This window comes from Oryx dammah, unplaced genomic scaffold (genome assembly GCF_014754425.2).
Source record: "Oryx dammah isolate SB20612 unplaced genomic scaffold, SCBI_Odam_1.1 HiC_scaffold_9, whole genome shotgun sequence".
NCBI classification, from domain to species: Eukaryota; Metazoa; Chordata; class Mammalia; order Artiodactyla; family Bovidae; genus Oryx; species Oryx dammah.
Genome location: NW_024070193.1, coordinates 58,428,988 through 58,573,166, shown reverse-complemented (window position 1 = coordinate 58,573,166; position 144,179 = coordinate 58,428,988). Strand labels below are relative to the sequence as shown.

At 39.9% G+C, this 144,179-nt stretch overlaps 2 protein-coding genes across 6 annotated transcripts in view; both read right to left on the bottom strand.

Moving 5' to 3' along the window:
- Nucleotides 1-17,707, bottom strand: part of NEK10 (NIMA related kinase 10) — a 270,851-nt gene extending 253,144 nt beyond the window's left edge. The window contains 2 exon segments of the mRNA XM_040246355.1: nt 17,270-17,330; nt 17,589-17,707. Coding sequence (XP_040102289.1) covers nt 17,270-17,330; nt 17,589-17,662 — 135 coding nt within the window. The 5' untranslated portion in view covers nt 17,663-17,707.
- A 29,047-nt stretch (nt 17,708-46,754) lies between these two features.
- On the bottom strand, nt 46,755-135,970 carry SLC4A7 (solute carrier family 4 member 7). 5 transcript variants are annotated; one of them, XM_040246350.1, is made up of 25 exons: nt 135,858-135,970; nt 126,686-126,767; nt 117,771-117,917; nt 111,001-111,139; nt 110,289-110,449; nt 106,895-107,083; nt 99,261-99,376; nt 97,246-97,403; nt 94,910-94,997; nt 93,176-93,322; nt 89,315-89,421; nt 86,963-87,137; nt 83,300-83,433; nt 81,914-82,159; nt 80,002-80,107; nt 77,152-77,313; nt 76,368-76,481; nt 73,770-73,931; nt 73,379-73,630; nt 69,005-69,073; nt 67,518-67,691; nt 61,971-62,102; nt 58,323-58,420; nt 52,775-52,882; nt 46,755-50,965 (listed from the first exon to the last, which is right to left on the bottom strand). In XM_040246350.1, exons 1-25 carry the CDS (start codon nt 135,885-135,887, stop codon nt 50,884-50,886), a joined length of 3,378 nt encoding a protein of 1,125 aa, XP_040102284.1. In that variant the 5' UTR covers nt 135,888-135,970; the 3' UTR covers nt 46,755-50,883. The 5 variants fall into 5 exon arrangements, with proteins under 5 accessions (XP_040102284.1, XP_040102287.1, XP_040102286.1 ...); XM_040246353.1 differs by lacking the exon at nt 52,775-52,882 and adding an exon at nt 103,572-103,937 and having other exon boundaries at nt 135,858-135,939; XM_040246352.1 differs by lacking the exon at nt 135,858-135,970 and adding an exon at nt 103,572-103,937 and having other exon boundaries at nt 126,686-131,723.
- Nucleotides 135,971-144,179: the final 8,209 nt, after the last annotated feature.

The window sequence follows — 144,179 nt, the reverse complement described above, 5'->3', positions numbered from 1 at the left end:
CACACTGGTCATGGCAAACACCCTATTCCAACAACACAAGAGATGACTCTACACATGGCCATTACCAGCTGGTCAATACCAAAATCAGACTGATTATATTCTTTGCAACCAAGGATGGAGATGCTCTATACGGTGAGCAAAAAACAAAACCTAGCACTGACTGGGGCTCTGATCAGGAGCTCCTTATTTCAAAATTCAGGCTTATATTGAAGAAAGTAGGGGAAAACATTAGACCATTCAAGTATTATCTAAATCAAATTCCTTATGATTATACAGTGGAGGTGGTGAACACATTGAAGGGATTAGATCTGATAGAGAGAGTACCTGAGGAACTATGGGTGGAAGTTTGTAACACTGTACATGAGGCATTGATAAAACCACCCCCAAGAAAAAGAAATGTAAGACGGCAAAATGGTTGTCCGAGGAGGCCTTACAAATAGCTAAGAAAAGAAGTGAAAGGCAGAGGAGAAAGGGGAAAAAAAACAAATAAACCAAACCAACCAAATAAACGTCTATTTCTGCTTCACTGACTACACTAGAGCCTTTGACTGTGGATCACAACAAACTGTGGAAAATGCCTAAAGAGATGGGAATACTAGACCATCTTTCCTGTCTCCTGAGTAACCCATATGCAGGTCAAGAAGCAACAGTTAGAACCAGACATTGAACAACCGACTGGTTCCAAACTGGAAAAGGAATAAGTCAAGACTGTCATTCTGATTATTTAAATTACATGCTAAGTAAATCATGTGAAATGCCAGGCTGGATGAATCACAAGCTGGAATCAAGATTGCAGGGAGAAATATCAACAACCTCAAGTATGCAGATGATATTAATTTAATGGCAGAAAGTGAAGAGGAACTGAAGAGCCTTTTGATGGTGGTGAAAGAGGAGAGTGAAAAAAGCTGGCTTAAAACTCAACATTCAAAAAACTAATATCATGGCATCCAGTCCCATCACTTCATGGCAAATTGACGAGGCAAAAGTGAAAACAGTGGAAGATTTTTGGGGTCTCCAAACTCACTGCGGACCGTGACTGCAGCCATGAACTTAAAAGATGATTGCTCCTAGAAAGAAACGCTATGAAAAATCTAGACAGCATATTAAAAAGAAGAGACAACACTTTGCTGATGAAGGTCCATATAGTTAAAGCTATGGTTTTTCCAGTAGTTATATACAGATGTGAGAACTCGACCATAAAGATGGTTGAGCACTGAAGAATTGATGCTTTCAAATTGTGGTGCTAGAGAAGACTCTTGAGAGTCATGTGGACTGCCAGAAGATCAAACCTGTCCATCCTAAAGGAAATCAATCCTGACTATTCATTGGAAGGACTGATGCTGAAGATGAAGCTCCAGTACTTTGGCCACCTGATGCGAATAGCTGACTCACTGGAAAAGACACTGATGCTGGGAAAGATTAACGGCAGGAGGAGAAGGGGAGACAGAGGATGAGGCGGTTGGACGGCATCACCAACTCAATGGACATGAGTTGGAGCAAATTCCAGGAGATAGTGAAGGTCAGGAAAGCCTGGCGTGCTGCACTCCATGAGGCTGCAAAGAGTTGGACATGGCTTAGTGACTGAACAAGTGTTCAATGCATTATTAATGAGAATGCTAACTGAATTTGGGGAAAGACTAGATGAGCACAGTGAGTATCTTAACAAAGAACCAGAAAATAGAAAACAGAGCCAGTCAGAGCTAAAGAATACAACACCTGAAGTGAAAAATACAATACAAGTATAAATGACAGACTAAGCAACACAAGAACATATAAATGCTCTGGAAGATAGAATAATGGAAATCACCCTGTCAGAACAGGAAACAAAAACAAATTTTAAACTGATAATTGGATAAAGGACCTCTAGGACAACATCAAGCATAATAACATCCACATTATAGAACTCCTAGATGCAGAAGAGTGAGAGAAAAAGTAAAAATGTATTTTATAAAATTATGGCTGAAAACTTCCCAGACGTTTAGAAGGGACAGATGTTCAGGTTTGGGAAGCACAAAGGGTCTCAAACAAGATGAATCCAAAGAGACTTCCACCAAGACTTACCATAATTAAAAATGGCTAAAAAATTAAGAGAATGAGAAATTCAAAAGGCAGCAAGAGAACATGGGTACCCCCATAAGGCTATCAGCTAATTTTTCTGTAGAAATTTTACAGGCCAGGAGGGGGTGGTAGGTATATTTAAACAGCTGAAAAAGTAAGCATTTAAAACCTAGGATACTCTACCCGCAAGGTTATCATTCACAACTGAAGAAAAGATAAAGAGCTTCTCAGACAAGTAAAAACTATCAGAGTTCATCAGTACTAAGAAGACCATACAAGAAATATTGAAGGGTCTTCTTTAAGTGGAAAGAGGAATTTAGAGGAAAGGGGAAAAAATGCCACTAGTAAAAGCGATATATAATACAGGCTGTGGATCAACCACTTAATTAAGCAAGTATGAAGATTTGGAAAAAAAAAGTACAATTAATTATAACTACTGTTATAACTCTTAAGGGATAAAAGTAAAGATAATATTAAAAAAGACATAACATAGGGGAGGGGAGAAAAAAAGCCATGGATTTTTTTTTCCTTCAGAATATGTTTGAACTTAAATAACTATACTTTGAAACAAGCAGGCACAGTATTCAGTTCAGTCACTAAGTTGTGTCTGACTCTTTGACACCCCATGGACTGCAGCACACCAGGTTTCCCGGTTCATCACCAACTTCTGGAGCTTACTCAAACTCATGTACATAGAGTCAGTGATGCCATCCAACCATCTCATCCTCTGTTGTCCCCTTCTCCTCCTGCCTTCAACCTTTCCCAGCATCAGGGTCTTTTCCAATGAGTCAGTTCTTCAATTCAGGTGGCCAAAGTATTGGAGTTTCAGCTTCAGCATCAGTCCTTCCAATGAATATTCAGGACTGATTTCCTTTAGGATGGACTGGTTGGATCTCCTTGCAGTCCAAGGGACTCTCAAGAGTCTTCTCCAATACCACAGTTCAAAAGCATCAATTAGATCAAAAGCATCAAATATATCAAAAAGTATAATTATAAGTCAGCATATATAAAAACCCCATGGTAACCAAAGATAAAAAACCTACAATAAGTGCACAAAAACAGGAAAGTTACACAAATATAATACTAAAGAAAATTGTAAAACCACAAGGAAAGAGACAAAAAGAAAACACAGAACCACCAAACTACCAAAAGTAGACACCTATCAATAATCACTTTAAGAGTCAGTCAAAAGTGTCCCAACCAAAAGACACGGTGGGTGACAGGATAAAAATAAACAAGACCCATTTATATGCTGCTTACAAGAGATGCATTTCAGAGCTACAGAAACCAATAGACTGAAAGTGAAGGAATGGAAAAATATTTCATGCAGATGAAAATGACAAGAAACCTAGGGTAGCAACATTCATATTATACAGAGTAGAGTTCAAAACAAACTATAACAAAAGACAAAAAAAGAGCATTATACAATGATAAATATAAGAAATGGATAAAAACTCATTAACATATATTCACCTATTATAGATGCATACAAATATATAAAATATACTAACAGACATAAAAGGAGAAGTTAAAAATAATACAATAACAGTAGGGAACTTTATCACCCTACTTACAACCATGGACAGTTCAACCAGACAGAAAATCAGTAAGGAAACAGTGGTCTTAATGACATTTTAGATCAGCTGGCCTTAATAGACATATATAGGACACTTCTCCTTGCCATTCTTTGGAACTCTGCGTTGAAATGGGTATATCTTTCCTTTTCTCCTTGGCCTTTTGCTTCTCTTCTTTTCTCAGCTGTCTGTAAGGCCTCCTCAGACAGCCGTTTTGCCTTTTTGCATTTCTTTTTCTTGGGGATGGTCTTGATCATGATTTCCTGCACAATGTCACAAACCTCCATCCATAGCTTTTCAGGCACTCTATCAGATCTAATCCCTTGAATCTATTTCTCACTTCTACTGTATAATTGTAAGGGATTTGATTTAGGTCATACCTGAATGGTCTAGTGGTTTTCCCTGCTTTCCTCAATTTAAAGTCTGAATTTGGAAATAAGGAGTTCATGATCTGAGTAGTCAGCTCCCAGTCTTATTTTTCTGACTGTATAGAGCTTCTCCGTCTTTGGCTACAAAGAATATAATCAATCTGGCTTCAGTATTGACCATCTGGGTATGTCCATGTGTAGAGTCTTCCCTTGTGTTGTTGGAAGAGGGTGCTTGCTATGACCAGTTCGTTCTCTTGGCAAAACTCTGTTAGCCTTTGTCCTGCTTCATTTTGTACTCCAAGGCCAAATTTGCCTGTTACACCAAACATCTCTTGACTTCCTACATTTGCATTCCAGTCCCCTATGATGAAAAGGACATCTTTTTTGGGTGTTAGTTCTAGATGGTCTTGTAGGTCTTCATAGAACTGTTCAACTTCAGTTTCATCAGCATTAGTGATTGTGGCATAGACTTGGATTATTATGATTTTGAATGGTTTGCCTTGGAAATGAACAGAGATCATTCTGTCTTTTTTGACATTACACCCAAGTACTGCATTTCAAACTCTTTTGTTGACTATGAAGGTTATTTCATTTCTTCTAAGGGATTCTTGCCCACAGTAGTAGATATCATGGTCATCTGAATTACATTCACCCATTCCAGTCCATTTTAGTTCACCGATTCCTAAAATGTCGATGTTCACTCTGGGCATCTACTGTTTGACAACACTTCCAATTTACCTTGATTCATGGACCTAACATCCCAGGTTCCTATGCATTATTGCTCTTTACAGCATTGGACTTTACTTCCATCACCAGTCACATCCACAACTGGGTGTTGTTTTTGCTTTGGCTCTGTCTCTTCATTCTTTCTGGAGTTATTTCTCCACTGATCTCCAGTAGAATATTGGACACCTACCAACCTGGGGAGTTCACCTTTCAGTGTCATATCTTCTTGCCTTTTCACACTGTTCATGGGGTTCTCAAGGCAAGGATACTGAAGTGGTTGGCCATTCCCTTCTCCAGTAGACCAGATTTTGTCAGAACTCTCTACCATGACCTGTCCGGATTGAGTGGCCCTACACAGCTCAACGCAGAGTTCCAAAGAATAGCAAGGAGAGATAAGAAAGCCCTCCTCAGTGATCAGTGCAAAGAAATAGAGGAAAACAACAGACTGTGGGACACGACTGAGCGACTTCACTTTCATTTTTCATTTTCATGCATTGGAGAAGGAAATGGCAACCCACTCCAGTGCTCTTGCCTGGAGAATCCCAGGGATGGAGGGGCCTGGTAGGCTGCCATCTATGGGATCACACAGAGTCAGACACGACTGAAGCAACTTAGCAGCAGAGATCTCTTCAAGAAAATGAGAGAAACCAAGGGACTATTTCGTGCAAAGATAGGCACAATAAAAGACAGAAGTGGTATGGACCTAACAGAAGCAGAAGATATTAAGAAGAGGTGGCAAAAATACCAGAAGAACTATACAAAAAAAAGATCTTCATGACCCAGATAACCACGATGATGTGATCACTCACCTAGAGCCAGACATGACTTTCTGGAATGCGAAGTCAAGTGGGCCTTAGGAAGCATCACTACGAACAAAGCCAGTGGAGGTGATGGAATTTCAGTTGAGCCATTTCAAATCCTAAAAAATGATGGTATTAAAGAACTGCACTCAATATGCCAGCAAATTTGAGGAAATTCAACAAAACTGGAAAAGGCCAGCTTTCATTCCAATCCCAAAGAAAGGAAATGCCAAAGAATGTTCAAACTACCAAACAGTTGCACTCATCTCACATGCTAGCAAAGTAATGCTCAAAATTCTCCAAGCCAAGCTTCAATAGTACATGAACCGTGAACTTCCAGACGTTCAAGCTGGATTCAGAAAAGGCAGAGGAACCAGAGATCAAATTGCCAGCATCCATTTGATCATTGAAAAAGCAAGAGAGTTTCAGAAAACATCTACTTCTGCTTTATTGATTATGCCAAAGCTTTTGACTGTGTCAATCACAACAAACTGTGGACAACTCTTCAAGAGATGGGAATACCAGACCACCCACCTGCCTCCTGAGAAATCTGTATACAGGTCAAGAAGCAACAATTAGAACTGGACAATGAACAACCAACTGGTTCCAAATTGAGAAAGGAGTATGTCAAGACTGTATATTGTCACCCTGATTATTTAACTTATATGCAGAGTACATTATACGAAATGCTGGGCTGGATGAAGCACAAGCTGGAATCCAAATTGGTGGGAGAAATATAAATAACCTCAGATACACAGATGATACCACCCTTATGGCAGAAAGTGAAGAGCAACTAAAGAGCCTCTTGATGAAAGTGAAAGAGAAGTTAAAGAGCTGGCTTAAAACTCAACATTCATAAAACTAAGATCATGGCATCCAGTCCCATCACTTCATTGCAAGCAGATGGGGAAACAATGGAAACAGTGACAGACTTTATTTTCTTGGGCTCCAAAATCACTGCAGATGGTGACTGCAGCCATAAAGTGAAAAGACGCTTGCTCCTTGAAAGAAAAGCTATGACCAACTTAGACAGCATATTGAAAAGCAGACATTACCTTGCTGACAAAGGTCCATCTAGTCAGAGGTATGGTTTTTCCAGTAGTCATGTATCGATGTGAGTGTTGGACTATAAAGAAAGCTGAACTGTGGTGTTGGAAAAGACTCTTGAGAGTCCCTTGGACTGCAAGGAGATCAAACCAGGTAATTCTAAAGGAAATCAGTCCTGAATATTCATTGGAAGGACTGATACTCAAGCTGAAACTCCAATGGTTTGGCCACCTGAATTGAAAAACTGAGTCATTGGAAAAGACCCTGATGCTGGGAAAGATTGAAGGCGGGAAGAGGATGGGAAAACAGAGGATGAGATGGCTGGATGGCATCACCAACTCTATCGCAACATGAGTTTGAGCAAGGTCCAGGAGTTGGTGATCCACAGGGAAGACTGGTGTGCTCATGGGGTTGCCAAGAGTCTGACACAACTGAGTGAACTGAGAACACTTCATCCGAAAACTGGAATATATATGATTTCCAACTACACATGGAACATTCTCTAGGATAAATCATATCCTAGGCCACAAAACAAATCTGAATAAATTTAAGGGGACAGAAATTACATCAAGCATTTCTTTTCTAACAATAATGGCATGAAACTAGAAATACACCTGCAGAAAGAAAAATGGAAAAACAAGCATTGGAGACCAAAAAATATGCTAATAAAAAACTAATGGGTCACTGCAAAAAAAAAAAAAAACAGAGGAAATCATAAAATACTTTGAGACAAATGAAAAAAAAAAAAAACCCCCACAAATTTCCAAAATCTATATAAGATGTAGCAAAAGCAGATCAAAGAGGAAAGTTTATAGTGATATAGGTTTACCTCAAGAAACAAGAAAAATTCACATAAACAACCTAATTAGTCATCCATAGGAATTAGAAAAGGAAGAAGGAAGAAGGCCCAAGGAAATAAGAAAGATCAGAGAGGAGATAAATAAAATAGCAACCAAAAAAGAAAGAAAGAAAACATCAATGAATCTAAGGGCTGTTGTTTGGAAAGATAAAATTGATAAGCCTGTAGCTAGATTCACCAAGAGAAAAGAGAGAGGATTCTAATAAACAAAATAATAAATAAAACAGGAGATATAACAACCTATATTAAAGAGACAGAAAAATCCCAAGAGAATATTTCAGACAGTTATGTGCCAAAAATTGGAAAACCTAGAAGAAATGGATATATTTCTACAAATATGCAATCTTCTAAGACCAAATCAGGAAACAGACAATCTCAATATACAGATCACTGGTAGTGAAATTTAATTAGTAGTTTAAAAAACTCCCAGCCAACAAAAGTCCAGGACCAAGCAGGTTCACAGGAGAATTCTATTAACACCAAACTTACAAAGAAGATCTAATGCCTATCCTTTTCAATCTATTCACAAAGATTGAAGAGGAGGGGACACTCCCAAATTCATTCTATAAGGCCACCGTTATTCTGATACCAAAAATAGACACTACAAAAAAAAAAAAAGAAAAGAAAAGAAACTACTGGCCAATATCTCTGATGAATACAGATGCAAAAATTTTCAACAAAATATTAGCAAACTAAGTTCAATAATACATAAAAGGGTCATATACCATGATCAACTTGGATTCATTCCAAGGTCACAAGGAAATACACAAATCAACTTATGTGGCACATCTCATTAACAAAAGGAAGTATAAAATCATATGATCACCTCAGTAGACTCAGTAGACTCAGAAAAAAGCATTTGAAAAATAACATATATTCATGATAAAAACTCTCATCAAAGTTGGTATAGGGTACATATCTCAACATAATAAAGAACATATACAACAAACTCACACCTAACATCATACTCAATGATGAAAAGCTGAATGTTTTTTCCTCTAAAATCATGAAAAAGACAAGGGTGCCCACTCCCTTCACCTGCATTTAACCACAGTAATCAGACAAGAAAAAGAAATAAAAGGCATCCCAATTGGAAGGGAAGAATAAAACTTTCAGTATTTGTAGATAACATTATATAAACATACATACATACATATATATATATATATATACACACATACATATATATATAAGACCTTATGGTTTCCAACCAAACACTATTAGAACTAATACATGAATTCAGTAAAGTTTTAAGATATAAAATTAATATACAAAACTGTTACTTTCCTATACACTAATAATGAACTGAGAAAGCAAAAAAAAAATCCCATTTATAACTGCATAAAAAGGAATAAAATATCTAGAAATAAATTTAACTAAGGAGGTAAAAAACTTTTACTCTGAAAACTACAAGATACTGATGAAGGAAATTAAAGGCAAAGAAATGAAAAGATACGCTATGTTTGTGGATTATAAGAATTAATACTATTAAAATGCACTTATCACCCAAGCAATCTATGATTTAGTGGAAAATGAAAGGGAAAGTATCTCAACAGTATCCTACTCTTTGCGATTCCATGGGCCATACATTCCATGGAATTCTCCAGGCCAGAATACTGGAGTGACTAGCTGTTGTTCCCTTCTCCATGGGATCTTCCCAACCCAGGAACTGAGCCCAGGTCTCCCACATTGCAGGCAGATTCTTTACCAGCTGAGCCATCAGGGAAGCCCCTTATGGGAATTCCATGAACTCTATGGTCCATGGGAGTCACAAAGAGTTGGACATGATTCAGTGGAATCCCTGTCAAAGTACCTATGATATTTTTCACAGATCTAGAAAAAATTATCCTAAAATTTATATGGAACTATAAAAGACCCTGGATAGCCAAAGCAATGTCGAGAACAAAAGAAAAAGAACAAAGCTGAAGGGATCATAGCCCCTGACTTAAGATGATACTACAAAGATACAAGTAAAGTAGTATGGATGGGGGTTGAAGATGGTGGAAGAGTAAGACGTGGATCATCTTCCTCCTCACAAAGACATCAAAAATACATTTGCATGTGGAACAACTCTTACAGAACACCTGCTGAACACTAGCAGAAGACCTCAGACTTCCAAAAAGGCAAGCTAAACTTCACATAAAGTGGTAGGAAAGGGGCATGAAAATAAAGATACAAAGAAAAAGGGATGGGTCCTGTACCATGGGGAGTTAGCTGTGAAGGAGGAAAAGTTTTCACACACTTGGAAACCCCCTCACAGATGGGGACAAGGGGAGCTTTGGAACCTCAGAAGGGAGTGCAGCAACAAGTACACAGAAGACAAAACACCAAGAATTTGGCACAGAGATCAATGCCAACTGGCATCTCCCAGCAGGGAAGTTGTTTGGACACCCACCCCAGAGTGTCAGGGCTGGGTGCTGAGGCTCAGACTTTGGGAGTCCGACCCCAGGGAGAGGACTAGGGTTGACTCCTATGAAGGACTGGGGTTGACTCTGCCTCCCTCTGAGGGTACTAGTACAATGCAAGTGAGGGAGTCCAGGGGAAAGCCTGGATCTGCCAAAAAGGCAAGAGATCATTGTCAAAGGGACCCTCAAACTCCTGGGGACCCTCTAACTCCACATGCTCCCAGCCTGCAGGACCCAGCCTTCACAAGTGGGATGAGCTGGCTGTGGTCTATGACCCCAGAGATGGGCACACTTGCAAATGTGGGGTTTTCTCTTGGGGTTTTGTCTGTCTGTTCTTTTTTTTGTTGTTAGTAGTTTGGTTTGATTTTCCCATATTCCTTTCTTTTTCCCTTCTGTGCTGTATGACTTGTAGAGTCTTGGTGCTCCAGCAAGGGGTCAGGTCTGAACTTCCAAGGTGGGAGACCCAAGTCCAGGATGTTGGATCACCAGAGGACTCCCAACCCTATGGAATACTAATCAGCAAGAACTCTCCCAAAGGCCTCCATCTCAACACTAAGACCTGGCCCCACCCAAAGGTCAGCAAGCTCCAGTGCTGCACACCCCACATCAAACAACTAGCAAAACAGGAACACAACTGTACCCATTAGTAGACAGGCTGTCCAACATCATACCAAGGTCACAGACTCCCCATAACATACCACTGGACCCAACACTGCATTTAGAGAGACAAGGTCCACCTTCACCCACCAGAACACAGGAACTAGTCCCCCTCCTCCAACCAAGTCCAACCCCACACTCTGAGGGTGGACTCCACGAGAATAACTACAACCTTACAGTCTGTGTAAAGGAGACCCCAAATGCAGTATATTAAAGAAAGTGAAAAGACAGAGGAACATGCAGCAGGTGAAGGAGCATGGTAAAAGCCACCAGACAAAACAGATGAAGAGGAAATGGGGATCCCCCTGAAAAATCAATCAGAGCAATGGCAGTGAAGGTGACTCAAAACCCTGTAAATAAAACGGAGGCACAAATATACAGAATGGAGGCACGGATTCAGAAGATACAAGAAACATTTAAGAACCTAGAAGACTGTTCTATACATCTGTGTCTCTTTCGCTGTCTCACATACAGGGTTATCGTTACCATCTTTCTAAATTCCATATACATGTGTTAGTATACTGTATTGGTGTTTTTCTTTCTGGCTTACTTCACTCTGTATAGAACAGTCTTTTGGACTCTGTGGGAGAGGGAGAGGGTGGGATGATTTGGGAGAATGGCATTGAAACATGTATAATATCATATAAGAAATGAATCACCAGTCTAGGTTCAATGCAGGATACAGGATGCCTGAGGCTGGTGCACTGGGATGACCCAGAGGGATGGTATGGGAGGGAGGTGGGAGGGGGGTTCAGGATTGGGAACACGTGTACACCCGTGGCAGACTCATGTTGAAGTATGGCAAAACCAATACAATATTGTAAATTAAATAAATAAATAAAAGAGCCTAGAAGAAATAAAGAACAGAAAATCAACAATGAACATCATACTAACTGAAATAAAATTTTAAAAATACACTACAGGGATCAGTAGCAGAACAGGTAAGTAAGCTGGAAGATCGAAAGTTGAAAATAACTGAAGCATAGTAGAATATTGAAAAAAAAGAATGAAAATAAATGAGAATAGTCTCATAGACCTCTGAGACAACATTAAGCACACCAACATTTGAATTAGAGGGGTCTCAGGAGAAGGAAGGAGAAGGTGATGGCATCCCACTCCAGTACTCTTGCCTGGAAAATCCCATGGATGGAAAAGCCTGGTAGGCTACAGTCCATGGGGTCGCGAAGAGTCAGATATGACTGAGCGACCTCACTTTCACTTTTCATTTTCATGCATTGGAGAAGGAAATGGCAACCCACTCCAGTGTTCTTGCCTGGAGAATCCCAGGGACGGGGGAGCCTGGTGGGCTGTCATCTACAGGGTCGCACAGAGTCGGACATGACTGAAGTGACTTAGCAGCAGTAGCAGCAGGAGAAGGAAAAAAAAAAGATATGAGAAAATATTTGAGGAAATTATAGTTGAAAACTTCCCTAGCAGGGGAGAATAAATAGCCACCCAATTCCAGGAAGCCCAGAGAGTTCCATACAGGATAAACCCAAAAAGAAACAAACCAAGACACATATTAATCAAACTAACAAAAATTAAACACAAAGAATAAGCAAGGGAAGAGCAACAAGGGAATACAAGGAAATCCCCATCAGGGTAACAACTGATCTTTCAACAGAAACTCTACAGGCCAGAAGGGAGTAGCAAGCTATACTTAAACTGATGAAAGGAAAAAAACCTACAACCAAGATTACTCTACCCAGCAAGGTTCTCACTCAGATTTGGCATAGAAATCAAAAGCTTTACAGACAAGCAAAAGTTAAGAGAATTCACCACCAAACCAGCTCTATAACAAATGCCAAAGGAACTTCTCTAGATAGGAAACACAAGAGAAAGAAAAGACCTACAAAAACAAACCCAAATCAATAAAGTAAATGGTAGTATATATCATATATAAAAATATTTTTCATATATATAAATCATATATAAAATAATTATCATATATATAATATATAAGTCATATATATTATATATATCATATATATAAATGATTGTTATATATAAATGTATGCTACTGCTAAGTCATTTCAGTCGTGTCCAACTCTGTGCAACCCCAAAGACGGCAGCTCACCAGGCTCCCGTCCCTGGGATTCTCCAGGCAAGAGTACTAGAGTGGGTTGCCATTGCCTTCTCCAATGCATGAAAGTGAAAAGTAAAAGTGAAGTCGCTCAGTCGTGTCTGACTCTAATATATATATATATATATATATATATATACACATATATATAATTATGTATTTATATATATCATATATAAAAATAATTATCTTAAATGTAAATGGATTCAATTCTCTAACCAAAAGAAACAGACTGGCTGATTGGATACAAAAACAAGACCCATATATATGCTGTCTGGAAACGGCCCATGTCAGACCTAGGGACACACAGAGACTAAGAGTGAGAGACTGAAGAAAGGAGAACCTATCAAAGGTACAGAGAAGAGCTAGCACCTCTCTTGCTCAAACTGTTCCAAAATTGCAGAGGGAGGAAAACTCCTAAACTCATTCTATGAGGCTACCATCATCCTGATACTAAAATCAGACAAAGATATCACAAAAAAAGAAAATTACAGTTCAATATCATGGATGAACATAGATGCAAAAATCCTCAACAAAGTTCTAGAAAACAGAATCCAACAATACATTAAAAGGATTATACACCATGATTAAGTGGGGTTTATCCCAGGGATGCAAGGATTCTTCAATATACACAAATCAATGTGATACACCATATTAACAAATTGAAAGATAAAAACCATATGATAATCTCAATAGATGCAGAGAAAGCTTTTGACAAAACTCAACACCCATTCACAATAATAACTCTCAAGAGTGTAGGCACAGGAAAAATATATACCTCAACACAATAAAGGCCATAAATGACAAAACCACAGCAAATATTATTCTCAATGGTAAAAACTGAAAGCATGTCCTCTAAGATCAAGAACAAGACAAGGGTGCCCACTCTCACCACTGTTATTCAACATAGCTTTGGAAGTCCTAGTCATGGCAATCAGAAAATAAAAAGAAACAGAAGGAATTCAGATTGGAAAAGAAGAAGTAAAACATTCACTGTTTACACATGACATGATACTATACATAGAAAGCCCTAAAAATGCCACAAAAAAACTACTAGAGCTAATCAATGAATTTAGTAAAGTGGCAGGATATAAAATTAATACACATAAATCCCTTGCATTTCTATATACTAACTATGAAAAATCAGAAAGATAAATTAATTAAACAATCTCAGTCACCATTGCAACAAAAAGAATAAAATACCTAAGAATAAACCTACCTAAAGAGACGAAAGACCTGTATGCAGAAAACTATAAGACACTGATGAATGAAATCAAAGATGATACAAATAGATCGATAGATATATACCATGTTCTTGAACTGAAAGAATCAATATTGTCAAAATGACTATACTACCCAAAGCAATCTACAGATTGAATGCAATCCCTATCAAATTACCAAGGTCATTTTTCACAGAATTAAAACAAAAAATTTCACAATTTGTACGGAAACATAAATGACCCTGCATAGCCAAATCAATCTTGAGAAAGAAAAACAGAGTTGGAGAAATCAACCTCCCTGACTACAAATTATACTACAAAGCTACAATCATCGAGACAGTATGATATTGGCACAAAACAGAAATATAAACCAATGGAACAAGATAGATAACCCAGAGATAAGCCCACGTACTTGTGAGTACCTTATCTTTAACAAAGGAAGCAAAAAAATACAACGGAGAAAAGATAGCTTCTTCAATAAGTGGTGGTGAGAAAGGACAAATTGAGAAAGTAGCATTGACATATACACACTATATGCGTAAAACAGATAGCTGGTGACAAGTCGCTAAATAATACAGGGAGCCCAGCTTGGTGCTCTGTGATACCTAGAGGGGTGGGATGGGAGGAGAGGAGGAAGGCTCTGGAGGAAAGGGATATACATACAATTATGACTTATTTACCTTGTTGTAAGGCAGAAACAAACACAAAATTGTAAAGCAATTTTCTACCAATTAATAAATAAATAAAATTAATAAAAAATAGTATGTTGTTGGCACCAAAAGAGACACATAGATCAAGAACCCAGAAAAAAAATCCACACACTTAAATGATCAATTAATTTATGACAAAGGAAACAAGAATATACAGTGGGGAAAAGACAGTCTTTCAGTAACTGGTGCTGGGAAAACTGAACAGGTACATGTAGAAGAATGAAATTAGAATATAGTCTCTAATGAACTCAAAATGATCAAAGATCTAAATGTAAGACTGGAAACCATAAAACTCCTAAAAACACTCTGACATAAATTGTAGCAATATTTTTTGGCTCTGTCTCCTAAAGGAAATGAAAAAATAAGCAAGTGGGACATAATTAAACTTAAAAGCTTTTGCATAGCAAAGAAAACCATCAACATAATTAAAAGACAACCTACTGAATGAGAGAAAATATTTGCAAATGATGATGACCAGTAAAGGGTTAATATCCAATATATATAAACAGTTCATACAACTTCAATATTAAAAAAACTGATTTAAAAAAGGGGCAGAAGACCTAAATAGACATACTTCAAAAGAAGGCATACAGATAGCCAACAGGCACATGAAAAGATGCTCAACCTTGCTAATGATCAGGGAAATGCAAATCAAAACCACAATGAGATATCATCTCACATCCATCCGAATGGCTCTCCTGACAAAGACAACAAATAACAAATGTTGGCAAGGATGTGGGGAAAAGGGAATAATGTTGGCAGGAATGTAAATTGGTACAGCCACCATGGAAAACAGTATGGAGATTCTTCAAAAAGCGAAAGACAGAACTACCATATGATATAGAAATTCCACTCCTGGGTACATATCCAAGGAACATGAAAACATTAATTTGAAAAGCTACATACACCCTAATGTTTATTGTAGTATTATTTACAATAGCCATAGTATGGAAGCACCCTAAGTGTCCACCAACAGATTAATGTATACACACACACACACACACACACACACACACACACAGTGCAATTCACTCAGTTGTAAAGGAAAATAAATATTGTCATTTGCAACAACATGGATGGTCCTAGAAATTATTATCCTTAGTGAAATAAATCAGAGAAAGACAAATTCTATATGTTACCACTTTAATGTGGACTCTAAAAAATTAAACAAATGAATATAGTAAGTCCTCTATATACAAACCTTCAAGCTGCAAACTTTCAAAAATGTGAATGTATGTTTGCATGTCCAATCGCGTAAAGCTATTTCACATGTCTGGCATACATTATCACAGGTATGCATCCTCTACAAGTGTTTGTGCTTCTGTATAGTACTGTATAGAGGACAGTAATACAGTACCTTTATTTCAAGCCCAGGAAATCTAGAAGCAAGTGTAAAAGCAGCAGTGATGTAGCTGGTACAACTGCCTTTTTCAAGGTACTATACTGTGTGATTTAAAATGTTTTCTTTTTGTGTGTGTGTGTTTTTTTTTTATGTATTAATTGTGTGAAAAGTATTATAAACCTCTTGCAGCACTGTACTCTATAGCCAATTGTGTTAGTTGGGTACCTAGGCTAATTTCATTGGACTTACGAACAAATTGGACTTATGAATGCATTCTGGGAACATAACTCATTCATTGAAGGGGACTTACTGTATAACAAAACAGAAACAGACTCATAGATACAGAGAATAAACTAGTGGTTACCAGAGGGGAGAGGGGAATGGAGAGGGGTAATAATGGCATAGAGGATTAAAAGGCACAAACTGCTATGTATAAAACAAATAAGCTAATAGGATATATTATACCGCACAGGAAATATAGCCAATATCTGAATATAAATCTTAAAAGCTTTATGGGGTATAATCTTAAAAGAGTGAATCATTATGCTATACTACTGAATTTAATATAATATTGTTAATCAATTATACTTCAATAAAAAAAAATTTTTTAATGCTATAGTTCTCTTGCAAGTTTAGTAGATACAACAAAAGACAGTAGGGCTGTATTACCACGTAAGCTCATAAACAAATTTGCTTAAACAAGTTTACCACAGTAGACTTTGGAATCTTGCTCCCAGGGTTCACATCCCAGCTCTGTCATTTGCTAATTGACCATGCTAAATAAATATCTGCTGTTTTTATTGCTATTAGCATTTCTGTGTTATTCCCCAAGTCTTCACGGATAGCCTCTAATCTCACACTTCTCCAAAGTCTTACAGAAGCTAAACCAAAAAAAGTCTAGAGATAAATTCAAATGGCAGTACCATTCTTTCCATTAAAAAAAAATTAAAAATGCTATTGTAAAAATAGTCAAAACTCACTCCTTCATTTCCCCTGTTTTTGGTGAGATATACTTTGCAGCCGGCATCAAGAGGGGTGCTGTAGCAGCTGGGCAGCCCGAAAAGCAGGGAAGGGGAGAGGGTAAACGGAATGTACCGTGTTTTTGGAGAAATCACCCCCCCCCCCCCACCCAGAGCTCTGCAGGGTCAGACACTGAGCATTCAAGAGAAGAACCTAGCCTTTCTATACTGATGCGTTTTGCAGGTTAGCACCAGGCATAAGAGCAGAGGAATGAAAACGCTGTGGTTGCATAGTCCTGCTTCCTGACCCTGAACCAGGTGAGAGAGAAACAACTGGAAGAAAGATGGAACATGTGAAAGAACAAGGGAAAATAGATGTATCGTTCATAAGATGTTCAATGGATCCTTTGGAAACGTGATTTCTCTGTCATTAATGGATGCGCATTCTTTGAAAACACTACCTGTTGCTTGCTTGATTGAACGTTCAAAAGGCACAGAAGTCTTTTAAGATCTGAATAGTCCCTAGGAGAAAGAATAACACAATGTCAACCGACAGAAGACTCTGGGTGAACTAGGTGTGTTACCCACTAGTAACATGGACCCTTGCCACTTGGAGGCCTGCTTTTATAGACTGAAACATACACAAACTAAACATCTCCTTAGAACTCTGGAAAAGGGCAAACATTTCAGTGAAGACTCTACCCCAGAGTAGCAGTTGTCAAGGATCTACACTGTGGTTGCTGGTCACGAATAATAAGCAAAAACTCAGTATGGTGTTACCTGGTGGTGACTCCTTGCTGTTTTTTATCCGTTGATTTTTCAGTGGCCTTCACTTTTTTGTCTTGATCAGGCATTGTAAACCATCAATGCCCCAGAATTAACATCGCATTCCTTTCAAAGTAAACTGGAAGGAAAAACTTTAGTTGGCTTGTGTGCTCCCAAATATTCTCAATTAATGCAAATCCACTTAAAACATTTATTTAAACATGCACAAACTAACATTTACTTCTAATACAATAATAAAAATGTTAATATGAGTAACATTTACTATTTATCATTCAAAGGCCTCTGGATACATTTAGGGCATAGTTTATAATTATAGTAGTAAAAAGTGAGAGTGAGTTGCTCAGTCGTGTCTGACTCTTTATGACTCCATGGATTGTAGCCTACCAGGCTCCTCTGTCCATGGGATTTTCCAGACAAGAATACTGGAGTGGGTTGCCATTTCCTTCTCCAGAGGATCTTCCCGACCAAGGGATCAAACCCAGGTCTCCCACATTGTAGGCAGATGCTTTACTGTCTGAGCCACCAGGGAAGTCAATTATAGTAGTACCTAAGCCTATATTTTCTGAGTCATTCTTGATTTCAAATATTCTGACTCGTTACCCCAACAAGTACTTTTCTGCTTGCCAGGAAAAGTGTCCCACTGACACTTTTATGCCATCTTACTTGTCTTTCTAGGTAAGTTTCCTTAACAGCATGCTGATAGTTTCGGGAGCTCCTCTCTCATTGTGGGTAAAGTCCCTAAAAATTCCAGAGGAAGCTCCACGAATTGCATTGCACTTGCAAATGCATCACAGTGTCAAGGGCAACACGCAAAACATCCCTGGGTTTCCAGAATGCCTAAACCTTTCAGGCTGAATCCCCACATGCGACAACTCTGGCCATAACCTCTTCTGCCAGAACTAGGCCAGACTTGCACAGTCCCTGAACTCACTTAAGCATTCTGTTTAAAACAAGACAATGGGCTCACAAACAAAATGGAGTCATTCATGCTAACTCTGGGGTCAACTAAAATAAATTAGAATTTCAGCTCTCCCCAAGATGGAAACTTAAACTAGCCAATCAGGAATCTCCTGATTAGCACTAGTTAGGTAAGCAGCCTGAGAAAACCCCCCATCCTCTTTGGGAAAAGTAACGTGGCAATAACTAATTGGCTTTTCGACTAGTATAACTTCATTCCTATCTTCTTCTGCCTACAAAAGTCTTTCATTTTGTACGGTTCCTTAGAGCTCCTTTCTATCTGCTAGATAGAATGCTGCCCAGTTCATTAATTGCTGAATAAAGCCACTAAGATCTTTAAAATGTACTCAGTTAAGTTTTGTTTTTAACAATTCAGACAGTGAGGCATCCAGCCTGGGAATACAAGACAGTAGGCACCTCACTCTTCTGAATTAAGCTTTGTCATCATTGTGGTCACCCTTTCGTAGGGTCTTATCAGGTGGTGCCTGCCTGCAATGGAGGTGACCCGGATTCAATCTCTGGGTCAGGAAGATCTCCTGGAGAAGGAAATGGCAACCCACTCCAGTATTCTTGCCCGAAAATCCCATGGACAGAGGAGCTTGGTAGGCTACAGTCCAAGGGGTCGCAAAGAGTCGCACACGACTGAGTGACTTCACTTTCCTAGGATAAGCTTTAATAATACTTTCCACCACTACTCAAAAGGTTAGTATGAGTTCAACAATGGAGAATAATTTATTTGTTAATAAAACCCTTCTTTAATCAATTTCTGATTAAGTTGTTTTCATTTCCAGAATAGAAACCAAAAAAAAGTTGTAGATACCCATACTTTCAATCACATGGAACATACAAAATTAAACATACTATTGGTTTAGTTCTTGATTGAATGTAAAATTTTCCAGTTGTGCTTCAATTCTAGTGCTTGACTTCAGAGTATTTTTCAGGCATAAAAAAGTATGCATTGTTGTCCTATAATTGCATGCCTTAATGTATTATAGAATTGATGGTCAAAATCCAAGTGATTCAAAAGTACTTAGAGGCAAAAGGAATGTGCCAATGGGTGTTTTACTGCAGCAGAAACGAACAAAATTCTGTAAAATTCATTTAATTCTGTAAAATGAACAAAGACAGTATATCTAAGGATTTAAAATTATTTTCCCAGTATAGTTGCATATTTGTGACAAATAGTTCAGCTGGAATTGAGCTGAAGACCAAGGTGCTCCTCACAGATGCACACCAAGCAAAGTACAATAACAGTATTTTAGGATTGTGCCCAGGACCTAAAACCATGGATTTATTCTTTCAACAAATATTTATTGAATGTGTACTATGTTCAATCTCAGATTGAAAACTACTAAAGATAAAAGAGGCTATCTCAGATATAGGCTTCTACTACAAACAAAGAAAAACCCATTTAGGAACTTCAAACTATGTTTTGTGAGATATTCAGATAAAGATTTGTTTTAGCATCTGTTTAAAAGAGAGAAAGGAGAAAGGGAGTAATAAAGGGCAAGGGAGGGAGGGAAAAAGGAAGAATGAATGAGTTGTACATAATTTTTCAACAGCAAAAGATCCAAGTGCTTTTCATATATAAATATTAAGATGCCCCAAAAGTTCTAAAATAAATGGAAATCCAGTCAAAATAAATATAATCTAACTTCACCTTTCCTTCAAGAACAGAGGGAACGTTCCATACAGATACACTGGCCTGTTGGCTTCAAACTCTGCTCAAACCGTAGCTCCAGCCTGTTTTAGAAACAGGATGTAAAAGTCACAGTGATTAGCGTGTGAAAATGTGTGGAAAAGCTCTTGGGCTTCTGAAGGTAGAGGACCACATCTGCCACAATCTTACTGCTAAATGTCTTGTCTTATTCTGTGGTTTAATCTCTGTGATTTTATTGACTGGGTGGGTGGGTGAACAGGAAATAATCCTCTAACAGTTTTATCAGTTTAAGATTAGTTTCTACTCTGTGAACTGGAAGAGTGAAAATAGATAACTCTCTAGAAATGTTTCTCTTAATTAAACAGTAAACAAATTCACCAGAATTAGAAGAAACAGGCAATTGCCTTTAGGACAAAAAAGAAAATCCTTTCCACTTGGTGGCTGTTAAAATGGAAACTATTCTGAAAAAGAAAAAAAAATTCAACAAATTGGAAATACTGTAAGATATTTAATTTAATCCCTTATTTAATTAACAGAAATGATTACATTATACCAAACACTATTTAGATAGCATCACAGACTCAGAGGACACGGATTTAAGCAAACTGTGGGAAACAGTGAAGAACAGGGCAGCCTGGTGTGGCATAAAGTTGGACCCAACTTGGTGACTAAACAACGAGAGGGCTATAATTCAAAACTGATGGGTGGGGAAAAGGGCGGTTCACATCTTAAGTCATTTGCTGGAAGCAAACATCTTTCTGAGTTAGTGTTTCTCAGAGATGAGGTGAGGGCAAGAGTCCTCCGGCAGAGTTTGCCTCAGAGCCAGCATCTAAACCTGACGGTGGTGTTGGGTCCTGAGGGAGATCCTAGCCTTCAGGGTAAGGGAACAGGGCCCTACGGGGCATTCCTGGGACAGACCCCTCCCACACACCCTCCGCTGTAGCTCGTCTCTGGAGTACCTAGATAATAGCATTTGATGCCCATTTCCTGAGTTGCTTTACAGATACTAAAACTACATAATAAAGAAGAAATTAACTAGCTGATGATCATAAGCACCTACTGGCACCTGAAGACTGGTGATGTTAATGCTCTGTAACCTCACCATCAACCAACCATGACTATGTAGGAGCTGATCTCACACCCTGAGACCCACGGACTCCCCAACCTGGCCTTTCTACACACTGCTGTATTTAAAATGGATAACCAACAGGGACCTACTGTATAGACATGGAACTCTGCAGGGTGTTATATGGCAGCCTGGATGGATACATGTATATGTATAATGGAGTCTTTTGCTGTTCACCTGAAACTATCACAATATTGTTTGTTAATTGGCTACATCCTGATACAAAATTAAAAGTTTAAAAATAAATAAAATAAAAATGCTTTGCTAAAAGGCATCAGGAAGTTCAGGTTTTTTGGACTCCTTGCTGGGCCCTGCAGGAAAGGCTGCACTGTCCTTCACCATAGTTTGTTGTTTTTAGTTGCTCAGTCGTGTCCTACTCTGCGACCCCAGAGACTGCAGCATGCCAAGCTTCCCTGTCCTTCACTGTCTCTCAGAGTTTGCTCAAACTCAGGTCCATTGGGTCGGTAATGTCATCCAACTATCTCATCCTCTGTCGTCCCCTTCTCCTCCTGCCTTCAGTTTTTCCCAGCATCAGGGGCTCCTTCAATGAGTGGGCTTTTCACATCAGGTGGCCAAAGTATTGGAGCTTCAGCATCAGTCCTTCCAATGAGTATTCAGGATTGATTTCCTTTAGGATTGACTGGCTTGATCTCCTTACTGTCCAAGGGACCCTCAAGAGTCTTCTCGAACACCACAGTTTGAAAGCATCAATTCTTCAGCACTCGGCCTTCTTTATGATCACATCCATACATGACTACTGGAAAAACCATAGCTTTGACTACATGGACATTTGTCATCAAAGTGATGTCTCTGCTTTCTAATACACTGTCTGTGTTTGTCATAGCTTTTCTTTCAAGGAGTAAGCATCTTTTAATTTCATGGCTGAAGTCATCATCTCCAGTAATTTTGGAGCCCAAGAAAATAAAGTCTGTCACTGTTTCCATTGTTTCCCCATCTATTTGTCGTGAAGTGATGGGACAGGATGCCGTGATCTTCGTTTATTGGATGTTGAGTTTTAAGCCAGTGTTTTCACTCACCACAGCTAGATGTCAGTAGACTGGCTTTACCGGGCATGGGCTAGTGGGCCTGAGTTTGGTTCTGGGACACAGGCACTGCTGACTGGGGCAAAGAGACTCCAGGAGCTTAAACAAAATTCTCCCAAGAAAGAGCCCCAAAGCTGGCTTCTAGAAGCAAAACTCTGAAGCCAATACCTGGGCACCAACCATCCTTGGAGATGGGGCCTCTGTGGACGTCCACATCTCCCACGGACCAGCGTGGTTGATGGGGATTCAAGGGCCAGGTTGCAGGTGCACACGGAGCAGAGGCGGGGGCCGTGGCTGCCAACTGCCAAGTTAACCTCTCTCCTGCTCAGACTGACTTCTCTGAGTCCTTCCAAGTCTCCCTTCTCCTCTGCCCACAGGCTTCTTTGGGTCGTTCAGCCTCAACTCATATGTCCCCTCCTTGCCTCAGCATAAAACTCTTTCATAAAACTCCCTTTTAAACCAAATGGATTGATAAGTATTTGTAATGTTATGATACTATTGAACATACTCAGGAATGACCTAACCCAGCAACCCATTCACCCCACACTCTCACCACTCCACCGTTTCAGCCCCTCATGGGGCTCATCGACATCGGAACTCCTAGCCAGTCAGTGGTTTCTGTGCCCCATGTGGGCAGGGACCACGTCAGCTTTATCCCCACACACCAGACAAACGGCACAGGGTAAGCACAGTGTGTGAAATCAAAAAGTATTTGTGCCACAATCTGTAACAAGTGGCTCAGGCATTTCTATCAAAGTTCACAAATTATTTGCTTTTTGTGTGCGGTATGCTAATTTGCTCAGTCATGTCCGACTTTTTGCAACCCCATGGACTGTAGCTTGCCAGGCTATTCTGTCCATGGGGGGTTTTCCAGACAAGAATACTGGAGTGGGTTGCCATTTCCTCCTCCAGGGGATCTTCCCAACCCAAGGACTGAACCCGAATCTCCTGCATTGCCAGAGGGTTCTTTACCACAATGCCACCTAGGAAGCATTTACTTTTTAACAATTATTAATTTTGGAACTAGAGCCCCCCATGATTCCCAAGCCCTGAGTCTGGTGATCCTCCTCAGAGCGCACTGCAACTACTCCCCACATCACAGACCTGGGCCAAAAGCATGATGATGGCCCAACAACGCCATGGCGCAGTATTGGGCCTCCTGTGTTCACCAGACACATGGTAGGCAACAGTAAATGTTTATTAAACAAAAAAATTAACGAATGGATGAATAAATAAAAGTTATTTTAGAAAACCAATGTAATTATCCCTTTAGTTCGAAACTCTTTCATAAAACTCCCTTGTAAACCAAATGGATTAATAAGTATTTGTAATGTTATGATACTATTGAACATACTCAGGAATGACCTAACCCAGTAGTCCCCAACCTTTTTGGCACCAGGGACCAATTTTGTGGAAGACAATTTTTCCATGGACTGGGGTGGGAGGATGGTTTCAGGATGATTCAAGCATATTACATTTATTATGAACTTTATTTCCATTATTATTCAGTTCAGTTCAGTTGCTCAGTCGTGTCCAACTCTTTGCGACCCCATGAATCGCAGCACGCCAGGCCTCCCTGTCTGTCACCATCTCCCGGAGTTCACTCAGACTCGCTTCCATCGAGGCAGTGGTACGATCCAGCCATCTCATCCTCTGTCATCCCCTTCTCTTCCTGTCCCCAATCCCTCCCAGCATCAGAGTCTTTTCCAATGAGTCAACTCTTCGCATGAGGTGGCCAAAGTATTGGAGTTTCAGCTTTAGCATCATTCCTTCCAAAGAAATCCCAGGGTTGATCTCCTTCCGAATGGACTGGTTGGATCTCCTTGCAGTCCAAGGGACTCTCAAGAGTCTTCTCCAACACCACAGTTCAAAAGCATCAATTCTTCAGTGCTCAGCCTTCTTCACAGTCCAACTCTCACATCCATACATGACCACAGGAAAAACCATAGCCTTGACTAGATGGACCTTTGCTGGCAAAGTAATGTCTCTGCTTTTGAATATGCTATCTAGGTTGGTCATAACTTTTCTTCCAAAGAGTACACGTCTTTTAATTTCATGGCTGCAGTCACCATCTGCAGTGATTTTGGAGCCCCCCAAAATAAAGTCTGACACTGTTTCCACTTTTCCCCATCTATTTCCCATGAAGTGATGGGACTAGATGCCACGATCTTCATTTTCTGAATGTTGAGTTTTAAGCCATTATTATTAGATTGTGATATATAATGAAATAATTAAACAGTATAATATAGAATCAGATTATCTGGCATTAGATTCTCATAAGGAGCACACAACCCAGATCCCTCACATGCACAGTTCCCAGTAGGGTTCAGGCTCCCATGAGAATCTAATGCAATTGCTGATCTGACAGGACACAGAGCTCAGCAATGTGAGCAATGGGGAGTGGTTGTAAATACAGATGAAGCTTCCACTTGCTTGTCTGCAGCTCACCTCCTGCTGTGCAGCCCAGTTTCTAATAGGCCATAGACTGGTACCCCTGATCTAACTTATTCAACCTTTAGGAAGAAAATTAAGAGTCCTCAAATTGTGGTGTTGGAGACTCTTAAGAGTCCCTTGGACACCAAGGAGATCAAACCAGTCAATCTCAAAGGAAACCAACCCTGAATAGTCATTGGAAGAACTGATGTTGAAGCTGAAGCTCTAATACTTTGGCTACCTAATGCAAGAGCTGACTGATTGGGAAAGACTCTCATACTGGGAAAGATTGAAGGCAAAAGGAGAAGAGGGCTGCAGATGATGAGATGGTTAGATATCATCACCGACTCAGTGGACATGAGTTTGAGCAAACTCCGGGAAATAGTGAAAGACAAGGAAGCCTGGCATGCTGCAGTCCACGGGGTTGCAAAGAGTTGGACACAACTTAGGGACTGAACAACAACAAATAAGATAATATTCATGAGCAGTGTTTCTCAAATTATCTATAAAGTTGTCTTTTTTAAATTTCCAATTTATTATGGACCAACACTTGTGACTGAGCGACGTATCTTATTCAGCAAAATAAGTCCATCACTGATCATGTGCTCAGACAGCATGGCGATGTCAAATTGCCATAAATATTTCTCAATGCTTGTTCTCAATTTTGTACTTCTCTCTCGTGGACATACTAGTCTGAAAGACCACCTGACTAGCACTGTTCTAGGTAACTGAGGTCTCTCCTTTCAAATAACAATATTGTTTTCACAGTGATGCTAGGTGACTCTCTGAAAACCACTGCCTTCTGTGCGGTGCCTGAAAGGACTAACTCAGTCATTGTCAATTCTAGGACAACCAGGGGAGGGTGAGAGTGGCTGGGTGTGGGCTCTTTACTGAGACCCCCAAATCCTATTTCTCTGGGTTCTCTGTACAGTTTCTTTTTTTTTAAGTTTCTTGTGTTAAAAATAGAAAACCACTCATTTTCTGACACTTACTTTATACATGAGGACAGAGAATATAATACTTGCTACACAAATACATGTATTCATATGGGGACTTTCCTTTAATTCTAAATGGGAAAGATGAAATTTAGTATTTTTTTCTTAAAAGGGGGAATGGGTTATAGAAACGAAAGATTATATGTAAAATACAAGTGCATATTGGGCTTCCCAGGAGGCACTGGTGGTAAAGAATCCACCTGCAGGAGACATAAGAGATGTGGGTTCTATCCCAGGGTCAGCAAGATCCCCTGGAGAAGGAAATGGCAACCCACTCCAGTATTCTTGCCTGGAGAATCCCATGGACAGAGGAGCCTGACAGGCTACAGTCCATTGGGTTGCAAAGAGTCGGACATAACCCGAGCAACATAGTACAAGTGCATATTACTTTAAGACAGAAACGTTCATATCTTTCCTCTGTACCTATCAGCCATGGAACCCAAATATTAACTCAGATCAGAGAGACAAAGCATTCCATACTTTATAGGATAGTCAAATGGTCTGGGGTTCTCAGCCCTAGTCAATTATGGGCATAATCACAGTTCTGACTCATTTTTGAATTTTAAACCCAGTTTTAAAAAGAAACTCTCAAAAGTAATTCCTATCTCCTGTTGTCATCTGAAATTTGGGTTAATACTAAAAGAAAGATGTCAGAGACACATACCTCACTTAGTACTTGGAGGGCAAACACATAAGACAGAGAGATACCCATGCCACAGTAAAATTGATTGTAATTAATGTAAATTGTGCAAATGTAAGCCCACTAATTGAACAACATGGTGAGTATCTGTGACACGATTTTCAGGTTCTCTGCCCGGAAATTCTTTGTTATTCCCCAGTTGCTTTAACTGCTTGAGAGATCCTTACATGGCCTCATTTGATTCATTTCGGGAAATATCTTCAAATCCCACAAATAGAAGTTTTTCCTTCTAATCACTTAGGTTGCATCTTTATAAACTATTCCATTTTACTTACTGCCTTTTATGCTTGTGTTTAGTCACTTGGTCATGTCCGCCTCTTTTGTGACCCCATGAACTGTAGCTCGCCAGGCTCCTCTATCCATAGGGATTCTCCAGGCAAGAATACTGGAGTGGATTGCCATGCCCTCTTCCAGAGGATCGTCCCAACCCATGGATTGAACCCAGGTCTCCCGCTTGAAGGCAGATTCTTTACCATCTGAGCCACCAGGGAAACCCAAGAATACCGGAGTGGGTAGCCTATCCCTTCTCCAGGGGAACTTCCCAACCCAAGAATTGAACCAGGGTCTCCTGCATTGTAGGCAGCCTCCTTACCAGCTGAGTTACCTGGGAAGCCCTTACTGCCTTTTGAAAGAAAGTGAAAGTCGTTCAGTCGTGTCTGACTCTTTGCAACCCTATGGACTATACATATACAGTTCCATGGAATTCTCTAGGCCAGAATACTGGAATGGGTAGCCTATCCCTTCTCCAGCAGATCTCCCTGACCCAGGAATCGAACTGGGGTCTTCTGCACTGGAGGCAGATCTTTACCAACTGAGCTATCAGGAAAGAGTTTTTAAAAAAACAAACAAACAAAAAAACGGTACTTAGAACATAACAGCAGTAAGAGATTGGCATAACTAATAATAATCTAAGAGTTTATTATTTTTGAGAAGTATAGTGAACCCCTATAACAAAAGGAAGTTAGAACTACTTGTGCCAACAGGAAGTCTTTCCTTCTTTCCTTGACAGAATGATGGCTAACCTCCATGTCAGATGTCAAGATGCAGTCTGTCTGTGCTCAGGGAGGTATTAAAAACAGAGAACTTTCAGTCCCACAAACAGCTGGAAATGCAAAGTGAAAAGTCATTGCTCCAGGTCCTTTACTTATACACATATTTTCTTAAAGTCCCTTTAAAATTTTGAGAAAAAAAAAAGTGGTTAAAATGTGTATGTGTGTTAGTTGCTCACTCATGTCCAGCTCTCTGCGAACGCATGCTCTGTAGCCCACCAGGCTCCTCTGTCCATGGGATTTTCCAGGCAGGAATACTGGAGTGGGCTGCCATTTCCTTCTCCAGGGTGGAGAAGGGAATGGTAACCCACTCCAGTATTCCTGCCTGGAGAATCCCATGGACAGAGGAGCCTGGTAGGCTATTGTCCATGGGGTTGCAAAGAGTCGGATACAACTGAGCAACTTCACTTCTCCATAAAATAAGATAGGATTGAAAAACGATATATTTCACATAGACCAACCAGAAACGAGGAAAATGTGTTCAAATGTACTGGTTAAATGATATTTTCTCAATCTTGACAACTGTATCATGGTGCCACAGGCTGCTAACGTTAGGGGAAGCTGAGTGGAGGGTACATGGGAACTCACTGTACGATTTTTGCAGCTTTTATGCAATTCTCAAGTTATTTCAAAATAAACATTAAAAGTGCATTGGGAGACTTCCCTGGTGGTCCAGTGGTTAGTCTCTGTGCTTCCACTGTGTCGCTGGTCGGGGAACTAAGACCCCAACCACAAGCCACATGGTACAGTCAAGAAAAACCAGTGTATTGGCCACTTGAGCAGTTTATTTTAGTAAAGTGCTCTGAGAATAGACAATGCATTTCTTTTTACAAAGAATAATTATACTTAACCTCACAGATATAGGAGCTTGGTCTTTAGAAAATTATAAATACTGCAAAGAAAGCATCAGGTTATGTTGGACAAACCACCGGAAAATAAAACACACCCAGAAATTTTAATAGTGATCAAAAAGCAAAAGAACTGTTAAGAAATAGGACTTGTTCATACCTACTGTAGCTCACAAAGGGAGTCTCTAAACTGTGGGCTTGAGTCTTGTATCATATTGTTATGGTTCCTCAGTGGGAAATATGGGTGGAGTTGACAGAATAGACAGTTATCACAAGAAAGGCCCTCCTGGAACATGTAGTATCAGGGGTATGTCACCTTCCCCTTCCAAGCTCAGGAACACCTTTAAACGAATGATACCCGCAGAGTAGATGACCAAGCAGCAGAGCTTCAGCGAGGCCTGAGAAGGTACATCCTCCTTAAAGGGTTTCAAAAGCACATTAAAAATGAATCAGAACAGGGGCTTGTCCAGTGGCTAAGACTGCATGTTTCCAGTGCAGGGGGCCCAGATTCGACCCGTGGTCAGGGGACTAGATTCCACATACCATAACTAAGGATTCGTATGCTGCAACCAAGACCCAGCAGCCAAGTAAATAAAATAAATTTATTGTTTAAAGGAAGCAAAACAAGACACCGTTCTAGGACAAGCAAAACAGACCTATAGGTCTCCTGGTGCCAATCAGGATTCAGTGCCTTTCATTGAACACAGGAAAAAAAAAGGGGGCTCAGAGAGGGAAAGTGTGTCTGAGGCCATAGGGCACTTTTAGGAAGAAAAGCAGAACCAAGTCCAGCTCACCTTCAGGGTCTAAATATTAAAGGCAACTCAGAGGGAGACGGAAAAGGGGAATTTGTTGACACTGGCCCTTAGATGAGAGCAAAGGTTGACATACAACAAGCGATGCTTGCATAACTTCACCTCCTGGACTTTGGTGTGCTTACAAACATGCACCTATTCATCCAGGCTCACTCAAGAGAACTAGGTAGGTGGTGAGTTTTAACCATCACACGGTGCCAAAGGTGCAGTTATAACAGAACTGCCATTGGCAGAAGTGGCGTCTGTGAAAGGCAAGTATTGGCAGGGCCTTGCTCCCGGGTCAGCAGACTTGACACCTTCCCTAGCACAGTTTGTTCTTTAAACAACCTTTTGCTTTCTGTTTAAACAAGCGCCTGGGGGATAAAGAACCAAAAATAAGAAGAACATCCTGACTACCTCCCGCTTATTCCTCCGAATGTTTACTGAGCAACTGCTAGAGGTTAGACGGCTCAGTAGTAAAGAATTTGCCAGTTCAGGAGACACAGGGTCCATCCCTGGGTCGGGAAGATCCCCTGGAGGAGGGCAACCCACTCCAGTGTTCGTGCCTGGAGAACCCCATGGACAGCAGGGCCTGGCGGGCTACCCTCCATGGGGTAGCAAAAGAATTGGACACGACCAAGCGACTAAACAACATCATAGGTTAGACACGACTGTAAGTGTCTGCTTTCATCCTCTTCTGGTGAATCTAACCCAAGGTGGACTGAGAGTGCTGTTTCATATATACACCGCCATGAGTAAATTAGCTGGCTAGTGAGAAGCTGCTGTACAGCACAGGGAGCTCAGCTCGCTGCTCCGTGATGGCCTAGAGGGGTGGGATGGGGCGAACGGGAGGTCCAAGAGGGAAGGCATATATGTATATATACAGCTGATTCACGTTATTGTACAGTAGGAACTAACACAACAGTGTAAAGCAATTATATCCAATTTTTAAAAAGTTAACAGGAATATATGACAGCAGACATCACTGTCGTTTTCCTATTTTCAAGTTTCGTTTCCCATTTTATTCGTAAGCCTTTTGTGACAAAGGACAATACGACAGATAGGACTGAGCTCCTATGGGCCCCTCCACTGCCCCTGCGTGGCGCTCGGGCCTGCGCTCGGGCCTGTGTGGCTGCTCACACAGGTCTGCTTGGGACACAGTGGAGAAGATGCCTCTGTTAGAGAAAGTGAGCCTGAGACCCAGGTACCAAGTCGTGACACTGCAAAGGGAAAAAGGTCCAGGTGGTTTGAAGAAAGAATTTATATTAACCAGTCGATAAAAACTAAAGCAGCATGTCAAATTTCTCTTTATTCACTGACCTCCAAACATAGTAAGATTACATTCAATTCTGATACTGTGTGACAGAGAAAGGTGACAATGATATCCATTCATTCCTTCAGGAAACAATTTTTGATCTCTTCTTAGATGGCAGACACTGAGGCTACTGTATTGAATAAGACATGGTAAAAAAAAAAAATGCCTTCCCCCACAAAGTCAGCCTTCTTGGAAATAAATCACAATAATAAGTGAGTATGCATTCAGCCCAACCAACCAGACCCTCAAAGAATAAAGAGAATACCAGATGAACACGTCGATGTTCAAAACAGACGGCAGCAATGAATTACTTTCTGAGCCACAAAATAAAAGTGCTCCATCTAATCATATTTCTTTATTAAGTGCATATTTAATTTTTTGTGCTCTGTGCACAAGACGCTACCGGAGGCTTCAAAAGCATCCGTCCATAACTCAGCACGCGCAGGCAGTCAGAAATGTTAAGCGACATGAAAGTCAAAGTGAAGTCGCTCAGTCGTGTCCCACTCTTTGCGACCCGTGGACTGCAGCCCACCAAGCTCCTCCGTCCATGGGATTCTCCAGGCAAGAGTACTGGAGTGGGGTGCAACTGCTGATATTTGGGCCTTAAAAAAAAGAACAATTTCTTATAGTTCAACCTAATGCATGGAAGTAAATAGGAACGCTAGAAATGTCAAAAAGCAGAGAAAATTAGTTTCTCAAGGAGGTTATAAACTGAATGAGTTTAAGGGAAAGAAAGCCCAGTGGGGGCTGATGAAAGAGCTCTGGAAAGGTGTGTGTGATGGATCTGGAGCATGGGGTGGTGGGTGGCGGGGCGGGGTTGGGGGTAACGGGGAGCAGATGAGCTGGGCTGGACAGCTGATGCTGACCTCCTGGGCTATAGCCAACACTTGAAACAAGAGTGTCAAATAGCCTCAAATCAAGAGCAGCGCTTGGGCATGAACCTGGGGAAAATGACGCTCCTCTTCCTCAGGCCCTCACTCATTAGTCTCTATCTTTCTACTCAGTGTGGCTCCTGTCTGCCTGCGTCTCTGCATCCTCACCACTTATACCCTCATCCGCATCACCGCCCCCTGCAGGAACCCCCTGGTTCCTGAACTGCAGGAACTACTTCCTAAACGGACTCCCAACCTCCAGTTTCTCTCTCTTCCCAACAACAAGGCTGTTCTTTGCATAGCATCAAAAGCATTTTTTTTTTTTGGTACAAAACTGACCAATTGAGCCTTCATGGGCTTCCCATTTCTCTCAGCATAAAAACAAAACATAAGGAGGTCCATGAGTGTCCTATGAGATGAAGCCTCAGCTCCCAATAGCTCCACTCAGACCTGGGCCCAGACCCGTTTTTCCTGGACTGAAGGGTCAGATTAGTGCTAAAAGACCTGGAAGGCTCATCCATCTCAAGGGAATTTTCTCTTATCTCCATGCCTTAAAGCTCTTAACAAAGAGGCAGATTCCAGCAATAATTCAATAAAGATGGCTCCTTTAGTTTACTATATACTAGTCAGGGATGTGAGTGACAGAGAGTTTGCTCATCCACAGCACCCAGCACAGCACTGCTGGTTTATAACAAAATGGAAGTGCTCAATAAATGATTGCTGAATGAATGAATGCACAAACAAATCCCAAGTGAAAGTGACTGGGAAGCTCCAGGTGTAACTGGAGGATCACTGTTTATAGATGGAGAATAAAGATCATGAAAATCTCTCGCAAAGGACATGCCTGCCCTAGCTGACCAGCATCTAGTTATAGAATGTTGGTTTTACCAAAGTCTCTTTAAAAACACATGGAAGCCACAAAATAGGTAAGATATCCATGTTAAATATGAGCTGCCTCAAACATACACGAATGGGACGATAACACTTCCTACAGGAAAGATGAGTATTGGCATTGATGTCAAGTGTAGCCCATGCGCACGCATACGCACGTCGTATGAATGCCGTGGTCTCCACTGATGAGTGCTCACAGGCTTGGGGAGGTGAAGTCTTCCTGTTACAAGACTGGGATGCAGCAGTGGTGGAGGAGACCTGGTGTCTACTTGCCCGCTGAGTGACCTCAGAAAGTCCCTGGGCCTCCCTGATGATTAGTTTCCTCATTTACAAGAAAACAGAAACAATAATATCCCCATTATAAGATGGTAGTCAGGATTAAATAAAAATAAACTCTTTTAAAATTGTCTAGGGGACTTCCCTGGTCCAAAGATTAGTACTTCCACTGCTGTTGGTCTAAGTTCGATATCTGGTTTGGGAACAAAGATTACCGTGTCTAAATACTATTATTGGTAATATTACTACTACATCAGCTTGAAGAGCTTGTCATGCTTATTTGAAGTCATTTACCTGTATTCACTGACTTTGGTTCACAAATGACAAACACTGACATAAAATGAAAAAAAAAAAAACCCCACTGTTTTTAATGCCACAAATAGTCTTCATTTTAATTTGTTACCTCTGATGTTAGTTTGGATTTACTATTACAGGCACTTTGTTGTATTCATTTAATCCTTACACAACCCTGGGATGAGGCTGGGTTGTATCTCCAGCTCACAGATGATGGAACTGACTGAGTTTCAGTAACTTGGCCAAGATCTCATATCTGGTAACAGTAACAACAATAAAAGCAAATGTTTATGGGGGCTTGCCCTGTGCCAGGACCATTCTGCTTCCATACATTAACCAAATTAATATAATTCTAACAAAGCTATAAGGTAACTACCTGTACTGTCCCCATTTCACAGATGAAAGAATTGAGGCCCACAGAGGTTAAGTAATTTCTTGGAGTCACAGAGCTGTAAGTCCCTGGTGGATGAGCAGGAATTTAAGGCCAGGCAGGGCCCTCCTTATTAACTATACTAACTCTTCCTTTTGGCTGCCTTTATCCTGCTATTTGCCTAAGTGAATTTTCTAGGTAAATGATTATCACCTTAATAATAAAATATTACTTCAGACACATTTTTCTCAAATCAATTAACAATTCCCTGTCATTTATGCAAAATACACTAAATATTGTGTGACTTTTCCCTGATGGCCCAGGATCAATGTCAAGGCTGCTATGCATTATCCAGTCTGCCTCTTGCTTTTATTTCAATTTTTGTAGAAGGGTTTTTAAGTCTCTTGTCTAGATATGCCATTTGATGGCCATTTTGTTGTTTTGATTCTCTTGGGGGTTATAAAGCTAGATTTCTTGTCAACTGTAACTACTCCTAATACAAGACTGAATGAGCTCTGAATTGAGCTGACCTCATGGGTGTGAGAGCATGACCTTTATGATGACTGTTGCAGATTTCAGCTGAGATGAAGGGAACTCTGACCTCTAGATATGGATGAGCATCATTTTACCAAATGAGAAACCATCTATTTTATTCAGTGCTCATTTTCATGATTTTTCTTAATCACACATGTCAGGCGGATATATGAGTATTTGTAGAGTTCACTTTCCTGTGGAAGACCAGGTCTCAAAAATGTAAGAGTCATTTCCAAATTCAAGCCATATAACCTGTTCCCATGGTGACACTTTCTATCCCCCACATCCTGCTTTATTTTCATCTCTTATTTCTCTCTCCCAAGCAAAGCATAATAGAAACAGCTAGCACAGGGCCCCCAACCCCCAGGCCATGGGCCAGTACCTGTTGGTGCCCGTCAGGAACCCGGCTGCACAGCAGGAGGTGAGCAACAGGAGAGCTAGCCAAGCTTCACCTGTATTGCAGCCACTACATATCACTGCCTTACTACCTGAGCTCTGCCTCTGCTCAGATCAGCAGTGACATCATAAATCCTGAAACCGTCTCCCGATCCTCCCCCATTGCTGCCCAGGCTGCGGAAAAATTGTCTTTCATGAAACTTGTCCCTGGTGCCAAAAAGGTTGGGGACTGCTGAGCCAACATGTACATGGAACTTCCTACATACCCACCATCAGTTCAGTTCAGTTCAGTTCAGTCACTCAGTCGTGTCTGACTCTTTGCGACCCCATGAACCACAGCACACCAGGCCTCCCTGTCCATCACCAACTCCCAGAGTTTACTCAAACTCATGTCCATTGAGTCAGTGATGCCATCCAGCCATCTCACCCTCTGTCGTCCCCTTCTCCTCCTGCCCCCAATCCCTCCCAGCATCACAGGTCTTTTCCAATGAGTCAGCTCTTCGCATCAGGTGGCCAAAGTATCAGAAGTTTCAGCTTCAACATCAGTCCTTCCAGTGAACACCCAAGACTGATTTCCTTTAGGATGGACTGGTTGGCTCTCCTTGCAGTCCAAGGGACTCTCAAGAATCTTCTCCAACACCACAGTTCAAAAGCATCAATTCTTCGGTGCTCAGCTTTCTTCACAGTCCAACTCTCACATCCATACATGACCACTGGAAAAAACCATAGCCTTGACTAGATGGATCTTTGTTGGCAAAGTAATCTCTCTGCTTTTTACTATGCTGTCTAGGTTGGTCATAACTTTCCTTCCAAGGAGGAAGCATCTTTTCATTGCTGCAAAAACCATCTGCAGTGATTTTGGAGCCCAGAAAAATAAAGTCAGCTACTGTTTCCCCATCTGTTTGCCATGAAGTGATGGGACTGGATGCCATGATACCCACCATAGTTCTAAGAAATTCGTCTCTACTGATTCATGTAAGGCTCACAACAACTCCATTTTACATGCAGGGCAATTGAGGTGCTAAGATTAAATAACACAGCAGAGGCCCTGTGTACAGCAGTGGCAGAGCTGGAATTTGAACCCAGGCATCTGGAGTGAGACTCTGAGTTCTACAGATTCTGGCTACCACCCTTGGGAAACTGGGCTCTGAAAGCACAGGGTCTTGGTTTCGTTCCCTGCTGGACACCCAGAAAACTTTTATCTCCTTTCCACCTCTTCAAGGGCTCCATGCAGTCTACTCTGACTGTCCTCAAAGTCTGTTTGGCTCAGACAGGCAGGGTGACATTCCAGGCCTTTCTTTCACCTACTTGAGACTTTGCTGGTTATACTTTCTTTTGCCCCATCCTTATCTGGCAGAGCACCCTGGATTCATCAAATGCACACAAAGCTCTCACTTGAGCCCTTTACCTGTATCAGAGCTGTTGCTGTACACAGAATTTTGTGATCAAGTAGTACAGTATAGTGGGTGAGCTTCCCAGGTGGCATAGTGGTAAAGAATCTGCCTGCCAATGCAGCAGACATGAGAGATGTACATTGATTCCTGGGTCAGGAAGACCCCCAGGAGGAGGGCATGGCTACCCACTCCACTATACTTGCTTGGAGAATCCCATGGACACAGGAGCCTGGCAGGTACAGTTCATGGGGTAAGTGTCAGACACTACTGAAATGACTTAGCATGCATGTACACATCCAAGCAGTATGGTGTGACTGGGTTATAGGATGATGCCCTAGAAATTGCACTCGACTGAACTAGTTGATTTTTACCTGCTGTGAACTGACCATGGAAATTTCACAATTCCAAACTTCCGTGTTTCTTGTTCTACTTTTGAAAGACTTTATTCTTTAGCGATTTTAGGTTTACCACAAATGTGAGAGGGAGGTATAGAGATTTCCCATGTACCCGCCTACACACTAGCATAGCCTCCCTCATGATCAATACTACTTGCAGATGGCACAGTTATTCCCAAGGATGAACCTACATTAACACATCATTATCATTCAGAGTCCATAGGTTACTTTAGAGTTCACTCTAGGTGCTGTACATTTTATGTGTTTGGACATAATGCATGTATCCACCATTATGATGTCATACAGAGTATGTGAAAATCTACCCTAAAAATCTTCTGTGCTCTACCTGTTTATTCCTCCCCCACTCCCTGCTAACCCCTGCTAACCAATGCTCTTTTCACTGTCCCCATAGTTTTGCCTTTTCCAGAATGTCATATAGTCGGAATCATACAGTATATAGCCTTTTCAGATTGGCTTCTTACGCTTCTTAGTAATATGCATTTAAGGTGCCTCCGTGCCTTTCATGGCTTAATGTAATTTCTTTTTATTTTGCCTGTACTGGGTCTTTGTTGCTATGTGAGAGCGTTCTCTAGTTGTGGCGAGTAGGGGCTACTCTCTAGTTGTGTGTGCAGGCTTCTAGTTGTAGTAACTTCTCTTGTTCCTGAGCATGGGCTCTAGGCTCCCGGCTTCAGTAGTTATGGTGTGCGGGCTTAGTCGCTCCAAGGCATGTGGGATCGGCTCCCGCCAAGGACTGAACCCATGTCCCCTGCACTGGCAAGCACACTCTTAACCACCAGATCATGGAAGTCCCTGAATTTCTTTTTAGCTATGAATAGTATTTCATTGTCTGGATGCACCACAGTAAATTTATCCATTCCCTCTCTGAAGGACATCTTGGTTGTTTGCAGATATCTGGTAATTTGTGACTAAATCAGCTACAAACATCCTTGTGAATGTTTCTAATTTTTAAAAAATTTTAATTGGAGGATAATTGCTTTACAGTTGTGTTGATTTCTGCCATAAAACAACGTGAGTCAGCCATAAGTATACATGTGTCCCCTCCTTCTTGAACCTCCCTCACTCCCACTCCCCATTCCATCCCACCCCTCTAGGTTGTCACAGAGTAGCAGGTTGAGCTACCTCTGTTATATAGCAGTGAGTGCTTCCATTTTTTACCCATGTAAAAAAGTATTAAGATAAGGCACTATGCACTTGATATAGGTTATATCAAGTCATTTAGTCTTTAAAATAACCCTATGAGGTGAGTCTTATTATTATCCCATTGCACAGATAAAGAAGCCATAGACAAGGGGTCCCAAAGCCAAACAGTTGGAGCCAGGATTCAAAGCCATATACCTGGGTTTGAATATATCTGATTCAAAGTCCATCTCTTTTCCTGTGTTTGTTAACCATCTGTATGTCTTCTTTGGAGAAGTGTCTATTTAGTTCTTTGGCCCATTTTTTGATTGGGTTGTTTATTTTTCTGGAATTGAGCTGCAGGAGTTGCTTGTATATTTTTGAGATTAGTTGTTTGTCAGTTGCTTCATTTGCTATTATTTTCTCCCATTCTGAAGGCTGTCTTTTCACCTTGTTTATAGTTTCCTTTGTTGTGCAGAAACTTAATTTTAATTAGGTCCCATTTGTTTATTTTTGCTTTTATTTCCAATATTCTGGGAGGGGGGTCATAGAGGATCCTGCTGTTATTTATTTCGGAGAGTGTTTTGCCTATGTTCTCCTCTAGGAGTTTTATATAGTTTCTGGTCTTATGGTCTTATGTTTAGATCTTTAATCCATTTTGAGTTTATTTTTGTGTATCATATATGAAACGAATCGCCAGTCCAGGTTCAATGCAGGATACAGGATGCTTGGGGCTGGTGCACTGGGATGACCCAGAGGGATGGTACAGGGAGGGAGTTGGGAGTGGGGTTCAGGATGGGGAACACATGTACACCCGTGGCAGATGCATGTTGATGTATGGCAAAACCAATACAATATTGTAAAGTAATTAGCCTCCAATTAAAATAAATAAATTTATATTTTAAAAAAAGCCCATCTCTTGCAAACTACGCTGTACTCTCTGTTTTCCATGTTAAATTTATGTCATATAACAGCAGCTACCATTAATATGATTATAGCATGAAATATGGATTGAGAATTGAAGTAGTTTTCATCACCAAGGATCTTGAAATCAAAGTAAAACCTGTAAATTCAGCATTCATCTTTCATAGGTAAAAGCTTTACTGGATGCCATGAAAAACAGTAACTTCTCCTTTTAGAGAATCATTCATTTAACCACTATTTATCGAGCCCCTGCTGCACGCAGGGTACTCTGACAGATATGACAAATGGTGAGTAGGACAGACCTTGCCTCTGCCCTCCGAGAGTGTGTCTAGAGGAGGAAGCAGACGCATGACACACAGAGAGTGACTGGGGAGTGAGAGCAGGGTTGGGGAAGGCACAGAAGTGGAGTCCACGGCAGGCAGTGAGAGCAGCAGGTGAATCAGCACACACCCGAAAGCAAGCAGCTGTTCTAGGAACAAAGGCAGAACTGCTGAGGGAAGGCCTAACCAGGAAGTCTGGATGGCATGACAGGCACTCTCGGCAGGAAGCGAAATGCCCTTATATGTTTTTAAAGAAACATCAATCTAACAATAGATGGAAAACTGGATGAGATAGGGACAGTTGGGAAGGGTGAACCCTTATTGAATTTAACCAAAATACCGGTGGAAATGATAATGCAAGAAGGGCGACAGTGAGGTGGAAACTGATTTGCCAGCTATGAAGAAGGCACCGCCTTGATAACTGGTGGAAATGAAGCAGAGGCAGTAAATGTCAATTGTCCAAATGTGGTTTTGGTGTCTTTGTGCCCCAGATAAGGAATCCAAAGGCGAGACACTCCGTGGGAACGGGGAAGATGATGTTTAAGCCTGCACACGTGTGGGGCTAACTCACAGCTGGGTTTTGGGGTCTGGCGCAAGTGTAGCAGCCTAGGCTGAAGGTGGAGGTTTGCAAGGAATCAGTAGACATGTTTCCCGGAGGCATGGAACTGGACAGGCTCACCCATGTGGAGCAGAGAAGCAGAGGGAATGTCAGAACAGCACCATAGAAGGGGAAGGCAGAGAAGCGACGCCCATAAAGGGTTTTATGAAGGAGTCTCCAGAGGTTTAGGAGCAAACTGGGAGAGACACACTCAGGCTTCCTGTAAACAGAGTACGTACTTTAGGGACCTGAAAGGACCATCACGCATCGTCGATGACACTTACCGGGCATCCTTCCGCCCAACATCACCCGTCTGCTAAGAGATAGGCTCACAGTGACTCCCGCAGGCCCGAGAGCCCGCACCCTCTGCCCTGCCTCCTGCCGAGGAGCGCTCACTGCGAGGCCGCAGGCTGCTCCGCAAGCAGCCGCGGGCATCTCTCTGGAGACCCTGCTGAAACTGCGAGCCGGCGGAGGGAGGCTTGTCGACGACTCACTCACCGCCCGAGGGAGGGCCCCTCCTTCAGGCCGATGCGCATCTCATCGTTTCTGCGGCGGTCACGCTGCTCTGGCCCGGGGGCCTGTCCGCCTGGCCCCCACCTCGCGCCCCGTCCCCTCAGTCTCAGGGGCACCGCTGCCAGCAGCACCGTTGTGCTCCTGTCAAATCCTCCTTCAGGCCGCCAACTGTCGCGGCCTCAGCCAATGCCGACGCCTCTTGTTCCGCCCGCCGGGCGTCTCAGCCAGTCACTGGCGGCCGTGCTGCGGCCGTGGAGACGGGGACGCCGGCCCCAGGTTGCCGGGGCAGCGGAGAACGCGCGGGGCCACGAGGCGCCGCGCGGGCGGGGCGGCGGGGCTTGAGGGACCTCTCGGTGCCCGCCGGGCTCCTGTGGACTCGGGAACCAACCTTCGGCGTTTGAGATAAAACTGGTGGGAAAGAGCAGCTTCACTCTGGGATGCTTAATTACAAGAACTGGTATGCACTAAAAATCAACTACCTTTCAAAGCAGATTTACTGTGAAAAGGATCAGTGCAACCTGCTGAGGAGCGTCCGTGTGACGTGGAGACACGTTGAACGATTCCGGCCCGCAGCAGGAGATGGGGACATGGTGTGAGCCGCGAAGACACCTGTCACCAGCTCGTTTTGTGGGTTTGAGCATCTTTCCTGAGAGCCTGAATCTTTTTATTGAAAAATGTTTGAATTTTATGACAGCTTAAACAAACAAACAAAAACACCTCAATATCACATGGACTCAATGGACATGAGTTTGAGTTAACTCCGGGAGCTGGTGACAGGGAAGCCTGGCCTGCTGTAGTCTATGGGGTCGCAAAGAGTCGGACACGACTGAGCGACTGAACTGAACTGAAATTCCTTCCGAAGGATGCATATCCATGCATCAATAGGTAATGAACATGAATAATGAAAAAATAGTAATGAAGGAGCTGTGTTCAAACTACTGAACTAAAACCAGGGTGGAATATAGCCCCATTTCAGAAAAACTTTGAATGGACTTGCCCATGAAAAGGGTCAGGAAAATTAGGCAAATGCATTAGAATTCACTTTTGTGAGGCTGTGGTGTTGGAGAAGACTCTTGAGAGTCCCTTGGACTGCAAGGAGATCTAATCAGTCCATTCTAAAGGAGATCAGTCCTGGGTGTTCTTTGGAAGGAATGATGCTAAAGCTGAAACTCCAATACTCTGGCCGCCTCATGCGAAGAGTTGACTCATTGGAAAAGACTCTGATGCTGGGAGGGATTAGGGGCAGGAGGAGAAGGGGACGACAGAGGATGAGATGGGTGGATGGCATCACTGACTTGATGGACATGAGTTTGGGTGAACTCTGGGAGTTGGTGATGGACAGGGAGGCCTGGCGTGCTGCAATTCATGGGGTCGCAAAGTCGGACACGACTGAGTGACTGACCTGAACTAAACTGAGGAACAAAAACCGCAAGAAAAAAAAAAAACAGTAAATAAAATTTTATTAGTGGAACCAAGCTTCAGAAAACAAATGAAAGATACACAGAAGATAAATAGATATCCCCGTAAAAGGGTGTTGAGAGGCAGAAACAGTGAAAAAAGGCATTTAAGAGTATGGTGTCCCACACAATGTAGTATTATAGGCAAGACGTAGGTATGGAAAAAGAGATTCAGAGATCTTTCAGTTCAGTTCAGTCGCTCAGTCGTGTCCAACTCTTTGCAACCCCATGAATCGCAGCACGCCAGGCCTCCCTGTCCATCACCAACTCCCAGAGTTCACTCAGACTCATGTCCTCAAGTCAGTGATGCCATCCAGCCATCTCATCCTCTGTCATCCTCTTCTCCTCCTGCCCCCAATCCCTCTCAGCATCAGAGTCTTTTCCAATGAGTCAACTCTTCGCATAAGGTGGCCAAAATATTAGAGTTTCAGCTTTAGCATCATTCCTTCCAAAGAAATCCCAGGGCTGATCTCCTTCAGAATGGACTGGTTGGATCTCCTTGCAGTGCAAGGGACTCTTAAGAGTCTTCTCCAACACCACAGTTCAAAAGCATCAACTCTTTGGTGCTCAACTTTCTTCGTCCAACTCTCACATCCATACATGACCACAGGAAAAACCATAGCCTTGACTAAACGGACCTTAGTTGGCAAAGTAATGTCTCTGCTTTTGAATATGCTATCTAGGTTGGTCATAACTTTTCTTCCAAGGAGTAAGTGTCTTTTAATTTCATGGTGCAATCACCATCTGCAGTGATTTTGGAGCCCCCAAAAATAAAGTCTGACACTGTTTCCCCATCTATTTCTCATGAAGTGATTAGTTTACATTAAAACTATTCTTGTATACTACCAATGGTGTCTTTCTAACTATATAAAGATGCAAAATCAAGGACAAATTTTAAAAAAGGGAAAAAAAGCGAAGAAAAAATAGTGGTCTGATTTCCTCAACCTAACCAGGAAAGAATTTGAGAAGTGGGCTATCGTGCTGAGGAAGAAGCTGGACAACAAATTTTCAGAACATCAGTATGAACACAAGCTGTGATTCAAAAGTCTGTCACTCGGTCAAACAAACATAGGTGTTGGAAATTCCCCTGGAAAAAAAATGCACCCTCTATTACTGCTAGCCTTGGCATTGTATGAGGAACCTTCCTGAGTAGCTGGAGGGCTTTAAGTTCACGTGACCTCCTAGAGGATCCTAATCTCTCACCTCTTTTCACACCTTAAATTAAGAGAGGCAACTGCAGTTGTTGGGGTAGTGTTTTCACTACCTTTCCCCTTACTCATACTGTTGAGTATATTTACCATTATATTTATTTCTGAAAGACTGGGCAAATGTTACATATATATATATGACTATTTTTTTCTGGATTCCACATACATAATAAACTATTTAATACTTACACATCACTTAGAGGTTTCTTCCTATTGGACTTCCTTATGTAACATGATTTACATAATTTATATATTTCCAAATACAGCTTTCCTAGGAACATGGGAAGCCTTTCTTGATATTTTGCACAGCCATATATATATATATAATCACATTGGGTATGCTGGCTTCCTGAAACATAGGTTTTCCCATGGGACATCAGGTAAGTCTACTCTTATCCACAGGTTTGCCTAGGCAAACTTCTCTCCTCCACTCAGCTAGTTCCTTCATAACTGTTTGAAACCTTTAATCCTGTGTTCTCTTTTCCTTTGCACTTTTCTTAACTATTTATTCGTTTTATCTTATGATCATAGAGGTTTCAGGTAAAAATAAACCCAAAATTATTTGTACGCAATGCTTATAGAAAAGTGACTCCAGCATTGTATCTGGACTCTTTAAAGGGTACTTGCAAATCATGTCGGAGAAGGCAATGGCACCCCACTCCAGTACTCTTGCCTGGAAAATCCCATGGATGGAGGAGCCTGGTAGGCTGCAGTCCATGGGGTCGCTAAGAGTTGGACACGACTGAGCGACTTCACTTTCACTTTTCACTTTCATGCATTGGAGAAGGAAATGGCAACCCACTCCAGTGTTCTTGCCTAGAGAATCGCAGGGATGGGGGAGCCTGGTGGGGCTGTCTATGGGGTCGCACAGAGTCGGACACGACTGAAGCGACTTAGCAGCAGTAGCAGCAGTATAAATCACATTACTGATTTCAATGTTGTTTCATGGCCATTCTCATGAAATAAGGTAATTTATGAAGTTGGTTTCTGAATTACCTATCCATGAAAAGAATTTCCATCACTATCTTCTTATATAGCAAACTCACATCAGAAAAACTCATAGGATAAATCATTATGGAACAAGAACATGTACAATTTATTATAAATGATAGGATATACAATCCTTCCTAAGGTTGCACATCCATGCATAAATGGATAAGGAACATGCATAATGAAGTTAGTAATAAGGTAGCTGTGTTCAGCCTACTGAAACAAAACCAGAGTGAGATCAAGTCTCATTTTATAAAGGAGAAACTTAAATGGACTTGCCCACGAAAAAGTTTAGAAAAAGACAAACATATTTGGATTCATTTTTGTGAGAAATATAGTCAGTCAGTCAGTCAGTTCAGTCGCTCAGCCCTGTTCGACTCTCTGTGACCCCATGGGCTGCAGCAGGCCAGGTCTCCCTGTTCATCACCAACTACTGGAGTTCACTCAAACTCATGGCCATTGAGTCAATGATGCCATCCACCCATCTCATCCTCTGTAGTCCCCTTTTCCTCCTGCCTTCAATGTTGCCCAGCATCAGGGTCTTTTCCAGTGAGTCAGTTCTTTGCATCAGGTGGCCAAAGTATTGGAGTTTAGCTTCAACATCAGTCCTTCCAATGAATATTCAGGACTGATTTCATTTAGGATGGACTGGTTGGATCTCCTTGCAGTCCAAGGGACTCTAAAGAGCCTTCTCCAACACCACCTCAGCTTTGTTTATAGTCCAACTCTCACATCCATACATGACTACTGGAAAAACCATAGCCTTGACGGGACGGACCTTTGTAGGCAAAGTAATGTCTCTGGTTTTTACTATGCTATCTAGGTTGGTCATTAACTTTTCTTCCAAGGAGTAAGCATCTTTTAATTGAATGGCTGCAAAAACCATCTGCAGTGATTTTGGAGCGCTAGAAAATAGCTTCCCCATCTATTTGCCACGGGACCGGATGCCATGATCTTCGTTTTCTGAGTGTTGAGCTTTAAGCCAAACTTTTCACTCTCCTCTTTCACTGTGATCAAGAAGCTCTTTAGCTCTTCTTCACTTTCTGCCATAAGGGTGGTGTCATCTGCATTATCTGAGGTTATATTTCTCCTGGCAATTTGGATTCCGGCTTGTGCTTCATCCAGCCCAGTGTTTCTCATGATGTACTCTGCATAAAAGTTAAATAAGCAGGGTGACAATATATAGCCTTGACCTCCTTTCCCTATTTGGAACCAGTCTGCTGTTCCATGTCCAGTTCTAACTGTTGCTTCCTGACCTGCATACTGGTTTCTCAAGAGGCAGGTCAGGTGGTCTAGTATTCCCATCTCTTTCAGAATTTTCCAGTTTATTGTGATCCACACAGTCAAAGGCTTTGGCATAGTCAATAAAGCAGAAATAGATGTTTTTCTGGAACTCTCTTGCTTTTTTGACAATCCAGCGGATGTTGGCAATTTGATCTCTGGTTCCTCTACCTTTTGTAAATTCAGCCTGAACTACCAGAAGTTCACAGTCACATACTGTTGAAGCCTGGCTTGGAGAATTTTGAGCATTACTTTACTAGCGTATGAGATGAATGTGCACACATTATGAAGTTTACGAGCATTTATTTTGTGCCAGGGACTGTTCCAAACTCTTATCTCTTTGTTTGACTTACTCTTCACACTGTCTGGTTATTTCTCATCCTAGTTTAGAGCCAGGAGGCCCATAGCCCAGAGCTGGTAATTGATGGAGGCAGGGGAGATCTTAAGAGTTCCAATCTAGAGCCCAGCCTTAACCACCATGCTGCTCCCTGAACAATTCAATCTCATCTTAATATAGTTCCAAGCCCCATGGGGATGTCAATTAGTGTGGTGATTAAATCTCCCAAAACTTGATTTAAAATGAATACAGTGAATGCTTAGCCTGATATTTTTTTCTGCTCTAAGTAATAATGAAAGGTAGACCCAGTAGAGTAATGATATTTTGATCTGAGTACTTGAAGATATTTTTTACTAACTAAAATAGTAAGGTACCATTTTGGAAAATACAGAGAGGTGAGATGAAAAGCAAACTCAGGGGAATGTAGCAGAACTAATTAAACTGAAGAGAACATACCATCAGCAGAAATAAAGTTACCAATCAAAACAAAAAGGTGACAAAGAAGGCAGACGGATGCTGAGCAGATGTATTCTCTAGAGACATTTTAAATATTAAGCAGGAGACAAAAGTATTCCTCTGAACTTTTATCAGAATACTCAATGAGCTTCCCATCTTTCTCCTCTTTCTTAAAATAAAATCTTAATGTTTCAGCCTCCCCTGAATATAACTGACAGTCACACAGAAGATTAAGAGGCCTGGGACCTAAGGGGCTGTGGAGGAGAGGAGCAGCACAGCCACCCGCGGGGGCCCGCCCATCCTGTGCTGCTGAGGTGAGAAGGACACAAGCCCCGCAAAGCGCTCACGCCTGCATCAAGCTCGTGGCTGATGTGGTTGAGTCCAAGTCTGTAAGACTTCAAATCCCCTACTGGTGTTTTTGAACACCCCTTTTACTATCCTAATGTGAATCCACAGGTCATGTACATCACATGTTCAAAAGTAAAGTAGTATAATGTCATAGCTAACATACGGAACAAATACATGTAACCTTAAATAGATACTGAAATAAATATTCAGAATCAATAAGAACACACACAAAAAACAATTCCCCAAATTTCTAAAATACCCCTAGATCACTGGTCTAGGAAAAGAACAAAAACAATAAGAGGGTATTTTAAACACAGACACACACGCTGGAGTGGAGGCAGGAAAATGCTCTTACAGCAGACAGCACACGGGAGAGCACAACTGGAAGAAAAGGCGCCACTTACACTGAGCTTTGAAAGAACAGCAGAGAAACAGGAAGGAAGGTTTTCCGAACAATAGGAGTGTTTTCATGAAAAGCACAGAGTTAGTGATGTGAAGGTCACAGAACTGATGCTGGAGGGACCAGCCCTGCCTTAAGGAGCAAGAGCAAACAACGCTGAGTGGGAAACTCACAGTTTCCTTTGTTCTCCCCACCCTCAATGCCCACAAAATCTCAAACCTCTGTAGCTGGGGATAATAAATTGACAAAAAATATTTCTTCCCTCAAGTAAATGTAAACAGAACTTTCAAATGAAGCTTCCAAAACCTTAAGCGCTTTTTTCCATCTCACTCCCAAAGGTTATCAGATTCACTGTTGGAAATCAGAAACCAGAAACCAGAAGTCTAGAAAACACAGGAAGAAGCGCTCCATATGTGCCTAATGGAAGACAGACCAAACTTCGTCATTGGCTATTACTAAAAAAAAATTCATAATAAAATTAATCACTAAAAACAAAAAAGAAAAGCACGCCTGAGTATGTGTGTTAATATCAACATGCTCATTACACATCATGTGATGTGATGTGTGTTTCTCACACTCTCATTCTAAACAGATGTGTCTTAAAATAGGGAATATACTGGACCAGCCTATCTTAAAGGGCTTTAATTTCATTACTTCTTAACTATCACAAAATCATTGTGAAACACACACTATTTTGTTTCATTTCCTTCTCTCACTGTTTCCTCTTTTCTGTCTCCTGCTTACTAAAGCACAGGAAAATTAGGAGGCAGGAAATAGAAATTACTTGCTTTTTCTCCATTCCCTCTCATGTGCCAGGTGGGGGGCTCTTCTAATACCAAAGTAAAGACAATATTCAACGACTGATTCAGTAGACTTTTATTGCTCTTTCAACTTCAATAACATCTCCAAAAAATAGTTTTCTTCTAATATTATGAGACAGATTTGAAAAGCAGGATTATTCACATTCTAGACTGGTAGATACTTGTACTTCATATAGATTAAAAATATCAGTTCTACATTTTAAATGTTTAATTTACTTTGGATTTTATTATAATAGAAAATATCATTGTATTGATAATTATAAAAGTCATAAAAATTAGAACTGTACTGTTCTTATTATACCAAGCTATCAAATACTGTATAAATGAACAATAAAATTCAATTTCTATTTATTTAAATGGAGTAAACACTGGAAGATAAACCCCCCAAAACAGAACAAAAAAATACCTTTTAATATGAAAGTAACAAAAGGAAAACCACAACACAAAAATCAATGCACAAAAATCTGATTTAAAAAACAACTGTTAACAATTACTCTAAGTAAACTGCAGAAGTCAATCTATGCTAATTAAATTAAATTAAAAAAATGATCTTTAGATGATTTCATTTCCAACTACTGACACTTACATTACTTTTTGAAGTTAGAAAAGTACCAACTTTATATTAAAAATGCCAAGTTCTGAATTATGAACACTATTTAAAATTTTGAATGTCCTTAAAGTCTTTAACCTTCTAAAAAAATAAATAGCTGTTGGACTAAACCAAAAACCAGTTCACACAGTTCTACTGCATATGATAACAATGTGATCTACATAAATAAACTTAAACCATTAAATTATTTAATTTAAACATTTCTGAATTGCAATGTTATATCAATGGCTTATACATCCGAAATCTGAGCACTTTAAAACAGGATTCACACGTTACACTGTTGAGCACATTTACATAGCTGTTGTACATGATACAATCCTTTAAAAACAGCAAGCTCCGGTGTCATACCTGTTTCAGAAACCATTTTTCTTTTTACAGAATTTGAACCTACCTTTTTGTGAAAGGAAAAGGTTATAAAGCTATTACATATATACATAAACTTTGGATATGTGAAAGAAACAGAAATGGTTTTTTAGATGGATAAAGCAAAAGTCAGTAATTTTGAGTGGTAAAGAAATCTGCTTTATAAATACATGCATTAGCACATAAAAAATTGTTCTACATACTTTACAGACTTGGCAAATATGAACAATGATATGCCACAGCTTTTTAAAACGACTTGAGAGATCTATGATTGACCACATCACTCACACAGGCGCACTCACACACACAACAGCTGTTAGACAGACCATGCACCTCACCGCGTGTATCTAATATTAGACAATACAGAGCATCATCCTTTTATCACAAGGAAGTAACTAGAGTTCACTGTCTTCCCCAAAGCTGCAATTTTAGAGTGAAATAGCATTCAAAAGAAAATAAATTTCAGATGGTCAACATGAGGATGGTATTAGCCTCTGTAAACAGATGTCTATAATAAATAAAACCGGTGGAAGAAAGAGTGTCCTGAGCGGCCCCACAGCCCGGGTACTCAGCAGCTCTGAGCTCTGTCCTGGAGACCAAGGCATTCTGAGGAAGTGCAGGGCTGTTTCTATAACTTTATTTTATAAATGGAATATGCACAGGTTTATTAATACTTTTGCACCTTGAGGTAAATCAGTACACAGCAATCACTACTGCTCATCTATATGCGTTTAAGGCAACATTTAAAAATCAATATAAGTATTAAATTATAGTTTTCACTATCTTCCAAAGAATGCTATCCATGATGGTTATTTTCCAAAAACAGTGGGAAAATATCATAGCGACATAAAACAAGCTATTACTTAAACATGAATTAGCTTTGCTTTTCAATGGAGTAGTCATATCAGATCATTTTGTAAGTCAAGTAGTCAAAAGAAAGCAGGAACTATTTTACAATTAAAACAGTAAAAAACATGGAGTGCAAAGCATTCTGCAAGTCATGGTTTTTCTGGCACTGGATAGCCAGTTTTCATAATTACATAAAATCACATAAACACTATGATCCCAAGGAGTTTTCAGTTTAAATTTTAAAATTACTTCCTGTAAAATAAGCACATTTTGTTAACCCTATGACGTCCAGACCCAAGGAAATGATGTAAGGAAATCGTCTTGTTCAGGTTAATCAGGGCAGTTTACAAAATTATAGCAGCAAATACTGGGGTCTTTGGAAAGGATTATGCTGCTATGAACAAAAAGGACTCACTTCACTGGAAGCTCATAACACTAACAAGCACCATGGGTAACATTCTCTCACCAAGTGCCACAGCATCTCTCTTCTTCAGGCAGCACCAAAAGATGCCAGCTACACTTTCTAAAGAAAATTACTTACATTTCCAGCCTCCCATGAGGCAGAAAGCGAATCCGTTATTTTAACTAGAATTGGGTAACATGGTCTTAGATGCGGAAATTTCATGTTGAGTAGTTTGGAATGGATTGCTAGAATTGCTAAAACATCAGCTTTGGGCATCGTTCATGATCTTCTAGAAGATCAATTCTTCATATTTTTGTACTTTGATTAGAACTGATTAAAGAGAACATTGGAATTTCATTGAAATTTTCATCCTAACATTCATGTTATCATTTTCAGTGTTTCAGTGGCTTCTCAATACTCATTTGGTTTTTAGAAATCATCCTTTTGCCAAATCAGTTTCACAACCCCATTCATCCAGTCCTACAGGCTTAACAAGAACAATATTTATTTATTTCATATGGAGCTAAAAAGTATATAAAAAATGACTAAAAAGATTTGCTAGAAGTTAAAAAGACAGCTCAGAAAATCAAAATCAAAACACAAACACAAGCTAGGAAGAATGTCATCAATCTGAGCTATACACATAGTAAGTCTAAAATTTCTTTTAAAATACAAATATGGCAGTGCTTTATATCAAAGATGTAAAATCTATCAACTGCTTTCAGATAATAAACCATAAATGCAAGTGAGCACCAACTATCTACATTAAACTTACTCTATAGGTGTCATCTTTTCAAATGTTTATATAACATTTAAGCATCATATCTATTAAAATAAATTAAATATCTTAAAATGAAATCACAGATAGCAATCTATTAGACATTACCTAAACAACAGAAAGAACGTAAAGAGAAAATGAAAGGTAATTCTTAATAAAGTAATACTGATCATTAACCCACTTCAGAGAATTCTGACTCCTGATTAATCATACTTACAGAAAAATAATCAAGAACTTGAACCTGATACAAACTAACCACATTTTACATAAAAGACAGCAAAGGTACAGAACAGAGTGGGCATATGGAGCTCTAAAAGGGTATTAGGATTCAGAAAAAAAATTCTATAAAGGCAACAAAGTTTAACTACTTTAAACTGGTATTTTATAGCTTTTAAAATTCATTAACTAATGACTGGTATGAGAGTTAAATTATAAAATCACTTGCAATTTTACTTGTTTATCAGAATGGAAACCTAGATGTGGAGGTTTTAAGGTTTAAAATACATTTCAAAAATATAAAGGTCAAAACTGTAGGTCTTATCTACCAAGTTTCCCCTGTTGTACCTCTGCAGCCAGAAGGTTCCCATCAGCTGTGAAACGTGGCGGATGCATACGGGATGAGGGACGCAGCAGCATCTGAGCCCCCACACAGGCAAGGTGCCCTGCTCTCCCCTTAGCGCACTGGCAAAAGGGAGGTCATATGGGAACATTGCTAGCAACTCAAGGAAAAAATTTAAAAATATAGACAAAACACCTATCACTTAAGGTTGGTATGAACTGCCACTGATTTAAATAGATTTAAAGATTATTTTTTAAAAGAACAGATTTAAAGAAAAGTAGACAACACATATTCCCACATTTTCTACTGCAGAACAGAAAAAAAGCTTCCAACAGAAAAATAAGTATTTGATTAGTAAGAACCATGTACCTCACTTCCAAGAGACCATTTCATTATAAATACAGTCTCCATGGTGCTCCTAACAAACTTCAGACACTACTTCAAAAACAAACAAAAAAACCCAGTAGTCATGCATAAGGGGCATGACATACAATATTGTTACATATAGCAACACGAAACACACACATTATATATACATACACACATATATGTATATGTATCTAATCTATCTGTATATATAATTCCTCTTGGTTCAAATCTATAATGAAGTTTCAGCATCCAGGTATTTCTTTCTTGGTTCATCTTCAAAATTTATTTTCACACTTACAGGTTTTTCAGGGCTATTTAAAACAAAGAATGAGAATAAGTAATTTTGAAATGGTCAAATATTACATTCACACATGGCCAACAGTAAACATCCATAATACCTTTGAGATGGCTATTAATACTATAAACATACTAGCTGCCAATACTATCTTACTGCTTTCTTTTCATATTAGTAAACTTTGACGCCCAAAGGCAAATTTTAAAGGTCTTAGCTTTTTAATAGATATTTTTGCCACTGAAATTCACATTTTTTTACAAGCTAAAATTGGTTAGGGTATGATGACTATGCTTAATAGTTTTATTTTATATATGAACAGTTATAACATTTGACTTTTACTGACAAATTATTTAATCAAATTTAAATAATTTAAACAATTATTTCCTGCAAAATGCAACAAATTTCCAAATCTTATCTCCCCAAATTTCACAAATACAAGATTCCACATTTTCAAGTTAATATCAAAAACAATGATTCTGTGTATATGGATTTAACTGATAACAAGAATATCTGGGCTTTGAAAATTTTTCAAAATATAGAAACATGCTATGATTTGCTGCCTTCTCCAGACAAAATTGAAGACACATCAAACATTCTTCTGTTGAACAACATAACAAAACATTCTCTTTCCTCCTAAGCTATTTTGAATTGAGGGGCAACCTGAATGAAAGGCAGAAGTACTTACAAAAGACAAAATGATATTAGTCTAAGGACTTTATACTAACACTGTGGGCCAGGGGTGCTGACAGGAGTTGAAAATTACTAAGAGCTAAAAGAGTATCTAGTGAAATTTTGGTTGCATGAAATAATCCAAAATGACAAAAAGTTTAACTTTAAAACTTTTGAGATCATATATATAAGTGAAGGAAACAGTCTAGCTTAGAGAATTAAAACTCAAGAAATGATGGGAGAAAAGCAAAAAAAAAAAAAAAAAAAAAATCTGGTAACAAAGATTAAGCAGAAGCAAAATTCTAAAGGAGGCAGAGAAAGATGGAGAAAACTTTGTGACTGCTTGCCTGGAAGTCTTAATCTGACCCCCAAGCTGCATATACAGTCTAATACAGCATATACGTCTAACACAGTGTCTGGAACACAGTATACACAATGTAAGTTTCTGTTGACTCTGAATGACTGAGTATTCTACAGCATAATACCTAATTTCTCCAGAGACATGACGGGTTAAAGTACTAGTGATTATCAAGTCAGAATTCCTGAAGTTTAGGTCTTAAAGTGAGGAAGAAAGAAAGAAAACAGAGTTATTACATAACAAGAAACATAAGGGGTTATGAAACAGTTGTGTAATACATGGTTCATTATAAAACTAAATGCCCTTCACAATCATGGATTAAATTTCTTACAAGTATCTCCTAGGAAAAGGTTTACCTCATCAGAAGATATAGTAGGCTGAAACAAAGCAAACCAAGGTATATTTCTGGGGGGACCATCAGAGCATAACTGAGGCAGCATTCTATTTTAGTATTCAACCCCTAGTAATTTTTTTTCTTTATATGGTTTCTGATCTTTTATATATTTATTCCATATGTATATATTTATTTTTGTTACAATATAAACGCCAATTCCTTTTTTTTTTGAAGCAGGTAACTATAAATTTAAAAAATAACAACAAAAAAATCAGTACCCATATCTGCTCCAGTACACAGTAAAATGATGGACAGAGGAAGAAGGAGAAGAGGAAGAAAAAAATGTTGTTAAGTAAGAATATAAATTACATAAACTGAGTTAAATTGAATGGTTTCCTAAATAGCTATCCATAAGTAAACTAGAAGTCGCTACAGTTAGAAAATGCATAAATGGTTACAGCTACCTCGGGTTAGGTCTGGTTACTTTGGCATTCTCAGTGTTCATGGACAGTGCCTTCCACTGTGCAGTTTTGGCCATTTCATCTGATATGTTAACAACTGAGGGATCAACACTGAAGAACAAACACACTTTCTGGTTAGTATTCAGTACTTGCAAAAGCATTAATACTGTCATTCTTATTATCTACATAATATTTGCTTTCATCAACTTAAAACTGAGAAAAGTCTTTGCCATGAACTTAAACCAAGGTCCAGCAAGATATCACTACTTTGGAGTTCTATTATAAAGGTCTCATGGGGAATTGCATCTCTCCTTATAATCAAAACTAGGAATAACACTAATTAACTTGGCAATGATGCTCAAAGGTGATTATCCTGGCTATAAGTATACTATTAAAATAACAGGAAAGAATGTATTAATGTGCTTTTAAATATAAACAGTGATACAGCGTCAAGTCAATTAGAAAGCTTTCATAATCTGCACAAATTCCAGTCGCAGCACACAACTATCTAAAGTGCATAAAGAAAGTAACAACCAGGACTTAAAACGTTTTTTTTTTTCCAAAGTTTTTATAAATCATTAAAAAGAATTCTGGGAAATGTGATGGTTTGAAATTAGAAATTAAAATGCTTCAAAAGATAAAATACCAGAAAGGTCTGTCAGTACCACTTGTAGCTGATTATTACCATATCAGTAATATGGTAGCCTCAAAGTGTTACTACTAATATATAAAATTTATCAAAATCCAAAGAACAAAATACTTCTTTCATTGTAAGAAACAAATGTAATTATACTATGTCTCTATGAAATACTGCAAAAATTACCTCAACACCCCAAGTCCAGTAAAGAAGACATCCATTAATAATTTGGAGCTTAAGGTTGTCAGTCGCAAGTAACATGAAAATACTAGGAAGTTAATAGAAACACACTTGCAAGCCCTTTTTCTTCACCCAAAGAAAAATGTTTCATGCAAACAAACAATGAATACAAATGTCAAAACAGATGTTAAATTAACACTGTGGTGGCAGCCAGGTTATAAAGGGCTATAGAGCAGTCCTTTGTTCACACGTTAAGTCTGCACATCATTGATGATGTAAGACTGTAGAAATCAGTGACAGAATCACTGGAAAGTCTCCAAGGCCACTTTACCAAGTTTTTACAAGTGCACACATCTGGACACCCAGATTCACCATGGCGGTACCTGAGACCTGGTCTACCCCAAGAAAATGTTTCTTTGCTCAGTTGCCAACTTCCAATAATTGAAGAGAGAAATTCCTGAAACACTTTCTAGGTTCTAAATGTTTCTTCTCTACTTTCCCATTAGTAGAAATTGAGACTCCCCCTCTGAAGAAAGTAGACATTTTGTTTTCCTCCAGAGTAAAAACTAGATGGAAAACATTTTGTCTACATTCAATAAATTATTTTCATATTTTGTAGGACTTTACGGTTTCCAAATGCTTTCCTGTGTTGCTAAGTTATCTTACTTCATTTTTATGGCATATAATCCAGAGCTTGGAGAAGGGAATGGCTACCCACTCAAAGTATTCATGCCTGGAGAATTCGACTGTAGCCCAGCGCGGGCTACAGTCCATGAGGTCACAGAGCCAGACATGACTAAGTGACTAACACACGCACAAACATATCCAAAGCAGGCAGACTTAAAGGCCTGGCAGACAAACGGGTCAGCCAATTCCTGGCATTCTGGATGTTCAAGTTTTAAGCAAAATGGCATTAATCATGGCTCATGTCATCATTAGACAAAGTAAATGTACGCATGTATATCCATTCTTTTTGTTAAATATCAGAAAGTATAAGTATGGACTCCACTTATATTTGTCAAGGTCCATGTGTAATCATGGTAAGGAAAAACTAATGTAGGTCCTACAGGAATTAAGTGGCCAACATCTCTGCAAACTGCTGAGTCACCAGTAACTACCATGGCAGTTCCTATACTCTTTTGGACTTCCCTGGAGGCTCTAGACGCTAAAGAATCTGCCTCCAGTGCAGGAGACCTGAATTTTATCCCCAGGTCGGGAAGATTCCCTGGAGAAGGGAATGGCAACCCACTCAAGTATTCTTACCTGGAGAATTCCATAGACAGAGGAGCCTGGTGGGCTACAGTCCATGGGGTTGCAAAGAGTCAAACACGACTAAGCAACTAACACTTTCACTTGCACACTCTTTTCAGCACAAAGTCAATACATTGATTCATTTAACAAACATTTACAGAATCTAGAAAAGCAGAGCACTAAACACGGATATATCAAAATGTCTACACTTGGCATTTAATTTAAGATACACACAAATTTAAGGGAAAATCGTGAAAGGTGACAAAGGATACCCATGATAAAAATTAATAGTAAAAAGTATTAGAGAAAAATACTTGTGAATTCATTGTCAAAACTAATCAACACATAGAGTCCAAATGTGACCTCTGTAAAAACTATAAAGTTAAAAATGAAAAACGGTTGAGGCAAGATAATTAGATATTAACAACATTTTCCATTCACTGGTCAAGGAAGGAACCTATATACCTTCTAAAACTGATTTTTGTACTATATATGGCTATTTGTAAACAGAATAAATATACAGATGAATCAGATGTGTAAATAAATCATAGAAGTTTTTCTTCCAAACTGATTCTATGAGGCCACCATCACCCTAATACCAAAACCTGACAAAGATGCCACAAAAATAGAAAACTACAGGCCAATATCACTGATGAATATAGATGCAAAAATCCTCAACAAAATTCTAGCAATCAGAATCCAACAACACATTAAAAAGATCATACACCATGACCAAGTGGGCTCTATCCCAGGGATGCAAGGACTCATCAATATCCACAAATCATCCACATTAACAAATGGAAAAATAAAAGCCATATGATTATCTCAATAGATGCAGAGAAAGCTTTTGACAAAATTCAACATCCATTTATGATAAAAACTCTCCAGAAAGCAGGAATAAAAGGACCATACCTCAACATAATAAAAGCTATATATGACAAACCCACAGCAAACATTATCCTCAATGGTGAAAAATTGAAAGCATTTCCCCTAAATTCAGGAACAAGACAAGGGTGCCCACTTTCACCACTAACTATTCAACAGAGTTTTGGAAGTTTTGGCCACAGCAATCAGAGCAGAAAAAGAAATAAAAAGAATCCAAATTGGAAAAGAAGAAGTAAAACTCTCACTGTTTGCAGATGACATGATCCTCTACATAGAAAACACTAAAGACTCCACCAGAAAATTACTAGAGCTAATTGATAAATATAGTAAAGTTGCAGGATATAAAATCAACACACAGAAATCTCTTGCATTCCTACACACTAATAATGAAAAAATACAAAGAGAAATTAAGGAAACAATTACATTCACCACTGCAATGAAAAGAATAAAGTACTTAGGAATATTCTACCTAAAGAAACTAAAGACCTATATATAGAAAACTATAAAACACTGATGAAAGAAATCAAAGAGGACTAATAGATGGAGAAATATACCATGCTCATGGATTGGAAGAATCAAAATAGTGAAAATGATTATATTACCCAAAGCAATCTATAGATTCAAATCAATCCCTATCAAGCTACCAACAGTATTTTTCAGAGCTAGAACAAATAATTTCACAATTTGTATGGAAATACTAAAAACCTCAAATAACCAAAGCAATCTTGAGAAAGAAGAATGGAACTGGAGGAATCAACCTGCCTGACTTCAGGCTCTACTACAAAATCACAGTCATCAAGATAGTATGGTACTGGCACAAAGACAGAAATATAGATCAATGGAACAAAATAGAAAGCCCAGAGATAAACCCATGCACCTATGGACGCGTTATCTTTGACAAAGGAGGCAAGAATATACAGTGGAGAAAAGACAATCTCTTTAACAAGTGGTGCTGGGAAAACTGGTCAACCACTTGTAAAAGAATGAAACCAGAACACTTTCTAACACCATACACAAAAATAAACTCAAAATGGATTAAAGATCTAAATGTTAAGACCAGAAACTATAAAACTCCTAGAGGAGAACACAGGCAAAACACTCCGACATAAATTACAGCAGGATCCTCTATGACCCACCTCCTAGAATATTGGAAACAAAAGCAAAAATAAACAAATGGGACCTAATTAAAATTAAAAGCTTCTGCACAACAAAGGAAACTATAAGCAAGGTGAAAAGACAGCCTTCAGAATGGGAGAAAATAACAGCAAATGAAGCAACTGACAAACAACTAATCTCAAAAATATACAAGCAACTCCTGCAGCTCAATTCCAGAAAAACACACCAAGGAAACCAGAATTGAAAGAGACACATGTACCCCAATGTTCATCTCAGCACTGTTTATAATAGCCAGGACATGGAAGCAACCTAGAAGTCCATCAGCAGATGAATGGATAAGAAAGCTGTGGTACATATACACAATGGAGTATTACTCAGCCATTAAAAAGAATACATTTGAATCCATTCTAATGAGGTGGATGAAACTGGAGCCTATTATACAGAGTGAAGTAAGCCAGAAAGAAAAACACCAACACAGTATACTAATACATATATATGGAATTTAGAAAGATGGTAACGATAACCCTGTATGCGAGACAGCAAAAGAGACTCAGATGTATACAGAACAGTTTTTTGGACTCTGTGGGAGAGGGAGAGGGTGGGATGATTTGGGAGAATGGCACTGAAACATGTATAATATCATGTGTGAAACGAATCACCAGTCCAGGTTTGATGCATGATACAGGATGCTTGGGGCTGGTGCACTGGGATGACCCAGAGAGATGGTACAGGAAGGGAGGTGGGAGGGGGGTTCAGGATGGGGAACACGTGTACACCCGTGGCGGATTCATGTTGATGTATGGCAAAACGAATATTGTAAAGTAATTAGCCATCAATTAAAATAAATAAATTTATATTTAAAAAATAAATCACAGAAGTTTTTAAAGCTTACATTTCCCAACCTCTATATTTAGTTCATAGGTTTTAATATAAATTGCCAAAATCATGTATGATAAACTATACATGATAAACATTAATTTTTCCCTAGTATGAGCCCTCACTGGCAATGGGCAGATGATACCTTTGAAAACTGAAGGAGAGTTCCAGGGCCTCTAAACACTGTCACCTGTGGGAAGGTCATCCAAAGATGGATTACAAGCGTTATTTTCTAGCATGCACCAACCTCCCTCATAATGAGGGCAAGGGAAAAAAATAAGGGTGTACTACTGAGAGCATGGGAGTATCCTAAGACTGGGTTTAAACTTCTCTGAAACAGAACGAATGAGAACAACAGGACAATCTCTGCTGGATGTGGAGGCCAAGGTCTCTTTGCCCGCTCCACCCTGCTGCTGTCAGCGGGAGGGGAAGGAGGGAGCAACTTGCTCTCCCACCTGCAGGAAGCCCTCCTTCAGCCCACACGTCAGGTGCAGGGTTTGTCACCGTTTAAAACCAGGCATCATGACTTAGAGACACAGCACATGGCTCATTCACGCACCTGTCGTGTGAACGAAGCACATTCTAAAATGCAAAGCTGCACCTCACCTGTATTTCAGCGCCTTCACTGGAATCTGCAGGAGGCTCCCCCCTTCAAATGGAAGGTGCACAGTGTCTTCACCAGCTTGCAGCATTCGCTCAGCTTCCTTGAAAGAACAGACGTGAAGATGTGACTTTTCCCAGAATATTTCCAGGACCAATTAATATATCAACATCTATATTGACATATGTTGACAACCAAACTGACAATATTTATTTAACTTGCCATGACTGAAAATTTCATTTTATTATTATGAACACATACTTGTAACAAGGTGAAAACAATCACTTGTAAAGATTAATTTTTAAGGGTTATAACTTCCATCTCAGGGAGTTAATCATTCAGTTCAGTTCAGTTCATTCGCTCAGTTGTGTCCGACTTTTTGCGACCCCATGAATTGCAGCACGCCAGGCCTCCCTGTCCATCACCAACTCCCGGAGTTCACTAAGACTCACGTACATCAAGTCAGTGATGCCATCCACCCATCTCATCCTCAGTCGTCCCCGTCTCCTCCTGCCCCCAATCCCTCCCAGCAGCAGAGTCTTTTCCAACGAGTCAACTCTTTGCATGAGGTGGCCAAAGTACCGGAGTTTCAGCTTTAGCATCATTCCTTCCAAAGAACACCCAGGACTGATCTCCTTCAGGATGGACTGATTAGATCTCCTTGCAGTCCAAGGGACTCTCAAGAGTCTTCTCCAACACCACAGTTCAAAAGCATGAATTCTTCAGTGCTCAGCTTTCTTCATAGTCCAACTCTCACATCCATACATGACTACTAGAAAAACCACAGCCTTGACTAGACGGACCTTTGTTGGCAAAGTAATGTCTCTTCAGTTCAGTTCAGTTCAGTCGCTCAGTCATGTCCGACTCTTTGCGATCCCATGAATCGCAGCATACCAGGCCTCCCTGTCCATCACCAACTCCCGGAGTTCACTCAAATTCACGTCCATCAAGTTGGTGATGCCATCCAGCAATGTCTCTTAGTACTATTTAAATATCGATTCAGCTACATAAATTTTATTTTTAAAATTTATTACTATTAGCATTACTTTTGGCGACTCCACATAGCACATGGATCCTAATTCTCTGACTATTGTAAGTGCAGAGTCCTAACCATTGGACTGCCAGGAAAGTCACCATAAATTTTATTATCAACTATTACACAGGTATACAATGAGAGGGGGGCTTCCCAGGTGGCGCAGGTGGTAAAGAATCTGCCTGCCAATGCAGCAGACACAAGATGCAGGTTCAACCCCTAGGTTGGAAAGATCCCCTGGAGAAGGAATTGGTAACCCACTCCAGTATCCTTGCCTAGAAAATTCCATGGACAGGGGAGCCTGGCCGGGTACAGTCCATGGGGTTCCAAAGAGTCAGACATGACTGAGCACATACACGCCATGTACAACAAGCAACAAAATTGTGTGAAATCTCACAGCTCTCACTACAATAGAATATAAGCAAAACCTCACCTGGATAAGGTGGGGGCTTCTCAGTCTCAGCAATACTGACATTTAGAGCCAAACAACTGCTTGTCCTGGGAGCCAGTCCTGTCTATGGAGGATGTACAACAGGCCATACGTTGCCAGTAGCAGCCCCTTTTCTGACCATCGCCTCAAGTCAAGAACACCTAAGCTAAGAAACATGAGCCCAAATCATGACACAATCCTAATGAGGATGGAGATAGGGAGACAGCACCTGTCTTACTAAAAGAAATCCCACAACTTGGGGGTGACAATGCACCTGGTTTTAACAAAAACAATATAAGATTAAAAACAATAATACCTAAATTTCCCAGCACTCCCTGCAGCTCAGTGTGGTGCCAGTGGAACCTCCAGGATGCCGTTTCTGGGTAGCACGGTGGGGCCACCGCCGCTGCCTGCCCCTGTCTGCCTCTGCTGCTAATGCAGCTCACGCTCAGCAGCCACTCTGACCCGTCACGGGATGCTGAGGATGGAAAGTCTACGCTGGGCTGGGAGAAATTAACAGAGTTCCTGACAACCGTGGAACCACCACACAAGGTCACTTAACTTTCAAGATTCCTTTTACAGGACAAAAAGGAAAAACTCTTGTGTTTAAGGCAGCTCTACTTTTGTTTTGTGATATGCAAATGACTTTATTCTAAGTGATATAGGAAGTAATAAGCAAGCAATTTTACCTAAGTGTTTTATAAATAAATTACATCCTATTTGAAAAATCATCAAAAGCTTATATATATATATATATATATATAGCCTTGAAGGAAACAAAATTCTTAAAAATTTTGTAGACTCAATTTAACTGTTTCACGTTTAATATCCTCATTAAAAAGTCACAATTTTTATTTAAAAGTAAACATAAAACCAGTAATTTTGCCATAAATCAGCAGTGAATAATCAAACCATGAAAAAATGCCAACAAGTTTCTAAAAGCATTTGTCTGCAACTTTAATAAATGCTTTTTCATAAATAGTATGCAACACAAGTTATAAATTGTGCTAATTTCTCTCAAAAATTAGGGGAAAAAATCCCCAGCAATTTTGAGATCTATTTAAATAGGACCACAACTTTTAAAAATATATTATCTTATCTTTGATTTTCAAACAATATTCTGACTGGGAAAATGAACTGAGGCACTGAATTCAACAGAATCATCTATGCTACATAACTCAAGTGTCTATGTGCCCTTCACAACTGGTTGCAGTACTGAGATGGTTGTTAAAAAATTCAAATTCAGTATGAAGTATTCATGGAAATCTCAGTATACAAATCAACTAAGGGTACATTACTTTGCCAACAAAGGTTCGTCTAGTCAAGGCTATAATTTTTCCAATAGTCATGTATGGATGTGACAGTTGGACTATAAAGAAAGCTAAGCACCAAAGAATTGATGCTTTTGAACTGTGGTATTGGACAAGACTCTTGAGAGTCCCTTGGATTGCAAGGAGATCCAACCAGTCCATCCTAGAAGAAATCAGTCCTGAATATTCATTGGAAGGACTGATGCTCAAGCTGAAACTCCACTACTTTGGCCACCTCACACGAAGTGCTGACCCATTTGAAAAGGCCCTGATGCTGGGAGGGACTGAAGGCAGGAGGAGAAGGGGACCACAGAGGATGAGACGGCTGGATGGCATCACTGACTCAATGGACACGTTGCTACTGCTGCTACGTCGCTTCAGTCAGGTCCGACTCTGTGCGACCTCATAGACTGCAGCCTGCCAGGCACCCCCGTCCCTGGGATTCTCCAGGCAAGAACACTGGAGTGGGTTGCTATTTCCTTCTCCAATGCATGAAAGTGAAAACTGAAAGTAAAGTCACTCAGTCATGTCCAACTCTGTGCGACCCTATGGTCTGCAGCGTACCAGGCTCCTCCATCCAGAGGGATTTGCCAGGCAAGAGCACTAGAGAGGGCTGTCATTGCCTTCTCCACAAGGGATATAAGTTTGAGTAAACTCTGGGAGGTGGTAACGGACAGGGAGGCCTGGCGTGCTGAAGTCCACGGGGTTGCAAAGAGTCAGACACGACCAAGCGACTGAACACTTTTTAATAATAAGGTTCTTAGGGGGACTGAAAGAGTTGATTCCCACTGAAGTGACTATAATAGTGTTTACTACTTGGTATACAATATTAAACAGTAAGTGAATAGTGTACATTTGAAATTCTTTTTTGTTTTTTTACCTCTTTCTCTTTTTTCTTTTTGTCGTCTTCTTTTTTTTTCTTACTTTCTGGCATGAGATCATCAAGCCAACTAAGCTCTCTCTTTGTGAAACACAGATCCATGAGTTTGCGAACAAAGACTAATGCAAGAACCTTTAAAAAAGTAAGGGAAAGAATATTCAGTAATATCTAAAAATATATAAATTATGTCACCTGGAGAAAAAGTGTTTATCAAATCATAAATAAAAAAGCACTTCATATAGTTTATTTTAAAATTACTTTATAAATCATCTTATTTCCAAGAAACTTAGTCACCGATTTATCTTTTTCAAATTTCTGCTCAAAGATATAAAGAAAATGATATTTTTAGCCGTTTCCTATATAAGTCCCTTGAATTCTGTATAAAATTATGAAGCAGATTAAACGTAATGATTATCTTCACAAACAAGATTATTACTTTTTACGATGACTTTATATAAGTAGATATAATACTGAAAATCTCTTCAACAAGGCATTAGAGAACCCACTTTCCAGCATTAGGTTTTACTCTACAAACTATGTTTGTGAAAAAGGCACACTATTCTTTACTTTGCTTTTCTTTGCTGCTAAAAGCTTCCCCAGTGGCTCAGCTGGTAAAGAACCTGTCTGCCAATACTGGAGCCACAGGAGGTGCAGGTTCGAACCCTGGGTTGGGAAGATCCCCTGAAGAAGGAGCTTCACGCCAGTATTCTTGCACGGAAAATCCCACGGCAGAGAAGGCTGGTGGGCTAAAGGTTGAAGGCGCTTTCAAACGTTCATCGGGAATTTGATTTTTTTTCTTTTCTTTTTTTTTCTACTTTTAAACAATTTTTATTTTATATTTGAGTAGAGCTGATTTACAATGTTGTATTATTTTCCAGTGTACAGCAAAGTGATTCAGTTATACATATACGAGGATCTATTCTTTTTCAGATTCTTCTCCCATATAGAATACTGAGTTATTCCCTGTACTATACAATAGGACCTTGCTGTTTCTCTATTTTATATACAGTGGTATGTATATGTTAATCCGGGACTCCTAATTCATCCCCCCACCCCCACCTTTCCCCTTTGGTAACGGTAAATTTGTTTTCTATGCTTGTGAGTCTGTTTCTGATTTGTAAGTACGTTTCTTTGTATCTTTTTTTGTTTTTTTTTAAGATTCCACAAATAAGTGATATCCTATGATATTTGACTCTCTCTGACTTTCTTCACTTAGTATTGTAATGTCTAGGTCCATCCATGTTTTTGCAAATGGCACTATTTTGTTCTTTTTATGGTTAAATAATATTCCATTGTGTATACGCACCACATCGTCTTTTCCATTTCCCTGTCAACGGCCATTTAGGTTGTTTCCATGTCTTGGCTACCGTGAATAGTGCTGTTACGAACATAGGGGTGGCATGTATCTTTCTGAATTACAGCTTTTGTCTGGATATATGCCCAGGAGTGGGACTGCTGGCTCACGTAGTAGCTCTGGTTTTTTACGCAATCTCCATAGTGTTCTCCACAGTGGTTGCATCAGTTTACATTCCCATCAGCACTGCAGGGAGGTGCCCTTCTCGCCACACCCTCTCCAGCACGCTTTGAGAATGTATTTTCGGCTGCGCAGCGTCTCTGTTGCTGTGCGTGGGTTTTCTCTAGTTGTGGTGCTTGGGCTTCTCGCTGCAGTGTCTTCTCTTGTTGAGGAGCACAAGCTCTAGGGTGCGAGGGCTTCAGAAGTTGTGGTGCACGAGTTTCAGTTGCTCTGCAACATGTGGCATCTTCCCAGACCAGGGATTGAACCCACGTGCCCTGCACTGGCAGGTGAATTTTTTTTTTTTTAACCACTAGACCACCAGGGAAGTCCGCCAGCATTTACTGTCTGTAGACTTCTTGATGAAGGCCACTCTAACCAGTGTGAGATACCTCACTGTAGTTTTGATTTGCATTTCTCTTATAGTTACTCCCCAGGTGGCACAGTGGTAAGGAATCCATCTGCCAATGCAAAAGACGCCATATTCAATCCCTGGGTCTGGAAGATCTCCTGGAACAGGAAATGGCAACCCACTCCAGTATTCTTGCTGGAAAAATTCCATGGACAGAGGACCCTGCAGGCTATAGTCCACGGGGTCACAAAGAGTCAGACACAACTGAGCATCAATGTGATAATTAGCGATGTTAAGCATCTTTTCATGTGCTTTTTGGCCATTGGTGACATGTCTTCTTTGGAGAAATGTCTATTTAGATCTGGGTTGTTTGCTTCTTTGATATTGAGTTGCATGAACCGTTTGGGTACTCTGGAGGTTAACCCCTTGACAGTCACATCATTTGCTGATATTGTCTCCCATTCTGTGGGTTGTCTTTTTGTTCTGTTTATGGTTTCCTTCACTGTTAAAAAGTCTGTAAGTTTGATTAGGTCTCATTTGTTTATTTGTTTTTATTTTCATTCCTCTAGGAAGTGGATCTAAATAGACATTGCTGCAATTTATGTCAAAGAACATTCTGCCTAGTTTTCCATCTTCTGTTCTTACTGTTTCTTACCTTTTGCCTTTTTTTCCAGTTGGTTTTCATGAATTCCTAACAAGTTCTGTGAGTTTGGATAGAAACTCTGTTTTATATGTAACAAATATTCTCTCCCAGTTCACAATCTGGTTTTATTAAGGACATACAAAACAAATATCATGTGGTCAAAAATATCATCTTTCTTTCACTGTCAGATTTCCCTACCTTCTTTGAAAAATTTTCTTCAACCACTCAGTTATATGAATAATTTTCTAAATTTTCACTATAACTTGTTTTAAAATTTAAATCATGAACTGATTTACTATTTCTTTTGGAATATGATATTACATAGCAACTTATTTGGGCTTCCCTTGTGGCTCAGCTGATAAAGAATCTACCTGCAATGTGGGGGACCTGGGTTTAATCCCTGGGTTGGGAAGATCCCCTGGAGAAGGGAAAGGCTGCCCACTCCAGTATTCTGGCCTGGAGATTCCGTGGACTGTGCAGTCCATGGGGTCGCAGAGTTGGACAGGACTGAGCAACTTTCACTCACTCACTCACTCAGCAACTTTATTTAGCTCCCCCCCCCGTATGTAGTCTAATCTTTTATTATTTTTCCATTTAAGCGAATTTACTGCCTTTAATGAAATATTCAGGTGGTAAATTCTCATTTATCCTGATAAATTTCTGAAGTCATTAGTCCCGTTTTCAGATTTGTCAATTCTTATGAGATTTCATACTGTGTTAGCCATGCTGACTTGATGGCAACTTGTAAATATTCAGTTATCAAAACACTATAGCATTAGCACAGAATCAAGTCCTTCAACCCTCAACCCAACCAGGAATTCTGAATTATAATGACCTTTGTTTCGTGTATTCTCTGATATTTATTACAACTATATTTTCCTTTAATATATAATTTACATATCTAAAAATATCATATATAGAGTTTGATGCTTCTTAAAAATACATACAGTCTTGTAACCCAAGCCCCAATAGGACAGAGTATTTCCACCATCCATATTGTGGCTCTGGCATCTATTTTTCTCTATGAACTTTAAAATTACCCAGTTCTCACTGATACCACCCTTCTGCCCCAAAGACACAAATATACATGCAAATAAAATTAGTAAACTTCATACTTGGAAGTGATATTTTAATAATACTAATAAGTACCCCAAACAAAGAATATGGTGTAAGTTTCTATCTGTTCAGGTCTTAATTTTATGTCCTGCAATATTGCTAAGGGTTGACTCGTGTCCCTCTGGAAAACATTTAAGTACCAGCCCCTAGTACCTCATAATGAGACTTCATTTATAAACAGGGTTGCTGCAGCTGTGATTAATTAAGCAGAGGTCACGCTGGAGAGAAAGGGTTCCTTGTGCAGCACCCTAGCGCTGTGCTAAAGAGGTCAGATGCCGACACAGTGACCACACGGCGTGAGCCATCACAGAGACAGACCCGAGATACGCAACTGCAGGCCGAGGGGCGCCAAAGGCTGTCCACAGAGGCCAGGGAGAGGCAGAGGAGGACTGCCCTGCAGGTGTCAGGGGCAGCAGGGCCCTGGACGTACCTCGGTTGCTGACTTCTGTTCTCCAGAACTGTGACACACATTTCTGCTACTTTAAGCCAGTGAGTCTGTGATACTTTACCAGCTCTAAGAAACTAATACAAATATTACTACACTTTTTTTTCTCCTTAAATAAGGATCTCCTTTTCAATTTATTAACTATTTTATAGTTTTTGGTCACCATTATGAGTAAAATTTTTTTCATTTCAATTTTTAGCATTATTACTAAGATAGAGCCTGTATACTGGTTATCATGTTTTCTTGTATCCAGCTACCTTAACAAAATTCTTACTAATTCTATTAAGAGATTTTAGTCTTTTTTTGAGTCATTTGGGCCAATACATATACAAATAATGCTACTGTGTCATTATACCAATATTATATTACTCTTATCTTATACCACAGTCAGAACTTGCAATTCATACCATTAACACTAGTAAACAGTGGGCTTCTCCCTCTAGGTCAGGGGTAGGCAAACCACAAGACCCTGGGATAAATCCATTCCACCGCCTGTTTTGTATGGCTTATGAGCTAAGAATAGCTTTTACAGATGAGCATTTAGATCTAATCTGATGAGAGGAACAGTAACTTTTAACTAACTCCAATTGAGATATTGTTCCAAATGAAAAATTCCCTGCTTCTCATTGGCAGTCTTTCATTTAAAAAAAAGCTGTACAACTACGTTTTGAATTTTATCAGTAAAAACTGTGGAAATTTCTCTCCTGTTATGTAAGGGTCTATATAATAGTCTAGAGGCCTTCAAAGTTGATCCTTTACATAAAAAAGTGTACTGACTTCTACTCTAGATGCTCATATACCGGTATAGACTCATGTACCATTGTCTTAAAACCCCTCAAACCACAGCTGTGGTTATGTATTTTTTCTCTTTCTTAATTTTGTATATTTTACTTATTATAAAGGAGTTATCCATTATTGATTTTTACAAATAAAAACTTAGTTGCATTTAGGTCTTCTTGAAAAATAAGGGCAATGAAAAGTGTACATTTTCCTACATGTATAACTTTAGCTCTGTCTCACAGATAAAAAGTTATTCATTTCAATATCTCCTTAATGGTTTTTTTTTTTTTTAACTCAGTTTTCCACCCCACGCTTATTTTAGAATTTAGTCTCTAAATACTGAACATTTCTTAGTGGCTTTTCAATATTCATTTGTAATTTATCTGCAATCAGGGAATATTACTTTGTTGCCATGTATATAAATCAACTTTTACATAATATTTGCAAAAGGATATTTGCAAATAGTCTCTAGCTTTTAGGTCAGGCTAATATTTGTTTCATAAAATGACAAGCAAAATTTAACTTTGAAAACGATGGGTTTCTTAGCCAGAAAGGGCTAATTCACATTTCAAAACATCTGAGGTTCTTGAAATCCTTTTCTCCAAGTGAACTATAAATATTAATAAAAGACAACTGCTATCAACACACAAAGACATCACTATTAATAGTTGGTAATAAACTCTGGAAAAAAGACTCACCATCATGGGGAACACGACTGCAGCCGCGGAGGCTTTTATCACCCACAGGAGGACCAGGCAGGTGAGCTGGACGACGGTGAAGGCGTGCACCTTCCAGAGAGGCACGTAACGCAGGTAGATCAGGTCAGGCTGGTGCTTGGCCGGCATGCCGAACAGCTTAATGCGGTCAAAGAACTGGGTACCGGGCGGAAAACGAGACAGGAGAAAGTTTTCGACAGAAAGGGCATTTCTGCTACTTAGGAAAAGAAACTGTATCTACTTTAGGGTAACTTCCCTGGTGCTAAGATGTCCTGATAACACAGGAGAGTGTTTCAGTTGACAACATCTTCATCCAGGAGAAAAAAAGCAAGGCAACCATTTGAACAAACGTGATTTCATGAATCAGAAACTCAAGTCAACATGTTTTAAATTGGGGAATTAAACTAGCTCCACAAACTTATCTATGAAAAGACGCACAACTCCTTTAATCTCTTTGACCTCTTTATCTAATATGTAAAATAAGAGAGTAACAATCTCCTAGAGTTCTTTCTAGATCTATCATGACCGATTTCTATGAAAATAACCTGAGGTAACAATCACCAATTTTTCACCAAATGAAGCAGAAACCATGAGCAGTTCCCTGGGCCTGTTTATAAACTGGGAATAAGAGCAGCCCTACACACCTCACAAAATTATTGCAAAACAATAAAGTGAGTTAATGAGAGCGTCTCTTGACCACAGGAAGGCAGAGCCTGGACTGTGTGAGACAGCAAGGCTGCTGCGTCTGAGGCGCCCGGCGCCCTGGAGCTGGGACCGCATGCCGTCTGCGGCCGGGAGTGGTGCCAGCGCCGCCCGGGCAGCTGCACGTCGTGCATGACGGCTGCATCCACACAAATCCTAGCGCGCTCCGTCAGCCTGCCCAAGAAAGGCTGCAAATGAGCCAAACAGCGGTGACATCACTGGATTCTAGCCTGTGCTCCACTGCTCAGTGAAAAACTTTCAGTGAGTCTGTTTCTGCGTCACAATTTACAAAATTAGCATTTCTTCCCTTCCTGCTTCCCAAGGTTGTTCTGAGGATAACAGAAAATCGCTTAGTACCAGGCTCTATGAACTGCACTGCCCCACACAAACAGCAGGTGTTGCCATGGTTATAGAAAACTAATAGCTACATTTCTTTTTCAGCAACTGAAACTGCTGTTCCAACATGCCAGTGATACCCTTTTTCCCCCATTCCAATCCTTTTAATCCTCCCTCTTACTATATTAGCCTTCATTGATAGTTACTTTTCATTAGCTTCCATTAAAATATGTAAGGACATAGGTCATGATGTCACTTTCAGGGGAAAAAAATGTACAACAATAATTATTTAGAAAATGTGGACTTGAAGTCAATAGTTAATTTGCCAAAATATCAAAGCTGAGAATACATCACTACCATCACAAAAACAATGTTTGAAAATGTACAACGTTTAAGTTTTTCTACAAAATCATTAAATGCTTATGACTTGCCTGGATTCCTTTTAATGAGGAAACTCCCATATAAAGGAAAACACCATATAGAACAGGCATTGGAATGAACTGGAAGTAAAAGGACCACAATTAGAAATCATGCAACTAAAGCAATTTCACATAAAAGATACATAAAAACATTGTGAGTTCCTATGAGACAGATTTAAAAGATTTTTCAGTGATGACAGGGAGTTCCCCGATGGCTCACTGGGGAAGAATCTGCCTGTACTGCAGGAAACACAGGGGACGCACGTTCAATCCCTGGGTCAGGAAGATCCCCTGGAGGAGGAAACAGCAACCCACTCCTGTCTTCTTGCCTGGAGAGTCCCACAGAAAGGGGAGCCTGAAGGACTACAGTCCATGGGGTCACACAGAGTAGGACACGACTGAGCTTCACACTCAGTCAGTGATGCTTCTGCTACTGCTGCTGCTAAGTCGCTTCAGTCGTGTCTGACTCTGTGCGACCCCATAGACGGCAGCCCACCAGGCTCCCCCGTCCCTGGGATTCTCCAGGCAAGAACACTGGAGTGGGTTGCCATTTCCTTCCCCAGTGCATGAAAGTGAAAAGTGAAAGTGAAGTCGCTCAGTCGTGTCTGAGTCTTAGCGACCCCATGGACTGCAGCCCACCAGGCTCCTCTGTTCATGGGATTTTCCAGGCAAGAGTGCTGGAGTGGGGCGCCATCGCCTTCTCCGCAGTCAGTGATGACCCTTGTGATAATGGTGATCACACGCACTTCAGTCATGACACTGAACTTTTCTACAAACAAGAAAAGTGCTAGTATACAATAACCTTGAAGAATCATCTTCTGATGCTCTCTTCTAAGAAGGGACTATGTTCCATGGTTAAGAGGACAGGCACCACAATCAGACTATTTGGCTTAAAAGCCCTTTTAACCTCTTACTGAGACTTAACCTCTCTTTCTTCTAGCTTCTGCATCAGATTGGCTTGAAGGTTAAAAACTTCAAATTCACAGAATACTCAGAAAAGCACAAGGTACATATTAAACCCCTCAAAAAGTATTAGCCGTGATTATCACTGTCACTACCCTTACAGTGACTGTTAAACAGTGCCATTTACTGAACATATATAAGAAATAAACACCACTTCCCAAAAGAACGTTCTCATTACTTCAGCAGGAAGTAGGATCCCAAACTGCCTACAAGCCCATGTCCAGGTCTTCCACAGGAAGGCTAGCAACACTGACTCAAACACCACGTCAAAACCCACCCAGGGAGAGCCCGCTGAGGAAAGGAGACCTAACCGCCAGCCAGCGGAGACTCATACTCACTCCCTACTACACAACCTTGTATGTGCTGAACTAAGGACAGCGGAAGGCAAGAAAACACAGCAGAAGTTTCATCAGTACCCTCAGGGAACTCCAAGATAATACTCAATGCCTAAAGCAACTTTAGAATGCTAGGAAAAAAGGAATAACCAGAATGAAAAAAATTAAAGATATAATTATCAAAATAATTTAAAAGAATTTTAGAATAATGATTTTGACAAGACTAAAGAGATCATTAAAATGATAAGGAAAATAGGGGAAATTTTAACAGTGAGAGTAGAGAAGAGGAATGTAACTATGTATCCAGGAGGTCTAACATCTGTCTACTTGAAAGTGAATAAACATCTAAGAGAAAACAGAAGAGGAAATAAACAGCTAAAGAATATTCACATAGTCAAGGCCCAAGTTTCCAGAGTAAAAGGATGCACAGAGAGACAAGCAGGGTAAACTAAAAAGTACCTATCTACCTAAGTACCACGGTGAAATTGCAAAACACTATGATCCCTGGGTGTTCACTGAAAGGACTGATGTTGAAGCTGAAACTCCAGTATTTTGGCCACCTGATTTGAAGAACTGACCCATTTGAAAAGACCCTGATGTTGGGAAAGATTGAAGGCAGGAGGAAAAGGGGGTGACAGAGGATGAGATGGCTGGATGGCATCACCAACTCAATGGACATGAATTTGGATAAACTCCGGAATTTGGATAAACTCCGGGAGTTGGTGATGGACAGGGAGGTCTGGTGTGCTGCGATTCATGGGGTCGCAAAGAGTCGGACACGACTGAATGACTGAATTGAACTGAGAATGGTAAAAAATGCTTCTGAAGATACAAACACCAAATAGATATCAGATCTCTTATCAGAACCACTGATCTTCAAGCAACAACAACTTTAAGACTCAAAGTAAAATACACTTGAACCTTGAAATGAATACCCATCTACTAAACAAACGTGTAAGACCTCTGAAAGTTCACTAATTATGGCACCATACATGCAAAAATTACTCAAGGAGTTCCTTTAGCATTATAAAAAAATTCATTTAGCAATACAAGAAAAAGTGGAACATGTACTTTTTTAAAAAGAAAAGTTAACAGATATTAAGAAAACTTATCAGGCTATTATTCTAAAACAGTAGGAGTTTGGGAAGTGAGGTGTATTTCTGCCTCCACACAGGCTGATCTCACTGCTTAGTCCTTGGCGAGTATTTTTATATCATCATAACACTGATTACACGTCCCCCGAAGGTTTACATTTCTATAATTTAACTTACAAAAAAAGAAAAATGAGTGTAGATGTGGGCAACCTTTACAATAATAAAATGTAGCCAACCAAAAAACAAGTGATGAAAGGGAGAAGGGGGTGTGGGGGTGAATCCTCATGAAAGATATAACCTCAGGTCAGAGGCTCTCAAGCTTTTTAGTCTAAGGACCCCTTTTCACTCCTAACAAGTACAGAGGACCCTCCTCCCAAATATTTTTGCCTTTGTGGATTCTATACTTAGAGAGACACATAAATAAATAAGCAAGTAGTTGTATCAGAAATAGATACTCACCACATTAGAAATTAAAAGAAAACTCTTAAATAGTTATTCTTAGTTCATTTCAAAATAATAAACGCCTTACAAGGTAATATAAAGAACATACTTTTACTGGAAAGCTGTCATTTCCAAAGAACGTAAGGTTAAGTGAGAAGAGCAGCACTACTCCGTGTCCCTGTAACTCTCTTCAGTGGGTGGTAACAGAGGACCCCACTCTCACGCCTGCACCTAGCTCAGCGTGCTGCCTACGCGGTTCTGGCCAAAGGCCGTGAGGACAACCCTGCCTCACACAGGCGCACACCTGGGCAAGCACGGCTCCTGCGACCCCAGACAGAGGTCCTTGGGCGAGCCTTTAAGAATCACTATCTTGGTCAGTGAGAGTCACTATTCTCACTATTTCATTAAAGATAATAAAGTTAGAAATAACATTATAAAAGTATGTAGAACCGTAATGGCACTGACTAACAAAATATCTTAAAAAACAAAGGAGTAAAAAGTTAACATCTAGAGCGTTGCTTTTGGAAAGTGAGAAAACAAGCTTTTCATTTTAGAGCTTTCTTGATATTCTACTTGAATTTTTCTGCTTATATGCAATTAATACTTTAAAATGTTTGAAACTACTAAAAAAAAAAAAAAAACATGTTAAAGGGCAACCTTGGTCAGCAGGGGGCACCGCACGCTTCTCCTCGTCTCTTGCTGTTCTAACAAGACACTCCCCACCATGAAGAAACTGCCCATCTGCCCATCTGTCTTGTCTGTTTCACCAGCCAGACTGCCAAATTCTTCAAAGCAGACACTGTCCTATTTGTTACTGTTTCCTCAGTAACTAAGTACAGAAACTACTCAACAACTATCTGGCCAATTAGCTGGCTCCACAAAAGAAGGCCGAAGAATTCTAGTACTGACAGCAGTTTTTTCAGCCCATTCGTAGCACACACGCATACAATGCTCCACATTTGTACTGTGATTTATGAACAGTTTACAAGCAGACAAAAATGGAGTTGAGCTCTTTCGTGATGAACAGAAAATACCAGATTATATCCTTAGCTAGGTTTGCTAGGACTGGTTTTTTGGTAAATTACCAGATTCAGTAGAATATGCATAGTAAACCTCAGATGTGACTAAAAGGTATGAGTGCTACCACTTATATCTCATTTAGTTCATCAGGAAGAAGGTACTAATTCGATTCATAGCAGTATTCTTTTTTACATTTCAGGTAAATTACTATTTCATCCACCTTTCAATATTACTTCCACTAATATGCTTATAAAATTCTCTAGGTATATTCTTCCTTTAGATCATAACTAAGCCACAGATGAACTTCTTCCAAAACTCTAGTCTTTAACAGTAGCCTTTCACATTATTTTTCAAAAGGATACAATCTAACCCTGATGCCTACCACAGCAACCACCATTCCAAAATATTATTTTCCAAGTAAACTCTAGGAAATGAAACTATTTTAGATATTTGAATGTTTCCTTTTCATACCACCAAGTATAAATTTTATGACAAAAAAAGATTTTTAAAACACTGTAACAAAGAGATTTTACCTTGAGTACTGAAGTCATGAACACAGACAGGCCCATTAGAATAAAAATCATTAGCCCTGTCACCCGCTGTTCACGAATGCCCAAAAACTTGGGTTGCTCCCCGGGAGCAGAGCATTCAGATTCCACTTTCAGGCTGTTGACATGACTTATCGACAACACCGTCGCAGCCACGAACCACGGAAGGCCCATGACAGAGCACAGCCCCAGCATGACACCAACCACGAGCAGGTCCAGGTGGTAGCCAGCTCCTTTCTGCAAGGGGAACCACACGAGTATCCGTCAGCACATCCTGTTCTTTCAGGTTCAAAGTCTGCACTACTCAGAGAAGGAAACTCAAGTTCACCCCCTCCAACTCAAAGAAACAAGTCTCGGGACCCACTCTGAAACTTACCTTCAACTTGTGCTCCTTTCTGTTGATGATCACCGCTGTGATCTGCTGATCCATGAAGATGAGAATGGTGCAAAGCAGAGCCGGAATGGCAGCTATTAATAAGGTCCACCAAGGGTTCTCTCCCAGTGGGCTTATGATCCAGCCCCTATTTTTATCAGTAGGCTGTTAAAACATCGAAAAATTCAAAGGAAGAAAGAAAAGTTTCCTTCTAACAGCACAGACTGTGTCTACCCTCAAGAAATGCCAAGGCGTGGGGAAGAACTGGACACTGGGCTCCGTCGTGAGTTATCCGCAGAGACGCTCGTGGGGATTTTCTTGTCCCCGAGGCAGGTCCCTGCACACGTGACTGAGCCACCCTCTCCATCCCAAGGCAGAATCTACGTCCTCCCCCTGGGCCTGGGAACAAGGCCACGGAGACCCTGCGATCCTGCGTCTTGACCTGGAAGGACCTTGCTGCTGCTTTTCCAGCCTCCTGGAGCCCCGGGGTTAAGCTCTGAGTAAGCCTGGATGAGCTTCTTGCGGATGAGACACAGGATGGTGAGACAGGAGTAGGAGGCAGCTCCCAGTCCCTTCATTCAGCCTCTGTGCTGAGCTCCCAGACATGCCCCCACCGAGGCAGTAAAGACAGCAGGCACCCAAAGATCCTCACCAGGAGACCAGACCGCCCCCACCTTAGCCTAGGGCCAACACCACAGATTTATGAACAAAAAGAACTGTTCTTTAAGGATATGATGTTTTAGGAGATTTGTTATGCAGAAACAGGTAAGTGAAGCAGACTTTCATTTCAACACACGCCTATCCACTCCATATAAAGTGAAGTCAGACTATCTACGAGGTCAACTCTTAAAACTATTACTAAACGGAAGATCTTACAGACGAGTCCGTGGCAGCGGCAGCGCTCAGTCCCCACGGGGCCTCAGGCCACTGCTCTTCCAAAGCAGGGACTGACAAAACCCTGACACGTTATCAGATACGAGCATGTTTCAATGCTGTGACATAAAATCTGCCTTATAATGAAACGTTTTTAAAGCTCCTAAGGATCTAGCGTTCTTGGAGGGTACTGGATATACTGAAATTTAAGCATATTTCTATCCCTTAGCCTTTATGTTAAGCCTATTTTTTTCTACAAGAAAACATCTGCCAACATAAAAGGGAAATTAAACCATTTTCAAACTCAGATATTCTCACGTCCCCACACTGATACACATGACAACACTCCACAGTCAATACCGCACACGGGAAAAAATGTTTTGTCTATATGACGCGTGTACTCCTAACTGTGTACTTCCCCAGGTGTATTTAATAAGCCTTGAAGTCAGTTTGATACTTCAAAGCTAGATAAATGAGTAACAAAGGTATATTTGGAACCGGAATAAGGAAGTGCGACCAGGATTACAGGAAATTACATTAATATAATTCACAGTTTTGTCAATTTGTAAGACTTGGTCAACACAGAATGACTTAGATATAGTCATATCTAACAACTTAAAAGTTTTAGTGGCTCAATATCTATGCTTTTAAGCAAAGGTCTCCAAACTTTTTAATTTATATACTCTTAGCAACAAAAAGACATTTATTTACCCAAATGATTCTATATTCACCTATGCATTACATTACTAACAACTATCTTTATAGTGAAATTTGCATCATAAACATTACAAAGCTTAATGTTTCTAATTTTTAGATAAAATATGAGTAGATCCATATAATTTGAGGATCATTTTCCACGATGTATTCTACTTTAGAGGACACAGGTTTTAAAAATGATCTATTTTTTAACCCCAGTGAGAGAGAAAACAGACTAAATTTATCTTCATTATATTCCTTATTTCTAATCCCCTTTAAATTTTCTGCTTCTCAAAGAAGTCATATAATTTGTTATATGTAAATACATACAATGACACAAATACTTAACTATTAAAAATTTCCAGAAACTATTCAAAACCTACCATCTCCAACTTAGAAGGGAAAATAATTATCAGATGTTGCGTTATGCAGGCCATGGGGTCGGCAAAGGGTCAGATATGACTGAGTGACTGAACAGCAACAATACAAAAGATATGTAGTTCTAATGCAACCAAAGAGTTCATGGTTCCTCAGACTAAGCATCATTTTTCTTGTGGAAAAAAAATTCTTTCTTGACTCTGCTGAAAAATGTTACAAGACACTTTCCAATTACTGTCAGATGTCTCAATCACTCTTCTAGGAATTTTAATTAGGATCCCCTTGCTACTCTTATAAATTCAAGTTTGAGTTACTTCTTCACAAAGGTATAAAGAATGTTTCTTTCACCTGGAGAGGGTATCGTGAACTCCAGCTATGAGAGCAGGACACTGGTCTCCTCACTATGAGTATTTCCACTCACTCTCTGTGATGGGCTCGATTTGATACCTTCTCGCTTATTTCCTCAATATGTTCACTTGTCTCCGTTCATCTTGTCATTGTTTATATCTGTGCAACGTATATATAATCTTTCCTTTCAAAGCATCAGCTCTTCACAGAGAATGTGCATATTTTAAAAATAATTACCTAGGAGGCAGTATCTTAAAGTAGTCTGGTATTTCCCAGTAACAAATAGCCAAGTGTTTTAATCCTTACCTCAAATTTTTCAGGAACATGAAGTTTAGGAGATGGAACTCCTACAAGGTAGTCAATTACAACCATTATTACTATGGTGAGAAATACAGCAAAGTCACTGATTGTCGATCGCACCTATGTTAAAGGGGTTATGTTAGTATAGACATGGAAATCTGTCCTTTCTAAGTAATTCATATCCTTTACAGATTAAATATGCCGCTAGAAAGTGTGAATGAGCTTTTTAATTAGTGATGATGCATCAGTGAAACACATTTGTAACTACTATTTTCTACAAAAGATAAGAAATGCATTTCACAACTAACCTATCACGTCCCTTGATGCCACTGTCTTTCTATTGTTAGCTCAGACAGGGAATAGACACCTTTAAAGTTTTGTTCAAATATAATTGCTTTACAATGTTGCGTTAGTTTCTGCTGTACAATGAAGCGAATTAACTCCATGTATACACACACTCCCCTCCCTCCTGCACCTCCCTCCCACCCAGCCCCTCCAGGTCGTCACAGGGCACTGAGCTGAGCTCCCGTGGTACACCGTAGCTGCTCACTAGCTATCTGTTTTACATATGGCGGTGTGTATGTCAATGCGCTCAGTTCGTCCCACCTTCCTCCTCTGCCCTACGTCCACGTGTCCGTTTGCTACACTTTTCACTGTGAATACTTTCCTTACAGCTACTTGACATAAAATTACTAACCTCAAACAGTATCTTATTGTTTTGAAATAAATCAAGGAAATGAAAACTAAAAACATGAGAATTACAAGAACTCCGAAATTAAACCCCAATTACCTTGGTAGGAAAATAGCGCTTGGTCTTAAATTGCTTGAGGAATGAAGACAGAAAAAACGTTGTGAAAAATAAGATGACAGACCAAAAGAGCACATCTGGAATATAAGGTCCATGGAGACCACAAGCTGATCCTACAAATGTACCATGGTAGATTTTACACTCCTGAAAAAAAGGGGTGAAAAACAGAAAAGGGAGGGATAAAGGGGATTCTCAGAGATCCAATAAATTAGTGAGGAGCTTCTTTGACTGTAAGATGCTACTTATCAAAAGACACGCCATTATTTTGTCTCACTTAGAAAAACTCACCATCACGTCAACGTTAAAACACAATCAATTTTAAAACACATCTTGAGTTCAGAGAGGTAATGATTTGACAAATCTGTGCGTCTCAGAAATCACTGAAATGAAATAATGTATTTTTTCAAGTTACTATGTCATACACCCTCTTCTTTCAGCTCTTTATTTCCTTTAGTGAAAGGTTTATATACTGAGTATTAATTCCCAAATATTTCGTTTGTATCCTTGGTCAGCAATTTTACTATCTTTCCATTATTTTTGAACAAGTTGCTTAAAATAAAATCAAAAGTCAGAAAATTACTACTCTGCCTTTACAGTGCTGAATAAGAGATGGCTATAATGCTAAATTCAACTCTATAGTAAAAACTGTATTTGGCTTTTTTGACTTTTTTCTGACTTTTCTAAAGGTGAGATTAAAGCAGTAAAGTGAACCACCGAAATATTTCCATTAATAAAATCAATAATATAATCAATAATATAGCACAATTATGGATATATATTGACTTGATTTTCCTTTTGAGGGAAAAGAAAACTGAAAGACAACCAGAGATTCACAGAAACAACTGAAGTCCTTTTCTCTTTACTTATTTTCTAATGAGATTCATTTTCAAAACATAACAAATCAGGTTTACTGAAACAAAAAAATAGTCAAAGGAGAATCCATTGATGGATTCTCAATAGCCAAACTGAGAATCCATTACTCTCAATTTCTGTGTGCTAACATTAGTAACCCTACAGTTTACAACATGGATCATAGAAATAAAAGCTTCAGCTATACAAGGAAACTTAACATGGCCCTATTGGGTATCAAAAAAAACCACACTGAACAGACCAAATAAGTAATCTGAAATATTAGGACATCCTATTCAACATGAAATGAGTTTTTTTGTTTTTATTTTTTTAACAAATCACTTTCATTTGAACACCTCTATTAACTCTCTTTCAGAACAAAAATTACTTGTTCAATACACAATAGTCCAGCACTATTCTAAGCTGATGACTTACTGATACCGTGCTTTGTGTCCACACTGTGCCCAGGACCATCCGTGTTGGGAAGCTGTCATAAATCTATACCGCCCATACAACCAGCCAGCAGCCAGTCACACGGCAGGAATGAGCACGTGGAACACGTCTGGTGCAGCCAAGAAACCCAACTTTTAACTTTATTTACTGTACACTTAAATACAGACACATGTGGCCAGTGACTGCTGCACCACACGGCACAGATGTAAACGACCAGTGGGGCAGCACTGCAGATGAAATCCCTCCAACCGCATATTCAGGAGCTAACTATCACCCTAAGAGAGAAAAGAATGACCTACAATTGCTTACATGATATAAAAAGCACCAGAGGAAGTAGCTCAGGGGATGGTGGGTTTTCACTGATACTGCTAGCGTCACTGGACACCTTTATTTCTAAATCCCAACCTGGGAAGTGACCAAAACAGCTACTCTAGAGCTAGGACAGTATTTCCCAACAAAATGCAAAAATATGTGTGTAACAGTCTTCAGCACCCAGTAGGTGCTCATTATACATTTCTACTCTTTTCTTCCTTTTCTTTCTCTCAGTTCTCAAGTCAGACTAGTTTCTTCAAGGTAAACAGGTTCAGTCTGAGCATTCCTGATGTCCTGAACAGGTGGGTCCCAGAGAGATACACTGAACAACAGAAGGCAGGACAAGTGCGAGCTGCTGAACTGTTAACTTCAGGACCTGCAACCACAGGCCGATGAGCATATGAATCCAAGAGGAACTAGAGACCTGAAAGCATATTCACATCTTTCCAATAATTAATATCTCGGAGGGCTTCCCTGGTGCTTTAGATGTTAAAGAATCTGCCTGCAACAGAGAAGACCCAGGTTCGATCCCTGGGTCAGGAAGGTCCCCTGGAGAAAAGAATGGCTACCCACTCCAGTGTCTTGCCTGGAGAATTCCATGGACAGAGGGGCATGGAGGGCTACAGTAGTCAATACAACTGAGCGACTACACTTTCACTTCTTTTTTTCAGTATCCTGGAAGCCAAACATAGTCCATCTTGATCTCTCTTGCCTTGATCTCAGGTTCCGTTTGTTTCAGCTTCTACACTTCAGGATATGATTTTTAAAAATGGGATAATTCCTATTTGGTCAACATAACACTATTCTGAAAACGATATCCATCAATCAAAAAGAAAACATAGGTTTACTCAGAAAGGGGCTTCCCATGTAGCTCAGCTGGTAAAGAATCCACCTGCAATGCAAGAGACCTCAGTTCAGTTCCTGGGCCAGGAAAATCCACTGGAGAACGGACAGGCTATCCACTCCAGTATTCTTGGGCTTCCCTGGTGGCTCGGCTGGTAAAAACAATTCACCTGCAATGCGGGAGACCTGGGTTCGATCCCTGGGTTGGGAAGATCCCCTGGAGAAGAGAAAGGCTACCCACTCCAGTATTCTGGCCTGTATAGACCATGGGATCGCAGAGAGTCGGACACAACTGAGCGACTTTCACTTCATTTTACTCAGAAAAAACTCAAGAACGAGGCTGTTTGCACTAGCCTTCACTTCATTTATACTCACAGACACAGTGAGGTTCCCCCAGGGAATGTCACGGGCCGTCACATTCTTTTCGTCCCACATCTTCAGCGTTTCATTGCCAGGGTTAGAAGGCTCAACACACACACATCTGAGAAATCAGAAGTGGATACAGTTTTAAGGATTCTGAATTTCATGTTTATACTGTATTAAACCAGTCACACAGTGGAGTAGTTTCTAACTTCTTTATTCCATGTTATAATATAATGCATGGGGAAAAAAGTGAAAACATTTCAGAAACAACGGAATGGAATGAAGTTTGGCTTACATAAATAAAGAAAATGCTTACTTAATGAAACTAGTTGGACACATCCCTTGGGGCAGAACTATTTTCTTTAAAAGTCTGGGAAGACACCACATTTAACATGATCAGCCTCCATTGAATCTCATCACTTAACCCCATGGAGCTGCTGCCGCCCTGCTGCCCACACACACAACAGGCACTGGGAACCAGTACAACTTCTACTCTTGTTAATTCCAGGAATTCTAGCAATTCCTTTATTCATCTTAAGAGTCACCCTTAAAGTAATGGGTAAAACATCATTTTTCAGAACAGCACTAGGAGAGTCAAACTAATCAGAATTCAGTTCATACCCAGAACTATCTGACCTGCCTGAAAAAGCTAGAAACACACACATCAGAAAACAAATCTCTGAATATCGATTTTAAAAATGAAAAGAACAAACAAAAATATTCTCAACTGGACCATGAGCTATCTGAGAAAAGGTGGGAGGCTGGACTCTGGATTCACGGAGGCTCTGTCATTTACTAGCTATCTGACCCAAGTCAAGTTTTAATCTTAAAGAGCCTCAGTTTCTTCATACACAAAAGGGGCTATGACACGAATGGCTCACAAAGACAGGAATGACTAATACTGATATGAATATTAAGCAACACTCAACACAGTGTCTGCCACAAAATGTCAGCTGAACAAAAGACTTGCACACACAGGAACAATGCTCTAACCGCTGTCCTGAGCTATGAAAATCATGCTCACGCTTCTTAAAGATCAGAGTAACAGGGAAAGAGAGAAGACAAAAACTTACATTAAAAAAAAATTACTAGTTTGAGAACAAAGATGACACAAAATAGAATTGGTATCGAAGGGTCGCTAATATTTTCAAACAGGTCAGTATCTTACAGGAAGCTGCAGACTCCTCCGTCCTCTGTCCATCAAAGCTAAGAGCGTGGAGGACAGTGGGGGAGGAAAAGGGTGACCCGGCAGCACGGGGTGGGGGGCAGGAGGAAGAAGGGTTTTGGTCACCATCTTCCTCTGTGAAGTTCACCAAATGCAGGCTCAAGCTCACATTAACTGTGCGCAGGACACCAAATACAGGCATCCACCTCGAACGTGTCAGTTTTAATAACCTTCGTGACGTTTAAATGTCTGCCAACCATTTGCAACTATTATAATTACTTCTCAAATCCCATTTTATTTTTGAGTCTTAAAATATTTTCATTTCATCCTTTATCACGAAGAAAATAATCCACTAAACAGCATACAACAGTATATTGAAATTATATTTTAAAGTAACATCCACAAAAATTAATGAAAATGCACAACATGAACAATATGTAAATAGATGGTGGGCAGCTGCCAAACAACTGAACTTAAATTGGCCAATCCAGTTTAAACATGAAATCAAAAATATATACACCTGGACAAGTTGTTTCATGGAATAACAGTGACTCAATCTGTTCAGTCACGTTTATGTTCACTGAGTGCTTTGGTAAGATCTCACCTGTAACAAACAAGTCAACCTCCGTATTGCCAGTTGGGTAGTTATAGCTTGATATACAGTGAGCATCATGTTGCAAAAAAAAAAAATCTGTTTTCTTTTGCTCTGAAACGTCTGCAAAAATACATTTTAATATTAGGGGAAATAGAAACACTTACGAGTAGCTGGTCAGTTCCTCTAAATTGTTGTGCATATTAAAGGCATATGTTTCTCCTAAATGGAAGAGCTTCTCCAAAGCCTCGTAGATGAATATGATGCAGATGAGAGCTGCAAAAGCCTCTTCCGTGAACCGCGTGATGTAACACACAAGGCTGCTTGCGTCTGTTGCAACCAAAACAACACACAAGAAAGAAGTCCACAGACCAATACTGGTTCTCAGAGACAGATAGGAGAGGTGGTAATCTCTGTTTGGAAAGAAAAATAAATGTGGACACGATCAACATATACATGCCAAACAGTATTGGTACTTAAAATTTCCATAATAAGCAGTAAGAACAGTACAAAAACATGAGATTTCTAAGACAGCTTATTAAGGAATAACAAAATAATGACTAGAGAAAGCTCTATGTGTTTTTTTTTGCTTCAACTGAAGACTAGCTTGTTATTAGACTTAACGGTTATATTTTACTTATACAAGTTTTACAGCGAAAACCTACCAGGCAATATGTACTTAAAGAGCTCACTTTAGAATGTGAGGCATAAGTTATGAGGCATAAGCGACAGACGCCGGCCTCCAGGACACCCGGACATGTGCTGCCCTCTCTGCAGACCCGGGGCTCCAGTGTGAACAGGGCGGCCACACCCCTGCCCCGCCGTCACACCTTCCCCACCACTAGCTCCGCCACCACCAGCGCCACCCACAGCATGACTCATTTTCCAACTCAGTTTCAAATAAGTGAGCCTAAAACAGGTCAGGCCACTACACTCTCTGTTTATGTGTGTATCATGCCAGACCCGAATCAGCTTGCTCAGGGAAGAAAGAACCAGAACAAGAGGAATTAGGTGAATCAAACATGTAACAGCACCAAGCTGTTCCAGGCTTAACATCCAGCTGCATTGCTCTCACAAAAGGGATTTTAGTACTGCTGGGTCAAATTCTGAGGCCACGGGCCAGCGGCCTGCACCGACCCCGTGCGTGAACAACCACTACCCCACTGCCTGGCAGAGCAAGCATCAGCCTCCTAGACGCACCTCTTTCTAAACTTCCTAATAAGACCGGCATACTGTACAATACCTAATTCAGATTTAACACCTTACTAGGCTGAAATCTGCTAACACAAAGGATTTTTATTGTCCCTCACGTGACATGCTTATCCAGAACTCAAACCCACGGACTTTATACTCAAGGTGACTGGGGTGGCAGCAGGAGCCAGAGGAGCGTTTGCCACACCGTAGCCCCAAACACCGAAAATATATACACACTGATCAGATCCTCTTTTCCAGCTATTAATAAATACACAGAGAACTTTTAATTAAAGCTAATACAATAATATATAATATACACTTACGTAAACACATGTGAAAAGTGGATAGCTATTACATACCTGCAGAATTTAAATAAAATTTTTTCAAACACTAAAACTGGACCTGTGCTCCCCAATATTGTGAGAGGTTGCCCAGCAAACAACGAGTAGGCAATCCCAGTTAATGATGCTCCAAAAAGAGACTCTATTGCACTCTGTTCAAGGAAAGAAGAAATGAATAAAAGTAATACATCGTGAACACATCTCTAACCTACTGTAGTACATGTAAGACACCTGCAAAATAAAAGTATTAATCAAGTGGTTTAAAAAAATACAGCAAATGCAACTTTAAATCTCAAACTTAACATTTAAATAAGGGAAAATAAAAACATATTTTAAATACACTACAGAATTGTTTTGTTTTAGCATACTATAGGTGAACTTTTGCAATCAACCTTAATTTAAAGCTCAACACTGTGGGAGGCAGGGAGAGTGGGGTACATGGAAGACAGACTCAAGAGGCTTCAACCCCCTCTAGACAACATGCTTTACTTCTGAAGCCCGTGGTGAGGACAAAGATGCATATATTATTTTCAATATTTTGGCATGTCCAAAATAGTTCATTTAAAAAAATAAAAAGTATTTGAAGTGTTTGATACAGTGTGTTCCAAAAAGAAATCTACTCCTTCAAACAGATGAACAAGACATATCACATGGTCCTATTGTTCTCAAATTGATTTCCAAAGACAATTTCCCACACATTTTAAAGAAATTATTCTAATATGACTGGCTTAACCAATAAATATAAAAAATGAAATGCTTAACACAAATAAATGAAAAATCTCCTGGAAACCATAGAAAAGGAAAACCCATTAAAGCTGGATTAAAATGATAAAATGAAAGACTCAGAAAAATCTTAAAAGCTAGTAGGCCAGTTTTATTTCACCACCAATGTCACACCCTGACTGATTATTAGGTGGTCAGTTGGGAAAGTGTATAGATATAGACTCTGCCACTAGACAGGAAGGTGGGGGCTGAAAGAAAGCAGTTTCCATTCACAAACATCAAGGTCAACTGGAATACTGACCAGGAAAAGGGAAAGCCTAGCATCAGGAAAGCAAAGAGAAGGAGCTTGTGAGAGACAGCCCTCCTGGGCCTGGAGGCAGGGAGCAGCGGGCAGAGATCAGGGCTCCAGGGGACCAGATCCGAGGAAGCAGGCTGCCTCCTGTGAGCTGAGCTGCTGAACCACGGCCACATCTCAAACTCCTCACCTTTGAATGTGGGTGATGAAAGCCAGGAGAGCTTAATGAAGCAGTGTTTCTGAAAACACCAGCAGGAACACAGTCTGGTATATGGGATGTACTCAACAGATGGTAGCAGCTCTCAACATCAGTACTAACAGCGTGTCAAGATCTAACTCACAGCAGAAACAGTTATGTCGCAAATGAGACATCCAACTCTTAGTATAAAAACAGGATCAAAGCCACATACAGACTTCACTTTTGGCAAAATGAGGAAGAGTTCATGTTAACAATATATTTATGAGTTAGATGAGATAAATGTGTTTTCTTGCCCACAGACAAAAAACACTGCTAAGCTGTTATAAAATCTTTGGTTCAATTACAGTATGCATATTTAGGAATGAATTTAGAGCTCAAATCAAAGGGGAAAAATGTCTAAACGTCACCCAGAAATAGAAAGCAGGGAAACAGAAACAAGGAGATGGCAGATAAAGAAACGCTCATGGCGGGGGGGAGGGGGGCTGGGGGTGTGGAGAATGGACTCCCCCCGTGCTGGGTGGAGAAAGCAGGCTCGGCCTGGAGACCTTCCTTACCGCTCCCCTCACTGCTACATTCACTAGTTTCTCTACCCAGATCTACTTTCTCCCAAGTTTTAAACCATTTCTATCTTCCCTGCCAAACCAAAGCCCACCTTTCCCTAGAGAAATCACAGCCCCCCTCTGCTGCCTCCCCAACCCACATTCAGTTTCCACGCCGCCCAGCAGGAGCCCACCCTCGGCACCCCTCACCCGCTCCACTGCAGGGCGCGGGACAACCCCTGCTCCTGTCGCCTCTTTCTCTACCTCTGATTTGGTCTCTGCAAAGTTATACCGTCCTGATTTCTCGCTCAAAGCTCCGGCTGCCTATGTCTAACCTGCTGGGCCACTGCCTCCTCACGCCCCTCCTCCTTCCAACCCACAAATGGGGATAAGTTCCCACTTCTCTCCCTTTACAGTGCCAGCCTCATCTATCTCAGCTTCCCACTCTGTTTCTTTCCTACCACTCTGGACACTCTGGATCCACACTTCCTAACATCTCCACTTTTACCTGAAGTTCCAACAAAGCATCGAAATACACACAGCGCCTCCGTACCGTGTCCCCCTACAATCCTCCTGACTCCTCTGCTTCTCTAATTGCAGCTTCTGTAGCTCTTCCTCCAGCTCACTCGCGTGCTGCCCAGCACACCACGACACAGGAACTGCATACACACTGTCTCGTCTTCCCCTCCGTTAGGACCCAGAGGACAGAGACACACGCCCGTGTCTTAGCCGTGTCCACACTGCTCCAGCGTCTGGAGTGCTATCACACACACGGGGTACCAGAGAGCAGGATGAGACGGGGAGCCAGTGAGTGACAGTCCAAGGGGAAGAAGCAGAATTTCCGTGATGGTAACAGAGAAGACACACCTCCTTGGGGACCAGCAGAAATACACATACAACTTGTGACAGCTGCTGTAAGCAGCTTACTAAATACAGATGTACATCTGATATAATAATATAAAAGAACAATGTAAATGGATCTAAATAACCGAAAGTAAACTGAGTTGAAAGGAAATTTCAGTTGTCAGGTTTACCTCATGTTCAGCTTACGAAATGCTTGAATTAAGCAATTCCTACTTAGGTTTGGTGGGTTTTTAAAAAGCTTAAGATCTATAAAAAATAAACTTTCTCCAAAGAGTAAATATCATTAAACAAAATACACTTAGGAATCACAAACTGTCTCACTTAAATGCCATTAAAATGTATATAAACAGCAACAAAAATCACTTTCTCAGTTTCACACAGCACCAGGTGCGGCTCTGTAATCACAGCCCAGCATGGTATTACCCAGAACGAAACATAAAAGCTTTCATTCTAGTCGTGTCAATATGCAGATGTCGTTTTCAGTTATACTTTCCAGTTAACACTTTTGACAACTTTCACACAAGTTTAGTAACAGCAAAATTAAAGTAAACACCACTTCAAAATCCATCATTGTCCATAATTATGCTCCCTTCTTCCCAATGGTCTGCCTGGTGGACCCACCAGGGCAGATGAGTTACTGGTAATCACGTGGCCCTAACTAGTCCTGTGATGCCCTGAAAGACCCAGAGCGCCCACCCCCCGCCCCCGATAAATTCTCCCACCCACGACCCACCGGGACGAGTTCAGTCCATCTGAACACCCCCACCCTCTCCCCCCACAAAGACAATACAAGCCTTTTACTCAGTTGATAAAACCATTCATCCAGCAAGCCATGAAAAACTTTTCTTTTTTTTTTTTACCTCAACTGTGCATCTTCTCCTGTTCAAATGGCTTCCCCATGTTTTCCACAGCAATTACCTTTGGGGGAAGTCTGCTTTGGGACGGGTTAATCATGCTGTGGGTAGACTCTTCAAATAAAAGTAGGAATCGTGAGACAAATGCACACCGACACTTGCCTCTGAGGAGCTAAGAGCCTGGCCACTACCAATCTTTGTACTCACTATTCTGCCTTCTGTAGCTTCTCCAAGCAGCCCTCCAAAAGTGATTACAGGAGACATACAGGCACAGTATAGGAAAAGAATCGAGGCCAGGCACTGCAGACTTAATGCATCCTTGAAGTCACTCAAGAAAAAAGGTGCTTTCCTTTTGATGTCAAGTATCAAACCACCAAAAAGCCTAAATAGGTGAGATGAAACTCGTCAAACTGTACACTAGAGGATTCTGGCTGTTCACACTAAAACTATGGGCTACATAAAACTGCTGGTGCCTAGCATTTGTCAACAGAAATTAATATCCTATATAAATAATGGTACAAATTTTAGAAGACACACTCATTTAATCTACTCCACTGACAGCGGAAAGATAGATCTCACTAAATTAAAAGAGACACAAACATCTACGTCTTACAGAGTATATACTGAAAAGACTACAGGCAAACGATTTATATAAGTAAATGCAATATCAAACACAAATGTGCAAGAAACGTACAATAAAAATAAATAAAACCTAACAGCCCATTTATGGAAATGTGTGTAAGCAATGCTATTAATCATTATCTACATAAATCTTAAAGGCAAGTGTGAGAAATACCAGGAATGCAATTATAATATAAATCATAAGTCCCCAAATGCCCTTTAGTAAGTACCTGTGCTTAGGGTCACTCAGTAGTGAAGTAAATAATTTTACTTTTAAAATTAATACTCCAAACACATAAATATTTCTGGTCTAGAAAAAAATCTAAAAACTATTTCAGTGTGTGTAATTTACTGTATATGTAGTCAAACCAGTGTGTATATTAATAAAACAAAGATGTTTTAATTAGTAAATTTAAATCTATATTGGTGCGTCAAATCCTTCTCATTTCAATGTTTCTTCAATCAGACCTGATCTGAAAGCACTCCACTACAAAACAAGCTCTGTGAGGAGCAGGGACCTTGCCTTCTTCACTGCTATTCTCTCCAGGGTTTAGAACACTGCCTGGGAAGCAGCAGATACTCAATAAATACTGGTGGCAAACCAGTAATTCAAAAAGATCATGTGACTTATAAAATCTATGATCATTTAAATCCCTACTGCAGAAAAATGCACCGGAAAAGTTAATTTTATGCTTTCAAGTGCTTTAGGTCAGCATTCCTCAACCTTACTGGCACCAGGGACCAGTTTCACGGAAGACCCTTTTTCCACAGCCAGGGAGGATGTGAGGGACGGGGGCAGCTGTGAACCCGCCGCTCTCCCCTGCTCTGAGGCCTGGCCCCTCACGGGCCATGGACCAGGGCCGGGGCTGGGGACTCTCGCACTAGATGTTTCAAACTTCACCATTCCAGTAGTTTCCAAAGTTAACAGTGAAATAAACCTAAACATACACTGACAGCTGGAAGAAGTTATCCTATAAATAATACGACAGCAATGGGACTAAAAAAATCTATAAAGGAAACGGTGCCAACTTGTAATAAAAGTGGTGCCAATGATAAACTAGTTAATAAAACTATATCATCAAGTCAAAAATTTATATGAGATTCTCAGGTAACATCATCAGTAGGGGCCTGACTTTGAACTTGTTAGTGACTAACCCTACCTCAGTTTGAAGAACAATACTCATAACTCAAATGAGCACCGTTCGCATGGGGGCAGAGGCTTACTCTAGTATATTCAGAGACTACTACTATTTAAGATCCAAGATCTTTAGCTCATAGGGAGCACCAATGGGCAAACAGTATCACTATCCACATGCTTTCTTCTATACTACGGCCATACCATGGTATTTTTCTATCTCTACAAAAAATTCTAAGACAATGTTTGTACCTGGCAATATTTCTATTGTTTTATCCCAGGAATTTACTTCTGCAACAATTTTTCTAACTGGGTTTCCAGAGATTATATGCCTCTCTGCCTGACTTTACATCATCTCATGGTATGCTGCTCACGGAAGAGGTTTACGTCTCTGCACACACACAACACAACGGCTGCAATCCCTCTCTGTTCCCATTGTTCTGACTTTCTGTGAGAATGGCAACAGGACGCCACACTTTCTCAAGAAATCTTCTGTGCAGCCAATTAAATTAACCTACTACAGAACTACAGTATTCTTCATATATGCTGCATAATGGTTTTGTTTTAAATTAAATCCTAGTATACAGAGCCCAATATATTCTAGTAAACTATTTTTAAATGCATAGTAATTATCCTTAACATTATATACCTATGAAAACAATACCCATTTTTTAAAATATGGAAAAATACTAGACAAACTTAGTTTCCAAACACTTGCAAAGAAAAAGCACATCTCTGCCTTGTCCATCACATCAGTCTCTACCCCCGAGAGACGCCCGCACGGAAGCAGCGTCTGTACCCACCGTCCAGTCCTCTGGAGCTCGGGCCCCGCGTGGTGTGCTGCCTCCTTCGGGGCGTCGCCCGAGCTAGGGGCAGATCCATTGGGAAATACAGGAATCTTTCTCTTTTCCTGCATTTCACAAAGAAAGAAAAACAACGACACATACACATCTTTCAGAATCCTGTATTAAGGAAGCCAAAATAGCATCTTCATTAAAGGGAACATGAGCTCTCCCATTGATTACATATGTCTAACCAGTACTCCTCAAAAGAAAAATGCTTCCTAGTATCAACTTCCACTTTAAAGACACTGCACTTTGAAATAGAATCTAAAATTTGTCTCTGTTAATATTTCAAATTTATACTGGCATTTTCTATTTTATAATCTAACATCAAATATGCTATAGAACACTCACACACATCATTTCAAATTACTACTCAGCAACAGGGACATAAAAATCCAATAAAACATCTCTTCAACTAGAATTTTAATTCCTTATTCATGCTACTGAAAAAATGTACTTTATACTTTACATTAAGAAAAAAGTAAATGCCATTTTTTCTTATTAAATACTTCCCTTAAGATGTAAGTAGCATGAGTCATCAAATAAATTTTCATAAAAATCAATTCCCTATTATGTTTTATTACAAATTCAAGAGTACTATTCTCATGATGAAAGATACTCTCCTCCTCAGGGAGCAAGTTTTGTTACCTCCAAAGGTCAGAGGTTACTGGACCAAAAAAAAAAGCGGGTTGGGGGAGAGGTGACGTGGGAATAGAGCAATAGACGGACAGAGAGAAGGGAGACAGACAGAGGAAAGAAGAGGGATGGGGAGAAAGGAAACCATGGGGTGGGGGGGTGCGCATCCCAGGGCCGTCCCCAGACCAGTCACAGCAGTGAGCTCCTTGGGCCACATGCTCAGTGTTTACCAAGCAGCACGACTTACCTATGACCCTAACACTACCATTTGAAAACGTCAAGATTAAAACTAACCTATATCACAGTTCAAAGGGGAAAGAGGAAACAAAGTTACTGAACTCCCACAAAACGAGTCTAATGAAAATACTGTACATCACAATTGATGAAATACAGCAAAAGCATCATTCAAGAAAACAAAGCAGCTCTTATATTAAGAATAATGAAAGGAGAAAAATAAATGTATTAAGCATTTAATTCACCAAATGTGAAAAAAGTCTTTCCTGAAGGAAAGTGAAAAGAATAAAAGAAAACAGCTAAATGCAGAAGCTGAGTTACAAAACACAATATACTTTTTTAAAAAGGAGAACTGAAATAGATATTAAAAGTTGCTCTATTAGAACAATATGATTAAATCATCAGCTAATATACAATCAAAGATAAGACAAGGAGGCAAAGTCACAAATTTTATTTATATACAATATATAAATATACAGTGAGGGAGAGAGACTACACAGCACAACCCCATGCAACTAAGTGAAAAATCTTGATAAAATGGGTACTATACTTAAAAAAAAAAATTTCCCAAAGTTGACACCAAAAATGAGGAAAATAGGTAATTTTCTAGGAAATATAACTTACCAAAACTGACTCCAGAGAAAAAGAGAACGCTTACACAAACCAATTTCCACAGAAGAAATAACAAGCTAGAGTCAAGCTCAGAAAATTCTACTAAAAAGTCTTCCAAACTTCTAGAATCAAAGTATTCTAAGCCACTTAAAGTTTAAAGAGTACAGAAAAAGGAAAAGTTACAAATCTGTTTTTATGAAACAAGTTCAATGACACCAAAATGCAAACACTGCACAAAAGTCTATGGACCAATCTACTTACAGATGGAGATGGAAGCACCTTAAATAAAACATTAGACAAAGATGCAGGCACTCCAAAGCCTAAGCTGGGCTAGTCCAACAATGTAAGAGTGTCTTCAAATTAAAGAGCCTATTAATATGATTTACCATAATAACTGGTAAGCAAAATTCATATGATCATCTCCAGAGATGCTTAAAAAGCCCTTTGACAAAATTCAACATTCACTTATATTTAAAAATTCAATAAAACAGAAATTAGGGTATTCTCTTAACATGATAAAATATGTATTTTGGCACCAATGATAGTAACGTAATGAGAGAAACACTAATGACTTTGAGTACAATTATGAAAAAATTAAGAAATGCCCCTTTTAAAGTCAACTACTATGTAAAACTATCAGAGATTTTAGTCAATACCATTAGACAAGAGAAAACATGTTAAAGGTGTAAGAGTTAGAAAACGAATAATATTACCTTTTATTGGAGACCACATGAGTACACACAATAAAAGAATTAAGGAAGGAAACATATTAAGCAGGATATAAAAGAATCTACAATAACCAATAGTCTTCATGTATATACATATATATAAAAGCAACAGCCAATATAATGGAACAAAGACCTCAATTGTAATAGAAACAAAGATAAAATACTTATGAATACACTCACCAAGAGAAGTGTAAGGTGCCCATAAGGAGAATTTTATAATATTCCTTAAAGACACAAAAACTGACTTGAAAACCATCAGGAAAACAACTGGGGAAAGATATACCATGTTCTTGAAAAGATTTCAATTTTCCCTCAATTCATGTAGAAATTTAATTTCCATCACAATTTTTTAAAAATCACACTTTATTTCAAACAGAAAGTTGATTTTAAAGCTAGTATGAAAATAAATATACAAAGATGACCGAGCAAATTCAGAAAAACAAGAGTAAGAGAGGTCAAGAATGAATACAGATCTACCAGATATTAAAATATACCAAAAACTCTCAGAAATTAAACTGTGTAAGTGGTCCATGCCTAGACCAATCAATGGAAAAGAAACCCCAGAAAGAGACTTGAATGAATATGGAAATTTAGTAAATGATAAAGACAACATCACCAAGCAAACAGAAAAATGCTTAACTTTTTAATAAACTGGGACAAACAGACTTCAATTTAAAGAAAAGATAAACTGTAGGCATTCTCTATATAGCAAGTCATGATAAACACAAAAGGATCGATGAATAATTCAAATGTTAAAAAAAAGTTGGTGGAGGGTGATGAACAAATATTCAGGAATACTCAACTTCACTAATTACAGAAATACAAATTAAAATCACATTAAAGTGCCTGATAGAGTAAGATAATGATACGTATCATCCTGACAAATAGCCAAAAGTTTGACAAGACACCATGCTGGTGAGGCTGCAGGGAAACAGGCATTCTCACTCATCACCAAAATGAGTCCAAAACAGTTCAACCCAAGAAGAGGAGATTCTGGCAACATTTGCTAAAACTGTAAGTCAATTCCCATGTAAGCCAGGAATCTTATTCCTGGGAATCTATCCTACAGACACATCTGCCCAAGACTAAGATGGCAGGCAAACACTACGATGTGGTCTGTAACAGCAAACTGAAGACAGCCTGCCCCAGGACAGGAGAGACTACAGTCCATCCAGAGTGGAATACAACAGAGCTGTGCGGAGGACCATCACACCGCCAGGAGATGCTGCGTGCATCCATAGTGGAATACAACAGAGCTGTGCGGAGGGCCGTCACACCGCCAGGAGATGCTGTTACATGAAAAAGGCAAGGTGCAAAACACTACATATAGGATGTTCATGTCTGGTAAGACAGAGGAGAAAACAAGACTACATGTTCCTATTTCCCTGTACTGAATAAAAAGTGGAAGAATGACAACAAACGAATAGCAAGTGACGACCGGCAAGAGGCGGGGACGGGGGGGGGACGGCAGACACGGCGTGGTGGGGACAACTTCTCCAGGTGCAGTTCTTCACACAGTTTTGAGTTTTGAAAATGTATAAAATACTTGAAAAAGTTTAATGAAAAATTTTGAAAAAGGAACTCAAAAAAGCTTTGTGTAGGTCCTCACCTGAGAGGGAACACTCTTCGGCGGCTCTATGCGTATGGAAGGGTCCCACTCTCCTGGAGGCAGGACGGTCACTTGATCTAAAAATTCATCAATTCCCGATAAGAGGTCATTTCTGTCTTTTGCTTTATAAGCTACATCATGAAAAATCTAAAGAAAAATAAACACATTGAGTAAAAGGATTTTAAAGTTGAAAGAAAATTCCATACATAGTAATCCACTTTCGATATCATAACTAAGTCTACATAAAGATAATTACTTAAACTCTTGACCCCGCCTTTGATAACAACTTTAAAAAATAATTCACTATTAGTATTATCAGATAAATTAACAGTAAAAAAACAACAAAAGAAACTAGTGATATGTTAATATACACCAATTTTTAGAAAGAGGAAATTTTACTTGGGAAATAACATTTTAATGTCATTTGTCCTAGAGGAATAATCATAAGGCATGATAACAATTTTACTTGAAACAATTAATTAATCTGACTGTTCCTACTGACTGGGTGCCTACTGTTTGGAAGGCACAATTCTTTGCTTTTCCTGTTTTTGTTTTTGTTTTTGGCTGGGCTGGGCCTTGACTACTACACAGGCTTTCCTGTCGCTGTGCTAAGCAGGGGCTAGTTCCTGCTTGCGGTGTGTGGGCTCCCACTGTGGAGGCTTCTCTTGCTGTGGAGCACAGGCTCTAGAGCATGCAGCCTTCCGTGGTTTGGGCCCACAGGCTCAGCACGCACAGCTCCCGGCTCTAGAGCGTGCAGCCTTCCGTGGTTCGGGCACAGAGGCTCAGCACGCACAGCTCCTGGCTCTAGAGCGTGCAGCCTTCCGTGGTTCGGGCCCACAGGCTCAGCATGCACAGCTCCCGGCTCTAGAGCGTGCAGCCTTCCGTGGTTCGGGCCCACAGGCTCAGCACGCACAGCTCCCGGCTCTAGAGCGTGCAGCCTTCCGTGGTTCGGGCCCACAGGCTCAGCACGCACAGCTCCCGGCTCTAGAGCAATGCTCAGTCAGGAGTCATAGCTTAGTTGCTCCACAGCACGTGGGATCTTCTTGGACCAGGGACTGAACAAAGCCATGTCTCTTGCATTGGCAGGCGGATTCTTTACCACCGAGCCACCAGGGAAATTCTGGCAGGCCCAACACAGATAAGTCAAAGTCCCGGCACTCAAGAACTCAGGGGCAATTACGTGAATACACTCCTGCAGGTGGATAACGAAACTCCTATAAAAGTGAAGCAGGGTGAAGGAAGGGAAACGGATGGGGGAGAACAGGGTGGCTGAGGAAGGTGTCTCAGAGGAGGAGACACTGCAGAAGGAATCTGGCTGAGACGAGGGGCGCAGCATGCAGGGGGTGCGGCAAAGGGCGGAGACAGTGCTCAGCATCCAGAGGCCGCCGCGAGCATCATATATCCAAGGCGCAGAAGGTCCAAGTGGACGGGGCCAACAGCAGAGAAAAGGAGCCAGTCACAGCATATAGAGTTCAAAAGGCACAGAGATGAGACTCTATTAAGGCAACGATGAGGAGCTTAAACAGATATACAACAGGGACGCCACTGATAACATCTACATCAAGGAGATGATTTATTCAAATCTGCATATTACTGAGAGCACAGAGGAAAATACTGTAAGAGAAAGACCCAAAAATACACTTCAAAATCACCAGAGAAGGTAAGAGAGTCTATACTTTAATATGCATTATACGCTTCACAATCCGTGTCCACGTCAAGGGGTGGGTTCCTTACCTCATCTGTCATGAGGGTGGCTATTGACCTTCCAATTTCGTGATACTGCGGCGCCTTGCCTGCAGGCCCCAGTAACAGAAACAAAAACCTGAGGGAACATTAAAACAGAGGTTTAAACATGAGCAACCAACGTAAGCCTACGAACCATAAGGAAATCATACAAATGTAAATGCAGAAACATTACTCAGACCTCCTCTTCATCCTCACATCCTAATGGCTGCAGAAAGGACGGCAACCCTATTCAGACGAATCACAAAACTAAAAACGGCACTCATAATTAAGTTCTGCCAAGTTATTACTCTCCATCTTTCTTAGAGTAAAAAAGTACTTAGGGAATGAGTGTTTTATATTAAAGATGGTGCTTCCCATCTTCTATATCCTTTTGAATTTTGAGTAAACAACTTTTTCTGGTCTGTTCTGATGAAAAGAAGTAAATAAGTAAAGTGAATACCAATCCCATTTCAGTACTTACTTTGGCTTAAGAAAATAGTTGAGTATTCATAAGAAATTCATGGTCCCTCAAACTACAATCTGGATAAAAACACTATAGGGTAAAATAACGGACTAACCCTTTTGGAAGTAAAAGCATTTTATTTACAACTCTTATTATTTAACAGCCCCTTATTGTTAACAACCTCTTACTGCCTATCCCATCTCCAGAGGATCTTCCTGACCCAGGAATCAAACCAGGGTCTCCTGCATTGCAGGCAGCTTTTGTTTTTTACCAACTGAGCTACTAGGGAAACCCAAATAAAAGTTATTTAACTTTCTACTTAGTTATATTCTTATTAACATACAGTAAGCAGATGACACCACCCTTATGGCAGAAAGTGAAGAGGAACTAAAAAGCCTCTTGATGAAAGTGAAAGAGGAGAGTGAAAAAATTGGCTTAAAGCTCAACATTCAGAAAATGAGATCATGGCATCCGGTCCCATCACTTCATGGGAAATAGATGGGGAAACAGTGGAAACAGTGTCAGACTTTATTTTTGGGGGCTCCAAAATCACTGCAGATGGTGACTGCAGCCGTGAAATTAAAAAACGCTTACTCCTTCGAAGAAAAGTTATGACCAACCTAGATAGCATACTGAAAAGCAGAGACATTACTTTGCCAACTAAGGTCCATCTAATCAAGGTGGACCAACTAAGGTCCATCTAATCAAGGTTATGGTTTTTCCAATGGTCATATATGGATATGAGAGTTGGACTGTGAAGAAAGCTGAGCACCGAAGAATTGCTGCTTTTGAACTGTGGTGCTGGAGAAGACTCTTGAGAGTCCCTTGGACTGCAAGGAGATCCAACCAGTCCATTCTGAAGGAGATCAGCCCTGGGATTTCTTTGGAAGGAATGATGCTAAAGCTGAAACTCCAGTACTTTGGCCACCTCATGCGAAGAGTTGACTCACTGGAAAAGACTCTGATGCTGGGAGGGATTGGGGGCAGGGGAAGAAGGGGACGACAGAGGATGAGATGGCTGGATCGTATCACTGCCTCGATGGAAGCGAGTCTGAGTGAACTCCGGGAGTTGGTGATGGACAGGGAGGCCTGGCGTGCTGCAATTCATGGGGTTGCAAAGAGTCGGACACGACTGAGTGACTGACCTGAACTGAAAATATTAATATTCATACTTATCCAAACGGGAAGTATTCACCTTCCTGGTTTGTAAGAACTTAAATGTGAATCTATGAATTATTTTTCTTATTTATCTCAGTACTGTACCATTAATGCAACTCAGGAAAGCTTATTAAAAAACTAGCATGTACATTTCAATCAGGCTGCAATTAATTCTTCATATTAATTACTATAAAAATATATTCTTAATTATTCTCATTTGTAATTAAGTTCATATAATCAGTAGCTAACTGATCACACTTTATATTAATAACATAACTTGCTAATTATTCTTAATGTATATTGAACAGAAGATTGGATCAGGTCAGAACAAAGCATTCTGCCTAATTAAGGGCCATTATTACATTTAATCAACCCTGAAGTACTGTCACCCTCATTTTACAAAAAGAAAGCAGAAGCCTGGCTTGACCATCCCACAAAAAGCAGCAGAGCAAGGACTCCACTCCACGCTCTCTGACTTCAGTGCCTGCACAGAACATACTATGAACAGAACTTTATTATAAAAACATAAATGCAATGTAGTTTTTAAAGGATGCTTTTTTTTTAAGTTCCAGAAAGAAAGATAAATCTTTAATGTTTAATAGTCAAGGAACTGGGGCAGTGACACCATTAACCATTAAAAGGAGCTTTCATTACATAAAGCAACAAGTTCCTCTAGATTCGGGACATTCTGGAAGAACGTTAACTGCAGCTAACCCTCCCTTACCTTGTAGGGACGGGGACCTCGGTTAGCCCGGAGAGAAGCACCGCGGGAGCCAGTCTCACGAACGCAATTATAGGTCTCTCTAGAAAATCCACCTCTCCCACCAGAACATTGGACGCCTCAGCTCCTGAGGGAATTTTTCTCATGAAATTCATATCAACCTATTGACAAATAAATAATAATTTAAAATAAAGTGTACGTGGTACTAATCAGTCTAGAAGGAAACAGGAAAAAGATGCTTTAAGACTACTATTCGCTAATCAAAACTGGTGATCTGAAGAATGTGTAAGTGCCCCAATTCTCACAAGTACAAAGAATGAAGCTGACGAATACAAAAGGGCAAGCAACACGCAGCTACCAAACAGTACTCCCAACTGGATTACTGCCATGATCTTCACTACTGCAGAGATCTAAATTACCAAACAAACTAGAGAAAAGTTTCAATGGCTATAAAGCACTATTCATTAAAAAACTATTGAAGACAAAAATATAGTTCACAAACTAACAATGGTCCGTGAAATTATACACAGTTCTAAAAATATTCATTTAGTCATTATCTGTTGTTTAATCTTAGACATGAATTAGTTCCTTTGCATTTTATAAATCCTTTTTAATGAACTAAGGGCATTCCCCAGTATTTTCAGTAAGTGGGAAAAATCATTTTTATTTTCATTTACAACCAAAGTAGTCATAACTGGTATACATATATGGTAGTGCTGTATAATCGAATTAGGCTGTGTATAATTACAAAGAAAAGGTTATAGACATAATATCAAAGTACAGGAATGTCTTCATTTGTATGCAGCTTCACACAAGTCACTGAACAACCACTAACAGGGCTTCTAGGAAGATAAAACCAGCACTTACAGCGGGCCTCTTGAGTCCCACACCCAGCGTGCCACAACTACAGTGCCAGGAGGCAGAGTCCTGCCCGACAGGGGGCAAGCAGGTGTGCACAGGGATGGACCAAGTGAAAGAAAGCACAACTGTGACAGGGGAACAAAGCAAAGGACACCTGCCACGTCTAGAGGAGATCTACGATATAAATTACAGCAATCTGTTCACAGCAATCCTGCGGCTGAAAACTCGACACTCATCTGAAAGAACTGGAGCACCAGTAAAGACATGACCAAGTTACAACAGAACAACAGTACGATGTCCCAAATGCAAGGCCTTTAATTTTAGAGCGTGAAGCTCAGCAAAGCTATAATGCAAATCATGACTTAAGTGCCTTTTCTACAAAACGTGATCTATAGACTTCACGTCATAAAGGCTCAAAAATTGAATCTTACTTGAAATAACGGCATTTAATTAGAAGTCTGACTTTGTATCCTATAGTAAATACCATCCAACACCATCAAAAAATTGCAATGGGTATGAAGAATCAATTATTCCAAGGTAGTAGCATGCTTTAAATTCAACTGTAATTTGAACTTGCAGTTTTTTTGCTTTGTTCTTTTGAAATAAGCTCTTTTTTACATTTCATTTAAACACTCACCTATGAAAATTAAAAATCACAGTTGAGACAGGCGAGTTATGTTTCAATCCATGTCTTTACCTTTACCTACCCATGGGGAAGCACCGATGTTTCCCAGTTACATTCCAGAAAGCACTGACACCACAAGACAGTAATTCTGGGGTCACATTACAGCTGAGAAAAGGCTGAATTGTTACCGCTGTAACATCACTCCCAGAATTATCTTTCCAGTAGTGGCAGCTCCACAACAAATGCCTGTAGTTCATAATATCTATGCATAGGTATAGATGAAAACACCATATTACTCCCATATTCTTTTGTCAGCATTTCTAACACTAGTAAAATATAACATTACTCAAGTGCTATGAGACTGTTACCTTTTTCACAATTTCTGATCTTAAATTAACATCACAAGCATCACATCAGGTTTACAAGCACCGGTTATTAAAAATTATTATAATCACTGTTAATACAGTCACACTGCTAGCAATTGTCTCAGTAAGCATGATTATGAAAATGTATGGTTAATAACAAAAATTACCTTGCTGAAGTCAACAGTACTATTTTCTCTGCTTCCTCCACTTCCATTACCTTTAATTTCTCCACTTTTACTATTGTCCAAGTTTCCAGGTGCAGACTGTGGAGAGGCCAAAATACCTGTATTTAAGAACAAACAAATTCCAAAGTAGTAAGAAGAAAATTCACTTTGCAACCTGAATTTTCTCATATCCTGAAAGTGATGGGTTTACTAAAAGCAAATGTGCTAGGTAAAAAAAAAAAAAAAAAGTGCCAAGTGTTAGTACCATACCAGCAAGAGTGGAATAACATTTTAAGCAACAATGAAGCTACCACATGTTAACATTTAAAATAATATAATTGGCATTTACAAAAATGGTGGCCTTTTGCAAAAAGAAAAAAAGTGAGTAGAAGGTGGAAGACCTGGGTCTGATCACCACTATAAATACTTAGCACATCTGCTGTCACTGTATCCTTAGACATGGGAACCGCAGAACTTAAAGATGCCTAACCACACTGAGCACACTCACATCAGTAACAATGGAACACTTCTGATGAACCCTAAATGAAAATGCAAGAGCTACATCAGTGAAATATACACCCATTTTGCCATCATCTTTCATAATCAGAAGAGTTTCCCCATGAATTTTCACCTCTCTTGGGTAAAATTCATGTGCTGTCTATTGTCATTATTCCTAAGGACTATGTTAAAATACAATAGCAATGTTTTTATGATATAAATACAAAGAATAGGGGTCTTATAAGGGAAGAGAGCTATGTTAAAATAAGTACTCCTTGCTACTTTGTAGCTATGTGTATGACCTTAAGCAACTCACTCAACCTCTAAGACACAGACAGTTCAATCTATAAAATTTGTTTGGATTAGAAATGATATACATTCTATTAAATTAGCTTGTCTGGATTACAAGTGATAGATATATGTTCATGCATGGTATACTCAGTTCAAGTAAAACTCAGCAGCAACAAGCCACATACAAAAATAACCTAAAAACACCTAGTAGCATATTATTAATCATCACTACTATGTATTTTGCAAAAAGTTCAAATGTTACAAAAATTTTAGAGTACATAACACAGATATCTACCATTAAATGTACCTGATTTTTTCAAAACACCCAAACTTTCTAGCTCAAGAATATAGTAATCTTAATATAGTAATATTAGTATTACTAATCAGTAATATTATAGTAATATAGTAATATTAATATATTACCCAAAACACTGAATGTCACAGGAGAAAATGCACCAGACAATTGCAACAGACTTCACTCCTAGTTTTAACTCTGCCACTCCCAAGAACCTAGTGATCCACAGAAATTCACCACCACATTGTCTGTGGTTAGAGCCTATAAACTTTAAACAGTGTCAATTAAATTTTAAAATTTTAAGTATATCAGATATAGTCCATGCATTTTTGTTTTTACAGAATACAACATACACTAACTAGCAACCTGAAACTAAGTCGTCTGAGTTTACAGCTTAAATTCCGTGAAAGACCTTTGTGACGCCCACTTCTCTGTTAAACACCTACACCAGGATGCGACTGTGACCCAAAATTCCAGTCCACTCAGCCATACACCCACTCCCTAGAAACTGTAAACAATTCTGAAATAAAAACTGTTCCCTAAACTGAACTCATTTTTCACCATTTTAGCCTCTTCTCTGAACTCTGTCCCTAAACTTCATAATAGAATCCATTCCTCTGTTAAAATACATGCCCAAGTGGGAAGAAGAAATAGTTAAGCAGTATTTTTCAGTGGTTTCCACCAACTCCCACACAAGAAAGTGAAGAGTATCATTAATGCCCTGGCAGCAACTACAAGTGATCATCAACACACACACGCTGCTAACTACAAACTGCACCCACCCTGCAGACGTGTAACAAAGAAAACACAGACACAGTTTCTCAGAACAGTCCTAGCCACCACATCTGGGGGAGAAGAAAGGGATGCGGAGAAGGCTCAACAGGAACGGGAAGAAGAAACAACCTGCAACTCTATACCCACAAAGTCAGAAGAGAGGGCGCGAGGAAGTCAGGAGCTTACCTGCTCACCTTGAGCGTGTTCAGGCGGGCAGGCCGGGCACACTTAAAGTTTCCCACCGCCGCCTTCTCCACGCAGGCTTTCCTAATGCCAGCTAAGCTAAAGCTATATCCTGGAAAGGTAAAGGTAATGTCCTTGCTCCTACAGTAAATTCCTACTGCTCAGAATTAAATGAGTAAATTCCCCCAAATTAAAACTATAATGAGCACAGATAACTTGGAAGGACTTTATTTACTTGCTTTAAGCAAAAGAAAAAGCAAATATGAGTATGTATAAAATCAATCCTGGGATTTAAGTCATACTCTGGTAATTCTATTATTTTGCCCTTCCATTTTTTTCCCCTCAAAATAGCATATCTACCTAAAGAAACATTAAGCAAAGATATTGAAGTTTCCTGTCATTAAAAATTTGAAAGCAGAAGTTTCTGGAGCAGCAGTTCCCACCCATGGAAGTTTATGAATATGCTGGCAGCTGGTGGGTGTGGGCCAAGGGTGCTGCTCAACAGCTGACAAGGCACAGGACCCCCTACCATACAGAAGCGTCACCCCGAAATGCCAGTCCTGCCGAGGGTAAGAAACACTGAGTCAGAAGACAGTTCAAACACTAAAAGTGAGTTATGTCTTTTACGTAAGTATTCTCTAAAAAATAACTAATGGGAAACATTGCTTTCTTTGTTTTCCTTTCCTACAGGTATTCACAAATTGTAACCTCATGACACAAAAAATCTCTGGCATTGGTCTCTCAGAAATGATGCTGAGGCTACCTTCTTCACCAGACTTCAGGAAAAGACAGCAGGGTTTCCAGGTGCTCTAGGCAATGGGGACCAATGAAGAGCTGTCCCTGTTACTGTGACGACCTTCCTTCTACAATCTCATCTTAGACAGCAATTAGGAGCTCTCCCTTGTCCTCAGAAATCGTCTCTCTTCCCTACACTCTAGTTTCTTTTCTTCCAAAAGGCAAGTAAATCCCATGGCATACTTAACAGCAGAGGGAGGAAAAATTTAATTGTGTCCCTCAATTTTCAGTTAATTGCTCTTTTTACCCTCTTAACATGACCTAATAAGTCACTGGGAACCTGTATGTCCCTTTCTTCCCATACAAAGTTTAAAGTCTCTTATCATTAATTAGATTGAAGCTGGTAAAACAAGAGATAGTATTACTGACAGATATAGGTAAAAACAAATGCAAGGGGAAGTAACTTCAAAGTTATTTTTGTTCAATAAAAATAGTCAATTTTGTGAGTCGTTTTTAATGAAGTAAAAGTGTTCATTATTTCTGAGCAATTATTTCTAGGTATTTTCCTCCATTTTTGTTTAGTTACCTCATTATAATACATCTTTTCCACAAAGTATTAAAATTTACAATGAAATTCTATACTATAGATTTTGTTGTGGGTAGTTCTGGGTTCAATTCCTTTATCTGGTCATTTATGGTCTAACCTTAACATTTCTAAGTCTTAATTTTTTTCATTGTATTAACAGTGATAAACTCATCAAATAGAGATATAACAATGCTTAAGTGAGTTACAAAACTTTTATCCACTAAGACATAATTTTTCTAATTCATGTAGAAATAAATCCTATCTGCAACTATAGGAACTCTACTCCTAAAAACTGCAAGGTGAATTCGGATTAAAGATAGATACAGCATTAAATCAAAGACAACTGAAGTCTACTCCAAATTATGAAACTAGTCTGGGAATGATGATGACTCCAGGCAGTCAACAGTGAATCTCAATCTTCTCAGAGTCGAGAAAAAGAACATTCATTCTACCTTTGTCAGGAAGGTGAAAACATACTGCATTCCTTACACAAAAGCACAAACAGTAGATAAAAGGCTTCTCACTATACTTTATGTAAAGCATGTGTTCATTCACTCGATGGAATGAAATGCACAACAAGAGCCACCATTTTTTTTTAATCATGGCAAATTAAAAGATGACTTATAAAAATGTCTACATTTGTCTGAGCCATTCCAATGTATTGACCTGTAAAACCTCAGTAAAAAATTTTGAAAGGGCTTAAATTATGTGTAGGCTCCTTTGAAATCTTTGTAAAACTTAAAATTTTTAAATAATTCTATCCTTCTCTATAATACACTATAAAGAAAAAAAAAAAACATGCAGAGGTCAAAATAAATTGCAAGCATAGTCTACATAATGCTGATAAAGCATCGTCTACATAATGCTGATAAAGCTATGTGCTGAGAGGCATTCCAAGTGCGAGTGGCCCAGAGGCAGAAAGCACCACACATGGAGGGCTTTGGACAGTTGCCTGCAGTGACGCCAGCGTTCCCGTTCTTCTGCTCCTGGCCTTGCAGTGCTTCCAAGTCTTCCTCGGGCGGATGGATTACTACTGTGGGAATGCCAGCACTGGCAGGCGGCACCAGCAGCTCTGGGGCCTGCGGCTGCCTCTGCCGGGAAGGGCTGGCGTGGAGGCGGCTGAGGCCAGGGCTGGAAGGAGGGCTGCTCTGAGGGGTGGGCACGGGGCTTGAGCACCTCGAGCCCGCAGGGGTCCCGGCTCTCGAAGTAGGAAGAAGATGACTGACAAGAAGAGATAGAGGCGACTCTCCTCTCAAGGAAAGGTTTGAGGCAGACAGACCTGTTCGCAAAGAGTGGCGGGAGGCTGAGAGGCCTTCCCCTGAGATAAAACAAATAAATGAAAAGTGATGAAGTTTTACCGCAGAAGGCAAACGAGACACACAAAAATCAATTTACACTGTAAACCGCAAGCTTTAAAACAAGGTCCAAAATTTCAAATGCATGCTGTCAGGGTTAGTATGACAATCTGATTTTTAAATATGAGAAAATCACTGAAAAATGGCTTAAACTATAATTAGTTCTCTGAAGCTGCATCCAAAACTCAAAACAAAAAATGAAAAACAACGTTAATGATAGATGGAGAGGGACAATATTCTGTTAGGAATGAGAAAGTCCAACAGTGTGGCTTTAAAAACAAAGAATAATAACAATGCAAAGCTGTTGCTTTAAAAAATGATAAATAGCAAATGAAAATATAGCACAAAATAATCTAAGAAATAGAACCCCAAACAAAACTTACCAGCACTGAGAGCTTATATTCAGTGTATTTTATCTACATTGGACCAAACTGCTACATATTCTTTCACAAGAAGAGCCCACATTAAAGTCTCTAGTGATTCCTAACTTAAAGTTAGTATCAAATCTGTATAACATTAAGCCAACAGGGCACCATCTACTGACAGAACTCTCAAAGTAAAATTTAAAAACATAAGGCAAGTCATAGGAATTTTTTTTCAAAATAGAAACATGTCAAGATACATATTCTTGAGCTATCTAACTGATATTAACAAATGTCCTAAGATATGCTTCCATATCTAATGCAGCAGATAAATTAAAACAAATACATACGATGTTTAATTTAACTAGCAAAAAATAAAGTATTTCTTACCAACAACAATGATAAGGAAGTCTAGAGTATTTCAAAAGGTCATGTATACTTATAGTTCAAACACCAGGTTATTTTAATGAAGAGTAGCTTAGTGGAACAATATTTTTTTTAGGAAAAGCATGAGAAATATAACAATCCCAACTGATCTAAGTCAGGGGTCCCAAACCTCTGAATCTAATGTCTGATGATCCGAGGTAGAGCTGATATAGTAATAGAAATAAGATTCACAATAAACGTAACATGCCTGAATCATCTCAGAAGCATCCTCAACCACCTCCCCAGCCCTGGTCCATGGAAAAATTGTCTTCCATGAAACTAGTTCCCTGGTGCCAAAAAGGTGGGGGACTATTGATATAAGTAATAAAAACTACATGCTCAGGAAGTCCCCAAAATATTACATATATTAACTTATTCCATAAACCACCACTATTTAGGTAAAAAATAAGCTAAATGCAGAAAAATTGTTAAAATTACAACTATAGTAATACAGCAAAACAAAAGAATGCCCATGCTAAAATGGCATCTATAAGAAAACAGCCAATGTCTCATGATTAAAAGGAACCAGCTGACAACTGGAGGATAATCAGGAACCACTATGTATGGGGGAGAAGGATTTATTGTGGTCTCTCCGGGCAAACGAGTTCATTTTACTAAACTGGAAAATATGCAATACACGGAAAGATGAAAGAGCGGTGACATGGACGGCTTGCTTTCAAACTCAACTTAGGTCCGTAAGAGATTTCTTTTATTCTTAAGGTCCCTTGAAAATAGAAAGGCAGTTTTAAATAGATTAAAAAGAGTTTTAATGATCACATACTCAGAAGAAAATGGACTTAATTATCTTAGGCTGAGCCACAGAAGGAGACTGAGTACCATTCACTGTACATGTAGTGAGTCCTCCCCTGGGAGTGTGCCTGCAGCACCCAAGAGCCACACTCGTATTTCAGAGACAGAAAGACGAGCGGAAAGGTTTGTGGCCCACCCCCCACTCCTCTTCACCGTAACTCTCATGTGCCTTGGGTAACAGAGGCAGCTCGACACAGCAGTGACCCTGAGATAAACCCCAGTGCTCTGTCACATCAGAGCCATTTCTTAGACCCTAACAGAGCCGCAGTGACAGCAGGCCAGCTCTAAGACAGGGACAGAGGGGAGCAGCTACCCAAACAGTCTCCCCACGTCCCCACGACCCACTGCTGAAGCGTGAGTGAGTGGACGTGGGTCTGTGCCACTCTCCGTGACTTGACGATATCATAAAATAGGAACAAGTACAAAAACCTTTTACAGATTATGTCAATAAAAAGCTGGGAAAATTAAAAGCAAACCAGCTCCAAAATACTGTTTATGCCCAGCAAGTATAGCCTACTCAGGAGAAAAAAAAAAAAATCTTAAGAAAAATCTAATATTAAAGGTCCAAACACAAGACTTTGAATTTTCAAAAGATAAAACTAAATTTATAGATAGCAGTTTACAGCTCTTATATCAACCATACAAGAATTCTTGAACAGAAACAAAAAAGCAAGGAGGAGAGTAATCAGGGTTACGTACAGTGTAGTGTCTGAAAGATAATGAAAGTCGCTCAGTCATGTCCGACTCTTTGCAACCCCATGGACTATACAGTCCATGGAATTCTCTAGGCGAGAATACTGGAGTGGGTAGCCTTTCCCTTCTCCAGGAGATCTTCCCAACCCAGGGACAGAACCCAGGTCTCCGACATTGCAGGCAGAGTCTTTACCTGCTGAGCCACAAGGGAAGCCCAAGAATACTGGAGTGTGTAGCCTATCCCTTCCAGGGGATCTTCCTGACCCAGGAATCGAACCAGAGACTTCTGCACTACAGGCAGATTCTTTACCAACTGAACTATGAGGGAAGACTACAGTAGTGTTTAAATATTACCAATACTTCAATGTCCCATTTTAACAGAATAAATGCTTAATTTTCTCATCTAAGTAATTTCTATAGATAATTCTGCCACATTATAAAGACATTTCAGAAATGAAATATTTAAATGCACAAATACTACTATTATTTTTTGAAAAAAGAATTAAAAAGATAAAAGACCTACGTGATTATCTACAAAAAATGAGTTTCTTTTCCCAAATGCTAACTGTAACAAGCTGGAATGCTATTAGTAAAGTGTTAGAAAAATTGGACACCACAACTTATCTCACCGTTCCTTTCAAGCAAGTGAGGGTCAGAATGTTTCTTGCCTATGTCTGCAAAAGATCGAACTAGGGGGATCCGGCTGGTGAACCTCTTCTCATTCTGATGGTGGTGCCTCTTTAGAAGGGCTTCTCTGACATTCTCTCTGATGGATTCGTCCAGCTGGCCAGAGGCAATCATGTTGTCCAGTACCATATCTAGGCAAAGAAAAATACACAGATAACAATCGTTACTAAATAAAATTAGCAGCTGGATGACTGTAACATATAATAAATGGTAAATGAAATCTTACCAGGAAAACAGGACTCTTACATAGCACTCAAAAGCATTATTCTCTTCTAACATTTAATAACGGATGCATAATGATAAGTACGAACACTATCCAACAAAACTGAACATATTAATAGAGACTTTGATTTTAATAAACACTAATATTTACTAAAAAGCTACTTTACACACCAAGAGCCTTCCTATATAGCTGAAGGTGCTTTATTGATACATATATAATAAATTCCGTTAAGCTGGATATTTAAATAACACTGGTTTCCTAAGAAATGGAGGTATTTTATGGCTTCATCTCATATTTTTCTCCAAAACTGTAGATGAATATCTGTACTTATTCATTCAATAATTAACTATTTACTGAGCACCTATTATGTGTTAGCAATACAGTAATTAACAAAGCAAACTGAGTTTCTGCTCTCACTCATCCAGAGGAAGAAAACCAGTGAGTAACTGAACAGATAAAATACGAAGTAGTAACTCTGTGGAAGATGTACGTATCAGGCTGTGAGGCGGGTGGGAAATGGGCGGGGGTTGACGGCAATGACATTTTATATGCTACTGTGCTGTCTGGACTATTTTAATTTACAAAGTACACACTGATATAAATATTTTTTAAAAGCACCACTAACTTGAAATAAGAGTCAGGCCTTCAAATCTGTAAGATTCCTCAGAGAAAAACTGTAAGGGATCAAACTAGCAGGTAAACTCTAACAGTAAAACCACAACTACATGCTACCATCCATGTGAAAGGTGGACTATACGTTTACTAAGATATACTGTATTATGTGATCACCGGAAAGCCAAGCTAAGACATACTACATTTATCTAAATTTTAATATTTCTAATTCCCAAATCGCTTTCTTAGTCATTTTATAGAGGACAAGAAAGTTAAGGACTTTGATAACTTACAGATTTGCAGCACAAGGTCAAATTAACAATCTGGTAACATCAAAGTATTTCCAGCCTGAGAAATTCTAATAAATTTACGGTTCTCTTGAAAATCAAATACGATAGCTTTTTCTTTTTATATTGAGGTGACTATAATGATAGTCACACTATAAAATTTATCACTACTGAACGTGATTTTGGCTTTGAGCAACTTCAGGTAGTGACCAGGTAGCTTCATCATAGCCATCTTTTTGCTCTCTCTTTTCATTTCCACTGGCACCACCTGCCACACTTCAGGCCGCTGGCATTTCTTGCTGAGACATTCCGAGAGAATAAACAACCTCCTGGCTTCTAACCTGTTCTAACCCAGAGCCACCCTACCCCCCCTCCCAGAATAACCCTGCTGACACACACCGAGATCACTGTTGCTGTTCCGTCCTCAGCTGTGTCTGACTCTTTGCGACCTCACCGACTGTAGCCCACCACACTCCCCGGTCCCTCACTATCTCCCAGAGTTTGCTGAAATTCATGCCCATTGAGTTGGTGATCCTATTCAACCATCTCATCCTCTGTCACCCTTTTCTCTCTTTGCCTTCAATCTTTCTCAGCATCAGGATCTTTTCTAATGAGTCGGCTTTTTGCTTCAAGTGGCCAAAGTATCAGAGCTTCTGCATCAGTCCTTCCAGTGAATATTCAGGATTGATTTCCTTTAGGATTGACTAGTTTGATCTCCGTGCAGTCCAAGGGACTCTCAAGAGTCTACTCCAGCACCACAATTAGAAATTATCAATTTTTTGGCACTCAGCTTTCTCTATGGTCCAACTCTCACAGCCATACATGACTACTGGGAAAACCATAGCTTTGACTAGACGGACCTTTTCGGCAAAGCTTTCTTTCCAAGTAAACACATTTTAGTGTCATGGCTACAGTCACTGTCTGCAGTGATTTTGGAGGCTAAGAAAATCAAATCTGTCACTATTACCACTTTTTCCCCTTCTACTTGCCATGAAGTGGTAGGACCAGATGCCATGATCTCAGTTTTCTGAATGTTGAGCTTTAAGTCAGCTTTTTTCACTCTTCTCTTTCACCCTCATCAAGAGGCTCTTTAGTTCCTCTTCACTTTCTGCCATTAGAGTGGTATCATCTGCATATCTGCTGCTGCTGCTGAGTCGCTTCCATCGTGTCTGACTCTGTGCGACCCCACAGACGGCAGCCCACCAGCTTCCGCCGTCCCTGGGATTCTCCAGGCAAGAACACTGGAGTGGGTGGCCATTTCCTTCTCCAGTGCATAAAAGTGAAAAGTGAAAGTGAAGTCGCTCAGTTGTGTCTGACTCTTCACGACTCCATGGACTGCAGCCCACCAGGCTCCTCTGTCCATGGGATTCACCAGGCGAGAGTACTGGAGAGGGATGCCATTGCCTTCTCTGTCTGCATATCTGAGGTTACTGATATTTCTCTTGGTGATCTTAAATTCAACTTGTGATTCATCCAGCCCAGCATTTCACATGTTGTACTCTGCACGTAAGCTAAATAAACAAGGTGAGAATATACAGCCTTGTTGGATCCTATTCCCAATACTGAACCAGTCAGTTGTTCCACATCTGGTAATACTCTCGTACTTAAAAATCACTGAGAACCAAAATGCTTATCAAATCAAACCCAATTTCTTAACCCAGTAATTCAAGGATAGTCGTAACTCACCTCTGATTTATTTTCCTGCGAAATCTCAAGAAATCTGTACACTCACAGAGAACTGACCTTCCTGAGACCATACCTGTTGGTACTTTCCAGCCTTCTCTTCTTTCTCTCCCTCCTCAGAACACTTTCTTTCCTCTCACAACACCTTCCCCTTGCTGCCACGTGTTCACACTCTATGGATACGTTGTCCAGGGAATGTACCTTCTAGGTCTCCCCAGATCCCGTGGTCCAGAAACAAGGCAACGAAAAGCTCCTCCCTCTGCACCGCCAGAGAACAGACTCCGGCTCTTGCTTATGGCATGAGTCAGTCTTCTTGACACTGTTAGCTACACCTGTCTCAGTCCATCTTTCAGACTCCAAACTTCCCAAGGATAAAAAGGGTTATCTACGTCTATCGCTTCACACTGCCCTGCACAGAATGGAAGCTCAGCATGTAACCATCGAATCAACGGTCTAGAATTCCCCTTTGTTTTCCTTATTCATCTCAACTTCACTGCAATTTAAACATAAAGAAGTCACTTTTGCTGTCACCTGCTATTTCATCGAGAGTGCTTGCTCTCATATCCAGCATGACTGTTCCATTTAAGATGCAACTTCTCAGCTCAAAAAGACTATGTAAAGAAAGAGTTGCCACATAAGGTTTACTCCACCGGTCACCGCCGTCTTCAACATCCTCTTCAAACTTCAGCCATCTGAAACGTATAACGTGTCCAAATAGGTTACAAACAGTGATGATTCTGTTAAGCATGCTAAATGCAAGCATATTCTTATAAAGAGAAAAAAAGATCACCATCACCAAAATAAGATTTTTCTACACACTTTTACAAAGTAAGCTAATGGTCTGTAATGTTGAGAGTCACTAGAGCTTGGCAGTTCCTCTTTCTATTGCAGCTATCACAACAGTGAGTCTATAGAAACAAACTCTGGAATTTCATCGTGTCAACTTCCAATCTTATTTTAAACTTTAAATATGCAAAATGTCTTCTCAGATTTTTTTCTTTAATTAAAGACATGAAAATCTACTGTTCACATAATTCCTTTCGTGTTCTATTATGGTATCAAGAATTATTTCATGCAACAAATTATGAGAATAAAGAGAAAAATTAAATACTGAATTTCTGGACACAAGGAAATTCCCTGCTCATTGTTTTAAAGCGTTGTGGGTCTCATAATTTCAATTCTATGTTTTCATTACTAAAAGAAGCAAAGTAGCAGCAGCTGAAAGCGCCGAGAGCATCACCACCTGGCAGTTTCCTTCCATTCACACTCCTCTCCGTCTCTGTAGCAGAGCTCGTCCATCTCCGTGAAGAGGTCGTGGGGAATGTGCTCTTCATCGTCGTCCTCCGTGCCGAGGATGAACTGGACTCTCTGGGACGGCGTGTCTTGACAAAAATCAGAATTGAAAGACACACACTCAAAAATCTTCCTCAATTAATACAAAGGTAAATTAAATACAGAATTTCCAGAAGTGAGGAAATTCTCTACTCACTGTTTTGTTACAAATATATTCCATTAAAACAAATTTCTTCTGATTATTATTAAAACAATACAATTCTGAAAGGAAATAAGGGTCAACAAGCTGGAACAAAAGAATTTCACAGAAAGATCACCTCTACAGATGGAAAAGAAAAACCGTATGTTAAAGATAACTCACACTAATCTTCAACAAACTTCTGTAAAAACAAAGTAAGCAACATCCAAAACCAAGAGAACACTGTGCATAAAAACAGGACTTTTCCCTCACTAAAAATAGATGGAAATGTTAGACAACATACAACATTTAAAATAGTTAATTAAAGTTCAAAAGTTCAAAAAAAAAAAAAATCCCTGAGTTCCAAAAAAAAAACAAAAAAAAAAGATGAGAAAACGCAAAACTCCTTTTCTTACTATTATGGATAAGCAAGTCTGTCTCTGAGGCCAGAGAGGTGGGACAGGTCACTGCCACTCATGACCTCTGAGTTTATCTGTGTGGTACAGGATTCCCAGCCAAGAAATTAACACACATTCTAGCCCAGAACAGCTGAAAGCCCAGGGGCTCCAGGATAGACACAGAAGCATACAACAACAAGCATCAATTAAAAGCAAAATCAAATTCTTCCAAATATGAGAGAGGATGTCAAATTCAAATTTTACATCTAAGTAAACAAACCTCCAGGAACTTAAAACCCCAACAGGGAAATTAAAACAGGTTACAAAGCAGATTAGAACTGTTAAAGGAAAATTCAGATGCAAGGAGGAGGTTATACCAAATGCAATAATGACAAGACAAAAACACACAAGGTTAAGAGATACAGAAAACAGAATAAGCTGGTCAAACAGGAAAAACACCAGAAAGAGGAAACCATAAAGCACAGGGGAAGAGGAGTACGAAACGCAGACCTGTACGGCGTGCACGTGGCGTGGCTCTTCACAATGAAGGAATATTCCGGGCCCAACACATGGCAAAATCGTGGTGTGACTGGACTTCCTAACACCTGAATCTTCCAGCAGTTAGGTCTTACGTATCTTTTGTAAATTTATCCCCAAATAGTTTTTCTGGTGCTACGGTGTCAGTATTTAGTTCATTTTCTGATTGCTCATTGCTCTTATATAGAAATACAGTTGATTCTGTACCCTGATTTTGCACCCTGCAACCTTGTTAAACTCATGTATTTTTGTAGCTTTGTAGATTGCTTAGGATTTGCTACATATGTGATTCTGTAATTGTGAATAAAGACAATTTTACATCTTTGGTTATCTTCTGGACGTATTTCATTTCTCTCTTGCCTTATTCCACTGGAGACGTGCGCCAGTACCACGCTGAAAAGAAGTGGTGAGAGGACAGCCTGCTTTTTCCCAATTCATAGGGAGAAAATTCAGTCTCCCACCAGCATTTCTAGAAGCTCCTATCACACTGAGGAAGTTTCCTAATATTCCTAGTATGTTAGGGGAATTTTATCATGAATGGGGGGTGGAATTTTTCTGTCTTATTGATATGATTACATGGGGTTTTTCTGCTTTATACTGTTAATAAGTTTACATTGATACAGATGTTTAAATTTTAAAAACGACCCTGAATTTCCACTTGTTTATCAATTTCCTATTGCTGCTATAGTCAATTGTCACAAATTCAGTGCCTTAAATAACATAAATTTATTCTCTTATAGTTGTGGAGACCATAAGTCCAAAATGACTTGTATGCAGGGCTAAAACCATAGGGATGGTTCTTCCTGGAGGCTCCAGGTTCTGGAGGCTGCCTACATTCCCAGGGTCTGGACCCCTCCCCACTGTATCAATACCACTACTGTCTGCTTTGATCTTCTGACTCCTTGTGATTAAATCTGGCCCATCTCCATTAATCCAGCATGATCTCCGCTACTCAGAATCCTTTAATTTAGTTACATCTGTAAATTCAGCTTTGCTAAATAACGTTGACACTCACAGATTTCGGACATTAGGGACGCAGACAAGGTGGAGGCCGCTACTCAGCATATTACTGTCATGGTGGATTAGCTCTCTTAAATATTGGTGGGAAAAGGATGTGTTTATTTTCTTAAGGACTTCTGAATCTACATTTGTGAGAAACAATTAGTGTGCAGTTTTATTCTCTTATAACATCTTTATCAAGTTTTGGTACCAGGGAATGCTGGCTTCACAAGATGACTGGAAAGTGAGGAAGTTTTCTAATATTCCTAGTTTGTGATTCCTAGTTTTGTTATCTTTAATAATCAGGCAGAGTTTGTGTTATTTCTTATTTTTATATGTTGCTATGTATGGAGGAGAAAATTTTCATCATGGGAATGTCTGAGACTACAAATTCAATTTCTTTTTCTACATGTAGGGTAATTCAAGTTACCCATTTCTACTTAATAGCATGTAATCCTAAGAAACTTCCCCATTTAATCTGAAGTATCAATTTTGTTGGCATAGAATCATTCATAATACTCCCTCCTTAATCTGTAGAATCTGTACTGAAAGTTTCTACTGCTGGTCATTTGTATCTTTTTTCCCCTGACATGATCAGTCTGGCTATTTAGATTTATCAATTTTATTGATCTTTTCAAAGAACCAGATTTCAGTCTGATTGATTTTTGCTAATACTGGTCTAATTTTAATTTAATTCATTTTTGCTCTCATTTCAATGATTTCTTTTCCTTATTTTGGTTTAATTTGCTCTACTTATTCCTTTAACTTCTTACGTTACAAGCTTAAATCACTGATTAGGTCTTTCCTTTTTTCTAACATAAAGATAAAATGCTATACATTTTTCTCTAAGCACTGCTTCAGCTACACCTGACAAATTTCAAAATACATACATCCCCACTTTGCATAGAGCCATGCTGAGTGAAACCTGTGCATGTCAAAACTATGTCCTCACTTTGAAGAATGTCCTCTCAGTTACTGCCTATACTGGGTTTTCATTTTCGTGAATTCAAGATACTTTCTAACTTCTATTGTGATTGCATTTAACCCATGAGTTACTGAGAAGCTTTGCATTTAATTTCCAACTATCTGGGTATTTACCTCAGTATGTTTCTAGTTTAATTCTATTGTGGTCAGAGAATATACTTTCAGTCTTTTCAAATGTACTGACTTGTTTTATGGCCTAGAATATGATCTTGGTAAATCTTCAATATGCACTTGTAGAGAACATGTATTTTGCCGTGGTTGAGTTCTATGCATGTGACTGTCAGCCTGACAGTGTTACGCAGGTTTTCCACATCCTTACTGAATTTTTGTTCACTTGTTCTATCCATTACTGAGGAAGGAAAGTTGTTATTTCCAACTACACTTGTCAATTTCTCGCTTTCCAATTTTATCAGTTTTTGCTTCATGGATTTTAAAGCTATGCAGGACTGTTACATCTTGGTTTCAGCAGTTTTATATTTGTGACTTTGGGTGGTTTTCTTCGTGTTTCTTCTCCTTGGGCTTTGCTGAACTCCTTGGACCTATGAGTTCAGAGTTTTAATTACGTTTGGAAATTTTTCTGGCATTCCAATTATATATTTTAGACTACCTGAACTGATATTGTCTGACAAATTACTGATGCTGTTTATTGGTTTTTCAGCTTTTTTTCTGTTTCATTTTGATTAGTTTCTATCACAATCTCTTCAAAAATCACTAATCTTTCTTGTTCTGTAATGTCAAATCATCTGTTAATCTTATCTGCTGTACTATTCATTTCAAATACTATATTTTTCATGTGCAGAACTTCCATCTGGGGCTTTCATATATTTTCAGCCTCCCTCCTCATCAGTCTATTTTTCTCTCTCCTTCTGATCATATAAAGAGCATTTATCATACTGCTTTAACATGCTTGCTTTAGAATTCCATTAAGTCTGTCATTTCTGGATCTGTTCCTACGGATTCAGTTTTCTCTTGGTTATGCCTACTTTCCTACTTCACTATATTTCAAATAAGTTGTGAATGTCAGATATTGTGCACTTCACATGATTAAATGCCAGGTTTTACTGTATTTCTTTTAGTAGTACTAGAGTTTGTTCTGACATGCAGAAACTTTAAGGTCAATTCAATTCTTTCAAGACCTGCTTTAAAAAATTTTTTTTATAGTAGATTCACTGCAGTCTTGAGTGTAAACCTCAGTCAATACCCTTCTGAGGCCTCTGCCCTCAGAGTGGTGGGAATACACCTGCGCCCAGTCTTCATGTGGAATCCAGGATCTACTTCCTGCGCCTGCTTTCTGCTCGCTGTCGGCAAGCCCCAGACAGTTTTCCGTCACACATACACCCACGTGAGTATTCAGCCGAAGACTGAACAGTGCCCTTCTTCAGACCTTTGGAGCCCTCTACGTGCAGCTCTCTATTCTCTGGCACTCTACATCTTAAATGCTAACATAGCAGGCCTCCCCAGTCCCAGCCTACCTCCTCAACCCTGACAGCTGCAAGGTTCTGTCCCAGTTCCTCATGTTGCAGCCTGGGAACCACCTCGCTTGATGAGCTCAGGAACCACAGGGCCCAGCTCACCACTTCCCCTCGCACAGAGCTCAGTGTCCTATGCTGCCTGTTGTCCAGTGTCTGAAAATTACTATTTCAAACACTTTGTGCAGTTTTCTAGTTATTTAAAATTGGAATGCAAATTCAATTCCTATTATTCCATTATGTCCAGAAGCAGCAGACCAGCATAATCTTTTCTTAGAGAGTCAGGGGAGGGAAGAGGCCACTTCATCCTCAGCTTTTTCCAGGATACAGACTGGCGGTTGAAACCAAAATAAACCCACTTCTGCGACATAAAACTTTTCTAAGCATAATAACTCCATGAAAAAGTCACAAATACTTTCTCCACCAAATATATTTTTCAAACCACTATATTTAGACTTCAAATGTCAGACCTCAGCTTGAAAGTTTATTAAATCGCCTAGCCAGGTGAACATATAAACATAATTTAGTAAAAATTTTTTCTATTAAAAAATATTGTGTACCTTTTTACTTAGAATGAAATAAAAAAGCATGTTCATCTACTCACAAAGTAAAATATTCTAAACTGGATGGGTGATCACACGGAATAGCAGAATACTTGCTCAGTCACATCTGACTCTTTGCCACCCCAAGGACGGCATGGAGCCTGCCACGCTCCTCTGTCCACTGGATTCTCCAGATGAGAATATGGGAGTGGGGTGCCATTTCCTTCTCCAGGAGGATGTTCCGACCCAGGGATTGAATTCATGTCTCCTGCTTGGCAGGTAGATTCTCTACCATTGAGGCACCTGGGAAGCCCAGCAAGATACTTCTCAACTACCAATAGCATCAGAGTCCACTAGCGAGCCTTTCTAAAATGAGCATCAACTTTCCCTTTGCTAGTGACGTTATCTTTTTTGACTATTCGACCACTTAATATTGATAGTTTATCAGGCTGTCAGTTATCGCTTAGGACTGGTGAAGAGATTCCCATCATGTAGCCTCTCTAAGTTGAGGCTTATCCATCTATACAATGAAAACAACAATACCAATCTTTCGTTTTTTTAAATGATGAGAAGATTAAATCAAAGGGCATATGTCAAGGGCTTTATGGAATACTTCACAGAAAAGAGCAGTTAGCATTTTACTAGGCCATCAGTATCTCCCTTCCTTCAGTCATGACATAAGCTGTATAACACACAGTAATTCTTTCACTTTTCGACAAAACCTTTTTTTAGTACAGCACACAAATGCCCATGGGGTGCAGCTCACTTGGCTCCTGAGAGCACACACACAGGACCTATGGTGTACACAGCCACGAGGGCCATGATGTCCTCAAAAGCCACTGATGCCCTGGCTGTCGACTGAGCGCACGTCTGAGGCCCCTGCTCAAGCTGCACAGCTACTCTTTCTGGTTCTCACCTCTCCAGCTCTCAGGGCCACTTAAATAACTAGCAATCATTATTATCAGATGTTATTAATTTTCTTTTCTCTACTATATGCCTTTTTTCCTTTCTAAGATTCCCAACATTTACTGTGTCTGCTGGCACTTCTTTATTGCTCTGCTCTCAAACAAAAAGTCTTGTCTTTCTAAAGACATACTATCTAATCAAAGCACTCCTCCACCCCACCCCCCCCACAGAAAACCAAGTAATCCAGCGTAGGATAAAATCTTCTGGTCAAAAAATGTACTTAAAAATGAAAACTCTTAAAAATTTCAATCTCTTCTAGGAGCCTAAGGATTCCAGATATTTTGTTCATTGCGTATGTAAATAACGAAACATATAATAGAGAAAAGGAAATAGAAACCCTCCTAAACTGAATTTGAAGTGCCAGCACTCAAGATGTACAGTTCCACGGCTAGAATACAATAAAGAAACCAAAATCCCTTACTTTTTTCACCCATCTCAAGTAGATCTTAAGCTATAAACTAAGCATTTTTCTTAAAGAAAAAAAATATTCTTACTTCAATTACTATTCCTCAATGCATATAATGTCTAAATTATTATAGAAATATGATTTTTAAAAGGAAATGTTTATTTAAAAATAGAATTTCCAGGAAAGAAGCTTAAAGCGTTGGTGGAGAACTTCCCAGGAAAGAACTTCCCACTTCTCCTACCATAAGAAGGAGACTCCCGTCCATCCTCTCTGTCCGAGTCCTTGTCTTTCCTCCTCCGGTGGTGATGCTTGTGTCCGCGATGCCTGTGACGCCGGCGACTCTCTTTACTAAACGGGACGTGAACACCGATGTACACAGCTCGATGGCCTGGTAAGACGTTCAGAAACGTTACGAGCAGGCCTCATTTCACAGTCACCCTGCTTTTTACAAACTGAAGGTTTGTGGCAACCTTGCACTGAGCCAGCCTATGGGCACCCTCTTCCCAGCAGCATCTGCTCACTCCCTCTCTGTGTCATGCTTCGGTAGTAACTCTGGCAATGGTTCAGACTTCTCCGTTAGTATTGTGTTCATTACGGTCATCTATGATCAGTGATCTTTGACGTGGTCATTGCGATTCTTTGAGGGCACCACAAGCCATGCCCCACAAAGGATGGCAAGCTTACTTGATAAATGTGTGTGTCCTGACGGCTCCATGGTGGCCATTCCCCCACCTCTCTCCTCCTCGGGCCTCCTCGTTCCCTGAGTCAGAGCGAGGCTGAAAACAGGCCAAGCAGTAGCCTTACAACAGCCTCCAAGGAGTCAAGTGAAAGAAAGTCACATGTCTCTTACTTCAAGTCGGAAGTTAGAAATAATTAAGCTCAGTAAGGAAGGCATGTCGAAAACCACGAGAGGCCTAAAGCCAGGCCTCTTGTGCCAAACTGCCAAGAAGTGGGTACAAAAGAAAGTTCCTGAAGGAAATTAAAAACGCGACTCTAGTGAACACACAAATGACAGGAAACTGAAATGACCTTACTGTTGATAAGGACAAAGTTTCAGTGTCTGGGTAGGATGCAGATGAAATAGTTTTCTATTGGAGGAAGATGCCAACTGGGACTTTCACAGCTAGAGAGGAGCCAGTACTTGGTTTCAAAGCTTCAGAGGACTGGCTGACTCTTTAATGCAGCTGGTGACATGAAGCACCAATGCTCTTTTACCATCTGAAAGCCTAGGGCCCATTTCTTTTATTTATTTTATTTAACTCTAGTTGATTTATAACAGTATGTTAGTTTCAGCTGTATAGCTTTAGATTCTTTTCCATTATAGGTTTTACAAAGCCTAGATGACAGCACATCAGTTGACAACACCCTTTGCTGCTGCTGCTGCTGCTAAGTCGCTTCAGTCGTGTCCCACTCTGTGTGACCCCACAGACGGCAGCCCACCAGGCTCCCCCATCCCTGGGATTCTCCAGGCAAGAACACTGGAGTGGGGTGCCATTTCCTTCTCCAGTGCATGAAAGTGAAAAGTGAAAGTGAAGTCGCTCAGTCGTATCCGACTCTTAGCGACCCCATGGACTGCAGCCCACCAGGCTCCTCCATCCATGGGATTTTCCAGGCAAGAGTACTGGAGTGGGTTGCCACTGCCTTCTCCGGACAACACACTTTACTGAACATTTTAAGCCCACTGTTGAGATCTACTGCTCAGAAAAAAATCACTTTCAAAATATGACTGTTCATTCACACGACATCTGGACACCCAAGAGCGCTGGTGGAGATGGACAAGAGGTTAATGGTATGTTCATGCCTGGTAACACAACATCCATTCTGCAGCTCATGACTCAAGCAGTCATTTCAACTTTCGAGTCTTATTATTTAAGAAATATATTTTGTAAGGCTACAGTCACCATGGGTAGTGATTCCTCCAATAAATCTGGGCAAAATCAATTGAAAACCTTCTGGAAAGGATTCACCATTCTAGCTGCCATGAGGAACATTCAAGATTCATGGGAAGAGGTCAAAGTATCAACATTAAGAGAGGAGTTTTTGAAAGAAGTTGATTCCAACCCTCCTGGGTGACTTTGAGGGGCTCAAGCCTCCAGTGGAAGAAGTCACTGCAGATGTGGTGGAAACAGCAAAAGAGCTAGATTTAGAAGTGGAGCCCGAAGATGGGATGAATCACTGCACCTCCCGATAAAATCTGAATGGATAAAGAGCTGCTTCCTACTGATGAGGAAAATAAGTGGTTTCTTTGGATGAAATGTACTCCAGTGAAGCTGCTGTGAAGCTTGTTGAAATGACAACAGAGGAATTAGAAGACTACATCAACTTATATGATAAAAGTAAAAGGGCTTGAGAGGACTGACTCTAATTTTGAAAGACATTCTACTATGGGTCAGATGCTATCACAGTACTGCAGGGTACAGAGAAATCATCTGTGAATAATCAAGGTGGCAGACTTTATCGTTGTCTTATTTTAAGAAATTCATCCCAACCTTTAGCAACCACCACCCTGATCAGCCAGCAGCCACCAACATCAAGTCCAAACCCTCTGCCAACAAAAAGATTATGACACACTGAAGGTTTAAGTGATGCTTAGCATTTTTTAGCAATAAAGTATTTTTTAAGTTAAGGCCGGAGAAGGCAATGGCCCCCCACTCCAGTACTTTTGCCTGGAAAATCCCATGGATGGAGGAGCCTGGTAGGCTGCAGTCCATGGGGTCGCTAAGACTCAGATACGACTGAGCGACTTCACTTTCACTTTTCACTTTCATGCACTGGAGAAGGAAATGGCACCCCACTCCAGTGTTCTTGCCTGGAGAATCCCAGGGACGGGGGAGCCTGATGGGCTGCCTGCCGTCTATGGGGTCGCACGGAGTCCGACACGACTGAAGTGACTTAGTAGTAGCAGTAGTAGTAAGTTAAGGCAGATACTTTGTTTTTTAGACATAATGTTATTACACATTTAATAAACTATGATATAGTATGAACATAACCTTTATATGCACTGGGAAACCAAAAAAATTACTGTGACTCACTTTGTTTCAGTGGTCTGGAACCAAGCTTACAATATCTTCAAGTATTGGCAGTATTAGGTTTCCAAGAAGGGGAAAAGGAATATAAACAAAAGAATACCAAATTCTACTTTGATGAAAAAGCATTTCATATAAGTTCATGTAAGTAACAATGTTAGTCTCTTGTTGCTTCTCTTATTTTACAGAGCACTACATAAAATATTACATCAAAGGCTAATGCCATCGACTAATAAGCATACTAGATATACATATATAAGTATACTTAGATATACATATACAAGTATACTAGATATACATATATAAGTATACTAGATATACATATAAGTATACTAGATATTCTGTAAGTATTCATGTGCAAGTTTGAAAAGAAATTTTGAGAAAGAAGAACTTGGCCCACCTGAAATCATATTATGTAGACATCAATACATTTAAAGTCAATCCTACTTAGTAGAGGCCCTTAAGATATGCTTTAATAATGATTATTCACAAATGGATAGTGGTAAATATTTATTAAGTTTTGAAAATCTCAAATTAGTAAGGTCCAAATTAATGAGAGATACATTAAGTTTAAACAATCCAAATACTCTAACTAAAGGGTGAAAATTGTCAGACCGGATTTAAAAGCAATAAAATAAGGTTATAATATCGGGTAAGAATAGAAAAAGCTACTTCTGGTGTTGCATTATCCTAGTTTTGTATTCAGACCAAAAACCAGTTATGAACAACAAGGTCCCATATATCACAAGGAACTATACACAGTATCCAGTCACAAACTACAATGGAACAGAATATACATTAAAGAAGAATGCATATATGTGTATAACTGAGTCACTCTGTTGTACAGCAGAGATTGGCACAACACTGGAAATCAACTATACACTTCGATTAAAAAATTAAATTTAAAAAAGTGATGAAAGGCAGTCCCTGGTCTTTGCGCACTAAATGAAACTCAATCAGGCCAGTCCACAGCTCACAGCATTATATCCAACACTGAGAAGGAGAAACTTGATTTCTTAAGTTGCTTAAATGAGGTTCCTGTGTAAAGTTGTGATAGGGGAAAGGGGATAGAGACCACAAGTTTAACTCATCTGCAGCTGTGCAAAACCCATCTGGCAGAGAGCTGCTTTCTCTATGTACAACATAAAATAGTGAATGTTGAAATATAAACTGTTCAGGGCATTCTTTTTCTAATAATTTCTGTAAGATGGTCATTAAAAAAAAACACAAGAAACTCAAGATCTTTATTTTTAGATGAGATTTGAAAGTAATCAATTCTCATTACTCATGGATTCTGCATTTGTAAATATGCCTACCCACTAAAATTTATTTGTAATCCCAAAATCAATACTCATGGTGATTTCTCAGTCATTTACAAATATGCACAGAGTAAAAAGAATTTGAGTTGCCTGACACACATGTTCAATTATTATAAAAAAAAATTATCAGAAAAATCCCAAATGAAAGCATACAAATATAATGACTGCATGATGACAGATGGTAACTAGACTTATCATGGTAATCAATTTGTAATGAGTCAGTTCAGTTCAGTCGCTCAGTTGTCTGACTCTTTGCGACCCCATGGACCCCAGGCTTCCCTGTCCATCACCAACTCCAGAAGCTTACCCAAACTCACGTCCATCAAGTCAGTGATGCCATCCAACCATTTCATCCTCTGCCGTCCCCTTTTCCTCCTCCTGCCTTCAATCTTGCCCAGCCTCAGGGTCTTTTCCAATGAGTGAGTTCTTTGCATCAGGTGGCCAAAGTATTAGTTTCAGCTTCAGCATCAGTCCTTCCAACGATTATTCAGGGCTGATTTCCTTTAGGTTTGACTGGTTGGATCTCCTTGCAGTCCAAGGGACTCTCAGGAGTCTTCTCCAATACCACAGTTCAAAAGCATCAATTCTTTGGCACTCAGCTTTCTTTACAGTCCAACTCTCACTTTCATACACGACTACTGGAAAAACTATAGCTTTGACTAGATGGACTTTTGTTGGCAAGGTAACGTCTCTGCTTTTTAATATGCTGTCTAGGTTGGTCATAGCTTTTCTTCCAAGGAGCAAGTGTCTTTTAATTTCATGGCTGCAGTCACCATCTGCAGTGATTTTGGAGCCCCCAAAAAATAAACTGTTTCCATTGTTTCCCCATCTATTTGCCATGAAGTGATGGGACCAGATGACATGACCTTAGTTTTTTGAATATTGAGTTTTAAGCCAGCTTTTTCACTCTCCTCTTTCACTTTCATCAAGAGGCTCTTTAGTTCCTGTTCACTTTCTGCCATAAGGGTGGTGTTATCTGCATATCTGAGGTTATTGAGATTTCTCCTGGCAATGTTGATTCCAGCTTGGGCTTCATCCAGCCCAGTATTTCTCATGATGTACTCTAAATAGAAGTTAAATAAGCAGGATGACAATATACAGCCTTGACATACTCCTTTCCCAATTTGGAACCAGTCTGTTGTTCCATGTCCAGTTCTAACTGTTGCTTCTTGACCTGTATACAAATTTCTCAGGAGGCAGATGGGTGGTCTGGTATTCCCATCTCTTGAAGACTTTTCCATAACTTGTTGTGATCCATAGGGTCAAAGGCTTTGGTGTAGTCAATAGGGCAGAAGTAGATGTTTTTCTCGAACTCTCTTGCTTTTTCAACGATCCAATGGATGTTGGCAATTTGATCTCTGGTTCCTCTGCCTTTTCTAAATCCAGCTTGAACATCTGGAAGTTCATGTTTCATGTACTGTTGAAGCCTGGCTTGGAGAATTTTTAGCATTACTTTCTTTGCTAGCGTGTGAGATGAGTGCAATTGGGTGGTAGTTTGAATATTGCCTTTCTTTGGGACTGGAATGAAAACTGACCTTTTCCAGTCCTGTGGCCACTGCTGAATTTTCCAAGTTTGCTGGCATATTGAGTGCAGCACTTTCACGGTATCATCTTTTAGGATTTGAAATAGCTCAACTGGAATTTCATCACCTTCACTAGCTTTGTTCGTAGTGATGCTTCCTAAGGCCCTCTTGACTTTGCATTCCAGGATGTCTGGCTCTAGGTGAGTGATCACACCATCATGGTTATCTGGGTTATTAAGATCTTTCTTGTATAGTTCTTCTATGTATTCTTGCCAACTCTTAAAATCTTCTGCTTCTGTTAGGTCCATACCATTTCTGTCCTTAATTGTGCCCATCTTTGTATGAAATGTTCCGTTGGTATCTTTAATTTTCTTGAAGAGATCTCTAGTCTTTCCTACTCTACTGTTTTCCTCTATTTCTCTGCACTGATCACTGAGGAAGGCTTTGTTTTCTCTCCCTGCTATTCTTTGGAACTCTGCATTCAAATGGGTGTATCTTTCCTTTTCTCCTTTGCCTTTAGCTTCTCTTCTTTTCTCAGCTATTTGTAAGGCCTCTTCAGACAACTGTTTCGCCTTTTGCATTTCTTTTTCTTGGGGATGGTCTTGGTTACTGCCTCCTGTACGATGTCATGAACTTCTGTCCATAGTCCTTCAGGCACTCTATCAGATCTCATTCCTGGAATCTATTTCTCACTCCCACTGTACAGGCGTAAGGGATCTGACTTAGGGCATACCAGAACGGTCTCGTGGTTTTCCCCACTTTCTCCATTTCCGTCTGAATCTGGTGACACATCAAATCACTGTGACAAGCACCAGGCAGTAACAGTGCTGTGGGCCAGTTAAGCGTCAATAGAAGATTAATTTAAAAAATTACAAAGGGTTTCTTTGGGGGATGATGAAAATATTCTGGAAATAAAGGTTTGATGGTTGCACAATATAGTGAATATTCTAAAAAAAAACACTTTTAAATGGCAAATTTTACATTATGCTGAATTATACTGCAATTAAGAAAAATGAAAAAAAAAAAAAGGCATAAAACTCAGTGATCTTACAGTTTATTTTAGTGAAACTATTTTCTTCTGAACACTGTCCAAAAGTGGAAACTAAAGTATCACTGTGCAGTGTGAGTTACAAAGTTGTTATTCCAATTAGTTCTAATGGGTTTTGGCATACAAGGCCCTACACCCCAAGATAAAAATGAATTCTGAGTTTGAAACTTAGAAAGACTAGATACAATAAGTAACAATATGCTAGAATCCAGAGACTGGGAGATGGAGCCTTACTATTTTTCCTGCTTTCATTGTCTCCTTTCGTGTTCTCCATCACAACTTTATTTTATCAAAGCCGTATTCAGTGAGACTCTGAGATAAACTTACTCTCTCCCTCATACCTTATAGTGAGATTTAAAGATGCACAAAGGATGAAGAGCGAAAGGCCTGGCTAACCAAAGGGGCCAGGACCACAGCCAAGTGGCTCTCTTCACGCTCCGGATCACCCCTGCATGAGGGATGACAGCCAAGTGACGGACCATGTGGGTCACGGTACATCTGAACTAACAGAATTACTGCTGAAAATGTTAACCTCTCCAGTGCTTACAATTTACAGAATCAAGCTTCTAGGTAAATGAAAGTCTCTGCAGAAGCCCTCGTAAGCCTAAACTTTTAAAGTCAATTTTGAAAGACGGGTTTTGTCCATCTCGGGAAGTAAACGTACAGAACACTTATTTGGGTCTCTTTCCAACTCTTTTTGTAAAGCAATGGCTGCATTCAGCTGAAGACTTCAACCTAAAAATGTAGGTCTCAATATCGGAATGAAATGATTAAATTATGATTTTTTTTAAATGTAGGTCTCAAAAAGACCCCAAAATAAATCTATCAAAATTTATGATCTCCATAAAAACCTATGATCACCACCGTAGCAAGTGTTCAGGGTTAACATCACCTGTCCACAGGTGAGAGGGGCCATCACACGTGGCACGCTGCCCACACACCCATGATCTATGAGAATATCACGTCACAGTATGACATTACACAAACCCACATTCTGGCATATTCTACTAGTAACTATTACTCTTCCAAAGTGGCAAGGTTATGGAAAACGGGGAAATTTCTTCATTTTCATAAACTTATGCTTAATAAAACGTCAACATTAGAAAAAGCTCTATATACAGGGGACACCATGTACTATCCTTGCAAGTCTTCTGTAACTTTTAAAATTATTTCAGAAAAAAGGAAAGAAAGAAAAACGAAACCATTTGTCAGGACTTCCTCCTGCTCAGGGAAAGTGAAGTGTGAACTCGCTCAGTCGTGTTGGACTCTTTGAGACCCCATGGACTATAGCCTACCAGGCTCCTCCCTCCATGGGATTCTCCAGGCAAAAGTACTGGAGCGGGTTGCCATTTCCTTCTCCAGGGGATTGAACCTGGGTCTCCTGCATTCCAGGCAGATGCTTTAACCTCTGAGCCACTAGGGAAGCTCAGGGAAAACAGACTGGCAAATAACTGATTTGCTACATAATTCTATGCTGAGGTTTTTATAAGTATTTTAAAAGGCTGGTTAACAGACATATAAAATGAACATTTAGATGACACCAGGGATAACTATGGCTTATTATACTGGCACATTATATTTTGCTCTTAATTCAAGTTACCCAGGTTGTTAGACAGAGAAGGCAATGGCAGCCCACTCCAGTACTCTTGCCTGGAAAATCCCATGGACGGAGGAGCCTGGTAGGCTGCATTGAGTTGCTGAGAGTCTGACACGACTAAGCAACTTCACTTTCAGTTTTCACTTTCATACATTGGAGAAGGGAATGGCAACCCACTCCAGTGTTCTTGCCTGGAGAATCCCAGGGACGGGGGAGCCTGGTGGGCTGCCATCTATGGGGTCACACAGAGTCGGACACGACTGAAGCGACTTAGCAGCAGCAGCAGCAGCTTGTTAAAAAAAAAATTTAAAGAATTAACTGATTTTATAATTGTGGCATTCAACTTCCAAGGTAAGTAATGGTGACCATTAGTAAAATTTGAAAATCATTCTGATATTTATGTTTCAAGGAATGTTCTCTTTGTAGATACAGGTAGTGGTTGCCCAGGTTTTTGCAATATATTCTTTAAAGTATGTTTAGAAAAATTAAACTATGTTTAGCAAAGTGTTGAACACTCTTGTAAATGAATGCTCTACAATAACAACAACAACAGTTTCAACAAATAAGTAAAACGTAAAGGACACTAACAGACACTCCCTAGTAATTTATATTGCTACACAAAAGTTACTTTAAACAAACTTACTCTCTAGTTCTTCTTTTTCAAACTTGGTGTTCACAGTTGAGCTGGTTTTGCCAAGATCCACAACAGCTTCTTCATCGGGACCCTGAAAAGAAATTATTCTCATTCATTCATGAAATCAGTCTACACTGAGGGCCTACTGCTAGGTTTGTTATTTGAGATGGCCAGAAATATGTAATAGAGGACCTTCCTGTCAAAGAACCGAATTCATCTATGGCTAACTATATAGTTTTAAAAATATGTTTATAGGCTTTTTTTTTTTAATCCACAGAAGACCATTTAAAGTCTCATGGAAAGAACTGAAATGACAAAGATTTTCTGGGCTTCCATGGAAATTACTAAGTAACTGGTACACATATTCACTTCAGTGGAATGACTCTCAGAAATTAGAAGTTAATCAGAAATTACAGAGAATCGGGATTGAGGGAAACCCTTAGACATCAATATAGAACACCTTTTTTTTTTTTTTTTTTTTTTGCTTTTAGGTATTCTAAACAGAAAGAATCCCACTTAACTCACCTATATTAGTATTGGATACTGGATTATGGTTAAACATACAATGGTCAAAAATAAGTCCATAGACTTAACATGTTTCACTTTCAATTGTAAATCACTAAGAACCAAAGTTGTAAGAACTTTTTATTTGTCTACAAAGGAAAAGCCAAACTCAAAATTTAGCCTCTAAGGACAGTCCACCTTTGAGTTGTGAACAGTTTTGTTCCACTTTTCTGCTCAACAAAAAGACTAACCATATTTACTGTAACACATTACACAGACTATTTTTAAAAGAAAATTTTAGCTTTAATGTCGCTTCTCGACTTCTAACTTAACTTTCAAAGGAACATGATAGAATACTCATAAACTACTTATCATGAACTCAGCATGCACAAGATTCTGTGCCACTGGCTGAGACAGATGGCAGAAGCCCCTTCCCCCCACACATAAGCTCCACGGCCCCCGAGACCTCCCGGCACAGCTCCTGAGGCCCTCAGTGCGCCCCCACTCCACGGCCCCCCAGTGCACCCCCACTCCATGGCCCCCGAGACCTCCCGGCACAGCTCCTGAGGCCCTCAGTGCACCCCCACTCCTCGGCCCCCCAGACCTCCCGGCACAGCTCCTGAGTCCCCCAGTGCACCCCTACTCTTCGGCCCCCCAGACCTCCCGGCACAGCTCCTGAGGCCCCCAGTGCACCCTTCTTGTGGGCAAGGCCGACAAGGGGGACACCACCTGTCACTTCTAGCGCCTCCGGGAAATCTGCTCAGCCGTCGGGAACAGAGACTGGAGAGCAGAGTACAAGGAGCAGGGACGGGAAACAAGGACCCTCCTGTGCTCAACAACCCTGGGTCTGGGATTCACGACAGAGGATGACACTCAAGTTTCAAGAAGGCAGACAAAGATTCTGAGGAAGAGCTGACTGATGTCATAAAGGCCGGTCTGAACTTCGAGCGTGACCTGGATCCCTTCACCGAGCGTGCACGTGTGTAGTACACCGGAATCCAGAACACGGAACCTCATTCAGCAGAGACCCACCCTGGAGAGACCCCGTCCCACAGCGCCTCTGTGGCAGAGGATCAAAGCAAGAGATGAATGCAAGAAAAGGATGTCCAGAAAGGGCCAAAAAGCCAGGAAGGAGCAGAAAGGAGCCGGGTGCAATTAAGAGGGCAATGAGCAAGAGGAAGATGGGCACCAGGAAATGGACAATGTTTCCGTTCAGACAAAATTAGAGCACCACACTCCTCCCGGGCTTCCCTGGTAGCTGGGCTGGTACAGAATCCGCCTGCAATGCAGGAGACCCCAGTTCAACTCCTGAGAGGGGAAGATCAGCTGGAGAGGGGATAGGCTACCCACCCTAGTATTCCTGGGCTTTCCTGTGGCTCAGATGGTAAAGAATCTGCCTGCAGTGCGGCAGACCTGGGTTCGATCTCTGGGTCAGGGAGATCCCCTGGAGAAGGGCATGGCAACCCACCCCAGTATTCTTGCCTGGAGAATCCCCATGGACAGAGGAGCCTGGCAGGCTACAGCCCATGGGGTCGCAGAGTCCGACCAGACTGAGTGACTAAGCACAGCACAAAGCAGGAGGGTTGGTAAAAAAAGCTTTCAAGAAGGAAATAAGTAATCTGTTCTTTTTGAAGGTTCTTAAGCTTTAAATGATAACTTTGTAGGCAAGAGAGGCAAATGAATATAAGAGAACTGAATACGAATAAAATAATATTAATTATAACCCTGTTAGTATTCCACTTACTATTAGTTTCCCAGAAGAAAGTTATTTTACCCATCAGCTTATATTTTTCAAGTTCCACAGGAAGACAAGCTCCCAACCATCCCCATGGCCCTTGTGGCTACTCTAACTGCCCTGCGCCTCCTCTCCACTTAGAGCAATAGAGCAGAAGGACACGTCACACAGTCAGCTTCTCATCACTCTCCATGTCCAAGCACCATCTGAAGGATCAGCGTGTTTCAGAAAGGACCAAAACTGGAGTTTGCTTGGATAAAATGATCTTTCAAGGTCTGGTCCAACTCTTGACCTTAAAATATCTTACTTTGGGGTATAGCTTTTTATTCAGTGCATACAAAGTAAATTTATATACAACTATTTCCTGGCTATCTAAACTCTCAGTGCCCTAATTCTCATATCTTAAAACTCAGGAACTGAATCAATTTGATTAAATTTTCAAATAAATTCACTGCTATCCAAACCCTCACTATTTGCTACTCAAAACTCAGAAACAGACACAGTATATTAGGAAAACACAGATCTCAATATCCAAACTTAATTTCTGGAGGGAGGCTAGATATCCAAACTGCAGAATCAAACAAACCTGGATATCGAGATATATGACTCTAAAGGACTGGGATTCAATTCAATACATTAAACTCATAAGTTAAATAACTTGCTAAGGATTTATATGTAAAGAATTGGGGGGCAGGCCATGTAGACCGTATGTGTGATTAAACTAACTCACAGCAGTCACACTCCTCTAGAAATGAGCAGAGGCTAGAGCAGGAAACACATACAAGAATGAAGAACCAGTAAATCTGCCATCCATCAGGCGTGCCACACTCATGAAACCTTTAAGTTCCCTCCGATGAGCTCATGCGATTTAGCCACGAAGCATGCAGGGAGATACAAAAAAGAAGCCACCTCTATTCTTAAACAAAAGACACGAGTTGTATGATCCAAGAGGTAGCAAACACTCTGAGTATTCTAAAAGGGATTAACTGCTCCCATTCCAAACTTCGATTTCACAAGAACAACTGCCAAGGAAGCAAAACAATACACTTTTTCTCTCATCCCTAACAACAATAATAAGCTCTTATTTCTATCAAAGATGCATTTACATGTTTAGATGTACCACTAATAATTACCTAACACAGAAACAGCTGAGGCTGGGCAAGCTTACAGTATTTATTTATTTAAAATACACATATTCTTTGACCTCTAAACATCTATCATGGAAAAATACTGCCACGTGTGAAAAAGGGGGCATGTAACACAGAGAATGTCTGAAAACTCATGTTCTCACAGCTCACCTACTTTGCTTTCCTTAAACTCTGTGAAGCCTTGAGTAAGCAACTGAAAGCCAAGTGAGAATATTATTTTATTGTTAATGTTTGGGTTTTCAAGAGAATGCTTTCACAGGTAGGTAACTTGCAAAATAAACTAAAGTTAAAATTTTTGAGGTCTGGAAAAATTGCAACACTTAACACTGTTAAAAAAAAAAAAAAAAGGGAGCAGGTATCTGTATTGCTCCCTTGCCTTAAAAACGTTATCTCCTTTCCAACAACTGTGAAATATAAGTCAGAAAGGCAGTTTGTTTTAAAGGCAAATATTAAGTAGGCACACACACTGCCTATCTCAACACAGTACAAGTAATTCAACAAAATCAGCAGGGTCCAGGGACCTTCCTGGTGGTCCAGTGGCTAAGACTGCGCCCCCAGTACAGGGGGCCCCGGCTCTGTCCCTGGTTGGGGAACTCGAGCTCACGCGCCACAACGAAAATATCGCACGCTGCAGTGAGGATCACAGATCCCACATGCCACACCCGGTGCAGCCAAATAAATAAACCAATAAAACTGCTTAAAAAATGCAGGGTGCACATGGCTATATCTTAAAAATCCCTCAGAATGAAGTCACTGATATTTCAAGGTAGAAATGCATTTCTGAAGCAAATATACTGCATTTTAAATTCTACCATCTTAGGATAATGCTTTAAGCTAGATAATGCTTACCACAGGTTAAGTTACTATACCATATGAAGTACAATTTTACTTTGCTCCTTTTTAAAATATATACAAAAAAATGCAAGTAAATAGCAAATATTTGTAAGGTTAAACATCAAGCCACTGACACTGTGTCACACGGATGGCTGGGGAAGCAGAAACAGACAATCCTAGAGTGTTTACTTTTCCATTACAATAAACATGTAATTTTGGTAATTTTTAAAAAGAATAAATTCAAGTTTCAATTTAACATGTCAGTTACTTTTAAATCTGCATCTAGGAAAAGAACGCTCCTTCATTTTTTAACTTCAAGAACATAGTGGAAAACTAAAAATAGCAAAAGCCAAGAGCCACCTCGACATCAAAATGTTTTCATTCTTAACCTCAGACGAGTAAGCCAACAAGCCAGTCCTTATAAAGCCTGCCTAGAATGAAACAAATCCAAGGCACTGGGAAAGTGCAAATAAATGAAGAATAAAAAAGGAATAAGTGTATCAATGGAAGCTTGTCTGACTCTAATCTTAAGAAAATTATTTTGCCATGGCTTCAAGTTTTTATTTATAAAATAAGGTAATTATTCAGAATATATCTGCTCTATAACATAAAAGAAAACAGCTTTGAGAATTATCCACATAAGATCACACAGAAAGTTTAAATTCTCTGTATATGAAATGACATATGTACAAAGTTACTACAGCTTGCAACTGGAAAACACTGGAAACCACCCCCAGGGTCCCTAAAAGAGGAATGGCAGTGCGCTCACTGGAATACCGAGCTGCTAAAACACGAAGACGCTATACACTGACATGAAAACCATTTAAGACCCATTATACAGTGAAACACACACAAGGCGGAGAGCTGCACGTACAGCGTACTATCACACTTTCTGCACAGGAAGCCCCCAGAAGAGAACTATCTGAAAACGTACAGTGAGCACTGGAAGGACAGACAAGCAAGCAGGAAAGCTGGTCACCTCTGGCAGTAAGAGCAGACCTCTGAACTTACTGGGGTTTGTTTTTTTTACTGCTTTGATTTATTTTAGCCATGTGAATACAGAAGCAGACTGGAATACGCAATCTTCTGAAAGCCAGGCCACATACGTACCTCGCCCTCGTCTACAAGCGTCACTCACCCCGGAAGGAGCTGTGAGGCGCGGCGCCATGAGAGCGTGCCAAGCACAAGGGCACGGCCGCAGAGGAGCCCGCACTTCACCGAACCAAAGAAAGGAAACCAGAAACGCCCTCTCACTGGCCCCATAGCTTTAAAACTAGATTAATTAGAAAACCTTAACAATTATGGAAACAAGCATCTATTAATTTTCTCACTAAAACTGATGTGAAGATTCAGCATGTATCCTGAAATAGTATTACGGCCATCTAGGAGAATTATTCATAGAAAGTACATTCCTAAGAACCTAGGATGAAATGCCAAGAGAAGGCAAGTAACTCTCACGAGGATCTAGAACTGTATTAGTTAGGAAATTTTCAGGATTTATGCTATCTTATGAATTCAGACATGCCGAGAGGGCTTGTTAAGATCCAGCTTCCTGTGCCCAGTCTTGGAGATGCTGACCCAGTGGCTTAGGGGGAGCCAACCATCCATCCATGTTTTCCAGTCTGCCCACCACAGCCCTGGTCACGTTACAGACCTCTGCTGCTGCTGCTAAGTCGCTTCAGTCACGTCCGACTCTGTGCGACCCCATAGACGGCAGCCCACCAGGCTCCCCCGTCCCTGGGATTCTCCAGGCAAGAACACTGGAGTGGGTTGTCATTTCCTTCTCCAATGCGTGAAAGTGAAAAGTGAAAGTGAAGTCGCTCAGTCGTGTCCGACTCTTCACGACCCCATGGGCTGCAGCCTACCAGGCTCCTCCGACCATGGGATTTTCCAGGCAAGAGGACTGGAGTGGGGTGCCACTGCCTTCTCCAGCTACAGACCTCAGCCTCACATATTCAATCGTTCTGCAACAGAGGCTGCTTCCTGCCCTCAACCACTTTAGGAGACCTTATAGGGACCACTCTCACTTCATTCACACTGTTTTCATCCTTCAGAAAAGGAAATATACATTTCAACTCATAAGTAAACAGTGATGTTACTATATACTCTCACTCTATTACAAGCAACTCTAAATCTGTTAAGTAGCGCTCTAAAGGCTGATTTGTTTTGTACGTCAGAATATTTTCCCAGGATTCCTAGGGCAATCTAACAAAGTCTATATAAATAGTAATGTCATCCTACAAAACTCAAGCGTCTTCCAAATATTCCCAAACTCATCCCATCCATCACCAAGAATTGACCTTAATATTTAAAAACCTTTAAATTTATGGGCAAAACCCTTAAGAGTAAGCAAATAATCTTTCTCAATCTAAAGAGGGGGAATCATCAATGATTACTATTTCACCAGATAAAAAGCCAAAAGATGATATGCACAGTTTCTCAAGAATTCACTTGGCATTTCTGATTAATGCATTACTCTAAAATAAGTGGAAGAGGAGTAAAAGGTCCATGGAAAGTTAAAGCCATTTAACATGGCAAATTTTAAACTCAGGCAATCACATGATTCCCACAGAAATAATTGTGAAGCCCTGAAAAAAATGCTTTGTCAACAGACAGAGGAGGAAGTGAGTTGATTTCGACACTGGAACAAAGCTTCAGAAATTTTTATTTCAAACACATACCATGATTAGCACTATAGACAATCTGAACTTTAAGGAAAGTTACAAAGGAAAAAAGTGAAGAGGTCAAAGAATCTAAGAGCAAGAGAACTCAGAGAGGTGTGAGGCATAAAAGTTGGCAAGTGACAGCCTCCAATAATAAAGGAGATTGTTAGTAGATACTTCGTTGTCAGAAACTTCAATACAAAGCACAAGAGTCACGGACAGATGGAAAGCCTCCTCAGGGTCTATCTGAAATTATAAATCACAAATACTTATGGCACAGCTGCTATGAGGAGATCTTCATTCCAGTTCTAATTCAGCACACACACCAAAAACACACAGAAAAAACGGACTTTAGGCTCTCAAGTATATATGCGTGCTAAGTCGCTCAGTCATGTCCGACTCTTCGCGACCCCATGTCCACGGGATTTTTCCAGGCAAGAGTACTGGAGTGGGGTGCCACTGCCTTCTCCATATTAACAGAAATGAGAATAATAAAATCTAATTCTGAAATGAGCTTTTAAAAAAACTATGTCAACTCCATCAATAATTAAGATGCACAGAAAACAAGGAGGAAGGAAAATACACACGCAGAGACAGAAAACACACATGCAGAGAAGCTGGACAGCAGCAGGCGTAGCAGGTATTCCGTCAAGATTGCCCAGTTTTGGTCAGCCAGGGGTTAGGCATTTTTACAATTTCACTGGATTTTTTTCACTGAAAAATCAACAGGAAAGAGCCAGGAAACCCCTCACAAATATGGTCTATTTGCCTACCCTTTCCCTCATTATTAACTCTGACCCCATGGATCAGATAGAAAACATAACAGAGAAGTCTCATTTCCTTAAGTAATGACTAGGAGCCTGGATTCATCCATTTATTCAAAAAATACCTACTGAGTGGACACTATGTGCCCAAGCATCATTCCAGATACTGGGGCTACATCAGTGAATCAAAAACTGTAATATAATCAAATTGCCAGCTTGTCAATTAATTTACAGCTGGGGGGGGGGCTCCCCATGATAAGACATCAAGGAGTGAGTGAATTATCTTCTCCATTCCAGGCCTTACACAGGTATGGATGGGGCGCCATCCATACACCACAGTACGCCACAGGTATGGCGTACTTTCCCAGTTCAATCTTCTCGTTTAACACACACACAAAGCTTAAGGGACTTGTGGTTCCTTAGCCAGGAGACAACAGCGCAAGGTCACTATTATACAGGCCAAGAACACACAGTGCTCCTTTATAGTATTTATTAAACATGTAATTACATGTTTATGTAACTAGTTGCTTAACTTTTCCAGTCTGAACAATCAGCTCCAAGCAGAAGGGAATCAAGTCTGTTCCACTCACCGCTGTCTGTTCAGCACCAAGCAGGGCCTGCCCTTGGTTAAATGCACTGACTGCTGTGTGTGTTCCAAAGGACAAGACCCTGGGCTGAAAAATTTACATGGGATACACTTCCTTGTGAGCACAATTAACAGTCAAACATAGAAAGGCACTTAACAGTATGGAATTTAATCAATCAGTTTACAAACAAAAAAGCCCAGCATTAACCCATTATAAAATCAAACGCCAATTTGCAAGTAGGAATGCCCAGCAACATCAAACAAAACTAAGCATTGTATCAAACAGACCTTACTATTACCTCTCATAGTTACTTAAGCAAAATCCACAATTTGTACTGTTTTGGTCAAATGATCAAAAATGAGATTTTTAACAAAATGCCAAAGGCACAAAAGTAAGGAAAGGGAATGCTAAACGGTTATTTAACAATACAGTTGCAGACTCAGCCTATTTCCTTTTGACACCTGAACGTTACAAAATCCACTATTACAACAGCATTAGACGATCCCCATCACAAAGTGATTTCTTCCCTGTAAGACAGATGGCTAGAGCCCAAAAGGGAACATCTCCCATAAAGTATGATTACTAACCATGGAAAGCAATTTCAGAGTTATCAAATACTTCAGCTTAGCTTCAAAATATATTTAACCATTCAGACAAAGTAGTTTCTTTCCTAATAACTTAGCCATACAAAACCGCTTAAAGTAATATCAACTAATCAAAAATATATATTTTACAAAATAATTAATAAAAATGCTACAACATTGCTAACATCATGCAAGGATTTACTTTTCAGCAGATGACTTGCACAGCCAAAGACAAAGAGAATGATGATCAATATTCTAAGCCAGTGCTAATAAGCCTGACATTTCTTCTAGCTTCACTACTACACTCTGAAAGATTCAAACTGGTTTGTAAGTAAAACACAAGATCATAAGTAGGTACATACAAGTAACTTCTTCAGGCGAAATCTTTCCATAGTGGTATGTAAACACCTCGTTTCCGACAGCGTACTACTACAGCACGTCCCTCGCAGAGCCCAGGGGCAGTAAGGACATACCTGATTTAGGTCACTGTGCTTTGCACAAATCACCCCTCTAAGTTGCTTTCATGCTACAGCCAATCACCGTCCTCTAAGTCACCTAATCTTCCTGCTAATGACTGCCACTCACACAGGGTCAGAGCATAAGAGATCTGCCCGGTAATAAACACACGCAGCTACAACTGAAAATGCTGAAAGAGGAGTGCAGCAACCAGCTTTCAACTTCAACCTTTCTACATTAATTAAAAAGAGAGCATATGCTAACGCTATACGGAACGGGTGTGTGTGTGTTCATGTGTGTTTCAGAGAATTCATTTTCAACAACATAAGTTAAATCTAACTTTTAATTTCATCTAATTTTCAGGAAAGATCCAAATATGCTTTCACCTGAAGAGAGTTTTACCTCTTCACCATTACTGTATTTATACCAACTTATTGTAATCATATATTAACAACAGGAATAATAAATTCTGTTGTGGCTTTAATTATCATTTTACCTCCAAATTAAATATTCATAAGGATAACAGCTAAAAGCAGCACCCCTCGGACCTTCAGACGCAAGCTCTCTTCCCACCTACAAAAAGTGCTCCCTCTAGGATTAAGTGGTTCATCTTCCGATGTGGTGTGTGTCTCACTGTGCTGGGTGACAGGAGCCCTCAGCTCAGGGACATGGGCAGAAGAAGGGGAGGGAGAGAAATAAGCAGCTTAAGAGGCCTTAGGAGAAAAGGAGGAATTAGGTGCACATATATTTTTAACTTCCCAAATTGCAGAACAAATTGTTATTCTTCCTCAAAATACAGAAGATCCATTTCTGCAGTATGTTACCTGTTATGATGCTATCCTGGACACTACTAAACCAATATTCAAATTAAAAGTTTTAAATCAGGTTTTACAGGTTAAAGAGAAAAGTAAAGTAAGTTTTAGTTTACTACTTTCTTGACAAAATAAAGATACAAATTCAACATATAAACTTGAAAATTTTAATCAGGCTGGTCCATTAGAGATTTTTCAGTTTTATCTTATAGGAATACTTAACGTTCCTTTTAAGCCAATCTACTGAGGTATGATTGACACATGAAAAGCTTAACATATTTAATAAATGCAAGTCAGTGGGTTTGGGAATTAGGATACACTCATGAAGGGCTTCCTTGGTGGCGCCAGGTGGCCTGCCTGCCAATGCAGGAGACTGTTAAAGACTCGGGATCCCTGGGTCGGGAAGAGCCCCTGGAGAAGGGAATGGCAACCCACTCCAGGATTCCCGCCGGGAGAACCCCTGCAACCTCGGAGCCTGGTGGGCTGCCGCCCATAGGATCGCAAAGCGTCAGACACGACTGAACCGACTTGGCCCAGCACAGCACACTCATGAGACCATCACCAGCGTCAAGGCGACAGCCATTATCTGTCGCCTCTAAAAGTCTCTTCTCATCCCCGCACTGTGATTATTTTTGCAAGTGCTGCTGGGTGTGCCTGTGGTAAGAACACTTAACCCGTAAGATCTACCCTTAAAAAATGCTGAGTGCACAATGCGGTGCTGAGAGCTGTAAGCACCACGCTGCACATATCACTCATACACACTCTGCGTCCCTGGTCATCACTTTCTCCTGGGCCCTGGCGGCCACCGTTCTACTCTGCTTCTATGGTTTTGACTGTTTTATATCTTCATATATTTATATTTTCAAGTATAAGTGAAATCATACAGGCTACATCATTCTGTGTCTGGCTTATTTCACTTGGCAATAAATAATCTGCATGAGTCAAAACAGTCTCACTTATTCCCCTGGTTTCTCTGCCCCATTTTCAACCTTTTCTCCATCTTTATCACACAAATATAAGTATACATGCATATGTATGTGTGTGCGTGTGTGTGTGTGTGCACACAAGCAGACTTCCCCAGTGGCTCAGCGGTAAAGAATCCATCTGCAATGCAGAAGCCACAGGAGACCTGGGTTCAATCCGTGGGTCAGGAAGATCCCTGGAAGAGGAAATGGCAACATACTCCTATATTCTTGCCTGGAGAATTCCACAGACAGAGGAGCCTGGCAGGTGACAGTCCATAGGGTCGCAAAGAGTCAGACACAACTTAAGTGACTTAGCAGTGTGTATGTGTGTGTGTGCATGCGTGCATAATACTCACCAAAACTGGAGCTACAGACAACTCACTGTTGTATAACTTGCTTTTTTTCCACTTACAAATCCTAAAGATTCTTCTGTATCAGTATATGGAAACTAAGATTTTAATATAATTTATTAAATTAACCTGTATATGGTAGAAAATTCAAGTCTTACTAAATTGTTCCTGAACAAGCATTCCTCGCAACCAACTTACACTCACCAGACATCAACTACTTTTCTTTTCTGTTTCTGCCTTGTAACTTTTTCTAGTAGCTAGAGTTGCCATCATAATTTTAAATAACGTACCATTTGAGACAGTATCTGTTTATCCTACAAAAAAAAAAAATTTTTTTCACCCACATATAGCTTTTTCACTTACATTCTCCCTTCCACATCCTGGTTTCAATTAAATTTGTTTTTATAACAAGACTGATAATACTTACACTTACATTCTATTCTATATTTATAATGAAGCCTTCTAAGATGTGTCCTCTAGTTAATCCTAAAATTTTAAACCTGTGTTAAAAAGCATTCAAAGGCATGTATGCATGCACTACCCAAAAGTACACGGAGGTAACGCCCTAGTGGCCGCCCCTGACCAGTGAGGCCCACTGCTGCTGCTGCTGCTAAGTTGCTTCAGTCGTGTCGGACTCTGTGCGACCCCACAGACGGCAGCCCGCCAGGCTCCTCCATCCCCGGGATTTTCCAGGCAAGAGTGCTGGGAAGTGGTAAATGCCCGGCACCCCTCCCCATCCCTCGGGCAGGCAGCTCTGACAGGACGGGCAGGCAGTCCACAAGGCTCCTCGGAGGGCCTGCCTGCCGAGCGCCAGCCCCTCACTGTAACAGCCCATCTCTAACCGATGCTCACAGAGGCTCCCTTGCGCCTCTTTCATTCTCTGTCCATCACTCTTGCTTCATGGGCTCAGTTTACAAGTAAATTACCTGCAGGGTTTCCCTAGTGGCTCAGCAGTAAAGAATCTGCCTGCAATGCAGGAGCCCTGGGTTCAATCCCTGGATCAGGAAGATCCCCTGGAGAAGGAAATGGCAACCTACTCCAGTATTCTTGCCTGGGAAATCCCACGGACAGAGGACTCTGACAGGCGACAGTCTGTGGAGTTGGACACAACCTAGCAACTACACCACCACCAGCACACTTTGTCTCAGACTCTACTTTTGGGAAAATCCATGCCAGCACATACAACAAAAATGTACACGTACACGCACCAAAGACGTGTAAAGGAATGTTCATAGCAGCATTGTGCATAGGTAGTATGAGACGGAATGATCCACACACCCAGAAACAAGCATACAGACAGACAGGCCGCGGCATATTCACAAACTGTGACTCCACGAAGCAGTGCACCTAGACGGAGCGCTGCCACAGGCGGAGCAGGGATAAATTTCACAGACATGGTCTCAGAGAAAAAAGCCAAACATGCAAAACGACCCCTTGTGTTTCCAGTCAGGACAGAGCTGTCTGAAAGCAGGAGGGAGGAAAGAGTGACTGGAGTGCTAGCAGTGGCCTATTTCTTTCCTAATGTGAGAGTTACGCGCATTCGTTCACTTGCTGCTGACTGGTCACACTTACCATTGGAACATGTTTATGTTTTGCTTCAATTAAAAGAAAACTAATATAAATAACTACGTTAGTACCAAAAACAGAGCAAGAATGAACTCTGGAAAATTAAAGACTTTCAATGTATAAAAGGCTTAGAAGATGAAATATCTCAAACGGTGTAACAAAAAGAAGGGCTGGAAAACATTAAAGATGAGAGATAAACAATGAATTCAGAAGGTTCAACTTCCAAATAATATGAGTTCCAAAAAGGGTAAAGAGAAAACGGATTAAAGGAAATTATAATAAAAAATTAAACTATGAGAATTTGCCAGAATAAATAGGAGATATGAGCCTTTAAAATGAATGGCCCCTAACAAATAACACACACACAAAAAAAACAAAAAACAAAATGAATGGGCCCTGAGTGACAAGAATCTTAGATTAATAACTGTGGAATCTCAGGGAACTGTGGGTTTAAAATTGAATGTTATGGAAGGAAGTGGAGGAAAAGAGAGGACAGGCACAAGACCTTTTCAGTATTAACCATGGAAGAGGAAGACACAGACTATCAAGTCCAAGATATAAACACATTTTCTCACGCAGACTCTTATTTCTATTTTTGTTGGTTCTGCATTGTTTGTCTTTTAATAATGGACTAAATTGTATCCCCTCAAAATTCATTACATTGAAGTCCTAACTGAAAATAACAATAATCACAATAATTGGGAGTATTAGGATTACTTAAATACTATCTCATTCAGATTCAAGACTAATGGCTGAACCATCAGAAAAGGATCCATTACTCAAAATACGCTTTCAAACATTTACTCAAGTCCATCTCTTAATGACTTAGGTATAATGAGAATAAGAACCTGCCTACATGTGGGTTTTAAAGTATCTTTGATACTAATTTCTGATTAATTTAAATGCTTTCTTCTCTAATCACGCTCTGTGCTTTTTCAGTCTTTTTTACTGAAAGGCTTTCAATGGCTGTCAAAGATCTCTGATAAATGTCACATGGCACTTGAAAATACGTGGGTTATTTTCAGGTATCTTTTGATATTGATTTTTAACATAATAGGAGAACAGATTCTCTACGATTTCAATGCCTTTAGACCATAAAACTCTGGCACTTTGTTTTATATTCCTGGATGTGGTCCAGTGTCTCCTGGCTTATAGTCTCTGGGAACTTAGAATTTGCAGCCTGCTGTGGTGTGAAAATTATATAAATCTTAATTATGGTAAATTGCTTCATAGTGCTTTTCAGGTCTACTATATCCTTCTACTTTTCTGTCTATTCACTCTATTAATTTTTGAGAGTTTGATATTGAAACTCAACTAAAAATCGTAATTTATGTACTTAAAAAAATAATTGTAATATATAATGGAAATACATAATTTTGTTCTGTTTTCTAAATCTCCTGTAAATGCATTATGATAATTTCATCATTTAAAAAATAAAAAAGAGGAATAAAAAGAACCTGACTAAAAATGATGAAATTATTGACCAGACACCAAAAGCAAACATATTAAAGTTCAAAATACTAAAGAGTTCACTGTTTACATGAGTCTTAAGTCTCTACTACCTCTAGGATAATCCATTAATTTGTATGCTGTAGCTAATGCAACAAAAAAATCAAATTTTAAAAACCCAAAATAAATATTTGCAGATGGTATCACTGTGTATCTAAAATACATAGATTCCATCAATTAGTACAAATTAAAAGATTCATTTGACAGCAGCCAGTTACAAGATAAATAAACACCAACAGCTTTTCTCTAAACTACCAATAAATAACCAGAGACAGAGGTAGAAAAAGACCCTATATAAGGACAAAATGATAAACTACATAGGAATAAATTTAATCTAAAAAACTATAAAATTTTACTGAAAGACACTGACATAGAATCTGACACTCTGTTCTCCTGGGTGGGTAGGCTTTAAATAAATATACCAAGAAAAATAATAATAAAGCTTTCTATTTGAATATAGAAATTATGAAGCAAATCAGAATCCCAAAGGGTTATGTTTATCTTTTTAACTGAACTAAACGATTCTGAAGTTTCCATAAAAACTACAATTTCCAATAAAATCAAGGGGAAAAAAGGGGGAGCACTTTGTCCAATAAATATTTCAGTATACCACAAAACTATGGTAAGCTAAACAGTATGGTACAAAAACAGAAACAATTCCATATAGTAAATATTTGCCAGACAAAACATAATGAAGTAACAGATTAAATATATAATGCAGGAAGGACAGTTTGGTTCTCTAATTTGATGAAGCTGTCTATGTCAAATGGCAGGTAAAAATAAATTACAATGGATTAAAGACAATTCGAAGAATAGGTATTTAAAATTGAGAATAGTGTTTTATATTACTGGAGTGGGGACATATTCTTTAGCAAGATGAAAAAACTAGAAGCCATGAAGAAGACTGATATAGGTATTTTTTACTCTATTAAAAAAAAATCCAACACTTGTCTAAAGAAGACAATAAAGAGACAAGACAGAACATGAGGAAATACACGCAGTGTAACGGACACGGCATTGAGTATTTCTAATACAAGAAACTTCTTAAGGGAAATAAAGGAATATAAAAATGGACAAAGAATGTTAATCAAATAATTCCCTTTGGAGAAAATACAAATGGCCAATAAATAACCACATATTAAAACAAATACTCTTACTAGCGGTTCAACCATTAGATTAGTGGGGAAAAATAAGTCTAACTAACGTCTGAAGCTGGCAGAGGCAGCAAGACACAGACATAGGCTCACGCGTTTAGTGGGAAGGTGTAAATTGCTCAGAACTTTCTGAAGAGGACGCCAACAAGAATTAACTTACAATTCTGAGGACACCCTTTATGGGGCAATATCACTTTTGGCTATCTACTCCAAAGAAATGAAAACACCAAAATATAAAGATAAGGCCAAGTATGTTTACTGTTTGAACTGGCAAAAAACAGAAAAAACGAAGTGAAAGTAAATAAACAGGGGAATTTACCTTGTAACATAACAAAGATATAAAGAATGAGATGTATTGGTTTTGCCCTACATTGACATGAATCTGCCACAGGTGTACATGAGTTCCCAACCCTGAACCCCCCTCCCTCCCACCAGCCTCCCCGTATCATCTCTCTGGGTCATCTCAGTGCACCAGCCCCAAGCATCCTGTATCCTGTATCGAACCTAGACTAGCGATTTGTTTCTTACCTGATAGTATACGTTTCAATGCCATTCTCCCAAATCATCCCACCCTCTCCCTCTCCCACAGAGTCTAAAAGTCTGTTCTTTACATCTGTGTCTCTTTTGCTGTCTCGCATACAGGGTTATCATCACCATCTTTCTAAATTCCACATATATGTGTTAGTATACTGTATTGGTGTTTTTCTCTCTGGCTCACTTCACTCTGTATAATAGGCTCCAGTTTCATCCACCTCATTAGAACTGATTCAAATGTATTCTTTTTAATGGCTGAGTAATACTCCATTTTGTAGATATACCACAGCTTTCTTATCCATTCATCTGCTGATGGACATCTAGGTTGCTTCCATGTCCTGGCTATTATAAACAGTGCTGTGATGAACACTGGGGTACACGTGTCTCTTTCAATTCTGGTTTCCTCGATGTGTATGCCCAGCAGTGGGATTGCTGGGTCATAAGGCAGTTCTATTTGCAGTTTTTTAAGGAATCTCCACACTGTTCTCCATAGTGGCTGTACTAGTTTGCATGCCCACCAACAGTGTAAGAGAGTTCCCTTTTCTCCACACCCTCTCCAGCATTTATTGCTTGTAGACTTTAAAAAAATAAAAATAAATAAATAAATAAATAAAACTATACCATAGTTAATGGGATAAAATGTATGCCTGCCTTAATTGTAGCTACTTGTAATATTTTGGTACTGGAAAGCTATTAAAGGAGTGAATTCTTTAAGTTTATAATGTTTATGAGTCAGAAGATACATTTTGTTATAGCAGCTATAATTGTTTTCTGCAGCATATCTTATTGGAAATATTTTGTGGATAAATGAACCACAAGGGAAAGCCCAATTCTGAATACAAAGAGTACACAAAAAACAAATGAAAGTAATATATAAATAGAAACAAGACAATTTTAATGAATATTTCATGAAGCATTGAAATAATTCCCCTATCATGTTTATAATTTGAGTCCATTATGTAAAAATTAATTGAAAAGGAATAGATTAAAAATGTTTAACTTAACAGAATTCTATATTTGATGGAACCATGAGAACTGTCTAGGGAAGGCTGCAATGAACTTCAGCAATTATTTAACCTCTCCAAGCCCCCTGATTCCTGAAATGTAATAATGTTCTACTCATGGTGTAAAATTAAATAAAATAATGTAGAAAATAGAAAAAAAAAAAAAAAGAATGAGATGGAACCACAAAGTCCCACTCAAGAGACATCAGGAATATTTTTAAGAAACAAGCGAGTTATGGAGTTACCTGCTTACTACAATCACATTTTTATGTTTTACAAAAGATAAAACAGTTCTAGGATAAGTTATTACTATCCTAAATATATAAAAGAAATT

Excerpts from the sequence above, each read along its gene's own strand:
- SLC4A7 (XM_040246352.1), bottom strand. The coding sequence starts at position 126,788 with ATGAGAATAATTTCTTTTCAGGGTCCCGATGAAGAAGCTGTTGTGGAT. Across the intron at positions 103,938-106,894 it reads TCACTTGCTTGAAAGGAACG|GGGAAGGCCTCTCAGCCTCC; the intron begins GTGAGATAAGTT and ends GTTTTATCTCAG. Across the intron at positions 73,631-73,769 it reads GAAAGGAGCACAAGTTGAAG|AAAGGAGCTGGCTACCACCT; the intron begins GTAAGTTTCAGA and ends TTCCCCTTGCAG.